Below are 142,604 nucleotides of genomic sequence, written 5' to 3'. Positions count from 1 at the left end.
TTCGTGTCAGAATTTCACCTTTGACGTAATATTTGTCTTTCCAGCAGATCTGGTATAATTGTTACACAGCTTAAAATATTAACTCATTCAAATAAGTGCGTGTTTCCCCCACTTTCTCCAACTCTCTTCTTATTTACTCTTTTCCCCCCCTCTCACATTCTTGCCCTCTCCACCCCTACACACTAAATGTAACAAATAAATAAAAAATAATAAAGTAACAAAAAGGGGTTTATACAAATTTACACTCTGGTTTTTCTAAGTTATACAACCTCTTTTTGTGATAGTAGAACCTGTCCAACACAAAAGCTCTTCAGCTCTAATCTTTTTGCTCAGTTGTTGGACAGAACGAGTTAGAAAAGAAAAAAAATAAAGAAAAAAATAAAGGAAATATAAGTATTCATTAGAAAAAAAACTTTTTCAAACTTGTGTCCAAGAAATTATGTTGACATCTCTACACTTATAAACGAAGCAACCAGCCACTGGTAACCAATTTATCTAAATGAAAAATAGTGCAGATTGTTATAAATTACTTAGATACTCAGCCTTCCTATCATTATCCCCTTAAACCCATACTTTTAAATCATACAACATAAAACCTGAAAATCAGTGCACAGATTCTTCTTAAAGTACAGCTAATGCATCGGTGCTGGAAGTTGGAAAACTGTTGGTCGAAGAAGAAGAGGAGGAAGGCGCCTTCATACACGAAGGTAGCTGGTGTTAATGGAGGGTGCAGAAGACCGGGTTAGACGGAGGAAGCGGATTCACTGTTGGAACGAAAGGAAATGAAGATGTGATTTAAAATAAAAAAATAAAGCTCTGATGAATTTACGTGATGAAGTAAATGTATCTAATTAGCCCGAGTGGACAATCTGTTTCCCAGTGGGGCCAGTGCTAATGAGCTCACACAACAATAAAGTTCATGAAATAGAGGCATAATTCAAAGCCTGACCGCATACACTATTGCCAATTTCACTTCCATTTAACCCATTAGGACCGGATGCAAACATTTGATGTTTTTCTTTCTTTCAGAGCAGAATGTGACACTGATGTGTTGTGATCGTGTTGATTGTATGCAATGGAAACAGGCGGGTGGGGCAATTGGTTGGTTTCCACTTCACGTGTTTTGTTTTTAATGCATTTTCCTGCAGCGTTACGTTGAAAAGCTTTCAGATTTGCCTAAACAAGTTTTTAGAAAGGTTTTATGTTGTAGAAAACTTTTTAGGTTTTACGATTCCTTTGTTAGTGTTTGCCCCAATCAATCATGTGGCTCTGTTTGTTTTCTTTTTGACAGGATGAAACCAGTGGATCCAAACAATTGGATTTTTTTTGTTTTTGCTATTAAAACTCTGTATTACCAGAGTGTCAGTCAAGGTTCAAGGTTTTATTGCCGTTTGCACATACAGTATATCAGAATTTCTCTTTGGCATCTTTCAGGTCAGGGTGAAAATAGAGAAAGACAAAATACGAAGTATAAAATATACATAAATATGACTATTGCAGCGTCCCAACCTTTCAGAAAAATTATTGCACTTATGTGGATTTTAATTGTTTATTGCACTTAGTGTCCCAGATGGATGGCATGTCATGTTGTATGATTCAGTCCAGTCTACCCTCTCTGAGGTCCTGTGCCAGCATTCTGATTGCTGCTGGGAAGAAGCTGTTGTGGAAGCGTGTGGTGTGGTGTGCTTTCGGGCCTGAGACGTCTGAGGTTGTGGCCTGAGTCCACACACTGGATCAATGCGTGGGCGGGGTGGTGTTCTGTCTCTGATGATCTTTGTCGCTCTCCTCCCGCTGCGTTGTTTATAGATGGTCTCGATGGATGGAAGGTTGCAACCGATGATTTTTTCCAGCTGTGTTGATGACACTTTGCAGCATCTTCTTCTCTTTTTATGGTGGTGTTTCCCAACCAGGCTGTTAGTCTGTTGGTGAGGATGCTTTCCACAAGCTCCCTGCAGGCTTGGGTGAGGGTCCGGCGCTTGAGTCCGGCCTTCTTCAGCAGCCTGATGAAGTACAGCCTCTGCTGGGCTTCCTTCACTGTGGCAACGGTGTTTCTGTCCCAGCTGAGGCTGTCGGTGATCTGCAGACCCATAACCGGTGGCAGTCGGTCCGCTCCACCACAGTCCCGTTGATGATGAGCGGCTGATGTGGCTGTGCTTTCCGTCTGTAGTCCAGGATTATTTCTTTTGTTTTCTCTACGTTGAGAACAAGGTGGTTGTCCTCGCCGTAGATGGTGATCCTGTGTGTACCAGGTCTCTGTATGCAGACTCGTCCCCTCCTCTTATGAGGCCAAGGACGGTTGTGTTGTTTGCATACTCAATGATGATGTTGTTGGAGTCGGTGAAGGTGCAGTCGTGGGTGTAGAGTGAGAAGAGCTTTGGACTGAGGCAGCGCCCCTGTGGTGTTCCGGTGCTGACTGTCAACTCAGCAGAAACCTTCTTCCCCATCCTCACCACCTGTGGTCAGTCAGTGAGAAAGACCAGAATCCAGTTTCTGTACTTGGTATTCCCAGTTCTGCGAGTTTTGCAGTCAGCTTCAGGGGCCTGATGGTGTTGAAGACAGAGCTGTAGTCCTGGAACAGTAACTGGGCGTACGTGTTCTTGGTGTCCAGATGTTGCAGGGTGGAGTGAGGTGCCAAAGCCACCGCGTCTACTGCCGATCTGTTGGGGCGGTAGGAGAACTGGTGGGGGTCTACTGATTCGTCGACCAGGGAGTTGATGTGGGACAGAACCAGCTTTTCCAAGCATTTATCTTTGCTGCAGGATTGAGAGCCACGGGTCTCGGGTCGTTCATTGTTTTGACGTGTGTTTTCTTCGGGACCGGCACCAGTCACCTAATTTATGTACAACAAAAGTGCTTCAAATAACAGTAAATCCAATTCGTCAGCATCAAAAACCACAAAGACGTCCAGGCGAGTTCTTTGCACCGAACTGCTGAGATGTTCAGTTTACAGTTAAGGTGACCTGAATAAACATCCTTGTTTGCAGGCGTTCAACCAGTTCAAACAAGAAAGCCATCTAAATGGCATGTTTCATTGCAAATCAGAAATGATCAGATATTAGAGTAAGTTAAAAAAAAATCTCACCTACAAGAGAATTTGCCTTCATTTTAGGTTTGCTTTATTTTGCCCTCGTTAAAGTGATTTTTCTTGTAATCATTATGACTTCCCAACAGTGCAAATGTTTTAAGATTGTGAAAGTCGATGGGGATCAGCTTAGAAGAAAGAAAAAAGCTGCTTGTACTTCCTTGAAAGGGCTTTTTCACAGCAGCAGAGGTACTGCTAGGCTGCATAACAACAAACAAGACCAAAGAGTGCCAGTTCTGCTGTTGAGCGGCAGCAGATGAGGCTTTTGCCTCCAAAACAAACTACACTCCTAACTCAGACAGACTCCTGAAGCCAGATTTTCTCATTGAACCTTTTAGCTTATCTTTTCAAGATGGCATCCATTTGTATTCTGCTCCATTATTTTACCAGCGGATCAAACAACTTCTGTCCTCTCATAGAACCAAGAAGCTAAAAACTTTTCACAAACTTAGGAGCCTGATAATTCTGCTGCAAATGATATATTTATGCTTCTAAAAGTCTTTATTTTTCTAACACCCAAAATGATTTTCTTCAAAGATAAACAAACCAGAGGCAATTAACAAAAAAACAAACAAATAAATAAGTAAGCAATTTTGGTTAATAACAACCTAAATCAAGGCTTCCTCTCACCAAAGCTGGTCTGTGTGAGACATGCTACACTGCAAAAACAGGCCCCCTTAAAATAAATCACAAATTCCTACAATTTGAAAGTTTCTTTAAGTAAAAGAAAATCTGCCAACTGGAAAAGAAAGATGGTCCCACCAAGAATTCCTATTTTCAGAAAAAAGGTCTAGTCACTCAAACATGTTTTTCTAAAACTAAGATTATTTTGCTGTTGAAAAACCTTTTGAGATCATTTTTAATCTTTAGAAGATTATTTCTTGCAAGAACACAAAATAAGACCCTTCTTTTTTGTTTTTTTTAAACAAGTGCCAGTTTACTTTCCAAAGATTCAGTTTTTGCAGTGTAACAGCACTCCCTTCACTCAAAAACCTCCTAAACTCCTTTAAGTTTGGGAACCGGTGCCATGACCACACCGGAGGGATCACAGCTAGCAAAAGAGGGTCTCTGGTACAGCCCAGCCAGTGCACTGCACTACACATTTTATCAATCTACCCAAGATGTTTTATTTTAACACTAGTTGTAAAATCTCATTCACGTTGATTTGAGATATTTATGTAAATAAACAATCAGATGTGTAAAATTATTGAACTTGTTGTAAAAAAATATTTAAATAAATCCAAAATCTCATCTTTTTTTGCACAAAAAAAAGAAAAGAAATTTATATTGCAGGCAAGCTATAAGGAAAAAAAGTCCAATATTTTAGCTATGGCTTGGATAGTATAGGACTAATTTTGTTACATATCCTCACACACCAAAATCTTTACTAATTGTATTATTATTTTATTGTATTTTATTGCATTTGTTTTTGTTTTTATGGACAGCACCTTGAGCTGTCTTTCTTGTCATGAAAGGTGCTATATAAATAAAATTAATTTAAATTTAAGTTTATTACTAGTAGGACCAGCTAGTCCTATTTTTTTAATAAGCTAATGTCTGTCTCTCCAATTTTTATTTACTAGGTTAAGTTATTTTAAGTAGTTTTCAATTGGCAACACTTCTTAGTGGTACTGGGGTGTTGCCTCTGAGGTGGAATATGTTAAGTGATTATTAGAGTTAAAAACAGTGAAACATCAATTTTAACAGACTGTTTTCATCCAAACGTTTAAACGAAAACGTTGTTTGCCGTTTTTCTAGTTGGCCTAAAAACCATTGTGGTTTTTTTTCCAACTGCATAAAGCATTGTAAACATGTAAAGGAAACATTAAACCTGCACCTCTTCTAGTACAGTGCCTAAGTTGTGCAACGGTGGATGTTTTTCTTCAGTTTTTTTTTCTGGTTTTAGCAATTTTAACACATTAATTGGGTATGCTGGTTTATTTTAAACAATTAATGCACTTTTATTCAGCAAAAAATAACTTGTAATTTTCTGTCTTTAGTTACTGGATAGTGAACTTTGATGTACTATTTATTATTTTTAGCTGTGAATTTTTACCGTGGGGTTGCCAGGATGCACTTTTATTTTAATGGTATCAAAATATCTACTGTCATATGTATTTCCTTCTAGTAAATTCTGAACAGAACAGAATTTACAGAACTGAACAGAAACTGCTGCAGTTTGTTTTTTTAAAAGTCTACACATCCTTTGAATGTGGATGTGGAGAAACCGCTCTTGAAGTTTCTGCAGCGTGTGACCTTGGCTTGAACCTCAAGGTGAGAAAGATCAGCGTTTTCAATGTGAATATAGCTTTGCGGTAGATTTTCTAATCCGTCCCAGATCAATCTGCCGCAACCATCACCTGCTGCACTGTCGATACCTTTTCCGCCTTTGAAGTAATGACACACTTTGCTGCTCCAAACCAGCAAACTGCCAAAGAGATTTGATCACTAACGTCTGACAGATGTTTTGATTCCATTTTCTTCTTGGATTTAGTGATCATCTCTGTAGGCCCTACTGTAGATTAAGACAAAAAAAGGACAACGAAGTTACTTTGTTTGCAGACATTTACAAAAAAAAGAAGAAGTAAAAGTCCCTTTGTTTCCGTGAATCTAGGGCAAATTAAAATATGGGGCTTTTTCATGTTTAATGCTTACTCTCAGAAAAAAAGATGCTGATGGGTAAAACTCAAAGGTCTCTTAGCAGCCTCAACTCATTTTCAAAATTGTATTAAATCAAGTTTTAAAAAAACTCGAATTGAACGAAGTTTAAAGTGAACAAGTAAGTTTGAATAGTGGGTAATTTAGGGATTTGGAGGCCCAAGGAGGAAAAACCACAGGGCCTTATTCTTTTACTGTCAAACATGCAACTTCCTCTTCAACTAATTGCTTCAGGATACTTACAAAAAGTAAAATTTTATGACTGTATCTTTTTCTTTACCTCCTTAATTATTCTGCTCTTTTATTTTCCTGATTTTTCTATCTAAATCTCACGCGTTCCTATTTGCATCCAGTTTGTCCTTTTGTCTTTTAAACATGTTCTCCTCATAATCAAGCAGCATACAACGTTTCTGACTTTTATCAGCCGTCTGCATCAACTTTTTCCATTGCTTGATCCGTGGCAGCCTTCGTGGAGCTGTCCTCTGTTTATTCTGTTTTTCTTTACCTCAGTGGAGTAAATGAAACCAATAAAACTCATCAGTTTCCATGTGTGAAAATCTCTTTGAAGGAACACCTGTGAGATCTACGATACGAACAACTTTGCAGGGGTTTTTTTTGGGGGGGGGGTGAATTTGTGGGTTTTCTTCAAGTAACAGACAGGATGCCTTGAACTCAGTGCATGTTGGTATTACCATTATGTCTTATTATATTATGTGTGAATGTAAGTCTGTGTGGATGTGTCCGTCTTTGCCTAACAGCAGCTGGCACACTGGACTGGTTTTTAACGATTTAAAGGTGTATTGTAATCTATTTGCAAGAAAGTAGTTATGGAAATTAGGTTTTAGACTAATTCTTCCTGCTTTTTTCTTCCATTCCTGATATGAATGAGTCTAATGCTTTGATTCACTTCAGAGGCGGCTGTGTGAGGATCATCGAGAAGAGATCATTTTTGATAATTTTTTGGGCAAAGTTTTCATTTTAACCACGGCTACCTTGCCCATGAGGGACAGAGGCAGGTTGTCCCAGTGGGTTAGATCATCCTGTATGCTTTTCAGTAATGGGGTGTGGTTTAGCAGCACCAGTTCTGATAATTTGGGGGAGAAATAAAGACCTAGATATTTGATATTGCCTGATTTGACTGGCATCAAGAGTCTTTGCTCTGCATTACTATTCAGTGGTGATAAAACTGATTTATTCCAATTAATTGAGTAGTCTGAGATGAAGGAGAATTCATTAATAATTGCTGCTGTTTCATTTACAGAACGTGAGTTATTTAAAAAAAAGTAATATGTCATCTGCGTAGAGACTTATTTTATGACAGCTTTATTTTATTTTAATTCCTTTAATGCTCTCATGCTGTCTTCTTGCTGCAGCTTGTGGCTCAATAAATATGGCTAAAAGAGAAGGGGGAGGTGGGCAACCCTGTTTGGTTCCTCTTCCAAGAAAAAACCTGTCAGACCTCTGTTTTTTAGTTGTAACTGATGCTTTTGGGGTTGCAATATAATATTTTAATCCAATCAATAATGGGAGGCAGTTTAGCTCAGGCAGTAGAGCAGGTCGTCTAATAACCAAAGGGTTGGAGGATCAATTTCCGCTCTCCCCAGCCAGCCGTCGCCCCCTGAGCACAGCCAACCTGGGGATGGGTTAGAGTGCAGAGAACAATTTCCCCATTGTGGGATGAAAAAAGGTACATTCAAAAAAATAAATGATTCCCAAAACTTATGGAGGGCAGCGATGAGGAACCTCCAATTTACTCTGTCAAAAGCTTTTTCAGCATCCAACAAGCGTATGGTCAATTCCTGTTTTTTAACTAGACTGCGGACATTGTCACTCAAGTGTCTGCCTTTGATGAATCCAGTTTGATCAGGGTGAATTATTTGAGGAGTGATTTTATTTTCCTATTCTCTGTGTTATTGCTTTGCAAATTATTTTTACGTCTGCATTGATCAGAGAAATGGGGGGATCGCTTGAAGGACTTGTGGGATCTTTCTCTGGTTTTAGGAGAAGGATTATGTTGGCCGAGTTCATGTTAGGTGATTGGCTTTCCTTGATGAACGTGACCATTTTGGTGCCAGCTGTTCCCAGAATTCTTCATAAAACTCAGCAAGAAAGCCATCGGAGCCTGGAGCTTTGCTGTAAGGCAGAAGCAACAGAGCTTCATGAAGTTCAGACAATCAGAGCAGCGACTCCAAGTTTGTGATTTGATCTTCATTTAACTTGGGTAGATTTACGTTGTTAAGAAATGAGTTAATGCTTTGCTCTGATGGATTGATGTGTATATGTTTTTTTTATAAAAGCCTTCAAATGTGTTATTAATATTGACCAGGTCATGAGTGACATTACCTGTCGGTACCTGAGGACAATTAATTAAATATTAATCACAGTGTCCTTAAATAGTTTGGGGACCTTTTTAAGGGAGGAAATCTTCCTCTGAATCTGATCATGGTCAATTTTTCCCAAAAAAACAAAAGAAGTTGAAGATGATTTCCATTATTACAGACTGAAAAACTGCAACATTGCATCAAAACCACAAAATTCAAACTCTGCTGTGTGCAGGAAACTTCCATTTTCCGCACTTTGACTCGACCAGAACATGTTGACCAATTACTAGATCTTTGAGAATGATTTTGTTTTTCATACATGTGAACTTTTTGGAATTGGTTTGGTTTGTAGAAGCTTCTTGTTGGTCATACTGACTTAATTGCCGAAACAATCAATAAACAGTGTAGCTGGGAAACTGCAAATGCACAGCTCTCAAAGGTCCCAGAAGGGCCAATGCACTTCGCACACGTCTAGCCGTTAATGCACAAACAAGTAAATTGTCATAACTCTGTGTGCACACAGTCATGCGTGTGAATGTTTGTCTTTCCACATGTTTGCGCAGTAAACGAGTTAGAGATGAAATGATTCTGCCCTCTCAACCACAGAGACTTTTCAGGGGTTTAAACGAGTTGGTCCATTTCCACTGCACTATCCGCACCCATTAAACGGCACTCATCCTCAGAGGAAATACTGCTGGGAGGAGGGACTCCTTCAGTACCCTTATCACTAGCACTGGAGGCACAGCTTGGCTTGTCTGTACAGGAAACCAAACTCAGCGCATGACTTTACAAGGATGTGTCACCGTTGGAGGTGTAGCAATAAAGGTGAGCTGAAATAATGAAGGAAGGGAAATTGACTGCAGGGGGGAAAAAAGAAGTAGGAAAAAGCTAACGGGCTAACTTGATAATTAAAGCGTTTAGAAGTCCATTTTCCCAAACAGAAAGCGTTTCAGAGCAGAATTAAGACGACAGATGAGTCGCGGGGGAGGACAAGACAATTCTGGGATTCTACCTGCAAGGGAAAAAAAAGAAACCGGTTTGTATGGAAACTTGGGAATGCTGTGACTAACAGAAGACAGATGCTGCAGGCAGAAATACTGTTGCTCATGGAGTTTGCCTTTAAATCCCACTTGACCAATAAAGAAATAATAATTACATCAAAGATACAGACTACCGAGGAGAAACACTTAGCTCTAAGCAAATACTTTTTTTATGTACCTAATTGAAGTTTATTTTAATTACAGTGACAACAACAAAAACTAATGCAATAAATGGAAATGAGTTATTTTAAAACAAAATGTAAAAAAAAAAATGAAAATATGATTTTAGTAAAAGTCTTAAAAAAATCCTTATAAAATCTGAAACTAGATTCATTCTTAGAACGTAAATCTAAATTTCTGTTTCCAAAATAATGCCAAACTAACATTTATTGAACCCGAAATTACAGTGAAATTAGATTTTTTTTTAGTCTTAGATCAAGTTTTTCTGTTTTCAAGAGCAAAAGGATTTTAAACTCATTTTAGTAATCATTTCTTAATTTCTGGATCCTAGATCTTAATAAGGCAAAAGAATTCTCCACTATGCTGTTTAAGCAAAAAGCTGGAGAGCAAAAAAAAATAAATATCCTGAATGTCTAAAAACGAGGTTTTAAATCTTGCAGTGGAGTCAGATTGAAACAAACAAACAAAAAAAGATGACTTTTTATGGATTCCTATTTAATTATTAGTTTATCTTCTTTTACCATATCATCAAAACTTTGACATGCTTTGACAGGAAGAGCCACCATGGAAACCACTATCAAAATAAAGCAGGAAGTGAAGCAAAATTCAAGCAAGGCATTTGGAAATCCAAACATTAAAAGTTAGCGTGACTGACTGCCTCTTGTGATAAAACAGCCAGCTCAGCTTTTTTTTTTTTTTTTTTTGGTAAAAGTGCGCAAACTCCTTAGCCTGGGTATGTACTTTACTTCTACTTGGGTAAACAAAGAGTTAAATTACAACTAGTCAGACAAGAACAAGACCAATAAAACCTTATGACTCACAGGGAAGGCAATAGACAATAGAGGAGTTTAACGTTTATTTTGCTAGAACAGCTTGACTGTGGGAGACTTGAATGCCACTAGGTGTCTAGATAGGAGAGCAACATCAAAGTTTTCTGGGCTGTGATGGCTATCAGTTCACTCAGTCTTTCACTTACAGTAACCATCTGGCTGTCAGGTTAGTGATGTCATCGAGCGCTCTTCCTCTGCAGAGGAGTCAGAGCAGCTGAGCGTCTGAGGAGGAGGTTTCATCTCTCTGCTGCTGCGACATCAAGCAGAAGCTGGAAGGACTCTGTGCAGCCGAGGAGACGGCAAGTTTAGCAGCTGCTTTGACTGAAAGGACTTTGACTGGTAAGACAAACGTCATCTTTAAGGATTGATTAGAAAACCTGCTACTCTGCAAAAGAACAGTAAACTTAAGACAATCACCAGATAGTATTTAAATGATCTGATCATGCAGCAAGACGATTTTACCTAACAATCTTATAAGGTTTCAAAAAGCACATGCAATTAAAAAAGGGAAAAGATGCTAAAAAAAAAATAAAGGCAAGTTGTTAGAACTACTCCAAGTTATACATCTCGATAAGAAGTTTTTTTTACTAGTTCTAATGCAGTGGTTTGCAGTTTTTGGAGTTTTTATTTACCTAATTGTAGTTTAGTTTTACATGACAAAAAACTAGAGTGATAAGTGGAAATGACTCACTTGACTTAGAAACTAAATCTACATTTGATATATGATATGGATTTGAGTTTTTTTGAGTCAGGTTTTTTTGTTGACAACAGTATACAGCAAAATGATAATTTACACTCTTAATCCTTTATTGTTTATGTTTTAATATTATTGCGGTTTGATGTGACGTGCACTGAAGCTGCTGCTGTGTAACATAAACATTTACATGATGCAATATTGTAAAAAGGCTAACGGATGACCTTTTATGTTCATGTAACTCGATTGGGTATGAGGAGTATGCAAAGTGCATAACTGTTTAGAAAACATACAACACATTGAAGCTTTGGCCGAACAGGAACTTTTCAGTTTAAACAGTTTTTTTCATTTGAGAGTACCAACTGCTTATCTGTGTTTCCATGAAGGGCTGCACACCAGCGGACGGCCTACTATCTCACAGGCAATCTGACTCTTAACCTCAGCCGTAGACTCTTTTTCCGACTGTGATGAGAACACTGCACCTGAGATGCATGTAAAGTAAAATCATATCGTGTCTCTCTCTTTTTGGCAGCTGCAAACCCACAAATGGAGTCACCCAACTACACCAACAGCACCAATAAGACCGACTGTCCTTCCATCGATGACTTTCGAAATATGGTTTACTCCACCTTCTACTCGGTGGTTACAGTTTTTGGCCTGGTTGGGAATGGCTTGGCCCTGCTGGTTTTGTTCAGAACGCAGCGGCAGACCACGCCGTTCCACGTGTACATGGTGAACCTGGCTCTGTCCGACCTGCTGTGCGTCATGACGCTGCCCCTGCGGGTCAGCTACTACGCCAGGAGGGGTCGATGGGAAGAGGGGGACTTCCTCTGCCGCATCAGCTCCTACTTCCTCTACGTCAACCTGTACTGCAGCATCTACTTCATGACCGCCATGTCCGTCACACGGTTCCTAGCCATCGTGTACCCAGTGCAGAACCTGCAGCTGGTGACGGTGAACAAATCCCGCATCGTATGTGTGTGCATTTGGATTTTTTGCAGCCTTTCGATGTCCTCTTTCCTGATGTCAGGTCAGCACGTTGACAACTCAACGAACATAATCAAATGCTTTGAGCCTCCAGGACAGGATAGCAAACAGTTGACGAAGCTGCTGCTGCTTAACTACATTGGCCTGGTGTTTGGGTTTCTCCTGCCCTTCTTGATCATTGGGATCTGCTACGTCGGAATAGTCCGCACGCTGCTCTCCCGCACCCAAACTGCTCGTCGGCAGCAGGCCTCGGGTGTCAGGGCCATTCGAATGATCGTCATCGTCCTGCTGACCTTCCTCTTCAGCTTCACCCCGTACCACATCCAGCGTACCGTGCACCTGCACTCCCTGTCCCGGGAAAACTCAAGCTGCTCGGAGCAAATCGCCATCCAAAAGTCCGTCGTGGTCACCCTGTGTCTGGCTGCCGCCAATTCCTGCTTCGACCCGCTGCTGTACTTCTTTTCTGGAGAAGGTTTCCGAAGCCGCCTGTCCTCTCTGCGGCAGACGACGAGGAGCAACAGCCTGCATCGTACGGCCAGACTGAGGCCCATGATCTCAGAGTCCGGGGAGGACCGCCAAGTGGATGTCAGTTAGAGCGCACGGGAAGAAACTGGATTATCAGACAAGCAGACCGGGATGCGACTGGAGGCTGCAGAAGAAGGAAGGAAGCTGTGACTGAGGGTCAGTCGAAGCAAAAAACAGGAGACAAGAAGCTATGAATGAATCAATGTTTGTTGCTGATTTACTCAGTATTCATTTTAATGAAGATATTACTTATTTACATGGATATTTATTATGAAAAAGCTGCACACTGGCTTGATGATAAACGAAGTTTGTCCTGCAATACGATAGGAAGATATGTAGAATCGTAACGTGACCCAGAATGTAACACATGTGGATTATTATTATTGATGTAGGATTGTGAAATTTCCCTTAATGCTGAAAAGACTTGTTGTGTTTCAGGTACCTAGAAATATTGTCGTACTACCTGCATAAAGACTGTTAAACTATGAACTGCTGTAAAATAAAAATGTCATGTAAATGGGCAGGTCCCTGCAAATGCAGTATGTGACCTCCACAGTCGTTTAAATGGCTCTAGCGGCAATTTGGTAGAATTTTACCCTAAAATTCTTTACAACTTATGGATAAAAAGGGAGTTAAATGTTAGCTGACCATATTCCAGCCATTCTAATTAAGTACATTTAATTCAATGGTTTTGAGTACAATTTCCTTTTACATTTTTTAAGCTATTTCCTTTTTCTAACATATAACTTATTTAAAAAAGTTTTGGTTAATCCCACCGATTGAGCTTTGTGGCTCACCTGTCGTGCTAAATACATGAAAAGAAATAGCCGTTCACTGCTCTAGATTTTTGCTGTGGTGTAGTGGTTAGCACTCCCACCTCACAGCAAGACGGCCTTGGTTCAAATCCAAGCTGGGACCTTTTCTATGTGGAGTTTGCATGCTCTGCTTGTGCATGTGTGGGTTTTCTCCGGGTGCTCTAGTTTCCTCCTCTCACGTGTCTTGGGTTACCTCAAAATTGTCCCTTAGATACAAATGAGTGTGTGTGTGTGCATGTGGCCTTGCAATGGACTGGTTAGTAACTGAGCATCTTTGTGATTTCAAAGAACTCCATTAGAGGTTTGACTTCAAACTCGTCACTTTCACCAAACACATGTGAGCGTGTGACCTCATTCATTTTATTGGTCTTTTTTGTGTTGCATTCATCCAAGTAAATCCTTCTTATTAAGATTTTAAAACATTTTGTTTTAACAGTCTTTATAACTATTAACTTTTCTGGGGTGCTAATTGTAATGTTTGATGTGTTAAGCATCACCAGCCTAGTTGAAATCATTCTGCTTCTGTTTTAGAATGAAATTGTTGACAGGTGCTGGAAAAAAACAAAACGACACATGTCCATCTGTACTTTCATATGCTTACCTTTTCATTCCCCGATATTATGATGGCTTCTCTGCAGGTTGATGTAAATTGTCAAAAGTGCAGCTTTGGAAATGACTCGACTGTTTCTGTAGATGTTCTTAAACCTGCATGCTTGTCTTGGTGTCGTTGTTTTTCATGATTAAAGAGGTGATTAAAAACCTGTTCGAAACTGCACGCTACGTTTGTGACAAAAAAGGAATGATCATAATAAACGCCGACAGACAAGCTGCTTTAAAGTTCAATTCAACTGTCAAACCGAAGGTCACACCCTCACAGCTCCCCACGAGAGCCCACGACAGGAACACGGTGACTCACATGAAGAGAATTTATTTCCCTGTAGGGATAAAAAAAAAAGGATTGAAAAGAATCAGAATGTAAGTTTGTTTAGTTATCTTATGACGATGGGTAGTTTTATAATGAGAGAAGGTATTTGCAAAACTGACGTTAACTCGGATTTTCACAATAATATGTTAATTTAATTGCAGTAAGTGGACTGAATAGACATAAGCAGTACATTTTACAGAATAGTAACTTTCTATTTAGCATGGGACCTTTTGCATTTGACCTGCATAAAAATGTAATGTAATAAAAAGCAGAAAAAAGCTGTATGCATCTTTAATTTTGCATTTTGTTCCATGTTTAGACTCTTCCGTGCCCCTTAAAGCCAATATTAGACAAATTTAATAGTGAATCATAATAGTATATTTTGTAATAAACTAAAATAAAGAAAAAAGAATGAGAAGTAGATTTATTTTTTCTCCCCTTCTTTAATGTGATGATTTTTATCCATCATTTCTGTGAAATACCAGTTAGTTTTTGAGTTTCTATAAATTATTCAGTCAGAATTAAAATCGAAATTATTAATAAATCTGATTGCTAATAAAAAATCATAATAAGCATTGATTTTTACATCTATACACTTGTGTTTACATTACAGACTGTTCGAAACCCTTCCTGTGTAAGAAAATACTCGTTTTGACCACAAGGGGGCGCACCACTACAAAAAGTGAACACGATGCTCAATTTGCTGCTTTGTTTTCGTCGCTACATGAACTCAACAACAACAATGGAATAATTTCCAACCAAACGATTCTTATGAGCTTATAAACTAATTATTTAAGCGTAAACCAAAGTCTCCAGTGTTATCTGAGGCAACAAACATCCACACATTGTGTAAAGTGTAAGTCAGGAGCAGGAGTGCACCTCTGAGGCCGGCCCTGCTGATTGAAACATAGAACGCTTCTGTATTACCCCTTCATAAACAGATAAGGACAAGCACATGATCCGCTCCTTCCTGCGTCTGCACAAACAGATTGTTGTTTCCGCCTGTAAAAGAAAAAGCATGGCGGGGATCGGACTCTCCTGGTCGCACCTCACATGGCGACCTGCCACAGCGAAAGCATGGAAAGTCCCCACTGGCCGCTCAGGATGATGGGACTCCCCATGTCAGTCAGTCAGGGAATTCTGATGTGGAGGTTTGTGACCCCCTTAAGTGTCTCAGTCTCCAGGAGCTCATTAGTTTCTGAGAAAAGGTTAAGAATAAAACTTGTTTTCTCTCAAGCACAAGGGAGTCAGTATTGCAACATGTGTTGATGCTCACCATGTGAGATCAGAAACAGAGGGGCTCCCAGAGGGTGGGCTTTTATTGCTGGCCTTAAGCCTTTTTTTCTAATATTTATATGATCAAAGACGTTTGCTTGTGTGTTTTTTTTCTGCCAAATAATTCATGATAAATGGTGTGACAGTCACAAAACCACCAGTTTTCCTCAGACGCCCTACTTAGTTGATTTATTTGTTTAGATCTGCAAACTCACAAGCTTGTTTTTTCTTTTTATACATTTCTACCTGAATAAAACCCTTTAAAAAAAGTATGTGAACTCATCTGAGAAAGATGTAGTCTGACTTTAAAAAGACAACTCAAGAAAGCTGTTGAGCAACAATTTCTACATCTTATTTTGAAGGTTCTAAATCAAAAAGTACTTTTGAAGAAAAAAAAACATTGTTAGGATCGATTCCTTGTGTTGTTTTCTTTTTTCCAGTAATGTTTCCTTGTTTTTTTTGGGACGTTCCCTGCTTCTCACCTGCGTCTTTCATTAGCTAATCGCCCACAGCTGTGGTCACTGAAGCTAATCCTCCTCAGTAATCAGTAATATAAGTGTCTGCTTTTCAGCTCTCCTGCTTTTATCAGCCCTTTTGTTTGTGTTTTTATTTCTATGTTTATTCAATTTTAAAGTGTCAGCAAAAAGTCCACACTTCTGCAGTTTTGGGTCATTTTCCAACAGTAAAAACTACAAAATGCTTTTTAAGAAAGACTCAATTGAAAGTCTTTATAGTGGCGATAAGATTAATCTGTGGGATGTATAGGAAATATAAAAATAGCTCTATATGTAATAGATTTTCATCACAACTCTACTTAAAAGTCAAATATAACCATGCAGAAAATATTTGTCTTTGATTATCATATTTTTCCTAAAACGTCTCCAAAATTATGGTCTTTTCTGGTCAAATGTTTAAAGTCTGGTTGTTAAAATGAGTTTTTCTGCTTTGCAACAACCTGGGGGGGGGGGGACACTAAAACTGAAATGTTTTGTGTCAGTACAACCACAAGTGTGACACAAGAAAAACATCAGGAGATTTGACTGTGATGACTCAAATTATTTCAATTTGAGTCCTCATTTCTAAAAAACAAGCAACAGAAATGAATGCAGCTGCAGCTTTTTACTCTGGACCACTAGATTGGTTTTGCAATTCTTCTTATTAAAAAAAGGAAAAAGAGCAGAAACCCACACCACAAGCTCAAAAGCTCGCCAAAAATTAAATGCACCTAGTACCTGGTCAAATAAAATGTAGGCGTAGAGAACAACCTCTAAAAAAGAAGGAAAGCAGGGGAAACCAACAAAAAGAATGGGACCAAAATCTGTTATGGGGCCTAAAACAAAAAAAAAATTCAAAATCTGCTAAAAAAAAAAAAAATGCATGTGTCAGGGATACCCAAAGTAAGTTTTAAAATTATTATGGGATGGCCACAGACAAATAGCTTAGTGACAAAATTTGAAATTTGTAAATTTTTACATTTTCGCACAATGTGGTACAAAAGCGATCTTCACGAAAATTCACACATTACTACCACAACCAAAGTTGCGTTGACTTTTTGACCTGGGCAAGAGGCCGCAATCTTAAATTTTCCTCCAAAAAAAAAAAAATCACATTTAGTACCGTCTACAAATATAAACTTCTCCTTGGGGTTTTTATTATCTAACTTCCTTTCTCCTCGGGCATCGTTAGGAAGCTATTTGGGGAAAATATTTGGTGTTAAAGTTTGCAGGTTTTGTACGGCATTAGCAAGGCAAGCTAGCAAAAAACGACGTCTCTTGCACATATTGTACTGGAACGTTTTGAAAATGGATTACATGAATTCTTGGCTCAAGCTGAATGAAAAGATATGACAAACAATATGAACACATAAGGTATGTGGGTGTGGTTTACAAAAGAAGGTTTACGTTTGCCTACTAAAAAGGACATCGTCATGGTCGTCACCCCATGCAACCAAAAAATTGTGTTTTTTGAATTTGTCATATGCAGGGGCAATGGGGGAGAGTGGGGGGGCATGCAGCAGCCACCAGCGACTGAGGGCGGATCAAAAGACGACAGCGAGGGCGGGCAGCACCTGCAGCACCTGCAGCCTGCACAACGCCACTGGCAACTTTAATCATTTTTTCTTGGAAAATTTCAAATCTGCATTAAAAAAAGAACAAAAAAACTTCACTTGACTTTAAGCCTGAGCCAAGTTTAGTTGATTTGAAAGCTCTTCTCAGTAGATTTTATTGAATTTATTCATATATTCAGTCTAAATTAATCAAAACGTCGTATTTATAAAAGATTCTGAAAACCAAACGCTATTTCTTCAAAGGGAAATAACCAAACCTGCATTTCCTGCTGTAAGCATCAATAATATTTGTGTAAAATTTATTTTTTGTTGTTTGTTTTTTAGCTGTTTACTTTACACAAGATACATCTTTGTCTAAAAATACATGGGCTTGCTGCTTCTTGTAATTACCTATTTAATAAGATCAGCAAGAGGAAATGGAAAATATTTGTGTCTGTAAATCCCCTGCACCGAATGCGCAGAGAGATAATGAAAAGATAATTAGCGCTGCAGGGAACCGCAGTGGGAGGGGTGGCTGAGGTTGCAGCATGAAACCGTGCGCCCACAGATTTTTGTCGAATTGTCTGTTCATCTACACCGCCAAATGTCTGACTAAATCAGCATGTCTGAGTGGAGCGTGGAGTCGTTTCTCTACATGTACACAGACAAGGTCGAGGGTTTTTCAGTAAACGGTTGTGTAACCTTTGTATCGTGGCCTTGAGTTGGCCTTTCCTTGTACACTCAATTAGAAACAAATCAAATAAAGGACAGACGCAAGGCTCTGTTCATGCTCAGTCTTGTTTTTGCAGCCTGCAGAGGTTTGACGATCACTTTCCTTTTTAGGCGACTCCAGTTTTGGGGGCAATAAAACTGCGCTATTCCAACTTGGCAGCTGAGGCAGAGGACAGAGGCTGGAATATCAGGGTGGAGGTGGGATGCAGGAAAAGACAGGCTATCAAAGAACTGACCAACATCGCTGAGAGGACACGCCATTGGCTGTGGCTGAGGAGAAGTGACATCACATGGACAAAAAGGACCAATTAACAGCGAGACACACACCCAGGCTTGATCAACCTGTGGTGGGCCTACCTCAGCGGAGGATGCATTGTAATAGATGCCCGGAACACCCTAAGAGGTTGAGGTACACAAGTGATCATGGGTGTCGCAGGTAAAACTTAATGGAAGTCCAAGATTTTCTGAAGTTCCATCCATCCATCCATCCGGTCGCTTATTTGGGACCGGGTCACGGGGGCAGCAGTCTAAGCAAAGATGCCCAGACTTCCCTCGCCCCGGTTACTTCCTCCAGCTCCTCTGGGGGATGTAGTCTCTCCAGCGTGTCCTGGGTCTTCCCCGGGGCTAGTGGGACATGCCCGGAACACCTCAGGCAGGAGTCTAGGAGACATCCGGACTAGATGCCTGAGCCACCTCAACTGGCTCCTCTAGATGCTGAGGAGTTAAAGTTAAAGTGGTAAAATGTTAAGAGATTGTGTTGTAACACGTAGTCCTTTCCACAACAATGGGGCCATTCAGTTCTTTCTGCTACCGAATTAAGGAGAGGGTTTCTGTTGAACTCGCTTTAAAAAAAAACAAAAAACACTGTAATATTCAAAGACAGAGTTCGATCCAGACAGAACCACTTTATGCAAAATTTCTGCGATTCCTTGGTTCTGATGTTGCAATTTAATGATGAAAAGTCTGAATCTTTGGTAATCATCACTCTACCTCCTCCGAGTGATGAAGCTAGATTCGCAGCAATCAAAGGTTTTCCGCATCTTACGACTCTTTGACCTCGTAAGATGCGATCTGAACCCAGATGTCCGGGTTCGGCCCTGCCTCGTCCTGCAGCATTGACGCTTTAACACCGGAGATGTAGCCGGCAACAGTTAAATAACACGCGCTATGTGGCATGCTGTAACTCATCCGCCGTGTATTGTGTAAGCACTTCGCTATGGTAAAGTGTTGCAAATCAGCACAAAGCTGCCCAAAAAGTTAGTTGGAATTATGTTTAATTGCGTAAACGGTTGAGGAGTTATGGTAGAAGGAATGTCAGCGCATGTCACCTGTGTTATTTGAGAACACCTGTGTTCCCCTCTTGTTGCCAGATAGAGGACAATTCTCCACAAATATTCAATATCCCTGATTGTTTGCCTGTTTTTTGTCTTGTCTCGACTCGACTTACGACTTCAGACCCGCCGTTTGTCCTCCGGTACCTCTGCCTTGGATCTGCCGGCCCTCTGTGGTTGTGTCCGAGTTCCGCCACTGCTTGGTGCACAATATAGGGCCTCCAACATTTTTTGGGTGTCTGAATCTACAATTCTAAAATTCAATGCCCTGGAAATTTCCCAGGAGCCTCCACAAAAAAAGTGTGGGTCAATGCCCACTAGACTGAATGCAGATCTTTTGAATGATTTTTCATTTGAAAAACTTTTGTAATTTTTTTTATTTTTTATAAATCATCCAAATTTCTATCCTCACAACACAGTGGATTCATAAATATTCTTTGCAAAGTCTTCATAGTTACGAGTTTTGCACTTCGGGAAATGGGGGACGTCGTATTTTCCATTAACAAAAAGTGTGAGCGTGTGTCCAAATTGGGTTAAAATCCTTGGCACTAGATAGTCCCGCACTATATCATCTTTTAGGAGTAGGTAGGGAGGGCATTCAGAAATAGCCCCTGTCTCTGACCAACACTTTTAACTCCTTTCTTTATTCTTCCATCTTTGTTAAATGCTCTCGGAGATCTATATGAAGGGGAAAAATCTGCTTAAGAAAGAGATACTTTTACTATGCTCTTTATTATCCTCACTAGTTTGCTCCCTTGGACAGTCTTCTTGGTCTGGTCAGGTGTGATAGCTCAACTGAGCTCTGGACAAGAAACAAGGAAGCACTTCTCTGGCTGAAAGGGAGACTCTTGTCAGCAACTCAGCCCAGAACACAGAGTTCTAGTCCAAGGTCGCCGCCAACTTCCCTATCAGCACATGATATTATTTCATCTCTGGCTTTAACTGTGTCTCTAACAGACAGATGTTCCCAGTAGCAAAAATATCAATAATAAGCCAAAGAAATCTTTTAGGAGTAGTGAAGCAGATGTGTCCCCGAGGAAATCCATTAATCAGCATAACATGGGCAAACACGATATGAACCTACTCAGTAATAGTTGTCAAGAACACAAATACACTCAGTATTAGAACCTTACTTTAATTTTAGCTTTTATTTCTCTGGTCATATTTTTCCTTTTTTGTAAATCAGACAACTTCCCTGTGACAAAATAAACCCCATTTGTCTCTGAAGAAATTGAATATTTTGACCTGCGACTTGAAGATCATAAGAAAAAAAAAATATGTTTGTTTTACTTATAACACCCAGAGTCACAGAATTCAGAAAGAAAAAAAAACATACAGATGCAATCAAAAGTCCTGTGGTGCGTTTTGATCGTCAAGCTATGTTCACACCAAACGCTTTTCACAACTGCTGTTTTTTTTTTGACGCACACAAAATACGTTGCTCAACGCTTGTCCCAATATGTATTTCGAAACTCCGGCGGCTGCATGGCAGTGTAGCGGGCATCGTGTTTCGGGCATTGCGGTGCGATGCGTCCAGAGTTCAACTATTTGCACTTTGGCAAAGATTTCATATCATGTCAACCAATCAGGAACTCAGCTTTGGCCCGTGATGACAATGTAATCAGCGGGTGGAACTCAAAACCAACATGGAAATGAATCGAATTCTTCTCTTCCCGAACTTTGATATTTTTAACATTTGTATCGCGACAATAATAAAACGGTTCTTTAATTTTATTCTTATTTTTATTTTTTCCCCTCCTTGGACTAATGCGGGCCAGCAAGTCGTCAAACCGAGTCACAGACATGCAGACAGAAAGTGTCCGTTCCAAGTACATGTACATCTTCTTTTTCCATGTCTGAGCATGGGATCTGGCTCAAAATTGTGCAGCTGAATAGCTCCAATGTTGCTCGCCATTTTTGTCTCATCAGTAAATTGGTGAGCTCTTAAGAGCAGGAAAGGGAATGGAGGCGCTAATTCGGAGGCAAATTTCTTTTAGGCAAGGCAAGGCAAGTTTATTTGTATAGCACAATTCACACACAAAGTAATTCAAGGTGCTTCACAAAACAGAAAAATGCATTAAAAACACAATACATCATAGAAATAATCAACGTAAAATTTACTTTTAAAGAAAAGAAAAATTTGAAAATTGATTTAAAAAGAAAGGAAGGAAAGAAAAGAAAAGTGCAGATAGGACCTTCCAGTCATATACACGGCTAAACAGAAATGTTTTAAGTCTAGATTTGAACATGAACACAGAATAGGCCTGTCCTACAACTTCAGGAGGGCTGTTCCTGTTTTAAACTACTGCCACTCTGCAGAAACTATGTCCTTGAAATGACGAAAGTTTTTTTTGATTTTATCTAAAAACAGAAAAATGATTATTAAAAGAGTACTGGAAACGTTTTCAAAATAGATTGAAGGCAAATTTTGCCACGATAACTTGGCTTCAGGATGGCCACTTTGGCTCTGCATCACACAGGAGTATCACAGAAATTATTTGATCCACAATAAGACGATCCGTCTGAACCCTGAAGAGCTGTAGGGTCAAACTAAATCAGACAAACAAAGGGCATCTGTCAATCTAAAACAGACAATTACTCTTCTCATGCAGCATACACAACAAGTTCCACCAAACATAACAGCCCCTCCCATTTATCCTGAACTTACTAACCCTACAGATGAGTCACCACCCCCCTGCATATAGAGCTTGTTGTGGCTCTAAGAAGAAGCTTGTGAACCTTGACAAAGTCCACGACAGCAACTGTGTTTACCGCTGAAAATATTTTTGTCCCTCCGTTTATTTCTGTCCATGCTGTGACGCAAACGGGGAGAAAGGGCCTTCAGTTTGCTAACTTTTAAAAATGTTATCGCCCCATCGCTTCCCCAAATCATATAAAAGCCTTCAGGCATTTAATGCTTATGGAACAAAGACAAAAATGGATGTTTGGTTCCAGGTGTTTTCAGAAATCATCAGGCGTTTAAGCTTTGCAATTTGTCTGTTTTTTTCCCCTCCAAAACCACAATGGTTTCAGATTTTAAAAACATGTGTTGCTGTCTGCTCTTATGTCGTTTCACTTTTAATCATTTCTTATGATAAATAGCGCCATAACTGAAAGAAAAAAAGCTGCTAATCTATTGTGTACTGTGTGTTCTGAGCAGCTGTTTGTGGCTGCAGAGTCATCCCTCGTCCTGACACTTCTGCCGAAGGCCCAGCTTATGAAACAGCATTCCTTCCTTTTAAACTATTTAATGAATAAATTACATGGAATCTAAATGTATATGGAATTAAACCCATCGTGGACTTTTTGCACACCCGAATGTCTCGATGGTGGGGAAAGCCTGTTCGGCCAGCACCGTGTTGGGCTCGTTTCCCTCAGAGCTGACAGTCCAAGTCCCAGGGTGTCAGCGGGTTTGATCTCAGCGAGAGTTCGCAGCTGTGGGGGCTCACCTCTACAAACAAGACAGTCAAGTTTTCGGTGGGAGGCAAAAAAGTCAAAGTCAGAGTCAAATCCTCACTGCAAAGCTTTCCATTTTATTAGACAGTGAGGAAGAGAACCAGCGAAAGAAGTGAGGCCAAAAACTGAGGAAGGTATGCCGTTCAAAGACCTTTGAGAAGCGTGCAGTAAAACTAGGTCATTAGGGTGATTCATGTGGACAGTGGGCTTTCGTAAAATTTCATCCAGTCTTCCTTCCCTTCAGTCAAATTTATGGTGCCGTTAAAAACCCTGGCTTTTGCCATGCTAACCTGGTCAGTACAGGTTTAAAAATGCCAAAAAGTTACTTTTTTGGGGGGGTAATTGTTGAACACATAAGTCACTTTCTTTCCCAAACACCTCCAAAAGTAAAATCCGCAATGATTTAAAATCTTGTTTTTAGACATTGAAGGTATTTTTAAAGTGATCTAAAGTCCTATTAGCAGTCAGGAACTCACGTGTGTGAAATGTGTTTTCTGCATTTGACCCATCCCCTGGTGAGCTGCAGACACAGTCGCGCTCGGAAACCATTTGAAGGTTCAAAAAAAACTAATCCAAACCCCTTAATGCTGAGTGTGAAGCAGGGAGACATTGGGTCCCATTTTTAGTCTTTGATGTGACTCGGCCTGGATTTAAACTCACGACCTTCCAGTCTCAGGGCGAACACTGCACCAAAGGGCCAGTGAGCTGTAATTTACCAGGTTTTAAGTTGTTTAAACGTGTCAGCTTTCGGAATACCCCTCCAGCAGCCGCCACAGCTTTCACTGAGTCGCACAAGTGGTTCAGCAGAGAGTTTGACACTGGAGGACAACCTTTTATTTTCTCCAGGCTGGGGACCGGCGCAGGGAGACCCAGACTTGGGCCCCCTTGTGGCCTCATAGTTAAGCAGTCGGTGACGGGTCTCGCCCAAGGACCCACACTGGATGAAACTCATTGCGCCCCCTTGGAAAGAAACCCTGGTCTCCCGTGCGCCACACACCCAACTGAGCCATCCAGGAGCCCACTCTACACCTTTATAAGATTTATTTAAAATCAGCACAGTTGAAAATTGAGCTAGGATCTAGAAATGAAGAGCTAGGATCTAGAAATAAGGAAAATAATAATTAAAATGAGTCAAAATCCTTTTGCTCCATATTCTTATAGTAAAACTAGATTTAGGACTAAAGAAAACCTCAAAATTTACTGTAATTTTTGGGTTAATTTGCAGGAGGTTATTTTAAAGTTCAATACATTTAGACTGATTTTACATATGTTAACTTCGGCAACGTTTAATATTAGATTTTCACCTATTTGTTGATTACTAAAAATCGTGTACTTTGTTTTATCCCAATTCAAAAATGACTCATTTTCATTAGCCCAGTTTTTTGCCTTTACTATTTCTGCTTTTACTGTCTCTATTAGTTCATTTAAATTTGTTCAGCAAAAAAGTAACGGCATTCCTCAAGGATTGGTCTCAGGTCCATTACATTTCACTTTGTTTATCATCGACATCTGCAAAGTTTCTAAAACAATTCATCTATTTGCAGATGACACAACTATCTACCATTGTTGTCAGTTAGTTGAATAACTTTTAGTTAACTATTAGAGAACTAAATGTTTTAAAACGGCAAGACCAAAGTCTGTGAAGCAATAACTTTGGGTTTTAGAATTGTCAGATTAGGTATAAAGTTTAATGTCCATCTCAGAGACACTGCGAAACAAACCATCCCTGAACGACGGTGCCAGAAAATGCATGTAAAAGAGCTGAACTCTGTAAGATAACAATACATTCATGGCCACTGAATGAGATTTTCATGCAGAGCTTGCAAAAAGGAAAGAAAGATGAAAGATGGAATCTGCTTTCATCCATTTCCATATTTACCGGTATGTCAGTGAAGAGGGAAAACATACATTTACCAGAGAAAAGTAACCCACTGTTTAGGAATGTTTTTAACTTGTTTGGACTGAAACAAAACGCAATTGTGACACAAAATATACACCAAATGGAGATGTGTAAAGAAAAAACAACAACCTCAGAGATGTTTTATACTTTTTCTCATCATGTAGATGTTTTGTGGTTTTCCACTCATCACATGTCAACTGATCACGGTCTGTTCATCAGGGTCATCATTGACCTTCGGCTTCACTCATCACAAAGAAGCACAAACCCACACAACCGCACATGCAGACGCAGACAAAGGGCCACTTGTCACACACACATTATGCAAAAACAAATAGAAATATTCCATCGAATCAAATAAAACACACAGAAGTGTGAAATCTACTTATTCAATTCAGTTTTAAAGCCGTTTTAAGGTGCGGTAAACGTGGCCACGCTGTGGATTTTTTTACTGACCCTGGGGACCAACAGCAGACCAGCACCTGAAGACCTGAGGACGCTGAAAGCATGGATAGGTAGAGGAAGGTCAGAAAACGTCAAATTTCAAATGTTTCAAATTTTACATGCACTTATTACTATAGTGCAATTATAACAAACCGTATTAAAGAAAAATGTGATGAATGAAGAAGTCGTTAGGGAGCCTTGGCTGAACTGAACCCGGGAAATCTGGTTTCTGTACCATGCAGCTGTTGAAACCTTTTGGCCTCGAAAAATTAACATCAATCAGGAAACTCGATGCACAACATGTTTTATTCACTGTTGTTGTTTTTTTAATAATGCCGTTGATTTCACACAATAAACAATCAATTCTATTTAAACCCCAATTGTTGACTTTTCTGAGTGTTGGTCGCGTCACAAAGCCTGAAACTTTAAAACCATCTTGCTTTTGTTTCACAAACGCTCATCCACCAGAAATATTTCTGATGTTTGTGCTGTCATATTAAAATTTATTTTCTTAATTTACTCCTTTACAACAAGAGGCTACAATTAAATTATGAAATGTAGCAAATGACACGGATTTTCCAATCATTCCTGCATGCATGTTTTCCAAAAAAACAACAGAAAAAAACGATTGTGTCATTTTCTGTCAATGAAGACAATGGTGGCGATGATTCTTGTGGTTTTCTCAGACCCTCGGCCAGAAGGGAAGAAATATGTAAAGCAGATGCACAGCTGGGTTTGTTATTACTGTCAGAATCGCAGCACAAAACACCCACGAATGGAAGTAAGAACATAAATTTTGACATGAAATTGAACAGGCAGCCAAAAACGTACCGTAATCGTAACAGGATTTCATAAGAGCAAGCAACTCCATTTTTTGGCCCTGAATTTGCACTTAATGCCAGATTACCTGTACATTTTGAAACAAAAGGAAATAGTTTTAGAGTGGGTTGATCACAGCATCAAATGTAAAAATGCAGCAAAGCAGCAGTTCTCCTATTGGATCTACTCTTTAGTGAAAAGAAGTCATCTGCTAAAATCTTGACGTATTTTTGAGGAAAAACAACAACTGGCCGCTATACGCTCCTAATTACGCTGTCTGCCAGGCAGTAATGGGGTGCATGAGAGCTTCATTAAAGACCACTAGTCCCTCTGTTGCAAAAAAAAGAAAAGGGACCCGAAGATTTACGTGCGTTTCCAATAGTGGAAGAAATAGCCGGCATTCCTCTCAAGAGGCTACACACGAGTGCATGCCCAGCCTGGCAGACACGAGGCATCATCTTCAACCAGGGTTTGAAGCATCTTTGTTCCCAAGCATCTGCAGAAAATGCCCTTGAGCAAACATGCATCTGGACAGAAGGTCCCACGCTCTCACTTCCACATAGAAGGGGTGCAAACCAGAGAGAACAAAGAGCATTTTAGATGCAGACACTCCAGCAAACGCCGTGAAAGGAAATCCTGTCCATTTTTTACTTGTGTCCTGTTTATAAACAGATTTCTTCCTGGTTAAAGTGGTTTTGATTATGACCACGGCCGTGCCGGTTCCATTTCCTGAACTGTCTCTTTAGTCACTCAAAGAATCATCAGTGGAGTCTTCACATCTTTTTTTTGTATATACTTTTTTACCTTTTTGACCAAAAAAATATGCATCATTTGTATGTTGAGTACAGCTAAAAATGCCCTGTGTGGAACCTGTGACTTGTGTATCCTGCTGTAGCTCAAAGGGAGCTCAGATGGGCTCCAACTACTCTCATGACCCCAACCAGGACAGGGCATGTCTAGATGATTAATGCACAAATGGATTAGAAGGGAAGTCTTGACTGTGGCGACTTGGTGGAGACTTGATGACGGAATGAAGAAGTTCAGGAGTGTGTTCAGAGGAAACAATGTGCCAAAAAGAGTCGGGCGCTGAGAGGACAGATGAACAGAGGGAGAAGCTGCGCAGGGTGGAGGTGGCAAAGGCCAAAGAAATGACATATGAGGACTGGTGTGACAGGTAGATCTGTAACAGTAGGCAGGACAGAGATAAAGGGATGGGAAAGATGATGTGCAGGTTAAGGTGATCAAGGACGGAGATGGAAATGTATTGACAGGTCCCAGAAGTTGATGGAAAGTTGGAAGGAGAACTTTAAAAAGCTGATTCATCCATCAGGGAAAGGGTTGGAGAGAACAAAGAAGAGATTGTTCTGGTGGACGAAGTAGCAAATATCGGGGAGGATGAAGTGGGGAAGACATTGAAGAGGGTGAAGAGCGCAGAGGCAGTTGATCCAGACAAAATGGCTCTGGAGGTATTGAGGTATAGCTTCTGACTGGACTGTTTAACAAGAGGCTGGAGAGTAGGAGGAAAAAAGGAGAGGTGTAGTGGTGTCCTTTTTTTAAAGTCCCACTCCGATCATCTTTTGATCTATTTTAAAAAGACTCCCCAGTGGTTTTTGTAATTATGACTATGCCTTTATTAGCCAAATGAAAACCAATGTTGCTTTCTAGGACATAGTTTCTGCAGAGCAGCAGTATTTTATTAGACATTCACCTCTTGAGTTGTGGGAAGGACTGCTGATGTGGAGTGGGCCTACTCCACTTTCCCATCATCCATCTCTCAACATGCTCTCCCCTTTAGCTTACAGCTCCTCACACCCCAACCTAATATTTTAGCAGTATAACAAAAGTGGGCACTGTAGCACTGTTGGAGCTATCCAGCCGTACAGTTTTGAGCCAGATGCCAGCTCGGACGAGGAAAACAAAGGCGTACATGGATCTAGTAGTTTACAGGCGGATGCATCAGAATGGAGCAGAGCAGGGAGCTTATGGCCTACCGATTGTAGCTTCTACGTCACTCCTACAAGCTTTTTACAATCCAATTGCTTGATTCACCACAATCAAACAAGAAATACCCTGGATTCTCCTTTTAATCTTAATTGTATTCATATATGTCTTCCATCATGAGAAAATGATGAAGAACATGTTAAAAACGCAATTTTCAGTGAAACGAGTCTTGAAAAACTATGGAGTCTAAAAGCTACAGAGGAATGAAGCGGAAGAGTCACACAATGAAATTATAGGGAAAGAGTGGTGGAAGCTAGGCTGAAGTCAGAAGTGAACATATGTGATCTACAGTTCGGTTGTAAATCAAGAAAGAGATGAACCGATGCATTGTTTGCTTTGAGGATTCTTCCAGCGCAGAACTGGTCGGAAGGAGCAGCACTTTGTAGATCTAGGGAACGTCTGTAACAGATAACAGAGAGAGGAGGTGGGACTCCTCCAAGGATCAGCTTCTTTGTGGTGATGGACAGACTGACAGATGAGTTTAGTCAGGAATCTCTGTCGACCAAAACGTTTGCAGAGGAATGGACGTCAGGCATGAAGATCCGCTTCAGAAAGTATCTGTGTGTAAGTGTGAGAGACTCAAGTGGAACGGTGAGGTCACGGGGAGCAGAGGTGAAGAAGGTGGAGGACTTTAAGTACTTGGGGTCAACAATCTGGAGAAAGAAGGGAAGAGGCGTGTACAAGCAGGTTGGAACAGGTGGAGGACAGGTTCAGGTGTATAGAGTGTCGGCAAGAAGGAAAGGAAAGGTGTAGAAGACTGTGTTGAGAGCCGCCATGCCATGTTGTTGGTTCAGACAGGAGGCAGAGCTGGAGGGATTCGAGATGACGGTGTTAAGGTTCTCTTTGGGAGGGATGAGAATGGATAAGATCAAGAATAGATGTTGTGGATGGAAATGCAAGGAAGCCAGACTGAGATGATTCAAACCTGCTGGAAAGAGGGACATGTTGGTAAAAGGATGCTTAGATTGGAACTACTTGGACGGAGGGTTAAAAGAAAAACCAAAGAGGAGGTTCATGGATAAGGCACAGAAAGACATGAGGGTTGTAAGGTGGTTATTTTATAATACTGTATTTATTACACAATGGGAAAGTTGTTCTCCACATTTGACCCATCCCCTGGCAGTAGTGTTAAGGGTCTTGCCCATCACTGGGTGATGTTAATTGCTCGCCATAGATATGGTAATTGCCCCATTACCATTGTTCATTCCCCTCCGGAGATCGAACCCTGGTTTCCTGCATGGCAGTCCTTCACCAACCAAGCTACCCAGCCGCTCTAAAGGTTAAAGTGAACAAGGCTACATGGAGGCAGATGATTTGATGTAAAAACCCTAAAAGGGAGCAGCCGAAAAGCAAAGGAAAGGACTTGTGCAAATATTCAGAATCCAGACAAGAAAAATAAACTTCAGCGCAGATTACACTTATTGAAGAAGACAAATGAAGCGTTGCTGCAGCCTGCAGTTGAGCCTTCCTGTGATATTTTTAAGCCCCAAGGAGCAGAAATGCAGATGTGAGAGGGAGTTATGGCATTCTTAGAAAGTAATGTCTTAATGGTTTGCAATAAGACTGAGCTGGAAGAGGAATAAACTCTTGGAACAGATGCTTTACACTTCTTTGGTGAAGATTTTGAGATTGTCACAGTGAAGGCAGCTGTGGACCAGCAAGGGATTACGGCAGACAGAAATGCTTGCATTTTCTGCAGCAGCCAAACCCAACTGGACTACAATGGTGTTTTTCTGTTCAACTGTGAAAACGTTCTTACATCGTGTCATGCCTGATGCTCCCTTGTCCTTCTTTGTCTGCAGCAATTGACCTTTGACCCTTGGGTTCAGACCAAAAAGTCACTGAGAGAGAAACGTCAGTTCAAGAATGTGTCTAGATCACACGTTGCTCAAAAATCCAATCCTATTTCTTGGAAATGGCACATTAAATGAAAGCAGACTTTAAGGTGTAAATTCATATTAAATGCACTATAGTGGCCACACACCCCTTAACTCTACCGGTCTGCCCCGCCCACCCTGGTCAGAGCTTTCTGTTGGTTTTCCTCTATAGCAACCATTTTATTTTTTGATTGCCTGGACGTGTTGATCAGGTCTATGCAATTTTTGGAAGAATCTGCAAAAGTAAACTTTTGGATTTCCTTGACAACGGTGGTTTTCTGCTAACCAAACTCACAGTCCTAATGTGTTCACGTTGTATGTTATATCTTTTCACTCAGCTTAAGCCAAGGATCCGTATATCCAATGATGCTCAAGGAGTTTTTTTTCTTTTTTTTTTTTTTACGAAGACTCAAGGGGGTGCCCCTTTTCAGAGGTCAAAGGTCAGCTAAAGTTCAGTTGTGGATCTAACTTGGCGATATGTATGTGAATTTTTCACACTCAAAATTCATTTTCACCTGGTTTTGCCTGCTGATATCATCTTTTTTTTTTTGAGCCAGGGGGATACATTTTCACCAAGTAATAAGTGCGTACAAGTTTTGGAGAGTTTTTGTGATGGTGATGAAATTTTTGCTCACAGTAAGAAAGAAGAACTGCAACAACAAAAAATACTCTGGTCCTTGCAGTCCAGCATAATAATGCTCCAGAATGTCGGTGTTCATTTTTGCTGCTTTCCTTGTAAACAGCGTTTCCTGCACAGAGCCTTCCAGGAGAGGAAGTAACCACCTATCCTGACACTGGCTGTCTTCGGCGTTTATATTGTTGCTAAGTAAGGAAACTAGACCCTTTGCCCTCGGGAGAAGAAACATCACAAACTTTGCTTGGCTGAAAATAAATCGGATATGTGCTGCAGGTTTTCTAGTTGCTGATGTTGGTGTTCCTGTTCCCGGGGTAGAATAGGTCAGGCTGGGTGTGGGGAGCATTAGTGTGCCTATTTACACTTCAGTCTGCTGTGTCACAGAGGTTATCAGTAGAAGACGCGTCAAACATCCTGACAAATGGAAAGCTCCGAACTTTTACCCTTTCACCCTCCCATCGTCTATCAGAATTTTTTTAGAAATCCCTTCAGGCAAATGTGGACAGATTAGGGGTGTTGGGCCAAAAATCCCTAAACAGATTTCTGGTACAGTTTTCAGGATTGACCTTTGTCCAGCACAGTGTTGATGGGGCACACCTATAAGCTAATGTAGTGTAAAACCAGAGGGCTGATGACTCCCACATGTGGATGTGGTTGTAATGACTGACATCCAAAATTCAACAAAAAAAAGAAATAAAATAAAAACTGTACTATATTCGGAAAGGAAAATAAACTTCAGCTTTGTTCATTTTTAAAGTTTATACATCATGGAACAATAATTAGCCACTTCAGTGTTCAGAAAATGGGTTTTAAACCCCTTAAAAATCTTCTGATATTCTAAATTCTTCACTGTTTTACCAACAAGTCTTAGTAAATATGCATTACTTTTTAATGTTTCATGGATATTTTCATTTAAATCCTCTTTCCTCTAAATTTTCTGGACCTGTAATAACCTGTGAGCTTTTGTTTTTTGTTTTTTTGCCATGCATTTGCAGACTTGCTGCTGTTCTTTTGCTCCATCAGCTATATTTTGGTCCACATTCATCAAATGGATATGGACCAAAATATGGAATTCAGAATTCCCCAGAAAATGGTCAAATCCTCACCATTTCACTAACACATTTGAGAGCTGTCATGACATTCTTGCGCTAAGATGATGAGAGATGTCTCAGCATTTTGCAGACCTAAGAAAGCAGCTTTAGACATCATTGTTGCTCTCACTCGCTTTCACCAACAAAGCACAAATCAACATTAATGATCTGTCAAACGCTTCTCTCGGCCATTCATCTACAAAACATTCAAACCCCCAAGTCTCCAAACGGGAGCGTGCAGTTATGCACCAAGAAATGGTTGCATGGTTAAACCATCAGCAGCCCTTTAGATTTCAGGCTGAAGCTCACAGGAAAACTAAAGTTAGTGGAGTAAGTATTCATTCCAAAGAGAAATGGCTCTAGTTTACGATCAGACACACGAGCTGAGAGCTAAAATCACATTTTAATATATTTCCTGTTTTCAGTTACCTTAAACTTTAGCGCAAACTCTTCCTTTTCTCATTGACTGGTTGTAAATGCCTCAGCTTCAAAACCTTTTGGAGTGTCTTAACACCAGGTTTAACAGCTGTTAGATCATTTTGCTGCTTATTTGACCACCTTTGGGAATGCCACAGTTCTGTGATGTCATATCCTGCCAAAATGGGGCTAGTCAGAGAGGTCAGACGGCTGCATCATTTTTTTTTTTCCAGTCAGTGTCAGAGATAAGGACTTGGGACTCAGACTCAAGTCACATCTAGAGACTTGACTTGAACATTGTTTATTTGTGTATTCTGTGTTTTTCCTCTGCAGGACGTTGCTGTCAGGTCTAAAACATTTTTTGTGTGTAGCTTAATTACAGTTGATGACAATAAAATAATAGTTTCAGCTAAAACTTTAAAGTCTTCAGACTCAACCTGGACTTGCAAAACAGGACTCGTGAGCATCTCTGTTTCCTCTGCAAAATTTCTTGATTATGGGGATGTTTTACTATACACACATGCTCCCATTTGGGCTCTGCACACAGTTTTTAATGGCCCATAACGAACTGCGGCTCCCAAACTCATCACTGTGAAAGTCACTAAGTTGAAAAATGCGCTATTCAGATGTCGCCAGAGACATCTCTGATGTTAAAGGGTTAACACCAAACATCAAAAAACAAGTAATGCTTTGTTTACACGACACACACCGCCATGTCTGGTTACATCATTTGTTTTGTATTTTTCTAAATTAACAAAGAATGATCTCATCAAATCAGTCATAAAATAAGTAGTAAATGCATGTAAATCTGCAATAACATCATCAAATTTCATCTGGTTGTCAGGATCTTTGAGCACGTTTTTAAAAAGTGAATCTTTACTTATGATATTCAATTCAGCATATTTTTTAGCAGTCACTCCACGGTGAAAGAATTCTTGTCAAGTTTAGGCATTTCATCAAACTGACAACACAGTCTTAGAGAAAACAGGAAGTTCTGAAACGTTAAGTGCATGAGAAGAGAAGCGAATGTTGAGCCAAAAGTCACAGAACTGAATGTTAAAAGACAAATTCTTTGCTTTTTTAAACTACGCGTGACCTCATAAAGATGTGTTTTAGTTTTAGCATGCAATCAAATAAACGTTTTTTTTTTAATTAAACGTTTCATATTTCAAAGACCATTATAAAGGTGAAAAGTATATTCACCAGTCAGGTGGTTTTCTTCTTTATGACTTGTGCATGGGGTGAGGGGTTTAAACCGTCCCTTGGTTACGCTGCTAAAGGCATGAACATTCTTGCTTTCAGATTTGGACTTTAAACTCTGAGATTCTTTAAAAAGCAGACACAGATTTACTTCATCCTCATGCTGGAAGCTCTGCCCTGCAGCTCACTCAGCTGTAATGCCAAAGCCCTTTGGAACAGTGTTTGCACATTATGCCGTCACACAAACAAGGTTCATTTCGGACGGACGCTGCAGCGGAGGAGTTGGATATTTTCCCTTTTGCAGTCACAAAAAAATACAAATCTGGAAGCTAGCCCATTTGTGCTTCCCTTATGCTGGAGTTAAAAGTCTCATTTATTTCTCTAACAGACAAGTTTGCGTGACTCACAGCTAGAGCACAGCTTGAATCAATGTAAAAAATAAAAAGGAAGAAAAAAAGCTACATAATAAAAAGAGAACATAACAGTCTGCAATAACTTTATATGAGCATGAGGGATGAAAGAAAAAAAAACCTCAATCACAGGACAGCATATAAGTCACACATGAACCACAAAGATCAACAGAGCTTAGGAACAAACCAACAGCGAGAACATTTGTCATCCCTCTGACTGGGACTCGAACGCGAATAATGACCCTAGAAGCTCATTGCTTTGTACGTAACTACCAACCACTTTAAAGGATGGTTGAATTTGTTCAGACAAATATACGCAAGAAAAGTTGGAATTGTTTTTTTAACCCGCTACTGTTTCATTACGGAAAGCACTGAAAAGCCTGACCGTTCCTAACCACATGGTTAAACAGCAACTCCCATCATCTTTTGATCTATTTCAAAAGCGTTCCTGCTAGTTCATTAATTATGATTATGCCCTTTTTAGTCAAAACAACACAAACCTGTTTCAATTTCTAGAACACAGTTTCTGCAGAGTGGCAGGAGTTTATTAGAAATTCACTTCTGAGTTGGCGTGGAGCGTCCCCGCCCCCTTCCCCCTTTCTGTTACGGAGCAGAGCCGACCCACTTGGCGCAACATCCATGTTTCCAAGTGATTTGAAGAAAGAAATACTCAGAAAAACAATTTTGAGCTTAATTTTGACCGTCATCATCACAAAAATGCCACAAGAACATGTTAAAAACCCCATTTTCATCAGAGTGGGTCTCTAAAGTTACTACCAACATGTGGTTTTAAAGCTATGTGAGTCTCTGAAACAGTTCAGGATGAATCCCATGAACGGTTACATTTCAAACCTTTTTAAACGTTTGTGTTTCATCTGACAGGATGTCTCTGGGTTCTAAGACAGACGACAAACGAAGCAGTTCCTACATTTTTAACAAGTGGAAACTATCTGTGCAGCAAAGAGAGGGTCTAGACTGCCGAGCGTCATGAAAACGCGCAGATGTGAGCCTGCAAAACTGTGAGAACCTGGCATTCAGTCAGCTGAGGGGAGACAACCCCCGACAGCCGTGGCTTAGATTGATCGCTCAGGGGCGCTTTCTGACCGGAGCGGCTGGTCCGGACTTCATTTCCTCTGATAATTTGAGTCATTTGGCAGGTGTGAAGGTTACAAACGGTTACCGATGGATCAATGAACAAAAGTAAACCACAAAATGGAGATAGGGCACTACTAGCTGACGCCCTGCAATTCCTGAGAATAGCAGAATTGTTGACCAATAACTCCCAGAAGTTGGAATGCTGTTTTTTCATTGGTCAACCATCCTCTAAAAGGACAGAGAAGGATCTGATAGTGCTTACATTTGTAATAGAAACTGAGGAGTCTGCCTATCCAGACTTTATCAGATCAAGCATAGTTTTAAAGTTTTTGCGTACTTTCTTTACTTTTTCTAATGCTGTTCTTATTGTGTGATTGTTTTTGGAAGATACTGTAAATGCATAGTACTTGAAAAGTAATCAAAATACAATGTGAGGATTACATAGTGGCACGGTGGTTCTGAGTGTTGTTTGCATGTTCTCTCTACGAATGGGTGGATTTTCTCTGGACTAAAGATTTTCATTCCACAGTCCAAAAACATGCTTCATAGGCTAACTGGCGTGTCCAAAGTCTGGCCCGTTGGCCAAGTGGAGTCAAAATTTCCACTGGGCCACAATAATCCGGAACACTGTGTCCATGATTTCTTGAATGTTATTATCTAAATTAGGTTATAAGCCATTTTTATACATGTGGCAACACTATCGTGTTACCCTTTGTGAAACTTTATCTCTTTTCCAAAAAGTCGACTTAAAAAAATAAAAAATAAAAAAATGAAATTGACAGCTTCGGCCACCGCTTTCAAAACAAATGAAAATTGGTGCATTTTTACAGTGAAGCTTAATACGCCAACGGCTGTTTTCAGGTAGATCAATTTCAAAAGATACTTTTCTGTTATACATGAAGAAATTGCCATGGCAAAAAAAATCACCATTTCAGTCAGACAACTCTTGCAGTAAGAAATATTTATTTGACATTTTTCCACATTCTTTAAGTTGGCATTCACATATTTTCGTTTGGCATAAGGCTCCGTTCAATTCCATAAAATTCCATAAAATTTCCATAAAACTTTCAGGTAACAAAACCCCCAACACTAAAATCATCCAGAAGAAGAGAAAATGTGAATGTATAATCAGTGTGTAATAAAATGGGGTGTGTTTTCGGCAGCATTCCATTTTCATTTCATTTCCCAGTATGACTGCTATGTGTGACCCGGCACCATTGACCGTTTGGGCCGCCCCCGTTCGAGTACAGCGCCACGAAGGGAACATGCTATCTAGTGGATCTGCTATGTGTGACCCGGCACCATTGACCGTTTGGGCCGCCCCCGTTCGAGTACAGCGCCACGAAGGGAACATGCTAACTAGTGGATCTACTATGTGTGACCCGGCACCATTGACCGTTGGGCCGCCCCCGTTCGAGTACAGCGCCACGAAGGGAACATGCTATCTAGTGGATTTGCTATGTGTGACCCGGCACCATTGACCGTTGGGCCGCCCCCGTTCGAGTACAGCGCCACGAAGGGGACATGCTATCTAGTGGATCTGCTATGTGTGACCCGGCACCATTGACCGTTGGGCCGCCCCGTTCGAGTACAGTGCCACGAAGGGGACATGCTATCTAGTGGATCTGCTATGTGTGACCCGGCACCATTGACCGTAGGGTCGCTCCCGTTCGTGGAAACCACTAGAGGAACATACTATCTGAAAGAGAGAGGGAAAGAAATAAAAGGGGAGCCAACATAAAATTACTTATACGTGATCTTAGAACGTAAGCTCACTTCCGCAAAACGCTGTGCAGAACTATAATTTAAACCGCCAAACAACCCGTATGATACACTAACCTAACATCCAATCCAAAGCTTCCGATGGCGTATGACATGCTTAACAGCCATTATTGGAACTTCTATTAAACCAAGAACAAGTTTGATGGCCATAAACTCTTCCATTTTGGCAACTATATATACACGCGCTTAAGTAACATCCATTATTTCGAAGCTCCCAACGACAGTACCACGAACGAGCTTAATAGCCATAATTTTCTCCATTTGGCATACCAATTATAAGCGCTCAAGGAACATCCATATAATGAGGTTCCATCCCAATATTAAGAACGAGTTCAACGCCCATAATTACTATGCTTCTTTGGCATACTACAAACAAATGAGCTTAAGAACCAGATTCGAGCTCCTCGCAGACTATGATACAACTTAGAGCAACCTAAATTTTGAGGCTTCCACCTGGCTATAATTTTCTTTTAACATCTATAATCGAAGAATTTACATTCATTCTGCGGTTGACATTGATTCATTAATTCAGTCAGAAGTGTCATTGGAATGCAGAGGAGGTCCAACGCCCCGTCACTTTCAGTGCAGCAATAGGTACGTCGAGCAGTCATCGTTGCAGCACCAGATCAAGGAATGCATGGGTGACATCATTTCCTGGAAACGGAGAAGCTGATCGGGGCGTAGGTGTTCGCAGGCTCAGGATGCGATGCATAGATAAAAACAAAGCAGTATTAGTCTTGACAAGAATATATAAATATCCCAGAAACTGATCAGTTTCAAAATGATTGAGATAAATTAAATAACAGTGCTTTTAAAAAACAAATCTGAGAAAGTGAAATTTAGTAGATAGTAAAGGTAAAGACCCATTGTGGATTTATCGCACCCTAGAAACCACCATAATTACAAATTCCAACAGTGAAATGATAGTGAAATATATGACCTGCACGAAATCTTAACCCAATTTTTTATATATTCCAATGATGAGAAAAGTAACCTTTGACAGTTTCAGAGGGACGCACCTTCAGGAGGCCATCGAGGAGTAGTAGATGGGAAGAGTAGCCAAGGAGATTTGTAGATGAGGAAGGTCAACATCCCACGTGGCAAAGGATTACAGCTCGGCTGGATTTGATGCCTTGTATTTGATATAAGTGGTTCTCAAATTTTTTAATTAGCCAAGGGCGACTGGATACTGCAAAAGAGAACTTGAGAGCCATGAGGGATCATAGGTTTTGATAGTATTTTTGCTAGACTGAACCTTAAGCATTTAGAGGCGGAGTATAACAAGCCTCTAAATGGGGATGCATCTAGCAGAGTGTCATCTGCTTAAAAAAAAGCAGATAGAAGACTGACTTGTGGACACAAGATTTAACTCTTGAACTAAGCTTGAGAGCGCAAGTGATATATATTTCCTACGGTCAGGGTAGAAGTTGCTCAAGGTGTTATTTAAACATTAACAAAGTCAACCGATGACACAATACTATCATTTAATATTGAAACAGCCTTAATATAATCTCCAAGGATGAAATAACCGGACGACCCCTTAAGAACCATCAGAGCCGTAGATTCTGGCGGCCGGACAAACAAACCACTCTTCTTAAATCCTTTTCCCCCAAACCAGAAGGCGCAGACTCAGGAGAACAAGTGGAGGGAGCCTGAAGACACAACAGGTATCACAAAACCACTCCAGGCATAGAGAGGGAAAGATCAAACAAAACACGAAAATCCAGAACAGGAACACGTGGCCCAGGATCGAACAACCCAGAACAAGAACACAAGATGAACGGATGACCATAGGACCAAAGCTACAGCAAATGTCAGGTGGCCCAATCATTGACGAATCATATCCAACCAAAATTTGAATAAACGACATGCTGCACAAAAGCTAGAGATGACATAATGGGGAGAGACAAGCATCAATGAACCACCCAAATCTATAGAAGAAAAAGAAATCCGGACGGGTGGAGGACCGTACATTATAGATAACGTGGAAACCCAATTTTGAAAATAAAGTTTTTTCACAGAGATTCAAAAGACCAGGGATACAGAGGAAAGTTGGCCACCAAGAAATCATCGATAACATGCAAAATGAAGGGCACCCATCGCCTACAAATATCCAGTACAGGGCGATAAAGTCGATTTTATGAGGACTGCCACGACAACGGAAAGGTAAACCGGCAAACACCTCGAGCGCCAACTGAAGGCCAAGAGACGCCACTGAGAGGCATAGAGGCAGAACAGTGAGACCATCAGTGACAGTCATCCTCAGCCTTATATCGCGTTCGGAGGAAAATCGTGGAGACAGCATGGGGAGCTGAAGAAAATGTATACTAATCCTGAAGGCGCATGGGGAACCAGGCCACTGATGCCCAGAAGATTAACTGCGAGGCGCTAACAGGTCCAGATCAAGTCACATCAACCTGAACACTTCCTAGGGGCCACCCTCAGTGGCGGCTTTGAAAACGATGCCCCGGAAGAATCCATCACATAGCCCCCACAAACCTCCAACCAAACTAGAGAGAGAATAACAAATTAACTGTCCGGCCGAGAAAACAAGGCCGCGACGAGACCGACACACTCACTAATGCGGCCGACGCAAGTCCCTGAGGACAGGGCAGGACCCACTGGGGTACACAGAGCGGGGAAAAACAGGCGAAGCAGAACCAGATGCAGAATGTGCGGGGGCCATGAACGAGGATCGCTGAGTGAATAAAATGAGCCATAGACGCTGCATAAGAGAGACCAATCATAGGGAAAAATGTCCACAGAGCAGAGACGGGTCCAAGAGACACTGATTCACATTCTAACTAACCAGCAGCTACAACAACGAAGAAAACAAACAGAAGAAACGCCATAATAATAAAGCCAGCATCAAATTAAAGATAAGATTTACACACAGCTCCCAAAGAACAAAACAGCAACAGAAAACAAATGCTAAAAGCCACGATAAATTCAGCCAGCATGAGAAACCTGTCCAAACGAGAACTGCCAGCCTTCACAACCACAGAAAGGACCCCACAACCCCTGAAAAAAAACAACCGGACGACACAGAACTACGCAGCAGAAAAGGAATCAGAAGCGCATCATGAAGGACCCGGAGTCAAAACCACAATTCCCAGGGTCCTTAGGGGCGTGACGTCACCGAAGTAAACAGGAAGTGAGACGCAGCCATAGAAAACTACACGGGAAAAGTACCGCATGACGCTCACCGTGGATAATTGGGGTGACCACGGCAGACGAGAAGACCCGGACTACTCCTGATCGGGGGGCACGGACATCCAGAACATCGCGGAATCGGAGAAGAAAGGAGAGCAGACGTAGCAGACGCGGCGAAACGAAAACCCCACATCAGAAAGATGGGGATCATCCATCCGAAGGACGGGGGAACACAGCAAGACGCCGAAAGAGACGGAGACCCGCGGCCTCGGAGACCGGCGAAGAATGAGCGCTGAAGGTAAGAAAGAATGAACAACTGCGCACCTGGCTTAAATAGGACGCTGAGCAGGTGAGTTAATTAACTGAACCGCCCTGGGGTATTTACCTGAAAACACTGCTTCGAGTATCTGCCCGAAATACGATAAATCGTCATTAAACAGTTCATTTGCATTTTAAGTTATAAAGGATCAATTAATGCACGCCAGATGGTTGGGCCCTCACAACCAAATCTGGCCCTCTTTGCCAAAAGTTTGAACAACGGCGGGTTAACTCTCTAAATTGCCCCTAGGTGTGAATGCAAGTTCGTGGCCCTGCAACAGACTGGAAACCCCGCCCTGGCCCAACAGTAGCTAGGTTGGCCCCAACAGCCTCGTGACCCCAAAAGGGACTCACCTGGTTAAGAAGATGACAATGTAAACATTGTTGGTATTTCCTGTCAATTCGATCCAGTTTAGCAGACTATGGAAATGTGAAATCCATAAAACCGTCCATTCAGCGTTCACTATGATCGCTTGTTTTCAGCTCACCAATGGAGAGTCAAGTCAGTAACTCCACAGCTAGCGTTGTTGGCATCTCTCTGGTCTCATGTGAAGACTTGAGTTCTGGGGTCTCATTCATCATTTCTTCTTTACCAAAAGCTGCTCCTGACAGATCTGTTAAATTAACTATGAAAATGTTATTATATATTATTGAGACCACACAGATAAAGAACCAGAGTTTCCTACATGTGGAATTCTGGGAGTCTTAAAAAAAAATGCAGGATGTCACATCCTTCATCATCCTCTGCCAATGTCATTTGGGTGTTTCTAAAGCAAAAACTGAATTTTTCTAGGAAGAAGTCCCAAAGAAGTCCCACGAGAAAAGACAGACAAAGGATTTGGACAGGTTTTCATTTCTCTTGAGCAACAATCCTTCATTGTCTTTATGATAGAGCTGTAGCTGAAAACTGAATGTTTTAGAGAATCATTCCTCTGACGCTGTCCCAGTATTACCCCCCCCCCCCCCCCCATTAACATGGTGACTGTACTATCATTCTTTATCTGCATGACCACACTGTGATCTTGGAGACAAAAAGATAACAGAAATGGAAATTCCCACTTGCGTAGGAGGTCCAGATCTTGTTCCTTGATTGTATGTTGCAGCAGAATTGATTGTTGGTGGGGTTTTTTAAATCAGTCCAGTTATAAAAAAATAAATTAAAAAAACAGACAGATCATGGAAGGGCTACGTTAAAGACCCACTCCAATGAAAAGGTTTTTTTTAGTGTTTTGAACGTGTTCTTGGAGCATTTCTATCATGATGGAGGACATAAATAAAGAAAATTAAACTTTAAACATTTCTGAGTATTTATTTTGTCAAATTGCAGATGAAAATAACGCGTTTGAAAAAGCTTGTAGTTGTTACCTACAAACTACTATCGACTCATAGACGACCAGATCCCCGTACGTCTTTATTTGGCTCAAAAGTGAACGGCTGGATAGCTCCAACATTGCTCGCCTTTATTGCACCGGCAATGTTAGGTTGGGGGTGTAAGCTGGCAGGACAGAGTGTGAACAGAAGGATGATGGGAAATGAGCCCCCCCCCCCCCCCCCAACAGTCCCGCCAACAACTCAGAGTTGTAATGAACTCCTGTAGCTCTGCAGAGACTATGTCCTCGATAACCCTCTAAAACCTCTAAAACCCATAGTCAGATGATTACATACATTTAAATTTACGTAAATAAATACATACATATTTTTAAGATAAACATTGCAACTTGGTGTCCACACGATTACAGTCTTTGTCCATGTTTTTACGGGGGGAGGGACCACTGAATGGAGTGAGACTGACAAATAAACTCACTAATCATGACACTCCCACCTTTCAGATTGCAGGTAAGCCTCTTTCTCCTTGACAAAAACGTTTGCTAACAGCAAACTGGCATCCTGCAGAGCATTACGCCTGCTAGCTGTACAGCTCTGCAATCTGTGCTTTAGACTTTACGTGCTAAATGCACGCCATCTCTGGCAGCTACTATATTTAACAGCCATCTTCCTCTGTGGTTTGAATCCCATCTGCTTTATCTGGACTGGTACATCCAATTATGTTTCTGGTTTTCCTCAATCAAACAAAAATACATTTGATTTTCTTTCAAAACCATTGAACCAGTGACTGCTTTAATGTGTGACTTTGGATCATTTTTCTGTTGAAGAACCAACACAGTTACATTCCAAACTCAAAACCCGTTTTACAAGGAGAAAATGAAGCTGTCGGTACAACATTTCACAGACTTTTGATGCTGGTTTGTTATTGCATTCAGTAAAATCCTAACTTTTGTTTTTTTTAACTTTGTTCTTTTGTTTTGAAGCTTTTGCTCTTTCTTTTTTTTTAATAAAAAGAGAGACATGGAAAAGAAAATCCTATTTTTACAGAATCTTTTACCGTGACAGCAAGCTGACACAGACTTAAACTCTTTTTGGGTGAAGCTTTTCTGTTTGGCGTTTTTGAATCCATGCAGTTTCACCGGGACAGATGTGTTTAAGTTTTTATGTCCAACTCATGTACCAGTTGTTTCATAAATACAAAACAAAGAGAATTATTGGTTAGAATTTTCTCAAGTTCTACCATTAAGTTAAGTCTTTACTCACAAAAAGCTTTTTTTAATAACTAGATATTTGAACAAAGTGCTGTTCAGATCTAGAAAAATGTAACATGAAAGAAAACCATAAGAACTTCCATCTCTTAACCTATTCAACCTTCCTGTGTGGACGCAATCAGCAAAATTATTAAAGTAAATATATAATACCAAAAAATAGAAATTATTTTATGTAGAAAAAGTAGCTGAAATTCGTTTTGATTTAAAAAAAAAGAAGTAATAATGTTGGTAAAAATGTATTAAAGATTCACTTATATCAGCTTTTGAGCAATTTAAAAGTGTTACCAAGGGTCTTTTAATTATAATTAAGGAGTTTTTAGCCCAAATCAAAAAACCTGCATTAGAAATTCACATCTGAGTCGTGGTCGGGACCATTGGCGCAGAGTAACCCCACCCCCTCTTCCCCTCCATGTTGTTGAGAGCTCAGAGCCGGGAGCTTGTGGCCCGCCCAGCGCATTTTCTACGTCCAAAATAAGCGCTTTCGCAAACAGCATTTTTTTGGTCTGCTCCAAATTCACAACAATTTGAATAAAGAAACACTCAGACATACAAGTTGAACTTAATTATCTTTACATATGTCCTCCGTCTTCAGGAAAATGCCACAAGAACACATTATAAACACCAAAAATACCATTTTCAATGGAGTGCCTCTATGGTAGGTCTTTAGAAAGTTGCAGTTCTGTTAATGAACTGCAGGCTGGTTTCACGAATCACCAAAGCAAACAGCAAACAGGTAAATTGTCAATGTTTCAGTCTTTATTTTCTATCTATAACAACCAGAGAGGAAAATTGGTTAATTTTATTTGTTTTAACATTTATGTTAAAAGAAATTAAAAATAAAAAAACATTTCAAGTTCTGTGGAGCCCCTAAAGGGACATTAAAGAAAAAATGTTATATAAACAAAAGAAAATGTTATTTGTTATTTTTTTTTTATATAACTACCTTTTTTTTTCTTCAATGTCCTCTTAGGGGCTCCATAAAGTTTTCCTGATCTTAACAATGATTTGTTTGTTTGTTTGTTTGTTCGGTCGTTTGTTTGTTCGGTCGTTTGTTTGTTTGTTTGTTTGTTTGTTTGTTCGTTTATTTGTTTGTTTGGGAAAATTGGTTCCAAAATCTGAATCTAACAGTGTCTGAAAAATAAAAATAGATAAAAAAATTATATAATCGGTTGAGTAATGGTGATAATATTTTAAAGTGTGTTTAAGTAATCTGAAGCTGAGATCATTATTTTTTAGCCTAATTGTCCAATTTAAGATGAACAAAGTCGGGTGGCGTAAGCTTCAGTCAACATGGCTTCCAATGGGTGATGCTAGAGATTAGTTTATCCCTACGGACCTGAATTTGTTTTCAAAGTGGCATCCTTTGCCGTCCGAGCTCTCCAGCAGCTGTTTTTTAAACTGGAGGCACAAAAAATGACTTATAATGAAGATAAAAGACCTTAAGAGGAGAACTGCAAGATCCAAGGGGGGTTACAAGTTGAAGCATATCGGATTGGGGGGAAAAATCCCCCAAAACCATCCACAGGGATTTACAGTCTCCTAAAATCAATAGTTTTTAACCCATTTTGTGACTCTAAAGGGCTTTTAAAGGATTCAGAGCTGCATTTAGTCCCTCCTTTACAGGCAATCAGCAAAGACAACAACCAGAACCATGTGTCCTTTATTAAAGGAGTGCAGCATTCTTCAGCCCGGCGGTGTGAGGGAATGTCCTGAGGGATGAGTTTGAGTGATGCCCCGCTTTAACCTCACTGCAGAGCTACAATTGAAGAAATCCGGTTGGGGGGGACCACTTTGGGAAGCTGGCAGCGCGTCATGTTCTTGAGTGGTTGGTGGAAGAAACCATAACAAGAGCAGAAGAGGTGAATAAGCTCCTCCCAAAAAAGGAAATGTGTAATTCCTATATATTTAAGGACAAACTGAAGTGCAGAGCTCCACCTTGCAGAACAATGCTTTGGCGCGGACGTGTGTTCCAGTACAATGGAATGCAATCAAGAGTGAACGGCAAGCTCAAAAAATACATGTGCAGATGTGTGAGTGTTTTGGACGAAAGCCTCGATGTTCTGTGAAGGTGCGATTGTCCAAACCCCTGAATAAACTGTATGTTTGCAATGCTGACATTGTGTAAGGAGTGCAGGAGCACATCCGTTTCAGATTTGCAGCCAGAAGAAACAAACATTCAACACTTGTCTCATGAGCGTGGAGGAAACTCAGCTGTCCGGCCTCAGCTGTTTTATGTTAGGGGCTAGATCAAGCGGCTATCGCAGTGTGGAGTGTTTGTCAGACCAGGATTTGTTATGGCTTTTCTCCCATAATCCTTATCATGAGCTTGACCGCTCCTTTGGAAGGACGTGAGAATTCTTAGTTGAGTTTTTTTTGTTTTTTTTTTAAAGTTTCACAAATGCAAAGAAAGGGGAAGACGTTAAATTAGGTTAGGGGGTGCAAAAGTTGACCCACTCTGATGCAAATTGTGTTTTTGGTGGTTTTAAGTAAACTCAAACTTGCATTTGTGAGTATTTTTGTTTCAATTCATGGTAAATGAGGAGCAGGCAATAAAATTGTAGTTTAAAAGAGATTGTATTTGTGGCATTAAAACCTCCCTGCTCCCATTCTGATGCATCCACTTGTAGACGACTAGATCCGTGAACGTCTTTGTCTTCCTCGTCTGAGCTGGAATCTGGATCAAAACTGTACGGCTGGATTGCTCCGATATTGCTCGCCATTTTTGTTGGGATGTAATAGGCTGTAAGTTAGTGGAAAAGGATGCAAACAGAGAGCTCTCAGCAATGGGGAGGGTAAGGGGTATGCGGCAAAAGTCCCAGCCACAGTTCAGGGGTGAATTTCTAATAAACCCCTGCTGCTCTGCAGAAACTATGTCCTAGAAAACATCACAGGCTTTTGTTATTTGGCCAAAAACTGCATAATTATAAATAAAAGAGGATGTCAACAACATGAGATCAAAAGATGATCAGAGTTAATGATGCTGCAATTGAACCGGAAAGCAAGTAAAACGTCTTTTTGTGGTTTCAAAGTTTTTTGAAACGTTTCCAAAATCTCATGAACTTCAGTTTGTAGCTCAGATGTTTGTCTCTGATGCCGCTTTATCCAGACCAGCCATGTTCCTAACCAAAAATATTTGTCATAAATCCTAAACACGAAGATGAAGTGTTCTCTCAAATCCCAAAAGAAAAATCTCTTTAAATGTTCACAGATTCTAAAATGATGTCATATTTTCAGAAAAATCTGCAGAAATCAAGTTTTTTTTTATGCTTTTCATAAAATCTTTTTTTTTAATTTACCATGGGGGGGTAGAGCATTCAGCAGTTCTGCCCGGCAACTCTGGAACTCCCTCCCCTCTGATCTACAAAATACGGACTCACTCTCTCAGTTTTCCAAACATCTCAAAACTCACCTTTTTCGTCATGAATTCAGCTCATAATATTGAAATTGCTGTTTTAACTGTTAACTTATTTTGTGTTTTGGACTTCTTTGTTGTATTTTTATGTTTTTACATACGTTTGTACTGTGAGGCGACCTTGAGTGTCCAGAAAGGCGCCATATAAATACAAATTATTATTATTATTATTATTTATAGCCAAAGCTGATGTCAACGTCACAACAGAGAAGTGTTCCTAGAGTGCTGAGACGTCAAACATTCACTACTGCCAATGGAAGGTTATTGCAAACTACCAGGAATAAAAGTTCATTAAACCTGGAGTGGAATCTGCAGAGGAGGAACAAAAACACATCCTCTTCTCTGTCCTCACACACACGCTGGCCATGCAGGTGCACAGCCGCATATAATGGTGATAATGTCTGCTAATGGCATAATATGAGACTGTGCTAATGGCAGTAATGATGCACCAGGAATAGTCACCTCTTAAAATAGAGCAGGGGATGGGTGCCATCAAATTAACTCCATGTAAAGGGTCCTTTGTTTGTGGTGTGCATGTTCGTGCCTGTGCAGATCTGTGAGCATGAGGGGCCGCAGATCCTTCAACTGGCTCACTAAGTACTCAGGAAAACAAGTTTGTGTGCAAAAAACCTGTTATAAAACTGAGAAATGTTGTTTTTTTTGTAATTTTACTTCCAGTATCTAAATGTGAAATTAAAAGTTTAGGAGAGTTTTCTTCGATTTGGTTGTAATTTTTACGCAGTTTTAAAAAAAATAAAAACAAAAGTCTGCAAGATGTGTAAGATATTTATGTAAACTTGAAATTCACAGCAAAAGCTGCATTTCATTCAAAAAAGAAACTATGAAAGTTAAATATTATGTTTATTGTTTTTTAATAATACAGTATGCAAGAATAAAAACAGAGCTGGGCTGTCTGCTGGAGCTGCAATAGGCTTTGTAAATGTGCTTCAAAAATGATATACATGCAGCGATGATGATGATGATGATGATGATGATGATGATGAAAATAATAATAATAATAATAATAATAATAATAATAATAATAATAATAATAATAATAATAATAATAAACCCAAATCTATTAATTATTCATTTTCATCATAAAATGCCAAACATGACTTCAGAGGAAGCCTTCCCTGGAATTCTCGCATCCCAACAGCGGGACACTGTTGGGAATGTCTGGGATGTGATTGGCCGCGCGTGCAGCCTCCCGAATGGCGCGTATAAAGCCCAAGTCCAGCGGAGGCTGCGGAGCTCATTCCGAGCGGAGCCGCTGCTGCGCGCACCGTCCACCTCACCTGCGGGAGCGCGCAACTGCAAAAAAAGAACAAATCTCAGTTCCAAAACACGTTGGATTTGAGGAATCTCTACTGGATTATTATTATTATAATTATTCAGAAGAATTTTTCCCGAAATTGCATTTCCACATCGCAGCGCGGTAAGTTCCATATAAAGAAGTTGAATTAAAAATGCAATTGTATTGAAAAGTTTATTATTAATTAGAAAGAGCAAAGACATTAATTCGATTTCTTTAATATTATTTCGATTTTTGATACAACAAAAATGTTTTGCAGTTTTCCTGCATGAGGTTGAGCAGCATGCTGGCCTATTGCCTCAATAGAATAGAATAGAATAGAATAGAATAGAATAGAATAGAACTTTTTTCATCTCACAGAGAAGAGATTAATACAATTTTTATTTCTAAATTGTGACTGGATTCTTCCCCTTTTTTCACTTTTTAATAACCAAATTACCACAAACTTTATTTTTTTAAATAAATAAGTAAAACCAGAAGAAGTTCAAAGAAGACCAAAGTTGCTGACATGAATGCAGCATTGTGCAAAAGTTACAAATTAAGAAAAAACATCTTATTCTTCTTTTTAAATGTAATTGAAGTAAATTGCAAAGCTGCTTTAAAAATCTAAATTTGGGAATAAAGGCTTTCATACAAATTCAATAAATGTGATTCATCTGCTGCACATGACCCCCCTCCTTCTGCTGCCTTCAGGTTGCCCTCATGACTTCTTCTCTGTCAGATGTTTCCACTGTGCATTCCTTCTATTGTTCTTCAGATCAGCTGCAGCAGGTCCCTTTTTTTCAAGCTTGTTTCTTCCTTTCCTTTCGTTTTTTTCTATTCCAAATTCATCACCTGCTGCACTTCCTGTTCCAAAAAAGCAATTGTGTGTTTGGTGCACTTTTCTTTGCTGTTGTGGAACAAGTGGAGCCATCAGAGCTACAAGGTCAGATGTGGTTTCTAAATGGAAATCTATTCGATTAAGAGGATCAGCCCATTTCAAACTGGCCTCCAATTAAATGAGACAGACCTGCTCTAACATAACGCACTGAGCTGCAGTGCATATGCAGCACAAAGGCGCCATTCACAGGACAGAGATCTATATGGATCGTGGCCAAATTCTTCAAAACTGATTTCTTGTGATAAGTGTGTGAGTTCATCCATGTGCTTTTATTTATTTTATTTTCTTTGCAAGTCTGAAGGAGGATCCTGTGATCTAAGACATGAATGGACCTTTTTATTCGTTTTTTTATTTTAGAAAGCGTATTAAGCTTTTAATTTTCAAGTTAAGACAATTTCCTGATGTCCAATAAATAAAATGTTTTGGTGAGAGGACACAGGAACCCCCCACCCCCTTCAGCTTTTGTCTGTTTTCACAGCTCTGTCAGCAGCTGCTTTTATGGTTGGAGTGAACCCATCCACTCTTCGACATGGCTCGTGTTCTTTCTCAGTAGTTTGGTGCATAAACAGGAACACTTAAGGGGGGGCCTGACGCTGCAGATGTTGAAGTGCAGCGGCCCTCGAGTGTTGAGACGGAGCTGTAAATCCAGCTTGTTGCAACTTTCCTCTGATGTCTTTTTTTATTTGTTTGCAATAAACCATTACAAGTGGAAGTATTCCACTCCGCAATGGGAAAGTCTATTTTTATTGGCTGTTTATTAAAATTCAAGCCTCTGACCTAACATTTGCATTAAGCTGCAGTTTTGGAGAGTGCTGCCTCATTTTGAATGTAAAAAGACATAACAGTCAGGGCTTTTAAGAAACTATTGGTTTGAAACATTGGTTTTCTTTTTTAAAGTTAACGCTTTTCACTGGCTAATCTCCTAAAGCCCGACTTTGATCATCTTTTGACCTATTTTCAAAGCGTTAACTAGGATTAAGCCGTTTTTACCAAAAATGTGAAAAACCTGAATTGTTTTAGGACATAGCTTCTGCAGAGCAGCAGTAGTTGCCCTTGAGATGTCGGCGGGCATAGAATGAGCGTGTCCTCACTTTCCATCATCCCTTTGTTTACACACTCTCTCCTGCTAGCTTACAGCCCCTCACACCCCCAACCTAACATTAGTGGTGCAACAATCATGGCGAGCAATAATGGCGCTCTCCAGCCGTACGGTGTAAAGCCAGATAAAAAATATTGTGTAGGTTTGCATCACGCGGTTGCATGCAACCACATTAAGTAATTGTTTTAAAGCATGCTTAATTCAATTCAATTTTATTTATATAGCCCAATATTGCAACAATATGAAATTAGTCATAAAATTCAATAGGTAATTGCTGGACTAAACTAAATGGACTTAGCTTAACTGGGAATCCCTGCCCTTAGACCCTCCTTAGAGCCTTATAGTATCAGCGACAGAATTTCACGAGGATAAATATTCTAGTATTCTACTCGAGTGTTGCGTAATCCCTTGCCTAAATCGTTGAGTAACTCAAAATACTAAATGTATTCAGTAATGTGTATGCAAGCTTTTTTTAAATATGTGAAAAATCAAGAGTTTCATAAAAATAACAAAATGCACTTTAGTAAAAGTAAAAACAGCCATAGTTCATTTGTGCAGCTCATGCGAGGAAAACAAAGACGTACGTAGATCTAGTCATCTACAAGTGGATGCATCAGAATGGAGCAGAGCAGGGAGCTCATAGCCCACCCAGTGTATTTTCTGTAAATAATCTACTTTTGTTTTTTAACAACATGTTTCATCTGCTCCTAGCTTACAAGTATTTGAATAAAAAAATAATCATAAATGCCATTTTGAGCTTAATTTTCTTGATATGTCCTCCATCATCAAAAAAAAAAGAAGAAAAAAGCCAGAAGAACATGTTAAAAACACCCAAACCAGACATTTTTATGGGAGTGCGTCTTTAAATAAATATACAAAGAAACATGTTGAAGTTGTACACAGTTTTACTGAAGTTTGAGCCCTTTCTAAACAGTTAAATGACAAGCTTGGTGCAGCCGAACACCACCTGAACCAAGCAAGCTGCACACTGAATGCTGCATGCTGTGTAGCATCGATGCCTCTCAATTTTTCCAGTCATCCTGGCACTGGAAACGACTGGTTTGGGACTAGAGTCACACATTTCCTTTCATTCCTGAATCCTCCCAGTGACCAGCTCACTGACATGGACAAAAGAAGTCTATTGAATATTGATGTTAAAAGAAACATTTAGTTACGGTACTTTATCATAAAAGTAAAAAGTGTGTACTCACTACAGAGCAGAGCAGAAACAATGTAAAAAAAAAAGGGAAAATTTAAACAAATAGCTTTTAGTTAGTCACCTCAATCATCAAGAGGCTTCCCAAACACAAAATGCTTGAGAAAAAAAATGAGAGAGAGAACAGAAATGAGAGAGAGAGAGCTTAAACATGATCTGAATATACAAATCAATACAAAAAAATAGTCTAAAGTGGGTACAAAATAACAATAACACAAATTTCAAAACCATAGATGAAGCCCCAAATAATGTTACCAATTTTATAAGTGTTGTTTTCCATAAGAACGTGATAAAAATAAAACCATTACATGAAAACAGCCATGAATAACTCCTTCACTGTAAATCAAAGAACCGGTCACATGATGAATGGTGGCCCTTTAGGCTAAGAGATGGATTGTCTTCTGATTTGTCACACATATTATTTCTTCCTTGATTTTTCTTGTAAGTTCTCATAAGTAGGTCAAGCAGAATGGGTTTTTTCCATGGAGACGTAATAGACTCGGCTGATTCATTAACACAAAGTTAGTTCAACTTCTGTATCTGCACATACAAAAGCAAAAATATATATACTACAGATTTTGTTTTATTTTTTTGATTTGTTTTGTTTTCGACTTTCCAAATTGGAGATCTGACTGAACAGGCTGTTCTGGCATACATTTTGAACTTGGAACTCTGGAAAAACAGCTTTTTAGTTGGCATAAAAGAATCAAAAATGAACTCCAACTTAGAAATGTTTTACATTTCCCTCACATGAAGTTCTGGTTGGGCACAAATGTGCTGAGGCTCAACGTCTGAAGGCACAAAACCTCAGACAGGACCACTGAAGGTGTAAACCATGGAGCCGCTCTGTAATCCATCAAGCTAGAGGGATGTTGGAATTTCTCAAGCACACATAGTCCATAAAGCTTAGAGTTCTGACTGATTGAAATTTTTATAGGAAAGGCCCTAGTCCTACATTTTTCTTTGAGGTGTTTTATCTAAAGTAAGTTAAGCAGAAAGCGCGGATGGGGAGGATGGGGAGGAAAATAAGTTCTGCTGGGACTTTGGGACTGTGATGCCTCAGTCTGCTGCCAAAAAAAACAAGCTCGGATGCAAATGCGTTCAAAAGCGCGTCCCTTTAGGGCGACAAATGCTGCATTTCTGTCTTTTCATATTTCGTCTAAAGGTTTGTATGCGTATCCAGAGTCAACATCTGTGTGGCCACATTTGAATGTTCTCCTCTCGCCATGGAAATTGCCCTCATTATCAATTGGCCCATTTATCCTAAGATGCCCTGGGCCTTTCTTTGAGATGCACGTGATACTTGAGAGGCTAAGAGCCAAGCTTTGTCTGCAAAAGAAAGATCTCTGTCATACAAACTTGAATACAGAAACGCTGTTCTTCAGCCAACCTCAGTTAACTGAGGTCTGTTTGTCCCGCTACGATATTTCTTCTTTTTTTTTTTTTTTAAGATTCCCCAACCCCCAAACTTTAATTTTGTAGAGCCACCCTCCAGTTTTTTAGCCTCTTCATCTAGTTAGGGGTCATGGGATGGAGCACAAAGAGACATTCAACAGACACATTCATCCTTCCTCCTTTGAGAATTTACAATCCTCAGTCCATGGAGCTTACATGTTACACGCATACATGGCTTTATTTATCGTAACCATAAACATAGCTGGTGTTTTTCACCCTCACCTGGTCCCATTAGGTTATTTTACAGTTGATTTATGTTTGTTGGATCCCATAAAACCCCTCAAAGGGTGAATTTTACTGGATCAGTAGGGAGTAGAAATTAAGAATAAAATTAAAAATCAAGAACAGTCTTGAAAAAAATTCAAAATCATTTATTTTAACTAAAATTTTATGGTTTAACATTTTATAGATTACAAAATAAATATAAATGAAAAGAATTTGCAGCCTCAAAACATGTTTTTGTGTTTTATTTTTGTCCACCAATAACTTCAAGAACAAAAAAACAATGTTTTTGTTTTAAATGTGTTTTTATCTTTGATTATGTTTTGGTATAGTTTGTGTGATTTTTTCCTAATATTTTTTGATCTGTGGTAAAAGTTTATGAAAGTAAATATGGGCCAGTGCTCTCTTCTGACTCAAAGCAAGGATACTGTACTTGAATAATTTGTTGGATTTTGGCACAAAATGAGCAGAGAAGGCCCTCAAATGTCACCTCTTTGAATTTGTTTACACTTTAGGGAATCAAACTGCTCCCAAAAAACCTTAAGTCTGTTATCTGGGAGGGATCAAAATGATCTGATCTGACCTTTTCCTTTTTTCGTTTACTCCATACTTTAACCAGCTGAGAGCACGAGGACCACTTTTTTATAAATAAAGTTTTATTTGATTTAGGTGTTTTCCAACCACAGTGTGTTTAGACAGTCTTGTTTGTTAGCAGCTGAACTTGTTAGTTTCATCCCTCTGCAGGATGCCGTCCGTTTGAGAAAACCAACTCCAGTGTGGACAAAACAACCCGGTGTGAATGTGCCCTGAGGTTTAAGAGGAGTCGTAAAGTCCCACTGAGTCACAGACTTTCAATGCTATTGTTCTGACATCAAACAGTTTTGGTTCAGTCCGGTGTAAACATGAAAGTACAAGAAAACATTATTGCGTATTTTCTTGACCTGAACAAGTTTCATAAAGCCCAAACCTGATCCGACTTCTAAGGCGGCCTGACCTTGATGGAAGTTGTCAGGGTTTCAGCTGAACAGAGAGCCCACCTCACAGCTGCCATGAGCACACATCATGTGAGCTTTGATTAAAGGTTGTGTGAAAACAGCCACGTGTTGTGGGATCTACTGTATTTGGAGAGTTCCTTGAAAAAACACACACACTTTGTATTTATTTCTTTTATTTTCATTTAGGTCACTATTTAGAATAACAGTATTGTAGAATTTCTATCCATTTTCATTCTGAATTCATCCTAAGAAGGGGGCCACCGGGGCTCCAGGGAGCTGGAAAGTACATCCTGGACAGATCAATGCAGGATTTGAAAAGGGAAAAAGTGAAAGTTTGTATCCAGCAGGATGGTGGCCACCACAGAAAAATATTTTTCAAATCCTTTATCTTAAAACGGCTCTTCAGTAAAAAGTAACAGCTGTTAAAAATGAGGAAATAGCTCCTATTTCCTAAAGCTTTAACCCTTGTGCTTACCTATGGGGTCCAGATGACCCGATCCTTACATTGACGTTTTCTTCCTACCAAGACAAAGGTGGAAAGATTTCATGTAATCCATGGACACCAGTGAAGATCACAAATCATTGAAGAAAAAGGTTCAGAGCACTGTCTAGTGGGTCTAGATGACCCAACTCCCAACGTTAAAGTGCCTAGGATAACACAAGGGTTAAAGACTGGTTTTTGTTGTTTTTTACACGTACTTGTCGCATTTTTCTCATGATGGAGCACATATGTAAAGAAATTAGGCTTAAAACTGCATTTCTGAGAACTTCTTTATTTAAATTGTTGTGAATTAGGAACAGACACAAAACTACAGTCTGAAAAAATGTGTATGCGTGAAGTAGATGCTACTTCGAATCAGGAGCAGACGAAAAAAATACAGTTGCAGTAATGTTGGTGATTGGCCACAAGCTCCCTGCTCTGCTCCATTCTGATGCATCCACTTGCAGACTACTAGCTGGATGTACAACTTTGTTTTCCTCGTTTGATCTGGCATCCCTCTCAGAACTGTACAGCTGAATGGCTACAATATTGCTCGCTGTTTTGTTGCCCCACTAATGTTAGGTTGGAGTTGTGTGGGGCTGTAAGCCAGGGGGGAGTGCGTGTAAACAGATGGATGATGGGAAACAGGGCGGGGTCATTCCGCATCAACTCACTCACAACTCAGAGGTGAATTTCTAATGAACCACTGCCGCTCTGCTGAAACTATGTCCAAGAAAACAACAGAGGTTTTTTGATTTTGGCTGATATTGGTGTAATCATAATTAAAAGACCATTGGGAAAGCTTTGAAAATAGATCAAAAGGTGTTTGGAGTCAGCCGGTACAAAAAGCTTTTAGTCTTTTGTTTTTTTTATTAACATTGCTGCATGTCTCCTCCTAGAGAACACAAATCTTTACTTTTCCTTCAGCACCAAACACACATTTTCTCTAAGTACCTTCTCTGCGTTATCCTTTCAAACCAAAATAAACTGCAAACTTTTTGTCATTTTATTTTACAGAAACCTGCAAAATGACACCTAAGAATTGAACAGCTGTAAATAGTTGCCGTGTGGTTAGCAGTGGGATTGCTCCCTCATGCTACGTTCACACACTCCTGGGCAACACACGTTCAAGCGGCCACCTCCAACTAAAAGTCCATTTAAACGTGTGTACGTGTGCAGTTCGGTCGTCCAAGTTCAAAACTCTTGACACAAGTTTCTACGACCATTTTTGGGCTCTACGTACAAAATGCATGTCCACTGAACATGCCTTGAAAGTTAAACCAATTGAACTTTAACCGATCAGGGACTTGGATAATGACCTATGGGTAGCGTCCTTTAATTCACAGAGACTTGAATTGTTTGAAAATTGGTCATGAAAGAGAAATTGCTCATATCAGGTTGTGAAAGTGTTTAAAAATATCGGAATAGAGCTGTAAAAAAGGGAAGCCTGGAGCAAGATTTGCAAGATTTGTACCGTGCCTCTTTCAACTGTAGGTACATAAGCTAAAATTGGATTCGGGAAAAACAAGTGTCTACACCTCATGCAAAAAGCGCGTTCAAGAACCCGTGTTCATAGCGTTCTTCAACGCGCGACACATGACCGTATAGTGAACGTAGCATTAAGTCTATATTAACAAACTTTCACTTAGCAGGTAGAAAGATTACAGTGGAGGCAAAGTGCAGAGAAAACCCTTAAGAAAATATAGGATTCAATGCTGTTTTAAAAGTTATTAAGTTGATTCTTAATTTAATTAAAAATAAATTAGGATTTCATATTGTCATCCAATCCCAGTTTTAGTTAATTGCAACAAAACAAAAAAAACTCTTATCTCATCATTGGTCTTTTTTTTAAGTAGTAACAAATAGAGTCTTTAATTTAAAAAAAAATGCAGGAAACTGCTTTAAAAGTAAATGTATCGATATATTTGAAGTATTGGCTTTTTGACTTTTAATTCTATTTTAAATCAAATCAAACTGTATTTATAAAATAGCGCTTCTCATGCATTTGGCGCAGCTCGAAGCGCTTTAACAATAAAAACAGAAAACACACAATATTATATTTCATATTTACATGTAGAAACTTTTTTTTAATTAGTCAATAAGGTTTGTACTTAGATGATAGCAACACAAAAATGTCTTCTCTCTGAAGAAAATGATTGTCTGAATCAAACTGCAGGACTGACAGACTGACCCTCCACTCCGGACCAGAAGCAACACCCGTGTGCAAACATCTAGTAACCGTGAGGATGAGGGCCAGTGTGCTGCTGCTGTGTGTCTTCATGGTCACGGAGGTCGGAGCCTCCCGGTTAGTCCGGGACTCCCAGAGTGCGCCTGAAGCTTTAGAAGTCTCCGAGACCAATTCCTCGGTCCAGCTTCCGCTGCCCCAGCCCGGTCGCCCGAGGAGCCCCCCGCCGCCCATGTGCGTAAAGCCCACGGAAATCAAGGATGCCTTCAAGTATGTGAACACCATCATCTCCTGTCTGATCTTTGTGGTGGGCATCATTGGCAACTCAACACTGCTGAGGATCATATACAGGAACAAGTGCATGAGGAATGGGCCCAATGTGTTGATTGGGAGTCTGGCTCTGGGAGATCTGCTTTATATCATCATCGCCATCCCCATAAACGTTTACAAGGTAACCATATAAATGTGTTAATTACCACCCTTTGTGTGTGTGGGGGGGGAAGAGAGGTTGATGCTACTTTTTTTTACGTATAAATACCAGTTTGCTAATATTTTTTTTTTTTTGCATGATTTGTGGCTGTTAGGTGAAAGTGCACATTGACACAAACTTGCAAGTAATCAAAAACAAATGTAAATGCAGACTGAGTAACTGGAACATCCAACACAGTCATTTCCAGAAGTGCTCTTGATTCACGAAAACATCCTTGGGCTTGGGAACATGTATAGAAAATTGGCCATAATGTAACCGCATCTTGGAACCGCTTCTATATTTAAGAGCTTTATTTTCCAAAAGTGACATGATGGTCTTTGATGTGATACAGTCAAGCTCGTGAAGGAATGTTGTGAAGCTGTTTTCAGGCAATTCCAAAGAACAGTCAAGCTGAATTTAGTTTTTTTCTGGTATGTTAGATACCCTGAATGGGATCTTTTTGCTGTTTCTTTACATGAATAGACTTGAAATGTGTTTTAATTTAGTGTAAAGAACTATGGGCTAAATGGGATCCCCTGTCCTCACTCCAAAATAATAGAATTTAAAGTTTTACATTCCCATTTTTTAACTTATTCCCCTTGAGAAAAAGATATTATCAGTGAGGAGAATTGCTCTGTTGTGTTGCTATGTTGATTTTGGCAACTGCAACATTGATTTTGATTAACACAAGATAGAAAGACCTTTAAATGAACCTTATTGAGGTCTGTCTGCATGACTGATACTTACTGTCTATTATTTCAACAATATCTTTTTTTTCATAACTTGTAGTTAATAGCTGAAGACTGGCCGTTCGGTGTGTATATTTGTAAGCTGATGCCGTTCATCCAGAAAGCCTCAGTGGGAATCACTGTCCTCAGCCTCTGTGCGCTCAGCATTGACCGGTGAGGTCACACGCACACTCATACCGCTGACATGTGGGCTCCAAAAACAGCAGTTCATACGTGTTTTGTGTTTGCATCCTGATTCTGTAGCTACCACGCAGTGACATCATGGAGCCGGGTGAAGGGGATGGGGATCCCTCTGTGGAAAGCGGTGGAAGTTACACTGATTTGGCTGGTCGCCGTTGTGCTGGCCGTCCCAGAGGCGCTGGCGTTTGACATGTTGGAGATGCCCTATAGAGGCAACAAACTGCGCATCTGCCTATTGCACCCGGAGCAGCCAACCGTCTACATGAAGGTAAGGGTGACCCACAAACAGGAGCAATGGCACCATGTTGTCTCTGTTTTTTGATACCAGTTGACTAATTTTCTCATTAAAGTAAACACTTTCACACAACTTTATCCAAAAACTGTTGTTTTGTGTTTACTAGGGTCAGAGTATGTCCCTTCCGCAGTACTGTCTATTGAGGAAGGGTTCTGTCGTAGTTCTTAGACAGTTTTGCACACAGGATGAGCCCCAACATAGGATTTCTCTTATCAAGCCAACCAATGTGAAGATTATGCTTGCAGTGTCATGGTAACTGGATGGTGAGATGTTTCAATGATGAAGAATTTCACTGTCTATCTGAAGCTGAAGTGGTTCAGTGATGTCGTACTCAACGAAGTGGTGTGATTCTTCATGGCTTGGACTCATAGTGGAGATGACAGAGGATTTCTTTGAAGACTGAGTTTCCTGACTTGTATCTTTCGTCCAGTAACCCTTGTGCTATCCTAGGCACTTCAACATTGGGAGTGGGGTCATCTAGACCCTACAAGACAGTTTGCTGAACATTTTTTCTTCAATAATTTGTGATTTTCAATGGTGTCCATGGCTTATATGAAATCTTCTTCACCTTTATCCACCTGTGTCATGCTAGGTGATAACACGTCAATGTAAGGATTGGGTCATCTGGAACCCATAGGATAGCACAAGGGATCAATTGCAGTCATGGCTAGAGTCAGTGAATGTTCCCTATCACACACAGGATGCTGTTTTTTTTACTCTGGAAAGGAAGAAAAACAATTCACCCCCCCCCCCCCCCCCACACACACACACACACACACCCCTACCTCTCATGGGTTGACCCAAATCTTGAGGAGCTTTAGTCCAGAAAAGATAGTGGAGAAAACATAAAACATGGATTTCTCTTACATAGTGTGGGTGTAGTGATTATTCAGGTAGTGAGAGAGAGAGAGAGAGAGAGACATCCAAAAGCAACCGAACCACAGGGAGGTGGATCTGCTAGAAGATCTAAGTCGGACAACATAATCCGACAAAAAAAAACAATCCACTGAAAAATCCAAAAGCAAGGCAAAGGGGGCAGAGGCAGAGACCAGGTCAGAGGGTAGAAACATGGTTGAAAAAGTGCTGAAAATGTGGTGTAGTCCAACAGAACCTTGGATGAACGTAGACAAAAGCGAATGACATGAGCGTAATTCATGTCACATTTTTAGCAAAATGCAAATGTTCGTATCTAAAACTTTTCTTTGTCGGTCTCAGTTATTTTAACAGTGACTGAAGCCGACGTACTTCCACCAAAGCATTAAGGCCCGTACACACCGGGACGAATTTCGCGCGTGATTTTCGCCGACGTTTAACGCCTCGTGACTAAACAAAGGGCACCAATTAGAGTGTGCACACCGACGCGAAAAAACGCCACGCGTCAAAGCATCAAAAAAATCAGCCTCGGGTTCGTTTTTTTTTTTTTTTGACGCGTCGCGTCGAAATCTATTGGACCAATGAGAATGGCGCTTTTGCACACGTGTCTGGAGCCTCTGAAGTTACAGTAAAACACAACTTGGGGGCGCTCAAACACAAAACTGCCTTGCTGAGCTCACATACCAGCGAAGAAGATAGACGCCGAGTTGCATCTACACAGCCACGAAGAAATAATGACGGACATTCTAAAATATCCCCGAACCAAGCACCAGTTGGAGCAACTGGTGCTTGAAATATTCAGGTTTTCTTTGTATGATTCTGACAAGCGCGTAAATACTTAATATCTTCTTCTGAGTGAAAAGCGAGTTTAAGAAGCGTAAAGTTGCGCAGCGCCACCTTGTGTACAGGAGTATTTCTGTTTTACATTAAGCGCTATCTAATGTCAGGGAATGAAATTGCATGTTCGCTCGGCTCATCGTCAGCGAAAATTGCCTGGGTGTGATCACAAAAAACGTGGCGAAAAACGCTGGCGAATAACGCCTGGCGAATATTCGTCCCGGTGTGTACGGGCCTTTAGTCACAACTACCCTTATAGGCGAACACAGGCTGTCTGCGGGTGAAAAGTAGGCAAACCTGTTCAGGACACACAAGTGGCCTGCATGAAATAGCAAGGTCAGATCCCGTTCAGGAAGCCCGTAGAACAGTACACTACGACCATTTATTTTACAGGCGTGCTGCGAGCAACAGGTCATAGGAAACACATAAAAGTGAGGTGAGACGCAAGCGTGTCATACAGATTTTTTGGGGTTTTTTTCGGCATGTGCAAGGGACCCATAAGTTCTGTTCATGTTGTTTGGGTCAATGACAGTCTGCAAATGGCACCGTATGATGGTACATTCCACTTTCCACACTTGCACTCTGCTTAATTTTCACTTTCTTCATAAATGTTCACAGAGATTCCTCTTATTTCATATATTACAAAAGTGCTGCAATTCACGCATAACAAACTAATAAACTTTAAAGACAGATTACTGCAGACTTCAGGCTCTGTGAAAAGGGGAGTTGTTAAACAAAACATGCGATAAGGATGAAAAAAATGCAGAAGGGCATTTGTGCTAAGATAACAGTGAAATTAATGGTCTCAAGAGCCTGATGTTCCAAGAGGAGCTGGACTTCTTAGAATAAGGATCCGAGCAGCTGTTGCTTGGCAGATTGTAGTTAGCATGTATCGATTTCCTAAACACACGTGTTAAAAATTATCTGACATGTTCACTTAGATCAAACTGTTTGGACTAAGTCAGGAAGGAAGAGGCTTTGGACAGTTTTCAGCGCGCACCTGGTGCAACTTTCAAGCACAGAAGACAACCGAGTGGTTCACATCAAAGCAAAGAGCCTGGAGAACGTTAATGTGATGAATATTTGTTTAATCAAGGTCTCTTTTTGTCTGTGCCAATGTGTAATTATTAGACTCAAAGAGATATTTTGGAACGGAGAGCTGCATGCAAATCATCCTAATGTGACATTCTCTCATGATATTCATGGAGCGTTCCTGCATCTGCACAAGAAAAGACATTTGAAACATGTGACCTTTCCAAGACAGGAGATATCAGGTTAAACCAGGGGTGGGCAATTCCAGGCCTCGAGGGCCGGTGTGTCTGCATGATTTCCAGATAGTCTTGCCCTACTCATGATTGATTACCTGGTTCAGGTGTGTCCAGCCAATAATCTTGCCCTACTCATGGCTGATTACCTGGTTCAGGTGTGTCCAGCCAATTAGAACAGGCCAGAGCAGGGTATGCTGGAAAATATGCAGGAATGCGGCCCTCAGTGCCCACCTCTGGGTTAAACGCTAAACATAACACTCCACTGAAATTTTAGTATAATGTCATCCCAAAAGAAAAATAATTCACTCTGAGGCAGTGAGGATTAGATTAAGGAAAATGTCTTCCAAATTCCTGCCACATTTTTGCTTTTCCATTTGGAAAAATACCAAAAAAAAATGCAAGAAAAACCTTTTAAGAAACTTTTTAATAGAAATTTCAACAAACTGTACTCTTTTTTTTTTTTTTTTTGACAGAAAGGACCAACAATCCATGTTGGATGTGATATTTCATTGAGGATTTTTCCAAAAAGCTTCTGAAGCGTTGAAATAATTGACGTTTTTCATTTGCCATCCAGCACAAAGTCTTTCAGTGTAACAAATGCAATTCAATATCCTGTTGAAGGCACATTTACTTCAGGGCTGTTTGGACTGGATCAGAATTTGCTTCCTCTGATAGTCTGCTTCGTTTGGCAGGTTGAAAAGCTCATCTGATGTGATAAAAGATGGACAAAGTCTTGGTGTGCCTGAATTCCCCCAAAAATGCCTAATATCTCTTTTTTTCATATTCTTTCTTTCTTTTCCTTGGCAAAAGTTGTGTGGAAAAGAATAGGAGATTGTAGACATTGAAGAGTAAATGGAGAAGGGAATCATGGCGCATTAGCGGAATTCCTATGGCTGCACAAAGGGGCATGACATCCCTTTATAGTGCAACTTATGAAAAATGGTCTGCAGAAAGTGCCATTGCAGCTGTGTCAACACATTTGCATGCCATCCACCCAAAAATGGTAAAATAAACAAAGTAGGGGTTGCATGATGGTGTAGAGGTCAGCACTCTCGACCTCACAGTGAGAAGGCCCTGGTTCAACTCCTGGCTGGGTCATTTCATGTTCTCGTCATGCAAGCGAGGATTTTCTCCTCCCACTGTCCAAAAGCATACTTCATAGGTTAACCGATGAGTCTAAATTGTCCCCCCTGGTGTGAATGTGAGTATGTGTGTAGTTGTGTGACTCTCCGATGCACTGGTAATCTACCTAGGCTGGGACAGGCTCCAACAACCCTGTGACACCAAAATGAGGTTTGATAGATGGATAAAAAAGTAGCTCTGACTTAGCTTAGTGAACTGTTTTGCTGTAAACTTACTTTCAATAGCTGTCAAGTTCACTCAGAGCGCTGAGGCCTCACGAAAAAGAGTTAAAGCAATTTACAGTTTGTCTTTGATGCGTTTTGGTTTTGACTTAATGTATCAATTTGGCGGCTGGACGGTGGTGAAGTGGTTAGCGCCCTTGCCTAACAGCAAGAAAATCCCTGGTTCAAGTCGCGGCTAGGGGGGACCTGAAACAGAACACCAATGGAAGGACCTGTAGCCTTTGTATCACAACCGGTGACCCCGACTTCCTCCCACCATCCAAAAGCATGCTTCATAGGTTAACTGGTTACTCTAAAATGTCCCTAGATGTGAGAGTGCATAGGTCTGTGATTTGTCAAACTGCGACAGACCGGTGACATGTCCAGGATGTCCCCTGCCCTTGCCCAATGAGCGACCGGCATAGGCTCCAGCAGCCCTGTGACCCTGAAAAGGCCAAAACAGGTTTAGAGGATGAATGAGATAGCAAGATGCTATCCAGGCAGTTTGGTCCACTCTCAAAAGTGCAATGTGAAAACAAAGCAAGGGGGGACATGTTTTAGCATTTTCCTCTCGGTCATATCCCATATGCAGAATTTTCCCTGTCTGAACTCAAGACGTTCGTTTTGACTCTTTACCTGTTCTATTTTTACAGTTTTACCAGGAAGCCAAAGATTGGTGGCTGTTTGGCTTCTATTTCTGCCTCCCCCTGGCCTGTACGGGAATCTTCTACACACTCATGACCTGTGAGATGCTCAGTCGTAAAAAGGGCATGCGAATTGCACTCAACGATCACATGAAGCAGGTATGTAAATCATAGGCCCGCTCGTCTCACCGTCTGACAGAAACGCTGAAGAAAGTCTATCATTTCTGGTTTAGAGGAGAGAAGTGGCAAAGACAGTCTTCTGCCTGGTGCTGATTTTTGCATTCTGCTGGCTGCCCCTTCATCTCAGTCGTATCCTGAAGAAAACAGTCTACAATGAGAACGACCCCAACCGCTGTGAGCTGCTCAGGTAGACATTTGCAGCGGCAACCTAATGAGATCCCATTGTTCTCGATAATTAGACTTCCTGTAGTCTTTACGGTAAACTCTGCTCCTTTCCTGCCAGCTTCCTGCTAGTGATGGATTACATTGGCATCAACATGGCCTCTCTAAACTCCTGCATTAACCCAATTGCCCTCTACTTTGTCAGCCAGAAGTTTAAAAACTGTTTCCAGGTAAGAAATACCGGTTTGATATTAAAGAAAACCCCATTTTTCATGAAGCGGTTGGTTTTAAGAAAACGTGTGTTGCTGTGTTGTAGTCCTGCCTGTGCTGCTGGTGCTACAGAACCTCCCCCCTGGATGAACGGGGCTCAGGAGGACGCTGGAAGGGCTCCTGCCAAGTGAACGGCCTGGACCGCACCAGCTCGCGCTCTAGTCAGAAATACACCAGCTCCTCCTAAGCCTTTTTGGACAATCTATCATCAAAGCAACTTTCCCATCAGCTCCAGATATGGCGAAGAAGCAGCGACAATCAGGGTCCGCAGGGGGTAAACAGAATCCTATCTGCAGGATTCTCCTGAGAAGAACAGACTCTGAGATCAGCCCAGCATGTAAAAAGTAACAGGAATGTACCTGTTCAGGCTGTAATACAAAAGCTACATAAAACCGACACTGCATAATTGTGTGTTAATACTCTTATACAGAGGTCTGTGTAGACCTAACAGCCCTGAGTTGACCAGGAAAGTCCATCATTGTAAATAATCTTAAGCCACTTGTAAATTTCGTGTATAGTATGATGTAGACTGCAAACCTTTACTCTAACAAGCACCAATCAGTAGCCACTACCTGCTGAAACTTTACCTCACAATGGAGATGGTCTTTTAACCGGAACATTCAAAATCGGTTCCTGAGCTTTTGACAGTGAGCTGCATCTTTCCTCACCGCTAACATACGCTCTATCCATCCATCCATCCATCTTCCTCCGCTTATCCGGGACCGGGTCGCGGGGCAGCAGACTGAGCAGAGATGCCCAGACTTCCCTCACCCCAGCCACTTCCTCCAGCTCCTCTGGGGGGACCCCGAGGCGTTCCCAGGCCAGCCGAGAGACGTAGTCTCTCCAGCGTGTCCTGGGTCTTCCCCGGGGCCTCATACGCTCTACTACTTTGTTAATGCACACCTATCCTACTGCTCGTCAACGCACATTTCTAATCAGTTAATCACATGGCAGCAACTCGATGCATTTGGGCGTCTAGACACGGTCAAGACGATCCACTGCAGGTCAAACCGCGCATCAGAAGGGGGAAGAAAGGGGATTGAAGTGACTTTGAGCATGGCATGGTTGTTGGTGCCAGACGGGCTGGTTGGTCTCAGTATTTCAGAAACTGCTGATCCACTGGGATTTTCACCCACCACCATCTCTAGGGTTTACAGAGATTAGTCTGAAAAAGAGAAAATATTCAGTGAGCGGCAGTTCTGTGGGCAGAAATGCCTTGTTGATGCCAGAGGTCAGAGGAGAATGACCAGACTGGTTCCAGCTGATAGAAAGGCAAAAGTAACTCAAAGAACCACTGGTTCCAACAGAGGTCTACAGAAGAGCATCTCTTAACACACAACATGTCCAACCATGGTGCAGATAGGCAACAGCAGCAGGAGACCACACCGGCTCTCTGCTCAGAACAGAAAACTGGGGCTACGGTTCAAACAGACTCACCAAAACTAAACAATACAAGGTTAGAAAAACGTTGTCAGGTCTGATAAGTCTCCATTTCTGCTGCCACATTCAGATGGTAGGGGCAGAATTTGGTGTCAGCAACATGAAAGCATTTGTTTATCCCACCTTGTATCACTGGAATCCTCTCAGACTGGTTTCTTGAACATGACAGGGAGAGGTCACTGGACTCAAACGGCCTCCACTGTTACCAGATCTCAACCTAATAGATCACCTATGGGATGTGGTGGAACTGGAGATCGGCATCATAGATGTGCAGCCAACAAATCTGCAGCAACTGTGTGTTGCTGTCGTGTGAATATGGACCAAACTTTCTGAGGAATGTTTCAAGTACCTCATTTAATCTCTGCCACCAAGGATTAACCCTTGTGCTATCCTAGGCACTTTAACAATGGGAGTAGGGTCATCTAGACCCACTAGACAGTGCTCTGAACCTTTTTTCTTCAATGATTTGTGATCTTCACCGGTGTCCATGGATTACATGAAATCTTTCCACCTTTATCCACCTTTGTCATGGTAGGGAGAACACGTCAAAGTGAGGGTGGGGTCATCTAAGATAGCACAAGGGTTAAGGGAGTTCTGAAGGCAAAAGGGGTCCAACCCAGTACTAGGGAGGTGGATCTGATGAAGTGGCCGGTGAGTGTACATTGGTGGCTTCAGTCATGTGGACGGCTGCATGCTGGAGTCTTTTTTTAAATCTTTATATATAAATCATTGCTTCAGGAAATGCAGGGGCAGCTTGTTTCCAGGATCACGTATGAAGTCTTTACTCACAAAGTAGCATCTCGTATAGTCCAGAGATCATCTGTCCACGTGATTTTTTATTGTTGTAACTCCGTCAGACAGAGGTCATACGACAACATGTTTCTTTTTTTAGTTGTTGCTGGAAACATCTTTGAAAATTGCCTCTAATTGCTGCTTGAGTCCGAATTTTACCAAATGAGCCTTTTGAAAAGCTTGTGAACAGAAACTGTGTAGATGCATGAAATATATTTATATATTTTTTTGTATTTTGTAAGATTACAATTCTGGAGCATCATCAAAGTCATGGGGGAGCAGAGTTTGGCATCCTCTTTAAGGATACAGATATCAGGTTAACTGGAGCGTGAAAATCCATCTGGGGTGAAGCTCCAGTCACGGCTGACGTCAGCGAAGAAACTTATCAGTCCCTGCATTACTCTACTGGATAAGGAACCCACTTAGATGAAGGGATATCTATGAATTACAGAGAAGAAGTATTTGTTTTCAACAGATCAAAGTGAGGCTGACACTGCAGGCAGATATCCTACGTGAAGACGTGTGTCCAAATGAGACAGAAAAAGAGTACAAGTGGTAACAATTTCCAAAGGGTTTTGGGGTTGGAGAACAGGTTAGAACATCAGAGACTCCGAAAAAGTCTGACTTTTTTTTCTCCCTGTGAGGCCACAGCTCCCACATTTCACAAAACCTATTCAAAAACATCTGAAAATATTACTCAGATAAGCTAATAATGATGTGACCCGGTAAATATTTGTGACTATATTCTTTATTTCTGATGCTTTTGTTGACTGAAATGCATTTATACAGTAGTTATTTGTTCAGGTTAAACCACAATAAAGACTATTTTATAGCAATTCTCTTTTGAATTTTTTGTTTACCACTAAAGTCTTATTTTCTATCATGGAGTATTGGGCCACCATGAAATAAGTTAATACAAGAATAAAGTTGTTAAAGTATGAGAAAAAAAATCCAAAATGGATGAGGAAAAAGTTGTACGGTAGTTTGTCAAATTCTTTTCAATGTCCCTATACTTGTCAATAACACAATGTTGATTCAGTATTTCCCTATTTGTGTTATATAAACGCTTCCAATACGCTCTACATCTCATTCTAAGACACAATATTGGTTATTTTTCTTAATGAACAGCCTTTTGTCTAATTAATGATTTTAATCTTTTAAATTTTCAAGTAGTAACTTATAAAATTATGTTTTATTCATGTAACTAATTGACTTTTTTCTCATAATTCTGGGTTTGACTTGTTTCTCTCATAATTTTGTGACTTTATTCTCGTAAATATATTACTTTGTTCTCATCCATATTCTATTTTTCATTTTTATGCTGACCGTAAAACATTATCGTAATTTAATCTCATGCTAAATTCTTACTTTTTGCTTGCAGTTACAGCAAAATCTTTTTAATTTGCAAAACCTTTAGATCAAAATCAGCTTTTTTGGCCAAGTATGAGAGCACAAACAAGGACTTTGGTAATTTATGCTCTCATGTATGAGGACAAGGCATAAATAGGTGTTAGAAATCAAAAATAGGCAAAACATAAACACTGTCACAGAACAGGCAGACAGCTGGCTCTAATTGCAGCAGGTTTTATTAGCACAGCTAAAAGTCCACAAAGCTAAATCAGGGTCAGGGGTCGGAGGTTGATAACGGGCATGGGGAGGAGAATGAGGAGTAGTCAGGATCCTGAGGAGATTCGGCGCAGGCGGCAGGCAAATGGAGTCAGAGACAAAACAGGGTCTGGCTCTGTAATGCTTGGTAATGCAGGCAGAGTGGCACAGACAATTCTTCGCACTGAGTGAGGCTCAGTACAGTGCTGAAGTGTGCTGTGATTGATTTGGCCAATGAGAGTCAGGTATGCAGCACTGGGTTGCTGGGAGATGCAGTGCATCTGGAACTCTGGAGATGGTTACCGCCGATGACCTGAGAGGAAGACAGAGTTCTGACTTCTGACAACAAACATTCAAACCAGTTTAAATATCCACGTGTGTGTCAGAGCAACAGCTCTCTGAAACGCCAGCTCGAGGGGAGGAGTCTAAACAGACTGTGTCTGCGATGTGAAGGGCCTGTGGAGATTATACCAGCTCGCTCCCTGACCCTGGACCGGTACAGGTCCTGTTTGGAGGGAATTTTGGAACCAACTCTTCCAACCGTATGGTTTTCTGCAGTCCGTCCCTGCTGTGTCTGGTTGCAGATCCAAACCAGACCGTGATGGTCATGACAGACTGGATTATTGCACAATAGAAGAACATCAGAAGCTCTTGAGGCAGGTTAACCCCTTTAGTTGACACAAGGATGCAAACTATTTGAGTCTTGTAAAGATTCAAAACCTTGTTTTTAGACGTTCAAGATATTTGACCAGGTTTTGTATAGTTTAAACGTCTCTCTGCACCAAAATCAGTTGTAATATTTATGTCTTCTTAGGAGCCAGGATCTAGAAATCAGGAAATTATGATTAAAATGAGTCAAAATCCTTTTGATCCATACTTTTGGCAATGGAAAAACTTTATGTAAGACCCCAAAAAAGTCAAATTTCAGTAACTTTTGGTTCAATTTTAAGGATGTTGCTTTCAAGTTCAGTAAAGTTAGACTGACATTTATTTCAGTCATAGTTTTACATTTTATGAGGATTTATTGAGATGGGCCAACTTGTGATGAAATTCTCATTTTATTCACATTTTGTTCTAAATTGAGTCTTTTCCACTTTTTACTACTTTTTTGTCACTATAATCAAAATTAACCATACAATTAAATTCATGAACAGTCAAAAAATACAAATCATTTGCTTAGAACTAGCAAAAATTATGTATTTTTAGGCTGTCTAACATTCAATTTAAGGTAATTCTATCTAACAATTTTTTTTGCTTTTTAATGCTTGTATGGACCTCATTGTTTCTAGATATTTATATCTTATTATGACTTGCTGCATGGACAGATAATTTAATTACTTTCTGGTGATTTTTGCCTTAAGATTAGGGTTCTTTTCCTATTCTAAGGCTTCCTATTTTACCTCTAACTGCTGTTTGACCTTCCATTGGATAGAGGGGTCCACTTCTCTTAAAGGGGCTCTCTTGTTGAGGATTGTCCCCTCAATAGACTTTTGTTTTAAAAGTGGTTCAAAATTCCTCTCTGGTGGTGTGAACTTTAGTTTAAAGTGAACAAAAGTTCACTGATTTACTATCAGCCGGCTAAATTTTAAACACAATTGACTCCATGTCTTTTTGTTGTTTTTTTTGTTTCACATTTGGTTCAGATCTAAATGTAGCGGTCATCAAAAGAAAATGTCAAATATCTTGCTTTGTCCGCTTCAAGCACATTGTGTTGGACATGTGGCCGTTATCAGCACAGGCGTCATATCCAGGAGGGAGCGTTTCAGTCAATTTCCTGCCGATTAAATCTCCGGGAAAATCGTTCACACCGCCAAATGTTAGAAGTTTCCTGTATCCTCCGTCTCTGCTCAGCTGTTTCTCAAAAAACAAGCATGGACAGAAGGAAGGTTTCTCCTGCAGGCGAACCTTTCTGAAATCCATCGCCTGTGTTGCTGTTGAAGATTATTTTGCAGCCAAGATTTAAAAAATAAATAAATAAAGGTTTTGATGTGAATTTCCACAAGGCTGAGGTCAGAGCCTTACAATTTTGGATTGATAACTTATAATCTAGGCAAAAAAGTTAAACAAAATGAAATAAAGTAAAAAGCAGCAAATCTATAGCTTTAAATCACGTTGAAAGATTCCTCGCAGTGAAGCAGGGACCACCGTGTGGTGTCATCAACTATAAAACTTGTAAGCTCAGACTTCAACACACAGCTTTTCAGTGTCCAACATCTGCTGCAAATGAACAGTCTCAAAAGCAACAATGCTGTTTTCCCTCCAGCTGGATGTGGTTTTGAGCTCTGAGTTGGATTTCTGAGTTTCTGTCACTCTTCTAAGCACATCTACTATCTTCAAATTGTTGCTCCAGTTGAATGGAAATGCAGGAGTGACGACCGTCAGCCGAGGTTGAGAACCCACAGAGTCAAATTATCCCAATGTTTTATTTTTTGTTTTAGAATATTTTATTTTATTTTTTCAATTATTAATAAATTAATTTTGGGGCACTGTTAGTTAAACTAACAAAACAAATAAATATCTTTTTAAAAGTCCAGAAGACTATTTTCCTTGGGTTTTCGAGGATTAAGCGTGGAAAACAAATGCAATATCCTTCCATATTAAAAAAAAGTGAAATAAATCACCAAACATTCTTGATCAATGTTAAAATTGCTAAATAGAATTTTTACCGGTATTTCTTCTTTACCTAATAATGATAATACAAAAATCCCAAGTAGCAGCATTTGTGGAAAAAAAGACTATGAAAAAGATTTATGATGCCCAAAAGGGTACAAGAAAATAGTTTTTATTAGAGAAGGTTACAAATGTAATAATAAAATTTCCTACATTGAAGATTTATGACCAATGTGGGTGTTTTTTGTTTTTTTTTAAGCGATTACATGGAAAAGACCCACATGTCTGAGTTTTTAAAGGTTTGAATGGCCTTTTTAGGTTAAAAACATTTAGAAATTATTATTTTTTCAAAGAAAACAATGTTTTTTTTAAGGATTTTAAAAATCCTGGAAAACCCAAGAACAATTTTCTTCTGGGCTTTTAAAGTTACTTTGAAAATTTGTTTATGTATTTCTTCATTTTGGGTAACAGGGGGTAGCTAAAAGGAAAATAAATATTAAAAAAAATGTAAAACTTAATATGAATATAAAATATTAACTTAACTATAAAAACAGGGGGGAAAAATTAAAACTTTAAAAAAGGGGGAGAGGAAAAAATAGCAGCCAGATTGGACCCGTTGGTTCTCTAGGGTCAAGCTTTTTCCACTCTTTTTCGGTGTGTGAGACCAAATATCATCCAGTGAAAGATGCAGGAAAGATTCAGATACACAAGGGGATCCAAATGCACCGACTACAACATAAAGAAAATGTTAAAGCAATCCTCTATCTTAGGGAATCAACAGTTAATTCTTCCTTCATTTCCTCTGCCTGTGTTGCAGCAATCATTAGCTGTGTGTAGTTTGTGCTCAGCTCGTGCCAGAAACTTGAATATTTTTTCTAATTCTAACGTTTTCTGGGGATTTATTTACATCACAGCCCACATCCCATTCTAATTTGGTCTTCAGCAATCATTTCGTTTAATGAGCCGACTGTTAGGAAAACCATGTAACCTTTTTTTTATTTTACGGTAATTGGAATGAGTTCCAGGCGCTGCCATGTCAACTTCTTTAGCCTACGAAAAGAGCGAGTTGCAATACTTCCCTCTTCTTATTCTCTCCCCAGAAACCCTTTGAATGCTCTTGCAAAATGTTTACCTGCAGGGGAGAGACTTGGGCATCTGTGTGCACCGAAATATTCTGCATGTGTGAGACAGCAGGTTTTAATGCACACCTTCACAGTCCCACTCCATCATCTTCTGATCTATTGCAAAAGCCATTATGCTGATCGGAATGGAGCGCAGCAGGGAGCTCGTGCCCCGTCCAGCGTATTATCTACGTCACAAATACAATCTTTGTCAAACTATGTTTTTTTCGTCTGCTCCTTACTCACTATTTGCACAAAGAAACACTCAAAAAATGCAATTTTAGGGTTAATTTCCTTTACCTAAGTCCCCCATCATCAAAAAATGCCACAAAAACGTGATATTTGCCCTTAAGCACCTGTATGTGACAACAGAGATGTGACAGTAAGAAGGGAACAACTTGAACTTTGTGGTGTTTGAACCTCAAACCACATACATAAAAATATTTTATTACATAAAAATAAACGAACAGCGGTTGCACACATTTGGTTAATTTGTCTTTAGTGGAAAAAATCGTTTATCCACCTTATTCATTTGTTTGTTTCTAAGTTTCCATCCCAGGTGAGCCCTCCATAGAAATCAGCAGAAGACATTGGGACATTCCACTAGGAAACTGGAGGGGTTGCCAACTCTCCTCACAGTCTTAATTTTTGCTTCTTGAAAGGAAATTATTTAGTTCACTTCTTTTTTTGAAGACTACTTTTATATTATATACATTTGTTTGTTTTCTGCTTTGCAATCATTGATTAACTAGTTGAAATGTTTGATTAGTTTGTTTTGCCAACCCTCATGTGTCCAGTATGGTTTGTCCCTGCCTATAAAGCTTCCCCAGTGTGTCAGGAGTCCGGTCAGGCCTGCTCAGTTTAGTCCCACTTCTTTGGTTCTTTTAGTTATTTTTTTTCTCTTGGGACCAAATTACTTTTTTTTTTTTTTTTTAAATATTCAGTTTATTGAAATGTAATCATTACAAAACTCTCGCAGACACAACCACACAATGCTGCAAGGCACAGCTCTTCACAAAAAACAAAACGTATACATATATAAAAATATAGAAATCTTTCAGCATTAATTAAATATCAAGGCAATCAACAATCTGGACCCTAGATCAGTAGCCATTCTGTAGCAGATTTACAAATGTCATCAATAAAAAGACGTCTGAATACATTTCAATGAGGATAAATCCAGTCTGACTTCGTTTTTAGAACACAGGAAATTCGGACGTTCTTTTTTCACATTTTTTGATGAATATATTTTCCCAAAATCAGTTAATAATTTTGTTGTCTCCCCCTTCTGTCCACTGACTAATTGTGAACCTTCACAGACCTCCTTCCTGGACGCCTCTCAGCCCCCAGACTTCACACCACATTCCTCGGATAACGAGGACGTTCCGTCTTCCAGTTTTCCTCCCTCGTCGGGTCCAGCCTCAAAAGACTGATGAGAGCATTGAACCACCTGACAGACGGACGGACGGACGATTTCGGGTTTTTGAGAGTCTTCAGAACGCTGTAACATTAGTGGATGAGAAAATAAAATCATCCGAACTGAGTCCAGCCGCTGAGTGAAGGCTGTTACATAATAACCTTATTGAACTAATCAATCAAGCAGCACAGGAGTTTCACACAATATACCTTTATTATACGTTATAGTTCAACTAAAACATAAACACAAATGATGGAAAAAGCTTTTTTTTCCTTCAACAAAATACTTATAATAAAAAAAACAAAATTAATCAATGTTTACAGTCTTTAGCTCCTCAGTCCTGATGGCGATGAAGGTCATTCCATCGGCTTCTCTTCTCTTTCTTTGTACTCATTAACTTTTGCCTACAACAAAAAAAAAAAAAGAATAGAAAGAAATGAAGCTCCAGACCAAAACTGTGACGTCACACCATGCAGGTTTTTTTTAAACATACCTAAATCTATTTAATCTATTTATCTTGTTTTGATTGTTTAAAATAAGCCAATTCCAATGTCTTTTTTTCTTTTTTTAAAGGATTAATATACTAATCCGAGTGGAAAATCCAGGACAAAAACAGTTCAGGCTTCCTCTGTTCCTGCAGTGACCAAAGGCGGCTGCTGCTGACAGCTGACACTGGAGGATGATTGATGACTTCTCCGGTACCAACCCGGTTCGCCAAACCTCAGAGCGGCTTTCCCATACAGGAATGAGCGTCCGAATGACTAAATCTGACAGCTGGACTGAGTGACATCTTCCTAGAGCCGAAAACGATGGAACTTAATGGTCTTGACGACATGAGGACGAAAATAAATCGAAATAAAGTCAAATCGGCAATTTTTTCTTCTTTTAATGCCGCCATGTTGGAGCCAGACGACGTCGGTAAGGAGCGACTGGACCGAGTCAGTCCAAATCAATGTTTCTATGGCAACCACTGCCACCAATCAGGGGTAGGTTTGGTGGAAGGCCACACCCCTGCCACTTGGTGGTTATTAAGTTTGATTATTAATTAATAACTTTATTAACAAATATTGCACATGCAAAATACCAAACACAAAACTCCTCATTGTGCAAAAGACAATTTTCACCTTCGCCAGGAAAATGAACAAAAATTAAAAATAAACCATAATAATAACAATGTAAAACAGCTTAAGCAAAAATAAAACAAAAATAATAAAGGCAAACATACAGAACCATTTCTTTCTGGAAAACATTAAATATTGTTTTTTTGTTAGCATGTTTACACTTGTGTATAAAGTATTTAGACATAATTAGAAGTAAACTAACTACATATATTTTCTCCGCATTGAGTCTCCCTTGTTTAAAATATCAAAAGATAAAATGAATTCTGTAGAACGTGAGGGGCCAGCAGGCTCCGCCTACTTTTGTTTGAAGCATGTGGTTGGCCAGTTAACTACAGAAAAAGATTATCAGGAAAATATTAGACGATTATGAAGAACATGTCAAAAGTGGAATGACTGAGTAACGGCTGTTTATTTCTTCACAGAACTCTATGGGCGGGTACTTCCTGTTTGGAACGCCAGGGGTGGGAGAGGTCACTCAGTCCAGCGCTCGTATGCAGTCAATGGTCCTGCTGCTCCTAAGGAGGTCGCGGTGTACGCCGGCACTCAAGTGGGCGCGTGTGGGGGAGGGAGCACGAGTGATGCTGCACGTGCGCGTGGCGGATCACGCTCTGTGGCCTCACTGAAGTTTGACCTACTTATATGCAGGTCTGGAGGGAGCCAACAAGCTCGCGGGACGGCGTGTGTGCGCGTCAGAAACTCCCTTACAGTCACATCTTTGTCACGTCTTTAGACAGTCTGTACATAAACGTTTACGTTTTTTTTTTTTTTACTGTGAAAGCTGAAATGTTTTAGCTTTGTCAAAACACAGGGTTGCTGGAGCCTATCCCCAGCTACTGTTGGTGCATGGTGTGGAAGACTTCTCGGCCAGTTCACAGCTCAACCTTCACTGCAGATGGGGGGGGGTGTAAAATCGCACCCGATCTGCAAAATGGAGCCCAACTCAAGCACTGTGTTTCTGAAGTCCAGTCACCCATCTAGTCCAGCAAAACAAAAGCGTGTGGATAAATATGAAACAACGAGCACAACAAGAATAGAGAAATGTCAGCAGGTTAGTGTGTGCATGAAGCAACAACTTGTTTATGCACCAGATGGACTAGATAAAAGTGTGCGTGCAGTCTAAAAAAACAAAAGAATGTGGTTATTTGTCACGCACGCGTCTGCAAACTCGAGGCAAGAATGCTCACATGACCGAGACAGGAAATGATCGTCCAACCTTTTAAGAGATATGCGTCAATATGAACAACACGGTTCATCGATACGTAGAGAAATCCTCTTGGAGTCACACAGACCTGACACTTCCTCCTCCAATAGTTTCACTTTACTCATTTCATTAGTTCTTCTTTTTTTCTAGCAAAGCTACTTTTATTTTGTCAACAAATATCGATCCCCCGAGTGATTTGGACTCAATACTACACTAAAAACTATCCAAAAAAATAAATGACTACATCTCCTGAAAGAGATTTTATTTACTTGAAAGCAAACTTTAAATCAAGTTTGCTTTCAAGCAAACTTGATTTAAGGATTTCTTGATTCTATTTCCAAACTACAGCTTAATTCTACAAAAAACTCATTTTTTTTCTGTTTTATGTATAATCATCCGTCTTCTACTTTCTAAGTTGAAACCGCCAAGCGAGCAGAGTTAAGAAAAAATGAAAAGTTTCTCTCCCCGGGAAAGATTAAACAGAAGAAGAGCCTCTCTCCCACTTCAAAATAAAAGAAATCTGCATTTAACAGACAGACAACTGGGGGTTTTTACTTCAAACATGGATAGATTGCGACGCACCAGCGACATGATTATCATCACCATACAGTTAGCAGTTTTAGTCACCCTTTTTTCTGTATTTATCCGTCACACGAGGCTGAAGTTGGCGTCTGATTTGCTTCCATTTGGACATTTGTGGGTGAAGGGAAAATCTAGATCACATTTGACTGATTCCAACATAAAATCTAAAGAACCAATGAAGCTGAAATCAGCTGCAGAGAAACCGGACTTCAGTCACCGATAATAAATCAGCAGTGTGGGAAACACGGTAAAGATGGTCTTCATCACAGAGGAGTGAAGATCACTGGTTATTCTTATTATTAAGGGTATAAATGAAAAACCCTGGCAGGTCTGCAGCATCATCATCCCTCAGCTTCAGCGGCCCGTGGGGACGGACTGCATTTTCCACGGCCTCTAATCATCACTTTAAATCCAACTTCAGACGAAGGGAAGAAAACGAATGTCTGGACTAGTTCCGGCTTTGACCCTTTCCAGGTTCATCCATTTCCAACCCCCCCTTCATTATTCTGGTCAGGCTTGTGCGGAGGCGGACCCGAAGCCCCAGGAACGGAGCCGCCGGCCTTCAAATTCCTCTTTTTTCCTTTCTTCTGCTTTAACTGAAGGGGGCAGACGGACACGAGGAAATGGCGGCGTGGCGGTACCTGGAAGGTGTTGAGGACGTGCTGACAGACTTGGTGAAGATCGCTCAGACCCTTCTGCAGCGGCTCCACGGCCGGAACTCCCCCTGACGGACAGCAGAGCACCGATTCAACAACAGAAGCAAAGCAGCACTCACATTTGAGCAGTCTGTTTGTTTGTTTTTGGATTCCTCCAGAGAGACTCAGGTTGATGAGCAAAAGGAGAGCAGAGAGTCGTCTGACCTTTAACCCCACAGACGACACGAGGAGGGCCGATAAACGCAGACAAGTCCGGCGTTCCAATAAGCTGCTCGGAGAACAAAAGCTGCGGTTTTGGGGTTGTTTTTTTTTGCACAGATGCTGTCATCATCCACCCATTAGGGGGTAAACCCACCGATGGCCTTCTTTAAGCGCAGACACTCAAACTGTCAGGAGGTCAACGTGACCCCAGAGGAAAACCTGCCATGTGCGGCACTAGTCAACGATTGGAGAGGAGGGACGAAGAGCAAAACAACTCATAAAAGTCAGAACTAGAAGTCTATTTGGAAGCCACGCATCTTTTGATATCGTTAAATATTCATTCAAGTTGTCATGAGATTGCTTTAGCGTGTGTGTAAACGGTAGCTTTTTACTGCGCAGCAGAACACATTATTACGTATTTATCTCTGATTTAGCTATTATTTTTTTTGCTTTGTTTCTTTTTTATCCAAATTTCTCTTTCATGCACCTGTAATAAAAGCCTTCCCAGCCGTCTTGTAACTACTCAAAAATTCGGTGTCGTTTTATAGACGTAAATTCTTAGAAATTCACGTCTGAGTCGTGGAAGTAACTGAGAGCTCTCTGTTTGCTCTCCCCCACTAGCTTACAGCCCCAGCAGTTCAGAGCCGGATGTCGGCTCAGACGAGGAAAACAAAGACGGACGTGGATCTAGTCGTCTATCAGTGGATTCTACGGAGCCCTGCAGGTGCCACTGGGTAGAAAGAAATCCGATTTATCCGATTTTTTTAAACCACTGGCACCAGAAGGGCTCCGTAGCAACAGGGAGCAGATTTTGTGCATCACAAATAAGCTCTTTTTCATTTTTTCATCTGCTCCTGATTCACGATTTAAATGAAGAAATACTCAGAAATGCAATTTTAGGCTTAATTGTCCTTATAAATGTCAGAGAAACGCCACAAGAACATGTTCTAAACCCCCAAAACAATATTTTTTTTTATTTAAGAGATAATTTTCCGAAAAGCCCAGACAGCTTAACTATCAGGGGCTTAAAGGGATCCATTGTTGTTTATTTAACTCTAATCACTTTAAAGCAGATATTTACATTTTTGTTTAAGTTTAATCAAAGTTACTCCGCCTTTTCTTACAGCAGTTTTTGTTTTTTTGCATTTTTGCACCTGATCCCGTCAGTTAAAGTCTTTTCTTTTCTTTTTTCTAGCTCATCCTCAACCCAGCCGTGAAGAAAAGGTCATCACCTCTGTGGTAGAAATCTCCCGGTGACGACACCCAAAAGTGCAGAAAGCTTCCAAACAACTCCTAAAATTAGCAGATGGACCCACAGTTGTTTGGTTTTTGTTGTTGTTGTTTTTTGATCTGCAACATTCTTAGGCTTCCCTGATCTGAACGTATTGCGCCAAACCAATAGCCGCTGGCTCTCCTCTATTGACTGACACGGGGATGACTTTCACGCAGCCTTTCCACGCCGTGGAGCCGTTAAAATAGAAGTGCGGTCTTGTGTCTGCAGCCGAGGGGGGAAGCCGGGTTTTTTTCCCCTGATGCCTGAGAGGTAAAATCGTGTTTTTGGCTGTGATGAGGCCGTGAGGAAGGGGCCTTGGCGCAGTCAAAAAACGCGGTTCAACAGCAGCCTCCCTCCTTTCATGTGACCGACCTGGCAAACGGCCACACAGATGGTGGGTTTTTTTTTTCCTTTGTGAACACGTGTGGCCAAAAATGCCGTTTACTAGAAGGGCTTTGCAATGCCGTCTTCCGGTCATGCTACACACATGTGCAGGTTAAAAAAAACAAATAAAAAAAAAAAACACACAGTTGACGAACGGAGACATAAATAAATCCGGATCACCTCTCGTCTGAATGCGAAAGTTGATCTTGCTCTCGGATGGATGGGTGATGGTGTAACCGCAGAAATCCACGTCGGGGCTGAGAAAAAGAGAAAAAAACAAGAACCTTTCTATGGAAGCCCTTCTGTAGCATAATTAACAATAATTATTACACTAAAAAGCTGCATTTGTTGACTCAAAATTAAGACACCGCTCGCTCTGTCACTTAATTAAAATGATAGAGAAAATAGTATTTGACATTTCATTTTCAAAAAGTTCTTTAGTAAATGTGTAGCAAAACTAAATAAAAAAATCTTGTTTGATTATTAAAAAATTAACAGAAATGCTTTTCATTTTTCTGCATCAAATGACTCAAAGATAAAACTAAAAATCATCCTCCATTATGCATTTTTCATTCTCCTCTCAAGTGACAGAATCCACTAAAAGATAGAAAATGCAACAATAAATTAGATACTCTAACATTTAAACAAAAAAACTTACTGCAACTTTTGTGTAAACAATCGAAGCGACCTAGAAACCTAGAAACCCTAATGGACAAATCTTTTTTTTTTTATACACAAAAATACCCACTTCCAATGAAAGAAACACATTTAAAAATAATATCTCAAATTTAACCTGTTGGAGATTTTTTACATCAAAGATTCACATTTTAATCGGAACCATGAATATTCTGTTCATCTGAAACAGAAACGTCAGAGCATCTCTTTATAGTTGCAACCAGATAAAAATATTTTAGACTCATATTCACAATTGGCTGTCACTCAAAGTTTTAAATATTCCCTTTTTTTCTTTACTTGATGTTCTTTTCTGTATGGAAAACCTGAACCCGGGAATTTCTGATGTCATCAATGTTGTTATTATTTTCATTCATTTATGTAAATGGAAAAAAACATGCCCTTTGTTTATTATTATTTTAAATATTTTTCTAAGTAAATGCATTCCAAACAAAATCAAAAAAACTACAGTAATTCATCAAAATGTATCAAAAATACTGTTATTTTAATTGTTTTTTTCTTGCCTTTGCCTAGTTGCTAAATCTTGTTTCTTTATAATGTTTGTTCACTCTAACTTAGTTTGTATATGAGCATTAAAAAATAAATAAATAAACAAAGACACACGAAGGGCTTATTACTATTATTGTTTGTTTTGTTTGAACAATTGTTTCTTTATTGTGCAACTGAATGTGAATTTCTGTAAATTGAAAAATGTGCAATAAAGTTTATTGAAAAAAAAGATTCTTAAGTGACAAAAGGCGGTTTGGCGGATACTTTTTCTTTTTAAATTTGAGTCAACAAATGCAGCCTTATTTTGAAAATGTCAAAGCATTTCTGGTTTTGACTTTTATTTTTAATTATGCTACAGAAATGCTTCCATACTTTCTTGCCTTACAGGGCTAAAAAATGAACTAAACGGAAACACGCGAGTGTTGTTGTTGTTTTGTGCGTTTGAAAGGATAGCAAAAAGCCCTCACTTCTTCATGATCATGTATCTGAGGGAATTGCCCAGCGTGTGATCCTCATCGTGCATCACAAACGTCACACAGTCCTCCTGGGCTCCATCAGCCTGGACCTTAAAGCCAAACAGACATTCAGTGCTTCCCAAACATGTGTCAAGGAAAAAGACAGGAATTTGTTGTTGTTTTTTATAGATTAACTAAGTAAATTTGTTTTCTCATCTTTAATTTTGACTCTTGAATCACCAGAAAAACAACAATAAAGTCACACATTGATTTTCTTTTTTAAGTTACTACTTTAATTTTAGACTTTCTTTTTTAGCAGATCAAATCAAACTTTACTTTAAAAAAAGTCTTCTTCTTCCACTTTCGGCTTCTCCCATCAGGGGTCGCCACAGCGAACTAGTCGCATGGTAAATTTGGCAATGTTTTACGCCGGATGCCCTTCCTGACGCAACCTTCTCTGACCGGGCTTGGAACCGGCAGAGGTAGAGAAGGGAACAGGGAGCAGCCTGGAGTCGAACCCGGGTTTCACGGACGGAAGGCGCCGCAAACCAGCACGAGCTAAACTGGCTCCCTTTACTTTAGAAAAAAAAAAAAGTATATATTTATATTAGAGGTCTGCACTGCAAACTATTTGATACTTGATGTAAAACCTTAGTTTTAATGTTTTTTCAAAGCTTTTCTCTCTTTCAGATTCAGCAAAGTCAAGAAGTTTTTTTGTTTCATTAAGAACTAGGATCAAGAAATAAAAATAATAATCATTAGAATGAGTCAAAATAATTTTGCTCCATACTTTTGACAACATAAAATCTTGATTTAAAACTAAAAAAAAAAACTTAAAATGCTTGATTTAAGAAAACTATGATGACATTTTATTTACCTTTTGCAATTGCTAATATTTGATTCAAGCACTGTCATGTTTGGTTCCACTTTAAGGATGTTATTTTAACGATCAATAAATGTTGAACTTATTTTCAAAGAACAAGTGCTAGTTTTAGATTTTAAGAGAATTTATTAAGAACTTCTGCTAAGATCGTATTTTTGTTCACATTCTCAAATGAGTTATTTCTCCTTTTTACACTCATCTTTTGACACTGTAATCAAAATGAACTATAATTTGGTTTGAACGACATTTAAATTTAAGTCATTTTATCTTTCCAGATTAAACAGCAGATTTTCTATTGTTTACATTTTCGGGGACTTCAGTGCCTCAAATATGGAAAGGGTCACTTAATTAGTTCTTTTGTTTTTTGTTCACTACTACTACCTTTTCTGCATTGAGAGGATCCATTGTGCTACAGGATGTCTTTTATTTTGAAAGGACGTCATGTGAACCTCTGTCAAAGGGTGTAAAATATTTTGTATTTAGAAAAAGAGGCTCATTTGTCCTTATGTTTTTTATTCATGCCCCGAAAAAATTCATTAGGGTTTAACACAACAGTAGAAATACCACAAATACACAAATCTGAGTCCTATTTTACTAAAAGGTGGAGTAGGACTTTGTGGCTCCTGTTGGGTTGTAGTCGGGATTTGTGGCTTTATTTTTGCTGGTGCTGTTCTTTTAGAGGTTTTTACCCTTGTTTTTGAGCTGTCGCTTATTATTATCATCCTTCTGTAGACCACTATAAGTGAATCTTGAAACATTTTAGTGGGTTTGTTGCTGAAAAAAATACAATTGAGAGCCATATTCCTCCTACAACAGTGTTTACATACATTAATTTGTACTCCATGAATATTGTTTCTCTGTTTTAGTGATCTTTGAGACTATGGACGTTTAACTTTTTTATTTTAATATAAATTACAAAAAACAAAAATCAGTTGTTTAGTAGGGACTTGTGGGACTATAATATATATATTTTTAACGTTTAAGTACATTTTAGTTCACAAATCTTAAGTAAACACTGCTTGTTTTAAAATACTGCCCCCTAGTGGGGATAAAAGACATCGCAGGATTTTGACCAAGTAAACAATGACATGTAGTAACACACTAAAATATAAGCTCAGTTTTATCAAATAAAACATGATTTTGGTTTCTTTTTAAGTAATATAAATTAACAAAAAATGTTTATATACGAGTAAAAGGGATTTTCTTATGAACAGACACTTCATCTTCCACGTGAAGTCTGCAGCCGGGCGGTGGAGAAAGCTAGCATTAGCTTCTTCGATGTGTTATTATATATTTCACCTACACAAACTTTAACCAATATACAGTTAAGTATCTAAATAACTGATCAAACAAAACGACATTTTCTTATTTTACCATTTCCAGTTTGGGTTTCTTCTCGCCATCCCCGGCCATGCTTTTCACGTCGCTCGCACTGCAAAGTATGAGCTTTGTGTTTCTTCCCCTTTATTTTTGACTTACAGGCTGAAAATGAAAGTGTCGCCATGCTGTTATTATTCATTAATAACTGAACCCGCTTGGTTGGACATTTATTCCGACTACAACCCTAAGAATAAATGTTTTATTTAGTCTGCCATAAAGAGATATGTCGATTTGAAGTGATGACACAAATAAATTTTGTTAAACATAGACATACAAAACATGCAATTAAGAAAAGATAAACGGATCGAACTTAAATTAGGTTGGTGATGAAGTACTACCTTTCACTGCGCTAAAAAGTAACATTCCTTAACATTTAATTTGCAAATGCATTCAATTTAGCGTGTAATCGTAGCCTTTAAGGCTAAACTGAGGGGAATTCCTAAACAGTTGCTCTTACGCATGAAAACATATGACGAAGACACATCGTCATTTGTAGTTTAGGGAAGTGTAGTTCAGAATGGTAGAAGAGCAGCATTCACTGTGAAAGAAATTGCAAAAAAGAACTACATTACCCAGCGTTGGTCAGTGTGTGCTTCCGGTCCAAAGGATCCGCAAAGCAGAAGTCACTCGAAAGGGATTAGCTAGCTTGCTAGCAGCTGACACATTATAAATGTGGGAAAATAATTAGCTCGTTTGAGTGGCGCTGACACGTTAAGGTATCGTTTTGTTTTGTTTTTTTGCAACAACGTTTAACTTACAAACAAAAACTTGAACTGACACTTTGATTAACATTTTGGTCTTTTCGTTGACGCCACCACTGTTCCGTGTTTATTTCAACATTACTTACTACGCTAGCTTGCTGCCGAATCAGTCTTTGTTTTTCCCAATGATTTATACCACAATAACACGCATAGGGATGTTGGGTGTAATCGTTTTTAGTATTTTTTTGTCTACAATACACAATTTTTTTCCTTTTCTTTCTAACTCATCTTAACGGAATTCCGGTGGGAGGGAGGGAAGGCGGGTGGGGGCATTTTTGTTTTACCTGAGCTCCACCTACCAAAAAACAACAACAACAAAAAGCTTATTCCTTTCCTTGTTTATTTGACAGAAAACTAACGTAGCGGAGAACCCAGCTGTGTTACCATGGCAATCCTGTTTGCTGTGGTGGCTCGTGGAACCACGATTTTGGCCAAACATGCTTGGTGCGGGGGCAACTTCCTGGAAGTCACAGAACAAATTTTAGCCAAAATCCCCTCAGAGAATAACAAACTGACCTACAGCCACGGCAGGTACGGTCCAGTTTGCTCCTTCATCTCAATAATTGTCATTATTTTGCCCACAATCAGGGCTAGTTTCTGGGAACGTGTAACTGATGGTGTTTCTATTTTGTTTTCAGTTACCTCTTTCATTACATCTGCCATGACAGAATCATATACTTGTGCATCACTGATGATGTGAGTATCTTTGGACTTTTTATTTTGTTTTGATGTTCAGCAATAGTTGGGAAGGATGTGACACTGGCACAAAGCTTTAAATACGTGTAGTTGCATTTATCGTGATTGAATGTTTTCTGTTAAAGGACTTTGAAAGATCTCGTGCATTTACCTTTCTTGGCGAAGTCAAGAAGCGCTTCCAGACGACGTATGGCTCCAGAGCTCAAACCGCCCTTCCCTACGCCATGAACAGTGAATTCTCCTCAACGCTGGCGGCTCAGATGGTGGGTTGAGCGTGACAGATTTCCTTAGAATGCCATATGACTTTTTTTAGAAGAAGAAAAAGACTTTTGCTTTAGTCATAACCAGAAAAGCAAACTTCTTCTATTTTTTTTCCTATTTCTTTTGGTTTTAGTTTCGTTTTTCCCCCAGAGTAGTTAAAAACGTCCTTTTTCTTTAAAAAAAACCCTTTTCATGTCAATTTCAGCTTTGTATAGTCAACATATTGACAAATGGGTTTCAACTTCCTTCTCTACAATCGTGGCATGTACAAAAAGATCAGCAGATGGTCACATGACCACTCTGGCATTTTAAGTACGTTTTAAAGTCAACCTTTGTCTGCTGCATTTGAATCTGTATCATTTGAATTATATCTGAACATTTTCCTGACCTGTGCAGCATAGAGATACAATTATCTGTCTTTATTAAGAATTTTCATGGAAGTGCTGTTTTAGGGATGTTTGGTATTTGAGGACAGACAAATATCTGAACCTCTAATGTATTATTAGCAAGGGTTTTCCAGTGTTAGTGTTAAAAAAAACATTGTCCTTTATTTTCCACCAAATATCGAAGTGATATGGTCGAAGGAGTAAAAAGTTTTTTTTTGTTTTTAAAGGAAAAATGAGTGCAGATTTTCAGTGTTCCTGTGGGGTGTAGGTACCATAACCATTCGGCCTGCAATAACCGTTCGGGGTCCTTCGAAGAGTGCTGACGTCACATTATGTGATTGGATGTCTGTTGGTCCGATCACGTGCAGTTTTTAAACTGTTGCAGTGAAATAGAAATGATGTTTTAGGTTGTTTTGCTCTTTGTTCATACACCACAAGTTATATCGTCATCGCAATATCAGATAGTGATTGGTCTGGATAAATTACGATACTAACATAGAAGAAGATATTATGCGGTCCGTTGTAAACATACAGAGCTCCGACACAGAGAAAGATTATCTTCTAAACGTGCTTTTGGTAATATTATGATTAGGCCTGCACAATATATCGCAAATTTATCGTTATCGCAATATCAAGCTGTGCAATATGCATATTGCAAAAGACGGCGAAGATCGCAATAAATGGTTACCTTAAGTATGCTAAAACAATCTGATGGCAGTATTTAACGAAGCAAAAATAATCCCTTTTATGTTTTTGACCAATCGGATGGAGCCCTTTTGTGTTAGATGTTCGTCTCCTATGTAGATGTTGGTCATTTGCAATGCAGTTTTTAAACTGTTGCAGTGAAATAGAAATGATGTTTTTGGTTGTTTTCCTACACCCCAAGTTACATCGTCACCGCAATATTAAGTTTTCCTCATGACATGTAGCCCTAAATATTATTATTATTAACTGCATTGCAGCTGAACAGACTGCGTTCTGAACTCTTCTCCGGACCGCACACTATAACAAAGCAGCTTCCCAGCCTGCGAACACGAAGCTACGAGACTCCAGCTGCTCTGCTCAGAGACACGGTTCACTCGTGTGGAGCAGCAGGTTCATTCTAACAGCCACAGATCTTTTTACAAAGTGGCTTGTGGCAAAATATCTCTGTAAATATTACAGAGAATAATCTCAGACACATCTTATGAGGGAAAAGAACATTAGGTTACAAAAGGAAACATGAAATGACAATATGTAGAGCCCGAGCAGATCTCAACGCTACGTAGTTTGTCCAAGTGGGGCTTCCGTAGTGTGACGTCATCCTCAGTCGAAAGGACCCCGAGCGGTTATTGCAGGCCGAATGGTTACGGTACCTACACGGGGTTATAAGAAGTCTTAAAAGCGTTTAATTTATGAATTTAGAAATAATATCTACATAAAATAAAAAAGTCTTAAAGTCTCACATCTGAGCCTTAAAATTGTGCTGTTTGAAACTTCTCCACATCATTAAAAATGGAACCAAGATTTGATCAAATAATGTAAATAAAGAGCGAAACTGTAGGTTCAAAAAAAGAAAGAGAAGCAGACTACAGCAGCACAGATGACAGGGAAAAAAGGCGACAGTTTTAATCATGGGGAAATGTAAATTTAACGTGGCATTGATGGAAAAAGGGCCTTATCGGTTCAAACTAAAGCCGCACAAATATGCAAAAGAAAAGAGGCAGGACTGCCATGCCAAAACTACAGAGCACTGCGTGTGTGTCAGAAAAAACGCCTGCAACGAAGAAATGCTTGGTTTTTCATTTTTAAGAATTTCAAACAGAGATATGAGTCACTTATGGGATCAAAAATGTTCAATTGGTTTTAAGAGACTGAAGCAACAGTCATGACTAAACATCACCAAACTGTCCTAATTCGACTATTTTGGGGGAAAAATCTATAAACAAAATATCAAATATGGTCATATTTACATTCATAAACTTCCTACAGATTTTACAAAGGGATTTTCTCCCAGAATCCTTGTTGTAGTTGGAGAGTAGGAGATGATTAATTATGACTGACCTCTCCTTAATCATAGGATATGGGGATTTTAAAAAGACGTCTCTGCATCTTACCTACTTCACTCTTATTACCCTAAAATGTTGAACTGAAAGGGTAATTGGGTTAGGGTTAGGGTAATTGTTTGGCTATTGACCTGCAGCTCACAGATTGCTTGTAGAAAAAAAAATGTGCATGAGCATTTCATTTCATCCGCAGACAGACCGTATCCACCTGTAATGGCAGTTGTAACCAAGGCTTCGGGCAACAGTTCTGTCAATTTTGAAGATTAAGGATCCCAGAAAATGTTTATCCTGCAGACGATTGGTTGTTTTGATCAGTAAAGCTCCCTGCCATCATGTCTAAATGTTATTCTATTTTTGTTGGTTTTTCTCTTTGCAGAAACACCAATCAGATCCTCGGGGGTCAGATCGTGTAACTGAGACTCAGATGCAAGTCGATGACCTGAAGGGCATTATGGTCCGCAACATCGGTAAACTGAACTTTTAAAATGAGACCTGGCCAACACAGAACTTTGACGTTAGTCACTCGTAGGGCTGCATGATATGAGGGAAAATTTGCGATTTTAGTCATCAGTACGACGATGACAAAATAACTTGTGAAATATGAACAACTAGCAAAACAACTAAATACATAATTTCCATTTCAACATAAATTAAACTACACTCCAAATGACCCCCGTCTACATAAGAGAGCTCCATCAGATTGGTCCAGTGCATAAAGGGATTGATTTGATTCGAAGGCCCAAAGTGCTTTACAGCAGTGTTTTTCAACCTTTTTTGAGCCACTGCACACTTTAACCTTGACAAAATTCCCGCAGCACACCAGCATCCAAAAATTAAAAAGAAAAAGCAGAAAATCATAGTCTGTATTGATGTACAGGCCCTCCACAATCTCACATGCATTTTTGATAATTGTGGCTGAAAAAGCTGGAAACTGCAGCTGTTTTTTCTAAAAGATGCAATAAAAGTTAAGTTGGAAGATTTAAAAACTGTTTGATTTGTGTTCGTTGTGGTTTCAAGACGTTTCACAACATTGTGCGCCGGCACTTTAACCCAATGCATCATGGGAGATGTAGTGCAAAAATCCGCCGAACGCAGAAAGACTCGCGTCTCCGAGCTTCATTGTTTTGTTCACTTGTTCCACGGTCTGATACCGGATTCTGTGGAAAGCTACACCGCTAAAGACGAGCTTTAGATGTTATTTTTGTTAGAACTGAGAGACTTTATGAGCAGAATTAGAACAAGGAAGTGAAGACTTTAACCACTTCTGATTGGTCAGACTGATGATGTATGATTAAGCCTCCAAGAATGATTGGTGGAGACAGTTAAAGGGGCGGGACTTTTGCTAATACAACTGTAGCTGCAGCTAAATCGCGATACCGTCATTCTTAACAAAATGTCTTTAATGGAATCAAATAAACACAAAGAAAAAAGTATTTTATGATCTTTCATATTCCTAACTACTCAGTGTTTTATCAGGGCCTGTTTGGATGAACAAAGAGCTGATATCCTGGAGATGGGAAATGTTTTTAGATCAGTGAATGAGGGCAATTTCCCACGGCACACCTGACCATCTCCCACCGCACAATAGTGTGCCGCGGCACACTGGTTGAAAAACACTGCTTTACACTCACAGTTCAGTTCACCCTTTCTCTGGCTTCACCAGAGGTTAGGTAAGGTTCAGGACACTTTAAGGCAGGAATCAAACCCAGCAATATTCCAATTAGAAGTCGACCGCCCTACTGCTGCACCAAGGCAGCCTAAATAAGATTGTTTTAGCACATTTAAGGTAACCATTTATATCCATTTTTGCAGACTTCTGCGAAAATGGATAACGCAAATGTATCGTTATCGCGATACATTTGCGTTTTGTTGTGCAGGCCTAATTACTCATTTAAAAAAGCAAAAACAGTTGCATCAATGTGTATTGTAAACAAAAGGCTCCAAGTTACAAATAAGCATTTTTGGCATCTCAACAGCTATGTCTTCCAATAAACCATGACTCGTTTACACAAGAAAATCTATAAACCCCTCTGTGAACTTGTTGGGATTTCATGTAAGAGCCTGTTTCTTTTTTTTTCTCACTAAATCCGTGGGACATGTGACTGAGCAGAAGGAATGCATATGAAATTCATGTGCATGATCCTGAGACCACGACTTCTTTATTCGAACCAGTTGTCTTTGTGATTCTCTTTCTCATTTTCAAACTTAAGGGGATGTTCTCTAAATCTGGGTCATGCATCCGCATACGATGCTGCATGAAACCAGCAAACCTGAATGTTTTTTTACAGACTGTTGACTGACGAACTATTGAGAGTTCTCAGGCTGTGCTGAAAAGGACATTTCCCCTTGAGGGATTAAGATGGTTAAAACAAAAAACAAGCATTTTCACAAACGGGACTTCTATCCGTGTCTTTGTCTGCTCCATAGTGTCTGGATCAGGTGAGTTTGGTTAAAACGAACACTGAACACTTGCATCTCATGATTCGGCTCATCAGCAGTGAGCAGTGGGGCAGATTTAGCTGTGTGACTCTACTGCCCCCCTGTGGTTTAGGTTGGCCTTAAAGTTCAAGAATCCCTGACATCAAGAAAAAGGGTTAATGAGAACAAAGTCACCACATGGAGACAGAAAAACTGGCTGTGAAAAAGGCGTACTTTTGAAAAATAACTACTGCGTGATTCCTAACTCTATAAAGCACACAGAAAAGTTCAACAGCGACCCCTTGTTTAAGTTACATTCCCGCCATGAGGGAAATCTGCTTTCTCAAAGCTGTTTAAAGGTTGTAAAACACCTTTAAACTTTTCTCAGACAGACATTAACATTTCTGTCTTGACTAAACTCTCACAGTTCAAACATTCCCAGAAAAATAAGTCCAGTTCTATGGAACGAAAACAAAGACGATTGAAGATCTATGTAGATTTGACTAACTGAACAGGAGACATGGCGCTGATTGATTGATTGATTGACAATGTCAAAAGCCAATCAGGAGGCAGAATACTAAAAAAAAAAAAAAAAAAATCATGCAAACTGCACTGATAAAAATCTGCTAGACGGTGAAAGATTAATAACTTGGGAGCACAGTACATCATGACCTCCACCTTATTGTTGTGCTCGGACAACACTTTCAAAATTGACCTCGAAATCTAATCTTCTGGTAGTTTCAGTTTGCAGATGAGGAACAATAAGCCTCAAATATGTTAAATCTGGTTACAATATGTCTAGGGTTAACAAAATGAGAAGTTCATACGTTTTACTATGTTCTTTTTTTTTTGACAGATTTGGTTGCGCAAAGAGGAGAAAAACTAGAGCTGCTGATTGACAAGACGGAAAATCTGGTGGATTCAGTAAGTTTGAATATTGTCAGTCATGCAACATTCAGCCCACTGGTTGTCTAATGTGCCGCAGCTCTCAGTTCAGACGGTAACGAGCTGAACTTGTCGAAGCACCGGCTAACGTTTAGTTTTGCTCCGCCAGTCCGTCACATTCAAGACCACGAGTCGAAACCTCACCAGGGCCATGTGTATGAAGAACCTCAAGCTGACGCTCCTCGTCGTGCTGGTGTGTTTTGTAAGTATGGAAACCTTCCTCTTGTTGTCTGACTGAAAACGTCTTCCTGCTTGGAGACCTGAACTCAGGTGGTGCGCTCTTTCCAGGTGATCCTTTACATCATCGTCTCTGCGGCTTGTGGAGGCCTCAACTGGCCCTCTTGTGTCAAGAAATGAGGACGAGAACATGTGGGCTCGGGGAGATAAAGGACGAGGGAGAGGTGCTTGATTTTGCCCCCGCTTGTAAATGGACAGCAGAAAAAGACCCCTGGCCTTCTACCACGGCTGGAAGACGTGATTCCTCGTGTCAAGATTCTGCACGTCTTTGCCTTCAGGACCAGAGTCCGTCTCGCCTCATTCACACTAAAGGACAGCAGCCATATGGCCTGAAATCTGTGGAAAATGGTCGTCTGATTGACTCATCCCTGCACTTGATTTTTGTTTTTTTGTTTTTTTCTTCAGATTGTGGTACCGTCCTGCACACGTCCAAGTAAAACTGCATCACTGGTTCTTGTCTATTGCTCTATTTTTTGAGGTCAGCATCCGCCTACAGCCCTTACAGTTGGTAGCATCACTTTTTGTCCTGCAGGAGGTGGACAGAACTCCTAATATAGTTGTGTGATTATTTTGATAAAACTATAGAGAGCACTGTAGTGTCCTCTATAATGGATGGTCTTGTAAAATATCCCAAAATGATCATACAAATAAATACTGTACATTGATTTATTTTACTCTGTTTCTTTTACTCTGATTTGTGCAAAAATGCAACCTCCTCTTTGCCTGTAGACTTTACAGAAAGCTTCCTTTTTTTTACCATTGGCTTCAGATGTTCAGTGTGCCGTTTTTTCTGTTAACACTATGCACTTTTTCAAAAACAACTGTACATAAAAACACTTCATGGCATCGTACCGCTAATGATCTTGTAATATTTAACTGTACATCGAGATTTACACAAATAAAATCGGAGAGTTTGGGATCTCGTCACAAAAGACTCAATGTTTTAAAAAAACTGTATAGTGCAGTCAAACAGAAAATAATATACTGAAAAAAATAACACGTTCCTCATTTCATTATTAGAAATTACAACAGAAATGTTTTGTTTAAATGTGGTTTACAATTAATAACCGGTAACCTAAAACTTAGTGTAATAAATAAAACATTTGTGTGTAGATGTTAAAGACCTTCAAATAAAACGCATTATTTATACAATTAGCTTTTTTAATAATAAGCACTTTTTTATAAACAGAGATTCAATTCTACCTAAAACAAATAATTAGAACAAATTAGTAGTTATTTTGGAAGAAAAAAACTTTATTTTAAACACATCTTTGAGATTCTATCTAAAACGTAAAATGAAAACAAATGTGTTGTTTTTATCATAAACTTTACAAAGTAAAAATTCAATTCTACTTAAAAAACATAATTAGGACTAATAACTGGTAGTAGTTTATAAAAATAAACTCAATTATACTCATAGATTCCATTCAACTAAAATGCATAATTAAAACAAAGAAGTTGGATTTTAAATAAACTTTATAAACATAATTTTATTCTATTTCAATCCTATTATTAAAACAGAAGTTATTTTAAACAAATTTTATTTTTTTTTTACAGAGATTTAACGCTCTTTAGAACAATTAGAACAAATTAGTAGTTTTAAAAAAATAAACTATTTTTAAACCTATTAGAGTTTCAGTTCTACTTAAAAATTGTTATTAAAACAAAGAAGTCATTAATTACAAATATACGTCAATTTTAAACATACTGGAGATTCAATTCTATTTGTAGAGGTTTTTTAAAAAGGTTGTTTATAAATGAAAACATTTTAGGTATTCAATTCTACTAAAAACGCATAGTTAAACAATTGATTTATCTTCAATTAACTATTTAAAAAACAAAATTGTAAATGCTAAAAATTGGACAAATCCAAATGTATTCAGAACCTATTTAGACTATTAAGTCAATGCAGAGCTATTACAAAAAGAACATTAATAACAATAAGCTACCAGCATTTATTTATTTATCTACTTTCAAAGTGTATTTTGTAATAAATAAATAAATAGATAAATAAATAAAACGTTTTAATTTCTTTTTTTTTTTGTTTGAAGTTATTTAATGATTTTAATATTTATGCAAAAAAAAAAGAGTAAAATTTTAGGCCGGGACTTTGACCGATTCTTTGAAGTTTAGTTCCGGTGAAGTTAAAGCACGTTAACGTTTAATTAATCCCATCTACGTTCCACCGGTTTTCGTTATCTCTGTCGGCTGAACATGGACTTCAAACCCCGCCGTCGCCTGCTCCACCAGGGGTCAAAGTTCACAGAAACAACCTTCTGTTTTTTTTCTTTTTTCTTTCTTCTGCTTGAATTCATCGTTTACTACGAAAAGGATAATTGACCAGGTGGGACTTGATTGTTCGCCGAACCGTCGTCGAGGTTGCTAGCTCAAAACCCACTTTGTGCTTATGGACTCCCAGTAAAATACCAGATAAGACAGTGGTAAGTCAGTAAGCAGGTGATTTTTTTAAACCCCCCCTTTAAATTCCAATTTCCCAGTTTCTCTCCTAAACTTCCAATTTTAGCCTGATAAATAAAACATTCTACTGTTGTTTACGTGTTAGCGACCAACAATTTAGCATGTTTTTGTTAGTTTTTTTACGATTTCTTTTCTTTCTAACCGTTAGACCCTCAGACAGCTTCAGGTATTTGTAAACTAATAATGAGTAGTAAAGATTTTTTGTCTAATATTTTTCAAAGAAAACATGTAAAAACCGTGAACTGTATTTAACTTCCTAATTTTAAAGCAAACATCTTTTTTTTTTTTTTTTTACTGTTGTGTTAAATTAGGAGGCCCCACATGCAGGAGCCTCGTGTCACCTGCAGGGGTCGCTGTTGTATTCAGCCCAAACAGTAGGAATTTCGACGTTCACGTTTAAGTTAAGGATGTTTTTAAAAGTATTATATAGAGAGAAATATATCACTTTATCACTGTTATTATTCAGCACTATCATTCAAATGCTGTAAATATTTTAAAGCTAAATTTATAAAAGAATATCTTACTAGTAAAAAAACAAAAACACCTTATTTTTCTGAATAGTGAGGTGGTATTTTGTGGCTTTTGCTGGGTTTCGGTCAATAAGAAACTGGACCAAATGTCTTTTTTTTTCAGTATTAAAGGTTCAGATGCCTAGATTATACTATCTGAAAGAATGTAATCCACCCCCAAAATTGTCTTTAAAACAATTTTTGATGTAGGACTAGTGTATTTTTTTTCTTCGTTCTTTCTCATAATTGAAAGTAATCAGGATTGGTATAATTGGTATCGGATTTTGGCACTCTCATTATAGCCTGAACAGTTGACTTTCATCTTTTTTTATTTTAGACCTCCATTGGTTGCTTTTAAAAATGGTCAGGTGTTAACCACTTCAACACTTCACGCTTGCTTGGCTGTTCTAGTCCTACAAATCTCTTTTTGTGTACTTGTTATTGTTTGTTCGTTCAGTTTGTAGAGCGCTCAGACATGCTGGTGTTTTTCCAAAAGCTTATCTTTTTGGATTAACATAGATTTTGGTCCCTTCTTGACCGGCTCTTTTGCTTTTAGCTGGTACATTTCTTCTATGTACCAAGACCTCAATGAGCTCGTGTAACACTAATAGTGTGACACTGATACGTCCAGACATCCATGCAGAGCTATGAGATGCCTTCTGGGTCTTTCCCAAAGGCTGTGTAGAAAATGTCTGGCTCTAGTGTTCCCATTTGTTAGATCTATTACTATTAAACACCATATGAGCTTTAGCAAAATTAGGTTTAATTATCTGTTTCTTGATTATTATTTTTTTAAGTTTCTTTAACATTATTTATTTGGCAATCACTTCTTTGGCTTTGTAAGAAAATTGTTCGCCAAGCATTGTTGAGTTATTTCCTAATTTGTTGAAACATTTTTCAAGAATTAAGAAGCACTCTCCAGGGGATTAATTGTTGAAATGCTTTAATTACATAACAAAACCCCATTTAATACCATTTTACAGGTGACTGACACGGCTCTGTGGAGATCTTTCTTTTTGTCTTTTGTGACTGGTATCTTATTTCTAGTCCAGATTAACTTGTCGTTCCCAGGTCACTGGCCTTCCTCCGATCAAACTCGTGTGTTCAGATCTGACGGCACTGTCTGAGCAGATAAGATGTTGAATACAGTTTGTCACGGGAAAGAGATTTTCAAAGAAGAGTTTTTAATGTTTTATTTGGCCTCAGAAATAGTACATTTTAGCTAAATTATCTTCAGAATGCATAATTTAAAGAGGTCAGATCAGATCTTTCTTTTGTACCCACACTATCGTCATTCCACTCCACTTTCAGGCTGTCCCATTCTTAAAAGCTGCCTGATCCTTTCTCTCATAACAGAGGGACTTTGGCTGCTTAGCAACAGCGAATGCCAACTCAGTCTTGCTCTCAATGCTCACTTGCCTTTCACTGTGCTTGGATAAGGTAACAATGCTTTCCTTTTGGGTGTTTTTTTGTTTGTTTGTTTCTCTAATCTTGGAATAGGAACTTCCATTTGCTGGTGTTCTGTTGTGCGTCGTCAGACTTTGCCACAAAGTTGACTGAAAGCCGAGACGGCGGGAGAGGCCGATCCTCTGCAGCAGCAGGCCAGTAAGAAAGAAGTCGCGTTACTCCGTGAAGGGGAGGGCAACCCTGGTCTATGAACGCGGGGGGGGGCATGCTCATTCAGGCTTTGTTACGGATGCATGGATGGTTGTGAGATGGCAGCAGATATGCAGCCCTGTCCAACAGTTGGCTGGATTTAGGGCTTTGGATTTAAAGTAGAAATGGGATCGAATCCCAAAAGCTGAAATGAAATGAAACCCATCTGGCTGCTGTTTTTATATATATATATACACATATTTCTCAATGGTTATCCAAGGATTGAGAAAAGATTGAGAATAATGAAGGTCAGTGTACCAAATTATTTATTTTTCTGTGAAATTAGGTTTCCCCGAATCTTTTGTCTTTCTGCATCATTTTGCATGCTGTTGACTTTGACACGAGGAGAATTACTGATAAGTTGGACTTAAAATGCAGCTCATTTGAATGAACACAGTGATGATTATGTAAAGCATTATTGAAGTCACGCGTCCCAAATGATCGTAATTAAAACCTGTTCCCTACATTTATTAGCAATCATGTTGCAAATGAAGGATTTTAAACGGTAAAATTAGCCTAGAACCAGATCGGTGCCTTTTTTTTAAAAATCCATCAGTATTTTAAAGTTTCACTGACTTGTGAATTTTCATGATTAAAAAGAATAAGTGTAATTAAAGGCCTTTTTTTTGTTAATTAATAAAAAAAACAATGGCAGAAATGCTTTTGTGCAATATTGGAATAAATGAAAAGACTTTTTTTTCATAATAAAAGACTGTAAAAGGTTTATTGTTCATTGTCATCAAGCAAATGCATCAATTTAGAAAAACGTTTGACAGTAATGGCCTTTTTTAATTTGATTTAAATGTAACATATGTAAAATGTAGTATTTTTAAGCTAGTTCTTCTTAATTGGTTTGGTAACTAGCATTACATAAACACAGTACAGATTTTTAAAATTATTATTCTTAGTGTAACAGAAGCCCCACGTTTGTTTACTAAAACATTTTAAAGCTTTTAATAATTTGATAACCTTAAAAGCTAAAATGGTTATCTCAGGTTTTGATGGCTAAGCTGCTTTCCAGATACAAAGAAACAAAAATGATGCCACTGGTTCAGTGTGTGGAAGATCATGCTTGGCCTTTTAATTATTTGCTGAGTCACGGTTTTAGAAAGGGTAGAAAGCAACCATCTTTATATTGTTTTTGTTCACTCCTGGAGAATCTCGCATTGATTTGTGGTTCTTCACATCAGTGGCCCCAAAAGCCGCCCTGCAGAACTGGGTCAGGGTCAGTTCACCACTTAAACAAGTCCAAGCTAAATGATCGCTCTAAGGCTCTCAGTGAGAGAACGGTTTATGGTGGGCGTCTGCGACCTTAACCAGGAAAAAAGCCATTTGGGCTTGTTTTCTACAATTACTAGTTTGCACTTATGTTGTTGTTGTTGTTTTATTTTAAATATAAATCTTCTTTTTTGTATGAATTAAAAACAGAAATAGAAAGAGAAACTAGCATTTTCTTAAAATATGAAATTGTTTGTTTTTTTTACCTCTGACAGAAGCTTTAATGACTTTCTTTCAAAATAAGAGCCCTGTGCCAAACAGGATCATCACATTGCAGCTAATGTACTACAGCAAAAAGTTAACAACGCAAGGCAAAAATACTCTAGGTCGACTCCTCTCTAGACAACCACCAACCAGATGTGCTTTAAACTCGTACACAAACTGAACAACTAAAAGAAATTACACTTTTTGAAATCGTTGCATTTTGAAGGAAGCGTATAGTGAACATGGCCTCTTGAGGTCAGCAGGGGTGTAAAACCTTTACTTTGTCTATCTGCTAGGTGCACTAAAGCCAAAAGTTTATAAACTTAACTACTCTAAATTAAATAAATGCTAATTAAGTGACCCTTACTTTTAAGACAAATACTATTATTTGGATTCGTATTCAGCCAAGAGGAGGTGTTGTTGCTCCTGAGCAGCAGGTTGCAGACTCCTGGTTTGTCAGGTGTGGATTTTTCCTCTTAATGTGAAAAACATTTATTATGCAGCACTAACAGTTCAAGGCAGATGAGTTCAAAGGTCACAGTTCTGAATTAAACAAACAATGGCCTCTGTTTTTAATCTAAGCATCATGTCAAAGTTGGTGTTTTGTGGAGATCTTAACCGTCTTTTGCAACAAAATTCAGTGATGTTACAGAAGTGTGAATTGATCTGCTGCATGTTTAGAATAAAATGAGCTTTCTTCCCTTTCACAGATGCTCTTGGATGGCTTACCGACAAATTTGATGGATTAACGTTTTGAGCAAGAGCTTTCAAAACTTTTTTTTTTCCCCCCACGTTGACAGAATCCCATCGACTCTCAGAAATGTCCAAGACATTTAGCGTGTCAGCCGACGAGCTTGAGAGCACCATCTCCCCGCAGCCGGGAGGCAGACGGTGTAGTCTTTCCCCCGATGGTCCCTGCGGGTGCCTGTCAGCCGATTCCAAGAGTATTAATCCCGTGAATGAGGGAGGAGCCAGCAGATCACCTGACACCACCGAGGACTGCTGCTTCTTCGGAGGTTCCTCTGAGGTTAACAGTCACAGTGATGCCGGTAATCACCTTCATGTTGCGTCTAGCATGAACCAGGCCTTTGTTTTCACACCTGTAAATGAAAGCCAAGTCAAACCAGGCAGGACCCTCTGCAGAGGACCCGATGAGATGGACAACTGCTCTCTGAGCTCTGGGGAAATGGTCATGAGAAGCAAAAGTTTCTGCCTGCAGGACCAGTCGCTCATTGTTTTCTCTTCGTTGGATGGCTCGTCTCTCTCTCCAGCTCAAAGTGGCGCATCATTTCCCGCTGTTTCCCCCCTGCAGTCCACAAGTCTGCCAAAAGTCTACGCAGACTCCCAGGCAGGAGTGTCTGAGGAGAGTTCCGGTTATCCGTGTCTCGGTGTCACCTTCATACAAGGAGATGACACGGTTCCTCAAACTTCAGAAAACATCGGAAGCTTTCTTCTTACTCTTCCAAGTGAGGAAGCAGGAGATCTTTTCACGACTTTTATCTGTGAAACACCGACAGATGTCCTGAGAGACGGCAATTCGTCTTGTGCGGAAGGAGAACCGCTGCCTAACGTTTCCCTAGGAACGACACCAGAACTGTGCAAGACCTTTGTGTCGTCTGCATCCGTTTCACAAGGCCGTGGCGGCATTTATACATCCACTCCAAATCAAAACATCGGAAACAAGATCTTTAGCCACCCTTCTCTGTCTCCCTGCACGGAAAAAACGAGCAGCCCAGAAATTCCACCTGTAAAACGGCCTCAAGTCTCCGTCACTCCTCGCCAGCGGCCGGCCACGGGAGTGACGCCGTCCCTCATTAGGGTCAAGACGATGGAAGTAAAAGCCAAAGCCCTGAAAAAACAACAGAACATCCAACAGAAGCAGCTCCCACACAGTTTTCTGAGTGAAGTAAACGGGAGAGCAGCGGCTGGACTTAACCGCACTAAAGTGAAGAATACGGGGAGAGTCATGTCTGCCACCTCTAAAACCCAGAATGAGGCTCCCAGTCAAGTCAACCCAGGATTTGGACATTCTGGAGCAGCTGTTAGACAATCCTGTAAGCGGAAAGCTGTGGATGTACAGAACAAAAACAGACCAGGTGGGCCCAACCCGACATCAAGTGACAGCGCCTCAGCAGTCCAGGGCAGTGATGGATCAACTCAGTCTGCCTCAGCACCCGGTCCTCCAGCCCTCCCTGGCAGTCCAACCGCTGTCGCATCGTCCAAAAAAACCCCATCAAGCCCCCATACGGCTGCTAGAACCCCCCCACTGAGGGATGTGCCCAACAAGTCTCCGGTCAGGTCCGGTTCAACTGAAGGTCGGGACAAAGCCCCGGGCAAAAACACCTGGCCTCGCTCTTTGTCTGAGAGTTCCCCCTGGAGGCCACAGCGCAATACGGTCGCCACTCTGAGGGTCACGACAAGCGTTGCTCTCCCAGACAGTGAGGTGTCGCAACTCCTCCTCAATGACCCCAACTCCCCCCAACATAAAGAGACGGAGGACAAGAGCTTCTCAAGAGAAGTGAAGAGGATCAGCTTGGTGGTGAGTGCATGAGAGAAACACTGAATGTTGGTCTAAAATCTGTGACGCAGCAGTTACAAATGATAACTTTAATTCATTTCACACTTTACCACTAAATGGCCACCAAGCCTTAGGACTTGTGGCCATCCCATAATGATTTTAAAGCTTTCTTTGAAAATTTCTGACACATGGGTTTTGGTTTTGTTAGTGAATTTGGATTTTTATTTTTTTGTTCATTTCTTTTTTTAGCCCTATAAGAGATGTTGACCCCATTCCCTTCATTTATTTATTTATTTACTTTTGACTGCTTCTCCTGCTATGCTATGGTGACATTATTTTCTGGGGGGTCATTATGAGGTTCAAAATTCATTTTCACCGGATTCTAGATGCGTTTAAACTTTGGGGAGTTTTTGAGTGTGTGAAAGAAAGAAGAATTGCCAAAACACTTTAGTGCTTGCAGTCCAGGTCATAATAAACAGCTACCAGCTCTGTTTGTTTATTAGTAATAATCAGTCCTGTTTTTAGAAAGGACAAAGCAAATCGACACCTGCTGGAGCCCCGCTGGATCCAAAAAAAGCTTCATCTCACTCTGCACCTTCTTCTGGTCGAGGAAGAGGAGCATCTTTTTCCCAACCTACCCCTCCCAGTCCAAGTCAAAGACAGAATCCTCTATCAGTCAGGCTGAAAGCAGTCATACAGGGGAGGACGGAGGGTAAAACCTCCAGAAGTTCACCACTAATCCAACTAAAGGACAACTCTGGTAAGGCGCTTGATGGTTATAGATTGTAGTAACCAAGTTTCACCAGCAGATGTCGTTGTTGAGCCAAACTTGTTTTAATGAAACGCTGCTGGACACAAATTCTTTCTGGTCTCGTGTCCACCCCTCTTTTTCATAATCAGACATTTTTATTTGTTGAACAAATCTTGGTGTACCGTTCATTACATCTGTTTTAGGGAAGCCATCTGTGCAAAAATGGAGAGAAAAAAGAGCAGAAACCTCCAGTTATGACAAGAACCATGACTGTCTGTGTGATTCTAGTAACTTGAAAATATTACTTGGTTAATAAATGTATAAGTTACCATAACTTTAATGTTTTTCAGTACTAATTGAAAACTTTTGTCGTTATCATAAAAACGTATAAAACTGATATTTTTCTCCTAAATATCAAAAGATAAAAATCGTGCATTGAATTGATGTTCATTAGAAGTTTTTTTTTTTTTTTTTCTGTGCCGTATTTAATTTAACTTATTAATTTATTTTTGTCATTTAGGCAGTCAGAAAGCTCAGGCAGCAGAAGGGTCACTTCCTGGCTTGAAGGCAAAGCTGAACGGGTCCCTGACTCCTCAGACCCCAAACAGCCCCTCTGTTATGGGCCCCCCATCCATTCCCATCTACCGACCCACACGCAGAACCCCGGGATCATTGAAGGGCTGCGCTGAGCTGGGGCAGCGAGCCCGGAGCACACCAGGTCAGTCTCACAACAGCGACATATGTCATGACTTTGGCGTGAAGAGGAAAAAAAGCTGCGTGTGGCGCCGTTTTTCCTGGTCAAAACACAGTAGATATGGATTTCGCTGCACGTTGGGGGAATGTGAGGAGGATCTGCTGCTCACATATTGACCCATTTCAGGTCAGAGCTTGATTTGCCTCTGGCTCTTCTCTCTATGAATGTGACATTTTCCCCTCAGAAAGGCACAGACTGAGCGGAATACCAGATAGGTGTTTTGAATAAATGAGCAGTTCACCTCACCGGGTTCGATGTTTCCTGAGAAGGTGGGATACTCTGTCACCTGGACTGAGAAGGCCTGTTTTCCAAACTGCGGGGGGCTTTCTCCTTTTGTTGTCATGGCAACAGTTTCCCTTCCACTCTACTTAACACATAACGTTGCCTGGAGGAGTAACAACAGTTGCACTGCAGCTGATGTCCTGCAAGGTGGTCAGAGAGAGCGGTCATAGTTGGAAGGCCGATGGCTGAACACAGCGGACCTCGAAGCTGCACTTGGACCGAGTTCCCGGCTCGGACTCTCAACGGCTCCTCTTTTGCGGCACAAAGCCTCCTCGCAGAGTCTGAGTGCGACCTCACTCTGTTGACATGCCTGCTTGTTGGGTCCTTTCGCTTTTGCATCGTCCCTTTGTTAGCTGCCTTTAACGGAACAGGAGGAAAGCTGCATAGCAGTAAGTGCTGATGGCAAATGATGTTGACCTAAACCTTTATTCCTCGACGTGTTTGAAGGATTTTATGTTTTATTTTCCCTGCATGTTTCATTTTTAGGTTTTAACATAGTTGTAGGGTTAATATTAGTTTTTGGTTTGAAAAAAAGTATTTATTTGTTGTTTTTTTTTACTTCTATACACACAATGTATTCTTAATTGTACTTTTTCTCATTCAACAGTTGGAAGAGCCGTTTCTGAACCATCTCCATTTAAATCTAGTGTGGTAAAAGACCGACTCCTCTCAGCGCATGGAGAAAGCAGCGGACTAAGTAAGGAGCACGACTTCACAATCCTCATGCATTCGTAGTTTTTCAACTGTGTGTTTCTGTAATCTGGTTTAAATCCAGTGGAAATGCAATGGATTTACTCGTTGCTCTTTATTAAATCCGTGTTTACATCTCAAAGCTCAAAGATCCACTTCAATCACCTTTTGATCTGTTGTCAAAGCGTTTCCAGTGGTCTTTTAGTTATGATTATGATCTTTTTAGCCAAAATCAACAAATCTGTGTGGTTTCCTAGGACATAGTTTCTGCAGGGCGGCAGAAGTGCATTGCTCCGGAGGGTCCAGTGTATTTCACAAATGAGCTGTTTTCGTTTGCTCCTGATTCACAACAATTTGAATGAACAAACACTCAGAAATGCAATTTTAAGCTAAATTTTGTATTATGTCTTTAATTAATATAATTAATTAATATATCATTGGAAAAATGCCAAAAGCGTGTTTAAAAACCCCCAATAGAGTGGCTCTTTAAAGTAGGGTAACTTCCTGATTCATGTTTTTTGGGGGATTATTTTTAACTGGATTACTTTTATCCGTTCACTTTACCAAACTCATGACTCTCCTTTTCTGCTTCTCCCAGTTCCAACAGGAGTTTTGAAGTCTCCTGCTTCCACCAACAAAACCTCCGATTCTGGAATCAGTCCTTTGAAAAGGAACAATGTGTCTCGGTTCGTTCGACCAGCTCCAAGTGAATGTGGTAAGAATTGTTCTTTATTTAGTGTCTTTCTGTGTTGGAACGTAATATTACCGGTGTAATAATGAATCCATTTATTATGTATTCCCACAGTTATACAAAAGTCTATCTTTGGCATTTGTTGGACTTTTCTTTCCCTGCAGGATCGCGTTAATATTCGGTGTAAAAAGGTCTCTCCTCTTTGTGTTCTTTTGCATCAGGCCTTTAAACACAGCCTCTGTGTTGATACTGTAGGAAGATGCTTTGAACTGGAAGAATCAAGAGACACGGTTGAGTTCCTATTGGCTGAAATGAGCCGTTTACTCCTCCCCCCTCCCTCCCCCCTCTTGCATCCCAGCCCTGCGAAAGCGATGCCATCGTGAGGCTCACAGATGCCTCTTTGGTGCGCTCTGAGAGAAAATCACTGAAGGGTGGATTTATAGGGGGGGATTAAGGATTTACATTTTTTTTCCCTCTATTTTTCTATCTGCCCCCCCCCACTAGCATCTATCTGACTTTGACCTTCTGTGTGTTTTGTAATGCTTACAGCTGGGGACTAGATTATCATCTGGGAGACCTGCCATCTTGAACTTGGCATCTAATGTTTAAGGGGTGGGGGGGTCTCATTGGACTTTTTACCAGTTTGACTTTGTTTAGTCAATCCTTATTGGAGCTGTAGAGTGCGGGGAAACGGGTGCGCTGCCTCCTTCATAGCCACCATGAAGCATCTGCTGTAGTTCACTGGTTTTCCGTCTTTTATTCTTTTTTTGAACACCGGCTTTTTTTGAAGCATTTCTGAGATGTTATGGTCGCCGAAGCTCTCGCCGTCAAACATCCACGTTCGCCTGACGGCCAAAGGTTTGCTCCGAAACATTCAGCGCTTTTCAGGATGCTGGAAGAACACCGTGGTTTTCCAAGCAGGTTTGTGAGTCCAGTCAGGATCTTGCCGACTTTAGTCACGCAGCTCTGCTGAATTTGTGGGTCGCTGTGCTTCAATAATTAAGTGAAGGGCATCGCTGCTTTTTTCGTTTTGGAAGCAGAGACCTTCTGCCCGTGGCTTCTGGAGCTATTTTTAGAACGAGTTGTTTACAGATTGCAAAGCAGTCAGTTCAGCTTTCATTCATCCACCTTGCTGACCTAAACCTCCATCTTTGAGTTAAAGGAAAACATATATAAAAACAATTAACAATTTGGGAGTTTGACTCTTACCTATAATGCTCCTGTTTGCAGAAAAGCATTCCCATTTAAATCACAGTAACTTTCCGCGGTTCTAACCTTGATTATTTGATGTGAAGTGAGATCATTAATTATTTTTACTTAAGAATTCACAGAAAGCTGCTTTTTCTTTTTTTGCAGATAACAGCACATCTTCTGTGCTGCTTTCCGTCAGTCACATGCTCTGTAATGCTGATCAGACTGACCAGAATTGGTTCCCACTGACATTTGTGGCAACAAAGCCCAACAAGTGTTTGATTGTAGCCAGCACCCTTACCCATCATGCTTTGTGCTGTGTTGTGATATCTCCAAGGAGTCTATGCTTTTGAGAGCCTGAATCACTCTGTGTTTCATGCTGCCCAGAAGAGTAAAAGATGAAGCGTGGGTGGAAGAATGAAACGGAGAGTAACATGTTTTTCCACTCGCAATCTGAGCGTTTGGGGAAAAAGCTGTTGGTCTTCTGTTGCCATGGAGCTGTGGCTGAAGGAGGTGAGACTGTGTGAAGTTACTGCAAAGACGAGGACAGACTTGATGTTCATATGTTCGCAAATGTGCAAATGTCATAGTTTTTTTTTTTTAGCATTATTGTACTTTAGCGCTAAATGTCCAGCATGAACCTTTAAAATTTTATATAAAATCATTATTTTATTATTTTCTTTTACAAATTTAACACACTTTTAAAGGTTTCATTGAATACATACAACACAAATGTATTTTATTTAAATGTTTTCCAAACATTTAATTGAACTTGCGTGCATTCTTTGGTTCATGCCGGTGATGGCCAGCAGAGGGCAGTGTCGGGTAAATGTACTCCTTTCAGATGGAGGCAGCCTGGTTTAGTGTTTCCTGAGGCCCTTTAGTTGGTATTAAATATCAACAACTCTGAATAAGTAGAGACTTTTGAGTCGATGCTTTTTAGAAAAGATGTAAATGTGTAAAAAGTGTAAATTAGGTTGGTAACCATGACATCATGGGCAAATCCTTTACTTTATACCTCATTTTGACAGCTTTACTTCATGCTTCGCATGTATTAGTAAGACTGGGTCCCATTGTTGAAATGAAAGCATCAGTTGTTGGTTTTTTTCCTTGGTCAGTTTGTTGATTTGTTGAGGCTGTTGCAACGTTTCATTGGAGAATCTCGTGAAGTTTCGTCTGTTTGAATTTGGTTGAATATTTTATCCAGAATTCTGGTTTAAACCTTCTTATTTTCTTTTAGTGTCAGAGGGAAAGTGAAGGACTTCTGTTCCAAATACGTACATGGATCTAGTCGTCTACAAGCCAATGCATCAGAATGGAGGAGCAGGGAGTTTGTGGCCCGCACAGCATACTTTCTATGTAACAAATAATCTCTTTTTCCAACAGCATCTTTTCAGCTGCTCCTGATTCACAACAATTTGTGCAAGTTTAAGTTAAATTTTCGGAATAAATGTCTGCCATCATGAGAAAAATGCCACAAAAACAGGATTTTCATGCGAAATGGTCTTTAGATATTCTTAAAATTCTTTTCTTTTTGCTCATTAAGCCTCACTTCTTCTTTGTGTTTATGCTGCTCAGATTTCACTTTCTGACATGAAATGATTTCCAGTCAAAGTTGTGATGAATAGTAAAGTCTTGTATTTTTCTGTGTTACGTTTCACCCTTGAGACAATGTTCTTTGCGCTGGCAGACTCGATGGTCCCTATCATATCACAGATCTATTTATAAAGCTGATGTAAATCAAAACGACAGCAGTAACGAGCTGCCTGTGCTTTTCCAGCACAAGACGAAATGAAGAAATGGAGGGATCGTTGTATTGCAGGAGCAGCTGGAAGGTCTCATCCTGTCTAATTAAGAAGAGAGCAAAACAATCCAGAAGTTTCTGTGTTTTGTGGTTTTTTTTCTACCTGTTAACCTGACAGAAGCAGCTTGGGCGAAATCCTTGTCTGCAGTGGTTATGGATGGAAGTTTGCTGATGATCAGTGTTGTCACAACATTTAACTCGTGTCCTCTTGCAGTGGACAAGAACAAAACCAAGGTCGGCTCCCGCCGCCCTCAGCTGCAGCCATCGCCACCAAACGCGAGGACCGGACCTCAGAGCGTCCCGCAAGCCGGCGTCCGCCAGAGCAAACAGAACAACGAGAGCATCCGTCCTCCTAAACAACTCCTCACAGCCAGTAACCAAAGGTTCCAAGCACTGGTCGTCGTCCTACAGAAAACCTTAGCTGAGGTAAGAAAAGTCTCATTTCTGGAAATCCCATAAAGCTGTGCTGCTCTTTAGGACAGACGGCGTCAAACTCTGTTTGCACTTGTTGCTTTGGATATTTGTTTTGAATCATCGGACCATAAAAAGCCTTTTTTTTTCTGTTAATAAAAAAAATTAAGCTTCCTGTAAAATGTAATCCTTTTGATTTACAAACATTTTTCATGAATTTATACAGATGCAATCAACACTCGGTCATAACATGACAATCAAGACAGAAACAAAGGAAACTCTAAGGAACTAGTTGTGAAAATGAACGCCTTTTATCTGGTTTCTGTTTGTTCTGCTAACAGATTTTACAGAACAGAAACATGCGACCTGTGACTTTTCTAAATGTTCATGTACTTTTCCACTAAAGACTTGTCCATCTCTGTCTCAGTCGTTCTCTTTGAACTTTTGGCTGATCTCCTTTGACTTCTAACTTTCCATGAAACCAGGATCAGACCAGGCTTTAGGCTGCAGGGACCTGCACTGGGGTAAAGTCCCATCAGGTTCCAGGTTTTGTTTCAGCTCCAAGTTGGAGTGAAGGCGAATGTGTTTGCATGAGCTCCCGTTTCTTCATTTAACATCCCTGTGCTGCAACTCTATTAAACTGAGGCCACAGGCTTCTGCAGGGGAAAAAACTCAGAATGAAGCTGCTTTGTGCCCCGGACTGTGACGGGGAAGGGCAGTTCAGGACTTTCTGTTTTAATCAAATCTTTTGTTTATGAAAGACGCAGATGTGCTGCTGCTTGAATGTGGTTCTACGATTGACGTTCTACGTCACTTCTTCATAAACTACTAAATATTGTTTTGGTTTTTTTAGCTCTGCAAAAACAAAACAAACTAGAAGGAGCTGCATCTCCAGAAGAAAATGCAGGCCTGAATGCTATAAGGCTGGATGAAAATGAAACTTAAAGTGTAAATAAAGAAATGATCCAAATTGACCATAAATAAATTGAAAACAGCACGATAACAAAAAATATATTTGTTGCGAAAAATGCCAGTGTCGGGTATCGAACCAGCGAGCTTCTGCACCAAGGCTTCCCCATGGATTTCAATAGAGGCAAAATTCCTAGAACATCTTGAAAAGTTCAAGGATTTGAAGGACCAAAAGTATTAGCTGGAAAAATCTGAAACATTTGAATAGTTGAATAATTGATAAGCAACAAAAAATGGAGGAAGATACTAGAATAAAGAAAGAGAAACAGAAAAACAATGGGTTGAAGGCTTTATAGCATTTAACCAGTTGTGTACTAGAAGCGCCGCTGCTTCATCTAGAGGAGTGTGACCTTTGTGTTTGTTTGCTGTGACCCGATCAACACGGACTCTTCGCTCGCTGAGTGACATCAGAAATCCGCTCATTCCAGTGAGACTCTCTTCCACCGAGGCCACACTTCACCGCAGGCTGTGAACGAGCAGATCAAATCCACCTGACTGTCATCTAAAACATGTGACCCCCCCCCCCCCCCCCCTCCTGGTTGATTATCTCCAGCTCATTCCTGCACAACACATTTGGAACAGAATCTGTGGCAATGCTTTATTTTAAGAGCGATTGCTTCGGCTGTGAGAGGCCCAGGTTTGAGTCACTGACGTTTGACTCATATTCTTCTGCTTGAGCAGCTGGGTTGTGAAACCAAACGCATTACCAAATATTAAAAACACGCTTGTTCCACTGGCAGAAAAGCAGCTGCCGCCGCCGCCACCTCCTCCTCCTCCTCCCACTGAGTGGGCTTTAACTATTTCATGCCCGCTATTATTTTTAACAGCTGTCAGTCGATACGGCGACACTCGGTTGCATTACCTGCGTTTTGGCCTCTGTGGGGTTGGATGCACAGAGCTGCCGGTGTTAATGCGCATGCCTGCCATCATGAGAGGCAGCCGGGAATCAGTTGGCCACTCATGGAGGGGAGATAAGAAAGCTGAGGCTTGTCCTGGTGGTGTGAGAATGTGCCAGCTGGCGGCCCGACATGGTTGAGAACAGCAGTCAAACGGTCTGGATGGACGGAGCGTCTTTATCTGTAAACCAAAAACCGTTTGGAGTCCAGGAAGGCGGCATTTTTTAAACCAACTTCTGTCGTTCTTAGCTGAGCGTTTTATTTTCAGTAAACTAGAATGTGATCAGTAGAAAATAGCGTTTTGACGTCACTCTTCTATCATGTGTTGTTCTATATTTAGAGGATCATTTTTTTTACAACCCCTGAGGGCTTCATATATAGATATATTTATGTATATGTCTCTTGTTCAACTCAGTTTAAAGGACACAAACTTTAAACTCACATCTGAAAATGAACATTGTTAAAGCGAGTCGATCCTTTCTTTGTCATTGTCGCATCTGCAACAACATTTAAAAAGTCAGTGCATCATTAATTCAGTCATTAAAAAACAGAAAATGTACCACTTTTTTATTTAAAAATAATGAATAGTTCACTATTTCTGTCATGGGAAAAAAACAATAATTTTCAACTAATAAAAGCTGCATCAGTCTATAAAAACAGGAATTTACCTTGAATAAAGTATCTTAAAGTGTCTGATTAATTTTGGTTGTATTTTAAAAGCGTTCCCAGTGGTCTTTTAATTATAATTTTAGACAAAATGTAAAAACCTGTCGTTTTCTAGGACATAGTTTCTGCAGAGCGGCAGCAGTTCATCAGAAATTAACGTCCTTTAATATCTCCTCCATTTATCGGGAAAATGCCACAAGAACAAGTTAAAAACAACAAAAGCACCATTTGAATTGGAGTGGATCTTTAAAACAAGACTAATAATAAAACATATCCGTCAAGTTTATACATTTATTATTACTTTAGCTGCTTAAGACCCAATCTCTCTGTCTTTTTAGATTTTTAGTCATACATGTTGGGGCAGCCTGAGGGCTGTTTTTGGGATCCTGTGCTGCTCTTGTGTAACTGGGGGGGTAAAAGGTTAACTATAAATATTTAGATATCCTAAAGCAGTACTTGACCTTAAATCCTCCATCTGTGTCTGGTGTGCAGATAAGATAGATGTGTGTGTGTGTTTCCATTTTACAAACGTGTGTCTTCTGAAAGTGTGAAGCAGAAATGGAGTCATGTGATGGGTTTAAAAATGCACAGTCAACACGTCTTCCGCATGTGGACACTGTGACTGAGCTCTGTGTTTTTGGAAGGACCTCAGAAGGTGGAGATGAAGTGTGGGGGTTTGTAATCCTGGAACTCCTCTGGGTGGGTCAGTGAGCAGTCCTGCATCAGGCTGATGTCACTCCGCTGCGCCCACACTTCCCTCTTAAAGTGGCCGCTCCTCTGCGGCGGGGAGGCTGCGCTCAAACCCTCCTCCTTAGCCTCTTTTTTTTAGAAGCAGTACGGTAAAGCGCCCTGCAGCCGCTCAGTCCTGCCTGAGAAGCGGCTTTTTCAGTCCTGCCTCAGACATAATCGCAGCAGGAAGCGCCTCTCCATGTGGACCACTGTTTCGTTCTGGATGACTGGGTCTCCATAGCTACTACTGGGGGGGGGGGGGCTCCAGCACCCGGAGCTCACACTGATGCTGGACCATGGGCTGCTCTGGCAGCAGACTGTGCCTTAATGCTCCTCACGCTGCACAACGGGTAACGGTCGTCTGTCTTGACTCAATTCCAGCAGATCGGGAGGATGGAGGACGTAAACTTGATGGCTCTGCTGTCGTTGGCCTGCTCTGTCATGTCATTCTGTCTGTCTGTCTGTCTGTCTGCTTGGAGTGTGGATTTGAACCAGCACGCTCACAGAAGTCGTCATTTGTAGTGAAGCGGGAGCTCTTGACATCCAAACTTAACTGTGAGGCTGAGCTGAGAGAAGCTGGAAACACTAAGAACTTATCATCTCTCGTCATCTCCTTAAAATGCTCTTTTTATAACAATGAATGACTTATTTAGACTTGTTAGTGTGATGCTACTGGGACTGTGAGGAGCTTGTTTGTCTCTGCAGCGAGATGAAGCGAGCCGGCAGTGCAGGGAGCTCCTCCAGGAGCAGCTCCACCTTCGACAGGAGCTGGGTGAGTCCTGCACCTCCACAGAACATGCTCATCCCCTCTGAGTTCAATTTAAAGCTTATATCATTTACCCAAAATGCTCTTTAGAAGAGTATAGCCAGTCTATCTGAACTGGCCTGTAACTCAAATAAGCCTCGTGTTCATACAGCCGTTTCTGGGCGGCTCCTCCCTCTGTCACATCCTCCAGATTCCCACATGACTGCTCTTATAGGGCGAGCGCTCCGGCGCCGTCAGCGACCTCAAATAAACCTTATGTCGGGCAGTGGAGCCTGTCTGAACCCACAGAGGCGTCGGTGTTATGTCTGTCCTCATGCGTTTGCTTTCTTAGTGTTTTTACAGAGAAGTGATTTACTTTGTTCCTGTTAAAGGGTTAAACAACCACCTGACTGTAAAAGCCAAATGTTTTGTTTGCTGTGACGTAAACTTCTCCCTGTTAACTTTAGAACCAAATACTTTAGATCCCATTTCTTTTGCTGAACTTTTTAAACCCGTTTTCTTTGTTAAAATCACTTAAACTTAACGTTTGAGTCTGTATTTTTTGCGGTTCAAGCCACATTTTTTTAAGTCCCACCATTGTCATCAGAGTGGGTCTTTTAATAGATGTTCCTGATGTTACCATGGCAACCGTTGTCAGATTGTGGATTGTTGAACTCTTATTTTGAAATATTTTGCTTCCCTGGTTCTTACTCATTTATACAGTTTAAAGGAAAAACCCGAAAGCCCTTAAAACATCTGAACTGATTCCCTTTAACATTCACGTTTCAATGCTCTAAACTTCAGTTTCTCAGACAAAGTCTTGACCTTTTTCTTCCTGAATTATGAAGCTTCTTTTGTACAGAATTGGAGTCAAATGATTGGAGATAATTTATTTTCATTCATGACTCTCTCTGCAGGGCAGAAAATAACCTTTGAGTCGTAGAAAACAAACCACAAAAAAAGATTTCCAATTTGAAACCTCGTTATGGTTTAGTCTTATTGTGACTGTTTTTCCATAAGTGCTTCTCCAGTTTCCATCTTTTTCTAGAGACTTTTATCAGAACGACTGGATTTCCCAAACCAAAGTTCCCGTTTCTTCTTTGTCTGTTTTCAGCGTTTGTTTTGTGTTTTTTGCACAGTCGGTTCTGTGGCCTCATGTGACCGCCTGGAGAAGGAGAAGGAGGAGCTGCGTGCCGGCCTGGAGGACGCCCTGCACAAACTGCAGAACCAGCACCAGAAGGAGCTGCTGGAGCTGGAGCAGAAGCTGCAGGCCTTTTACCAGGCAGAGCGGGACGACGTCCACCTCCGCCACCAGGAGGAGGCCGCCAAGCATCGGACGCTCGCGCAGCAGCAGGTGTAGCTTCGTTAGGCTCCTCAGTCTGTCTGCTTTCCTCGACGATGCTGTGAAATGGACACAAACATACATGTAGAAAACTCACATTTGTGTGATTATAAAGTGGTCCCACAACGGGTGAACTGTTATATGTCAAGAGACGACTATAGATAGTGTTTCTCTGAACTAAATATATTTTTATCACATTTATGCGTTATTTATATTATGTAAAATGGCACTAAATAAAAACCGAAAACAGGAGTGTTTCTGTCAAACGCTCACACGCTTCTCCTACTGATAGTAACAAACAAAAAGACATTATTGCTTTTGTTATTTACAGATTGACGAGCTGAGAGCCCATCATGAAGCTGTGAAGCTGGAGCTGGAGAGCGCGCACGTGCAGCAGCTGCAGGCCGTTCGACAGCAGCAGGAGAAGACGCTAGAAGGTGAGATCGGTCACACGTGTAGCCCCGCCCCCTCGTGACTCTTGACGCCTTACGGAAACGTCAATGTTTCAGAGCTCAGGAAGACACACAGCCAGGAGCTGCAGACTCTGGACAAGTCCTTCAAAGATGCTGAAGTTGCTCTGTTTGTGAGTAAGCTGTGTTTTATTCAATGTTTTTTTGTTTATTTTCTCAAAGAGAAGAAAACATTTCTGTTTCTGTGTTTGTATGAACAGAAACAGGTTCAGGAGCTGACGGAGGAGAAAGCTCTGCTCACCAAGAAGCTGGAGGTGGAGCAGCAGAGGAGGAGAGAGCTGGCTGAAACCAGTCAGGTACCAAAGCGTGCCCCCCCCCCCCCCCCCCCCCCCCTGGATTCTGGTGCCGTTTGTGTGGCAACTCACTTTATTAAAGCACTTTTTATGCAGTTTTTTATTTTTCAATACAACTTTAATGATTCTTGTTGCTTTTTAGTTTCATTTTTGTGCTTTTTATTAAGTGGGACTAATGGACAGCAATGCAATTTCCCCTCAGGATCAATAAAGTCTTAAATCAATAAAGTTTTAATCTAAGCCACAGAGGGAGGGGTCAGTGGGAACGCTGCCCCCCCTACGTGGAGTTGAATTCGGCTGAAGTGCCGCTTTAAGACGAAGCAGTCCCTCCTCTTCATCTTTTGGTCTCTGCACAGCGGGGCACTACAGGTAACGCAATTGTGTTGACTGAGTGTTGTGTTGTGCAGAAGGACTCGCACATCCTGTATCTGGAGCAGGAGCTGGAGAGCCTCAAAGTTGTCCTGGATATGAAAACCGAGCAGCTCCACCAGCAGGAGAAAAAACTGGTGGACTTTGAAAAGCTGGTCAGAATGTGGTCCCAAAGAAATCTGGAGTTTGAATGTGGGTTTGTTTGTTGCTGCTTCACTGCTTGATGGTTTCTCTGCGACAGACGGAGAGAAACGTCAAGCTGGACGAGAGCCTAAAGAAGGCCCAGCAGGAGAACGAAGACCTGAAGGCTCGAATGGAAAGACATGCTGCTCTGTCTCGGTATGAACCCTCCAGAATCATGGAGGATGATCATTCATCTGCGCTATTTTAGTAGAGAGGTTAAAATAAAAAGCGTTTTTGTTTTAACAGTTGGAGAAGGTTTTTTTAATCACAGGGGAAAAAAAAGAATAAAACAAAAGTAAGAACAAAGCAGCCTGAGATTGACACGTATCCAAGGAATAGAGATTTTTGTTAAATGTATGGTTTAAATCCCCACTCTCAACATCTTTTTCACTTTTGTAAAAGTGTTTCCAGTGGTCTTTTATATTATAATAGTGTTATTTTCTAGTCAACCTAACATATTATAGTTTCTGCAGAGCAGCAAGAGGTCATAGAAATTCACCTCTGAATTGTTGAGGTGGAGCAACCCCTCCCCTCTTCCCTTCCCTTTATTTTCGGCGTATAAGTTGCAGGTTTTTTTTTTCCTCATGGTTTGTCCGGGGTGCGACTTGTACTCGGATAAGACTTTCTGCATGTGTGTGTCAGTTTTTGCTACTGACAGGAAGGCAGAGGAAGCGCCGCTCACATGCGACGCACGTTCAAGAACGCGCTAAATGCTTTTAGCCTACGGCGTTCACTCTGGACTGTCACTACTGATACTAGCACAGGTACTCGCAGCTGGGGGTGAAAAATGTGGAAGCATTGAAAATCTGACTCCAATGTCTTTCTCTCACAGCTCTATTCTGATTTATGAAAGATTTGGAGTCATAGGCTGTGTCCGAATTCCCGCCCTAACCCCTAACTACTACAAAACTATCTAGTGCCCTTGGTTTTAAAGAATTCGGACACCATGCTTTTTGGCAAAAAATGGTCTGACGCAATGCATTGTGGTCTATATTCACGATCTAGTGAGCATCGATGCACACTTGTTTTTCGCAGAGACTTCTGGGAAATTTCCAGGACACTCAATTTTGGAAATGTAGATTCAGACAGCACTAGAAAATGGCGAACTCACTTTATATTGCACTAGATGGTGAGTAGTGAGGGAATTCGGACACAACCATTGATTTCCAGCCGGGCACAAACCACATTGATTCATTTTTCCTCTATGATCAATTTTCAAAAGCTTGGAACTTCTGTGATTTAAAACAAAAAACAAGAAAAAGCTACCAGGACATCAGGACCAAGACTCCCTGATTGGTCAACTCGTTTAACTTTCAACGCGTGTTTGATGGCCGTGCGCTTTGAACATACGGTGGGCTTAAAAACGTCTATAGCAGCAAACACAAAAGTTAAGAACAGCTTTTCATTGTAGTGGCTTTTTTTAAAAAGGTTTTAACCATAACATTTTTTTTATAAACGCCTGAATGAGATTTCAGAAACATTTGAAAAGTGCTTTCCAGAAATGCTATTCTTAGACGTTTGTTTCCTAAAGAAAATTACCCATAATCCATCCTGGAAACGCCGTAACGGGCCTGCTGTGCTGCCGCTCCACAGGCAGCTGTCCACGGAGCAGGCCGTCCTGCAGGAGTCGCTGTCCAAGGAGTCCAAGGTGAACAAGCGCCTGTCCATGGAGAAGGAGGAGCTGCTCTGGAAGCTGCACAACGGGGACCCCAGCAGCCCCCGCAGGACGTCCCCCTCCTCGCCGCCCGGCTCCTTCTGCCTTCAGTCGCCTCGCAACTCGGGCCTCTTCTCCAGCCCCCCCCTCTCCCCCAGATAGCGGGCGGCGGTCCACGGAGCCTTAAAGGTCAAATAAACTGACACCTTTGTCCACTGTGGAAAAATGTTGCACAGAAGCACTTGATTTTTGCCTTTGAGGTATTGTTCAGCGATTTTTCTACGAAACTCTATTTTGTTATGTAGATGTGTTCAGAGGTTTGCGTGTCCCGATGCTCGGAACACGTGCACACGCACGCACATGCATGTGTTCTGGTGGGTTCCCCTGCGTCCTGCAGACGTCGGCGCGGTTCAGGCTGTTTTTTTTTCATTCTAAAAACCTGAAGAATGTTTGGATTTCAGGAACATTTGTCACAGGAATAACAGACATTTTTATCACCACGCTCATCCACACGTTCAGAATTTCTTTGTTTTTTTCTTTTAAAGGTTGGGCCTCAAACATTTCACTTCCCTATTTATTCCTCTGACAAAGGGACCAGTTTGCTCTGTGCTCGTGTCTCACCTGTGACTTTCAGCTCCACGACTTTAGGCTCAGGAACCAGGTTTGTGTACGTCAGGGGCGTCACCTGAGAGAACCTCGTTTTGATGTACCAACCCTGTTTGAAATATGCAATCAATAAAGTCTTGTATAAAATCTGCTGTTTAGTTGGTGTAATAAATAAAAAAATCAAAACCGGTGATGTGCAGACTTGGATATTGAATCAGAAGCATCTTGCACAGAGCTGCTCTTCTTTCTTTTTTTTCCTAAATGACTCTTGCAGCCCAGCTGGGAATCGACCTCGACCAACCGTTCAGAAAATCTGGAACCGGAGCAAAGAATGTTCTGAGCCTGCAGGTCGCATTCCACATGTGGAGCGCGTTAGCACGCCGGCCTGGCACGCGGCGCGTCGTCAAACCAGACTCAGATGGACAAAGACGGAACAGACCTGATGCTTTAAAAAAATGTATTTAAAACTGACCACTCTGTCTCCTTTGTGCTTAAACTGTAATTTGGAGAGAGGAATATATTTTCACTGTTTTTGGGAATATAGGAAAATTTCTAGATTCTGGATGCATATTTCATCTGTGATCAGTGAGATCTTCAAATTAAAAATCAAGAAGGATCCAGGTGTCCTCCTGCTGGGCCTCCCCTCGAGGAAATGACAGATTCCCACTGCACATTATAAGCTTCTGGAGAAACTCCATGTTAACCCTTGTGCTATCCTAGGCACTTTACCATTGGGAGTGGGGTCATCTAGACCCACTAGACAGTGCTCTGAACCTTTTTTCTTCAATGATTTGTGATATTCACTGGTGTCCATGGATTACATGAAATCTTTCCACCTTTTTCCAGCTTTGTCATGGTAGGGAGAACACGTCAATGTAAGGGGGGGGGGGGGGGGGTCATTTAAGATAGCACAAGGGTTATTCGCTCGGAAATGTATCTTGATACATTGGATAAAGGAGTCCCCCCTCCCACTGTCACTCTTTGGTACAGAGAGGTGTTCAGGACACTTCCTCATGAGAGGTTACATGCAGTTATGGAAGGAAGGGAGGAGATATTTTTCACAACATGGTCTCCATTTTTAAACCATCTGCCTGCTGACTTAACCCTTCTGCTATCCTGTGGGGTCAAGATGATCATTGACGTGTTCTTCCTACCATGACAAAGGTGGATAAAGGTGGAAGGATTTCATGTAATCCATGGACACCAGTGAAGATCACAAATCATTTAAGAAAAAAGGTTCAGAGCACTGTCTAGTGGGTCTAGATGACCCCACTCCCAATGTTAACGTGCCTAGGATAGCACAAGGGTTAAAGGGTCTACTTTTACAGGGACAAAACATTAATTGAAAGCAATCTTCTTTAATGCCTTGTTCATAAACAAACTTGTCAGTGGACTGAAACACCTGAGGAATTATTTTATTTTATCCCAGAAGTTCACATTCTTGTGTTGATTGCCTGTATAACCTTTTATTTATTTTTTGTTTATTTTTTATATATTTTTTAAAATAATTTTACTTGGATGGCTGTCTGAAGTTGAAGGGGGGGGGTTGACATATTTTTGCTACTTGATGCTTAAATTGTTCAAATCTTTTTCTGTTCGAATTGTTCAAATTTTGAAAACAGTAAAAAAAACTGGTGAAGCAGTAGCTCCAGATTCCCATGATCTAACATCTCATCTCAGTCTTGGAGGGAACACCTAACCCTGGATAATCACTGATATCCTATTTGATTCACATTTTTGAGTCCTCAATCTCATTAACGCAGTCAAGCAGAAAGATGTCCAGACCCCCCCCCCCCCCCCCCCCCCCCCCCCCCCCGCCACTTCCTTCAGCTCATCTGGGGCCAGCCGAGAGACATAGTCTCTCTAGCATTTCCTGGGTCTTCCCCGTGGCCTCCGCCCAGTGGGACATGCCCGGAACACCTCCCCAGGGAGGCGTCCAGACCAGACCACAGAGGAAGCTCATTTCAGCCGCTTGTATCCGGGACCTCGTTCTTTCGGTCATGACCCAGACCTCATGACCATAGGTGAGCATTGGAACGAAGATCGACCAGTAAATTGAGAGCTTTGCTTTGTGGCTCAGCTCTTTCTTCACCACAATGGACCGGTACAGTGACCGCATAACAGTGGGGGGTTTTCCCTCACTCATAAACAAGACCCCAAGATATTTAAACACCTCCACATGGGGCAGTCAAGAACCATGGCCTCAGATTTAGCGGGGCTAACCCTCATCCCAGCCGCTTCACACTCAGCCACCAACCACCCCAATGAAGCCAACAGGACAACATCATCTGCAAAGAGCAGAGGATATCCTGTGGTCCCCAAACCAGACCCCCTCTGGCCCCTGGCTGCGCCTAGAAATTCTGTCCATAAAGACTCTGAACAGAACCGGTGATAAAGGGCAGCCCTGTCGGAGTCCAATATGCCGCGGTAAACAGGTCTGACTTACTGCCGGCTTTGCGAACCAAGCTCTTGCTCCAGTCACACATAGACCAGACAGCCCTCAGTAAGGCTCCTCGGACCCCATACTCCCAGAACACCCCCCCACAGGAAACCACGGGCGACGCGGTCAAACGCCTTCTCATAATTAGTCACTATTAAACAGTAAAACCTGTAAATATTTTTATTGTATTTATACACTAATTTCGGCTGCACATGCACGAAGGTTTTTATCTGGTAGTTTGTTATTGAAGCTCAACACGACGACAGCAGGTGGATGATCGACTGTCTGAGCTGCTGGTTGGAACACTGACTGTAAAGGAGAACTGGACTGAGTGAGAGTGGCGTCACCCATACAAAATGGTTTACTTCCACGTCCAACGGAAGGATGTCGCCATATAGATGTCACCATGTTGGAGCCAACAAGCAGTGATTGGTCCGAGTTGATCTGAGCCAGCATTTCTATGGCAACCACTCTAGCCAATCAGGAGTGAGCTTGTTGGAATCAAGTCTACTTGAAAGCAGGAGATCAAACATTTTAAATGTTGGACGTGATGACCAGCACTCACCGCCTACTTTTATTGAGGTGTCTCATTGGCCAGTTTATAACTTGAATAACTTGCAATAAGGAAGAAATCCATTAGCATTAGCAAGAAAATGTTTAAAAAAATATAAAGCAGAGCAAGAATGGTTATTCTGACAAATAGAAGGACTGAGTAACAACTGTTTGTTTCTTTATAGAATTCTATGGGATTTTGGCTTTTGGAGCCAGCGGGTACTTCCTGTTTGGAACGTCGGGGGGGAGGAGTCACTCAGTCCAGTTCTCATATACAGTTTTGGAGCTATGTGGGCTTGATGCTGGTTGAAACAGTCGTCTCGCCGAGCTTGTTCTTGGCTTTACAGACATAGTTCCCAAAGTCGACAGTGTCAACGTCCTCCACTGTCAAGGTGCTCTTCGAGGCCCGTGTGGTGTAGCCCACGCCTCTGTTGACCAACCTCCAGGACGTTTGGATGTGAGCGGGCCGGACACCCTGTGATTTAAACGTCGAATCGGTGAGGGGAGGAGCCTTCGCCTCGAAAAAGAGATGTTCGTCCTCGCCCTCTTACCTGACCAGGGTGCGACCAGGTGAAGCTCACGTCCGCCTCGGGGTCTCCCAGCACAGTGCAGGTGACGTTGATGCTCTCACCTCCTCTCACAAACTCCGGAGAGACTTCGAGGCTCACAAATGGAGGCCCGCTGGGAACTGCCAACACAAACATTCTCAACCAGCATTCACTTTTGTAGCAACACGTCCCTGAAGCTGCACCTCAACTTTCCATAATCTCATACTCCCTCCATCTCCAGAATCCAAGATGTGTCCATCTCACCGGGCAGACATGCACACACTGGAAAACCTTTCATCTTCTGAAGTGCTCAAAAACCAAAGTTTACCTCAGAAATATTACCCCTCCCTGCACTGAAATGGCCGCTTCGTCCTCACCTTCCACATACAGCAGCTGGTACTTGGTGGAGACTTGAGGGGTTCCGCTCAAAGCAGCCTTGCAGTAGAAGACTCCCTGATGTTCCGGGCTGGGTCGCTGCAGCACAAATCCCAGGGTGGGGTCGTAGGTCACCAGAGTCCCGTTGGCGGGAATCTCCTCCGGGGGGACCTCCCGGTGCAGAGACGCCGTTGCTTTTGGTTCTGTCACTCGACAGGGAACGACGGCGGGCCGGTCGGGGCGCAGGTACACGATCTCAAAATGGATGGCTGACGGCACGAAGATGTTGTCCTTGTCTGGTCAACGTGTGAGATGAAGAACATTACAGAAGTTTAAAAGACCCAAGCCCATAAAAATGTTGTTTCCAACATGCTCTTGTGTTATTTTTTTTATAATGGAGGACATATCCTAATAAAAAAAAATGAAGCTTAAGAATGCATTTCTGACCATGTCTTTATTCAAAGTGTTGTGAATCAGGAGCAGATGAAAAAAATGCGTCTGGAAAGAGGTTGTAGTTGTTGGAGCTACAACGGCTCTGCTCCATTCCGATGCATCCACTTGTAGACGACTAGATCCATGTGCGTCTTCATTTTCCTCGTCTGAGCTGGAATCTTGATCAAAGCTGCACGGCTGGATAGCTCCGATATTGCTCGCCATTTTTGTTGTGAGGAGTTGTGAGGGGCCGTAAGCTAGTGGGAGAGCGTGTAAACAGCTGGATGATGGGAAGTGGAGTGGGCTTATTCCACACCAACAGTCCTGACCACAGCTCAGAGGTGAAGTTCTAATGAACTACGCCGCTCTGCAGGAACTATGTCCTAGAAAATGACACAGTGGTTGACCCACAATACTGTGACATTTTACCTTGAATTAGTGAATGAAACCAACAGATTTTCTCTTAGTAAGATTTATTTAAAAAAATTGTGATGTGATGCCGTTTTAAAACATTTTAAATAGGGTATAAAGACTTATATTTAGGTATATTGCTCTGGTAATTGGAAAATATTACCTATTTTAAGCACAACAGTCCGACTATCCTTTTTTCTATGTAGACCATAACCTTAAAGACGGACATCAAAACTAAATGTATGTGTTTGTTTTCTGTTTCACTTTTGTCCTGTGTTGTTAAAGCTGTGTGTATTGAGTTAAAAGTCAAAAAATTATTTAAAAAAACACACACTTTTAACAAAATTAACTACTGCTTAAAACTGTAAGGTTTCATCAGAGATTTTAGTTTTAATAAGACGTTTTCAGGATGAAATACCTCAAGGTATCTAAGATTTCTTGTCTTGACATAAAAACTAAAAAGTTACTAGTAAGTACGGTTAGTTACCGTTAGTTTTGTCTTAATAAGATATTTAAACTAGACAAAAATACTTGGTTAGATTTAGAAATTTTTACCTGCAATAAATCAAAATGAGCCAATTTTTTCATTTAAAGACTTTAAAACGCTTTTATGTTGTATTTTAATTCCACCCATCAATAAAACTGACGACCATCATGAGACTGAGCGCGTTCTGGTGACTAAAACTCCCCAAAAATAACCTGTCACGTCCTCATTTCAGAGCCGGCAGTTCTTTTAAGCCTTGTGCTATCTTAGATGACAACCCCCCCCCCCCTCCCCTTACATTGACGTGTTCTCCCTACCATGACAAAGGTGGATAGGTGGAAAGATTTCATGTAATCCATGGACACCAGCGAAGATCACAAATCATTGAAGAAAAAAGGTTCAGAGCACTGTCTAGTGGGTCTAGATGACCCAACTCCCAATGGTAAAGACCCTAGGATAGCACAAGGGTTACAGGGAATCACCTGTGAAGTAGATGTATGAGGCGTAGGTGCGGTCCTGGTCCTTGTGGCACTCTGCTCCGTCGCACACGATCACCCAGCAGCTGTAGGAGCCGGTGTCCGCCGCAGAGGTGGATGTCAGAGTCAGCTGGCTGTATTTGTCACTCTGCTTGATGCTGCAGGTAAAAAACAAAAACGGTGAGACTCTCGCATCCACTCTCTTGATCCCCCTCCTCTTCCTCGCAGCACCTGAGGCGAGAGTCGTTGAAGGTGTCCAGGTAGGTCGGGTAGGACCATCCCATGTTGGTCCCTTTGCAGCGCAGCTCCAGGTTTCTTGCAGGGGTCAGGGTCGTGCTTTGACCCAGCCGAAGGAAGCGGCCTTTGTCCAAAACCTGGGTCAGCAGAGACTGGCTTTTGCCTTTCCTGTCGCTCAGGTTGGGGTGACGAGTCCTCTCTCTTCTCCCGCCTGAGCGTTTTGGGTTCTCCCCCACATCTTTTCTGCGCTTGACGGCTTGGCAGGCACCTGTATGCACAGAGGCACAGAGGAGGGAGGCGAGCGGGTCGCCCAGCTGTCACAACACTCCAACAGGAAGGAAGTCGGAAAATCCAGCCTCTGTGTCTGCTCTGGTTTCATCGGCGGGTTCAGAATCTGAAGTTTTGGCTTCTGCCGTTTGTCCTTTTGCTCCAAATGTCAGCACAGATTAAGACATGAAGGAAAGGTCAGCATAATTACAAACATGTGTTGCATTCCTTCATATCTGACTGGTTCAAGTCGTTTTGCAGGAACACTGTGCCAACAACTTTGACACGTCAAAAGCATCAGATCACTTCCTGAGGATCCCCAGATCAAGATGAATAAAGATCTAATAAAGCAGGAAAACTTGAGCTTTCACCGAGTGATCTAATCCAGCTCCTGATTGGTCAAATAGATATTTGTTCCACATCTACTCACAGTTCTGGAGCTCAACGCAGAGCAGTGCCAGGCAAAGCACCAGCCAGGGCTTCATGGTCAGACGTCGCCTGCAGAGATGGAGCAGGTCTGGTGAGGGGGGGGGGATCAGAAGACGAACAGATCCGGGCTGAGGCTTCGCTGGACCCGTGCAGCCTCCAGCTGCCCTGCTTAGATTACCAGCTCCATCCTACTGACTCAAAAACTGGAACTCATAGGCAAAAAAAAAAAATCATTTTCCAAGATCTTGTGTTTCCTCCCTCCTCTGAGGGTTGAAAAGAAGAAATGTGGGCTTCTTGCGCCCTCTGCTGGACCACAAGGTGAATGACCCCCTCTTCTGTTCTTGTCTAGAACCTTTTAGTGGGGATGTAAAGGATAACAAATGTCCCGAAAAATCGATCTAGTACTGAAAGTTATAGCTGTGTTGGTTGAAAACTACAACTACAAACAAACTTTGTTGGCAAAAAGTCTTTCAAATGGATCATTTTTGGCTTTTACGTACATGTGATGCAAACAAAAAGACGTCCAATCACAAGCGGCTTTGCGTCCACCAGGTTGGGTCAGTTACAGTTGGCTGAAGGTGGAGCACAGCGAGGGACGTGTGTTCACTAAACCCCTGGAAAAAATGCCAGAATAAATTGAGACGATAACCTTTATTTAAGCACTTGGAACCAAACAGTCTCAAAGACCCCAAATATGTCAGGTTTTTATGTTTAAAGCTGTAATGTCAAAAACATTTAGATGTTGTTACTTGAAATAAAAAGTGCATTTTCATTCATAATTTCAAACGTCATTTAGTTGTATTTTTTATGTATCGATTCCATTTCTCAAGATGTTATTGAATCATGTGAAAATGAAAGATACACGACCAGACTTTTTAGATATATTCTTTAAGTAATTTGATTTGATAAATTACATATCAACAAATGAACCACAAATTGTTTGTTTGGACTTCCAGGCTGATCCCAAATACTTTTTTACAGTTAAAAAAGTATTGTGGGACTATGCATTCCGGTTTGGTGTTTTTAGGGATGTTTTTGGTCTTTTTTCCGTGTTTTTTTTTTTGGGTTATCCTTCTGTCAGTCACGCCAGGTTCATGTTTATGATCATTCACAGCTGTCTTCACTTCTGTTAAATGTATTCAGCCTTTTAACCCTTGTGCTATCTTAGATGACCCCACCCTTACATTGAGGTGTTCTCCCTACCATGACAAAGGTGGATAAAGGTGGAAAGATTTCATGTAATCCATGGACACCAGTGAAGATCACAAATCATTGAAGAAAAAAGGTTCAGAACACTGTCTAGTGGGTCTAAATGACCCAACTCCTAATGTTAAAGTGCCTAGGATAGCACAAGGGTTAAGCTACGTTCATGCCGGCCTTGGCGACGCATGTTCAAGAGGCCGCCTCCAAGGAAAAGCCTATGGCACGGTGCGTTTAGGGCACATCCAAAAGTGTAGTTACAGTGTTTTTGTGCTCTACGTACAAAAAACAAAACCATTGAACACACGTTGAAATTTAAACCAGGTTGAACTTTGAACCAATCAGGGAATCAGATTTTAAATATAAAAAAGAAAATCATAAAAAAAAAATCATAAATCTCTAATTATGAACTTCTTTCAAAACATCCTCACTTCACAATTCAAAGCTCAATTGTAGAAGTGTAGGAAGTCTTCAAAAGCACCCAAAAGAAAAAAAAAGAACTATAAGGAGCTTGTTTCTAGTAAAAAAAAAAAACTGTTTATAGCTTTTGTTAAAGGTCTACGGAAATTAAGGATGCATCAAATTCTGGAAAATACAGTTTTATTTCATTGTCTTTTGTGCAGTTGGAAAAAATGTGACATCACAGCGGTCCAACGTGAATATAGGTATTTTCCATGTAACCCTTCTGGAAGACTCCATCCACACAGTCGGTGCAGACGTCCCGGTTGGTGGCTGAACATCGCAGGTTGACGGACATTAGGCGGGTTTTTAAATGACTGTGGATGGATGGAGCCTGCCTCAAAGCAAGCCTCAACCTCCAAATGCGGGAGAGTCAAGGCTATCAGTAACCGACGTGCCTCTTGCGTTTCTGAAAGCGTATCAAAACAGCCAGAAACATCACGCGAGGAAGGAAATAAAGTCAAAGAAAAAGGCAAAGGACAGCTTTCTGAGAAATATCAAACGTCCACCTTCCTCTCCATGGAGAGAGACCCTAGAGACCCTGGACTTCATGGCCCCTCAGAACCTTGAGGAATCTCTGTCACAGCTTGGCTTTGGCGTTAATGGAAAAGTCTTTGTGTCGTGTTGCTCCATAGAGGAGACCAACAGGTTGAGATCCTGCTGCAGTGTTAGTGTGATGGAGACGCCGCTGCAGGGGCGAGGCACAGGAAGCTGCGGGTTCACGCAGGCGGAGCTGCTGGATGCTTAAGGGCAGCAGTAGCAGATGCGCACCCCCCCCCCTCCTGGTCTGAAGCTGAGATGGGAAAACTTTTTCAACACTGGCTGGTCTTCTCTGGGCAGATGAAGTGCTCCTGCTCCTTGTCTGCTGCGCCGATGCCGGGCGTCTTCATGTTTTCATGCGTCCCTTCGGTTCGGTGCTGTCGCTCTTCGCTGTGCCACATGCCGTAACCAAAGTAGATGAGGAATCCTAAAAAGAAAAATGTACTTTTATTTGAAAACAGAAAAAAAAAATAAACCTGATGAGTCTGACTGGTTCAGAGCACTGTCTAGTGGGTCTAGATGACCCAACTCCCCACGTTAAAGTGCCTAGGATAGCACAAGGGTTACGGTTGTAAAACTCCTACTACTACACACTTTCTGCGCTTTTCACAGACAAACATAAACGCTTGAACACTTTATTCTCTTTAACTCTCAAAGTTCATATAAAAATAAGATTGATGTAAATGCATTCTGGAGAGATGGTATTAAGGTGATTGATTGACAAAGTCAAAAAAAGAAGAAAAAAACATAAAAAGATTCAGCTGAAAAGATTCGCAAAACAGCAAAAGATTAACATGGGACCAGTAGACTGTAACAGACATGAAATTATCCCAATTTCTAAGATTATGACTTTGAAAATAACTTTTTCTGAAAACTAATACACCTTTCAAATGAGTAAATTTTATAAAATACATTCTATTTAATAAACAGAACATCAGACCTCTGCAACTACAACTCACATGTACTTTAAACAATAAATGAATCTAAGTATGACCAAGAAAATAAAGTGCCCCTTTATTTCAAAAGACTTCTTGAAAACCCACTCCGATGAACATGTTTTTGTGGTGTTTTTTTCTGATGGAGGAGGATATATCTAAAGAAAATTATGCTAAAATACGCTGGGCGGGACACAAGCTCCCTGTTCTGCCATAGGGCGGTGAAGAGGAGGGCGATGAAGAGGAGGTTCACTCAACACCAACGATCATACAACTCAGAGGCAAATTTCTAAAGAGCTACAGCTGCTCTGCTGAAAATACATCTTTGAAAACAACACTGGTGATTTTTTTTTCCATTTTGGCAAAAAACAGCACAGCCTTAATTGAAAGGGGAACGCTTTTAAAATAGATTTAAAATAAATACTCAGAGTCTTTAAGAAGAATAGGTTTATTATTACAGAAATTAATCTGACTTTTAACAAAGCTGTGATGTCATAACTGTGCTTGCACTTTATGCTGTTTTTTTAAAATCTATACTAGCCTAGCATAGACAGGTTTACTGAGCTGAGGTGGAAATCTTAGTTATCTGCCTTTGTCGGAAATATTTTCCTTTAAATCTTTCTACAGTAGTCGGCTTTACCAAGTATTGTGGGAACCACATGTAGAGAAACAGGTATCTGAGCATGTTTGGATGATTATTTATGGAGTAAATGAAGGTTTGGCAACATTTGGTCCCAAAACTCAAAGGAAAATTGAGATTTCGGCCATGTCTGGTGGACACGTGGCTGAGTTTAGGCGGTCACACCCGTCCTGACTCCCAAAGGTGAGTCAAGGAAAACTGTTAGACATCGTTTGTTTTGGCTCTCTCACCTATAGCCATCCACACCGAGAATCGTATCCAAGTGTCTCCGCTCAGCTGGACCATGAGGTAAATGTTGACGAATACGCTCAGGATGGGGAGAAAAGGCAGGAGAGGCACCTGCGGGGAGACAGAAACACAAAAAGCTGTCAGTTCAGAGGGTTATTAGCACTGGATTCTGCGTAGCAGCAACCCACCATGAAGGAGACCTTCTTGGAGGTCTGCGGCTGCCTGCAGACCATCAGGACGCAGCCGCTGAAAACAAGGAGACACGTGGACAGCAGCGCCAGGATCCAGGCCTCCGCAGAACAAAGCGCCTCAAAGTGATAGGTGGTGAGATAGCTGACGATGCACACGACCACCACTGAGAGAGAGAGAAAAGAAAATCACGTCACAAAAGCACGGAGGTCACTGAGGAGACGCCGGACTGAGACCCACCGAGGACGCTGATGGACGTGTTCACCACGCCAGATGAACGCACGGAGGGCGCAGCAGGAGGGTGGAGGACGGTCTGCAGGGTGGAGCTGCCCCCGTTCAGCATGTTGAGGTGGGATTCGGATTCTGTCAGGTCGGACTCACGGCCTTCAGAGGAAAGATAATCCCTTTCTCCTTTTACCTCCGAGCGCTCCAGCGCTCCACTCGGCTGGTACCTGGAGGACACATCAAATTCTGCATGACCATCTATACTTTAGAAATAAAGACAGCATTACATTAATATAGTATAGATTTGGGGCAAAAGTGTACAAATATACCCACTTTAAAGATGTAAAACTATTTCTAATACAAAATATTCTCAATAACAGAGCTTAAATATGAGCATTTGTGGCTAATAATAAGATTTAATGTTGTCCCGAAAGAGCAAGACATCGCTATGCGTTTAGACATCCCACTTTTCTAATCATAACAAGAAAAAAACATCTTTTTTTGAGAAGGATTTTGATTTTTCCCTGTACTAAAAGTGAAGGAGCTGCTGTCCCCAGCTTCATTTACTCAAGCAGCCACTGAACGTCTGTACAATGGGGGCATTCACAGCTCTTACATCACCAGCAACAAACTATGTAATCATGCCTGTGGCCGTTGGAGAAACCTGCTCGAAAAGCTATTTCGCAATGTTGCTAAAAAAAAAAAAAAAAAGTCTTCTAAAGGTCAGTTTGTGGGAGATTTGAAGGAAACGCACCAACCTGAGAATCAGCACACAGACAGCAACCAGCGAGTAAGCCAGCAGTGTTCCGATGGACATCATGTCCACCAGAGCTTTCAGGTCAAACAGGAAGGCCATGATGGCTGTGGAATAACATAAATACACTTAAACACGCATTTAAATGGGATTCCCGACAAGGAATGTTTGGAGAAATGAACACATTTAAAGTAGAGTTGATGCAATCAGGAAAAGAATGATCTTGTTCTTCAGAGGATCAAACAAACACAAAATTGCACAGGTGTGAGGGGGAATCTCATGCAGCCGTGTTTCCTGATCAGAATTGTTTCAACGATGGCAGCTGCGATCGCCGCCCACGCCAGGCGTGGTTGGATGTGAGATACGGTGCAGCGTTTGACCTGCATCGCAGCACCAGCCTGTGATGTGCAGCTGATCTCAGCAGCAGCGGCGTTCAAACACAGAGCGGCAGACGCACCGCCACAGGGGTTTAAAAACAAACAGGACATTAAAGAAAGAAAGAAAAAATCAAAACTCTCCCACTCTGTGCTGTCACGTGCTCACATCTGCGTTTAGGAGTCGCTGTGCCTCCTCACTGTTCAATCAGTCCAGATCGCGCTCTCTGCAGGGCTGATGGCCTCAATCTGAGCACATGGAGCAACTGTGCAAACACTTGATCACACCGAGCAGGAAAGCTTTGGAAGGAGAAACGCAGGGAGAGCTGAACATTCAACCACAAAAGCCAGACTGTTTATGGAATTACATAAGCTGCTAAAAATGTGTTTCCTTCATAGGAATTTTGAAATCACCTCGTTTTTTTTCTGCTCTGCAGTTCTTAAATAAAGTCAGTTTCAAAGCTGTACTGTGACTTTCTATGCAAGCGATTTAGACAGACGTAAACGGGTTTTTTGTACAGTTAAAATACCAATAAAGTCTATTATTTGGTGCCCTAATATCCTCGGAAAGGAGTCAAACTGGATTTGTGTCTTTTTGCTTTCCCCCTCCTGTATATTTATTTTACATACAGGAATAGAAATTAGCCTCCGCCGTATAACCTGAGGGCGAGTCTGACAGGTTAATGAATAGGTGTCATCCCTAAATAAAACAATTAACCTCATAGGAGGTCATAGTGACACGACAGAAAACCATCAAAAATGTGTTCTGTGGTCCACTTGGTCTCCCGCATATTTTTATTTTCAGGAAAAATAGATCTGGGTTCTTATGGATTAAAACTAACACTGCAATAACCAGAACCAGAGGAAAAGTTAAGCATGGATAAAGCTGCAAAAGATGTGTTTTGATCCAGTAAACAAACGCGGTGCTCAATGTAACGAAGTGAAAGTATATTAACTTTATGATTCATGACAGATGAAGCTTTAGTGTTTTAACAACATTCAAATCAAATCCAATTTTATTTATAGGGTTTTTATTCCAAATTAGGGAGCCTAACCTCCAATAAACATGTTACGATTCATAATATTTGTGGTCAAATAAATAAGAAGTTTTGTAGAAACAGTAGGGTGTTATCTCAGGTAACGGAGTTTTGCAAAATATTTAACAACTATTTCAGTAGTTTTTAATTTCCTCACATATGTCACAGCAACTTAAATATGTTTAAAACGTTTAAAAAAAATTTGAATCATTCTTTATCTGTAAGAATGTCACATCTGAATAATCTATCTAGTATCTGTGAGGGAATGACAATGTTTCATGTTATTCTAATATTAAGTAATCTGTGTCATAATCTAGCATAGTTTTATGACAATTGAATTTAGCTGCAACTGTTCTGCTCGAAAGAATCAAATCCCTGCCCTGCTGTGGGTGTGTGCCCACTGCACCACTGCCCAGAGATCTTATTGGGGATGAAAAAGAAATAATAAAACTTCAAGTGTAATTTATGTTCCAAAAAAATGCCGATATCCAGGTGAGATATAAGCAAATCACACCAATCCTTAACTATCTGCAGTTTCTCCTGGGTTTTTTCTTACTTGACAGCCGTGCTTTAAACTATAGTAAAATGCTCATGCGTTTTTTTTATCATCTCATTAATAATTCTGCGTGGAACACAAACGATGAAATGTTTTAACTCTGAAAACTTGAAAAAAGATGTAGATGAAAGGTCAAACTTGAGATTTTTCTGTAGAGTTTCTTGTTATAAACACACTTAGGTGGCAAAGCCATTCGATGTCTGTTCTCAACGATGAAAATCATGGCTGGGACTCGTCAAATGTTCTCTGTGGATCTCATACTGTTACACACTGAACATGTCGTCTTGGCATCAACTTTCCTCACTAACATTTTTCACGCATGCATTTTCCCAGAAACACAATGTAAACTACAAAGGTGCAGCTACTTTGGCAGATTTTTTATGGAGCCTTATAATTTTCAACGTTGACCTTGGGAAAAACCAAAAAGTGCATCATCTAGTATAGTGTTTTTTAACCTTTTTTAAGCCCCGGCACACTTTAACCTTGACAAACAGCACACCAGCATCCAAAAATTAAAAAAAGGAGAAACTCATAGTCTGTATTGATCTACAGTCCCTCCACAATCTCACATGCATTTTTGTGATAATTGTGGCAGAAAAAGCTGGAAGCTGCAGCTGTTTTTTCTAAAAGATGTAATAGAAGTTAAGTTAAAAGATTTAAAAACTGTTTGATGTGTCTTCGTTGTGTTTCAAGACGTTAAACAAAGACGACTCATTGTGCGCCGAGACGCTGTCACTTTAACCCAATGCATCATGGGAGATGTAGTGCAAACAGCCGCCGCACGCAGATAGACTCGCGTCTCTGAGCTTCATGGTTTTGTTCACTTGTTCCACGGTCTGACACCGAATTCTGTGGAAAGCTACCTGCTAAAGACGAGCTTTAGCTGGTATTTTTGTTGGAACTGAGAGACTTTATGAGCAGAATCAGAACATGAAAGTGAAGACTTTAAGCACTTCTGATTGGTCAGACTGATGATGTATGATTAAGCCTCCAAGAATGATTGGTGGAGACAGTTAAAGGGGCGGGACTTTTCCTAATACAGCTGTAGCTACAGCTAAATCGCGGTACCGTCATTCTTAACAAAATGTCTTTAATTTAATCAAATAAACACAAAGAAAAAAGTATTTTATGATGTTTCATATTCCTAACTACTTAGTGTTTTATCAGGGCCTGTTTGGATGAACACAGAGCTGGTATCCTGGAGAAGGTAAATGTTTTTAGATCAGTTAATGAGGGCAATTTCCCACGGCACACCTGACTATCCCCCACGGCACGCTAGTGTGCCGAGGCACACTGGTTGAAAAACACTGATCTAGTATACGGGTGTCAAACTGTATCCTCCTGGTTTTCCAGAGACAAAGCCCAATCTGCTGCTAATAACCTGGTTCAGGTGTGGTTTGCCTCTGAAGCCTTCGTCACGTTGAGCCGTACAGCTGCTGCGGGTTTTTGGGTTGTCTGAGCGCCTGGAGGGTTCTAGAGAGGAGCAGCCGCATCTTTGTCATTTTCATGACGTCACCTTGAGAGACATCATGTATCGTGAAGTATTTGTATTTCTAAGTATAATGTAGGTCGTACACACTTGTGACGTACGGGTGACGCTGTGGTAAGGTGGGCCCCTTACTGATCCCGCGCAAATGCCGCAACCCCAGGGTGTACAGGTGATACGTCTTTGCAATTGCGAGGTTGTCCACACAAACTACCCCTCGTACTGTCTAATTTCCTCTTTTCCAACAGTCAGGCTGCTCACAAAGAGCGCACACTAATCTCTTGACCAGCGGTTATGGTAATCCCTGCATAGTGCTCAGAATTTGGGGGGATTGACAAAAGGAAAAATCTGTATGACACCCCTGAGTCTCACCTACTTCCCCCCTATGTTTTGTTTACATGTTTGCTACGACCTCTCACTTGCAGTGCACCAGTAGAAAAACATGTGCATGAACATTTTCGCTCCACCCGACGGTCCACGACCTTGGGGCGGGTCATCTGCCCAGTACAGGTTTGCCAATTCTTTTTGACCACAGACAGCCCGTCTCCACCCGTGAGGGCAGGTGTGACTGACGCAAGCTAGCTGAAAAACATGTAGGACACTGGCCCCATTGGAGGCCTGGAGTTTGACACCTGTGATGTAGAACTTTTCCAAGAAAACACATTTGGAGGAAATGTCCTCATCCTGCAAAATCTGCACAGTTGCAGCCTCATGTCGGAGGTGTATCGAGTGTTCGACGACTACAGTGTTTGGCTTTGCAGTTGCACTTATTACAAGCATCAATGAAACCGTTTACATTTCCACCTCAGAAGCAAAAACCAAACTTCTGACGTCCTGCGCTCTCCTTTTGTGAAGTGTTTAGAGTCAATCAAATGCGTCCATTGTTACTGACATCCTCAGACATTCCTTGCACTGATTGTTTTAGAGAGGGTTTTTTTTTCCCCCCCGCATGCTTTCGGAAACGCCACCACCACGTTCATGCAGCAACCACCACAAGTTAATGACATGACAGTGAAATACAAAATAGCCCCAACAAAACCACAAAGCAACCCAACGAGGCGAGTCCTTGTCTGGAGCTTACCCGCAGTGGTACCTGCTGCCATGGTGGCAGCCACAGGCGACTGACGCTTACTCACTTTGGACATAAATTTGAACAGAATACCATCTCGTGCCATGGCAAAGAGAATGCGTGGCAGAGGGAACATGGAGCCCAACAGGCTAGGGAGAAGAGGGTTCATTGTTAAGTTGATGGCATTCTGGGAGAGAAAAACATGACACCGGCACAACTGTGAAAGAACAACATGGTGACTGAAGGCTGAGAGTGCAGCGAGCCAAATTCAGTCGCCGCCAACCCCCCAATTCACCCCCATGCACTGGATTGTCTCTTTCACAATTGATTGGTGGAGAAACATCAGCTAAGATCTACCTTGGATGCTCCCTGGCTCTCACCTGCAACTACACCGGAGCTCATTGTGGCAATAACTGGGGTCTTCGTCTTAGGATTGATTCGGGCTAAGGCTTTGAAAACCACCCCATCCTCTGCCATAGCATAGATTACACGAGGCATGGGGAAAATGGAGCCCAGCAGACTGCATGAGACAGCAGAGACATGCAAGACCAACACGTTAGTCCAGAGCCCCCAACCCACAACCACACAGAGACAGCAACATTTTCAAAGCTTCAGAGCAGGATTAGAGTCAAGAAGTGTCTTTCGTTCCTGTCATTCACATCCTCTGTGAAGTTCCAATTATGGGGCTTTTATTTAGCTAATCTACAAATTGTTTTAGGCTTTCTTCCTCAAACATGGTTCTTATTTTTTAGCGACCAACTTCATTTTGTCCAAAGCACGTAAACACACAAGAAAATTTTTTACAGTGTGTTTAGCTCTGCAAGAGTGGTGTACCCCACCCTTCCCCAACAGTAACTGGGATAGGCTCCAGCAACCTTGTGAGCTCAACAGGGATTCAGTGCATTTAGACGATGGAAGGATACATGGAAGTTTGCTTAACACTGACGCATGCTCAAATTTACATTTATGCTAATTACAGTTTCGTAGAAATGTTATTTTTATTTTGGGTGAAACGTAAACTTACCTGAAGTTTATTTTATTATGTGTACTTATAGGTATAGCAAGTATGGACCATTTAGTGTAGGACGTATAATAACTGAATACTTCTTCAGACCAAATTGGAACTTTTTAGGTTTAAAAATAAATAGAGTATAGAAAACTTTAAGTATACTGCCTCACTTCATGGAATAAATACATTGCATGTGTGGTACACCTGAATAGACTAAGGATATGGTCCACTGGAAATTTAACAATTAATGATACAAATGAATTGTGTGTGGGATTATTTTTATTTGCTTCCCTACTAATTAAAGCAACTAATCAAAAGCAAAAACATAATAGGGGGTTGGGTTAACAAAGTCTATGTATAAATATTTTTTTTCTTTGTCTTCTTGTGTCTTTTTTTGTTTTGTTTTAATTAAATGAAATGTACAAGTTCCAATCCAAAATTCCAATAATGTCTGATAGGTTTTTTCCAATATAAAAATTTTGTTCTATGCATTTTAAGTCTTATAATACCATTAATCTGATCATTGTTATACAGAATATTAATAAAAAATAAGATCTTTAATGACATCAAATATGAAATAAAAATGTATTTTTATTAAGCTAGCATCTTTTTTGGATGTGACTATTCAATCAAAACTGCATAAAGTTGCTAATTTATCAAAGGTTTCAATCAGGATTGCACTTAGTTGCTGCCTCATCAAATATTGACCTTTTTCTGGTGTTTTCCTCTAGAAAAGTCCTGTGCAAACTTTGCACAACAGTTGTACTTCCAAAATGTGAGCTGTTTGTTTGTTATCTGAAGAAATCACAAGGTAGTTGTTGTGAGGTTGCAAACTCGTCACTTCTTGAGGTGTCAGAGAAACTAAATCGGGATCAATTTAGGAAAAAAACAACTATGTTGCAATTCAGAGATACGATTTATTCTGATATTAATTTGTAATTTAAAAAGGAAACCTACAAAAGGCTTCTTTAACCCTTTTTTTGTTAATTTCTCACAAACTGCGTCAGATATTCTTTGTAGATGACATCCTACTGTACCATTTTAACCGCGTCAAAGTTTAATGAATAATGTTGCAGGCATCTAGCTTGACTGAACGAAGTTGGTCACTAAAATAATAATAAAAAATAGTTCCATTTCATATATTAGTAACCTGAAAACTTCAGAAAAATCCTAAGAAATTTTCTAAATAAATATTCTGTCAGTCAAACATGTGTCCAAGCTCTCAGCTGGTACATCCCAGCTGTTTGGGAACGTCACGAGGCCCTTTCCGTGTGCAAACACACACGCCAAGCAAGAAAATTTGCAGCACAGCAGTTCAACAAGCAGCTGCTTTGCCTGCTCAGAGATAAGCCAAAGATGTGCATCATGACCGCCCAACAGTAAGCACAGACTTGTCCCAAATTTGATTGATTTGTCTGCGTGGACACTATCTAGTCAATACAGATCATGAAGGGAAGTCAATGAGTGACATCCACACCGCTCTGTTGACAGGACGCTGAGGTTTAGCTGACAGGAAAGAAAGACAAAATTAAGTCACACGATAAGTTGTTTTGAGATGCACCCAAACTTGTTGAATTGACAAAAGTTACAGCACAGACACATGCTGGTGCCTGAAACCAGATAGGGAATTAAGCTTTGCACCCACCGCATGCTGTTAAGCAACAGGAATCAATCCAATTACAAGACACGGGCTGAGATTTATGGTCAGAATTATCGATTGTATTTCATGAACTAACAGTTTCTTAGAAATTCAAATGTCCTTCCTTGTTGCTTTTATTTTCCAAAATCCTTACAGATCTTTTTTTTTTTTTAACGTCCTTAGCTTATCCAGTCAAGACAAATTACTCGAGGGTTACCTGGTCGACAGGGCACACAGTGAACCCACAGCCACCACGTATTTGGCAGGACCCCAGCCCACATATTCAAAGGCCATGGGCAGGGGGCTCTTCTCGTCCAGCAGGTAGTAAGGCATCATCAGGGTGAGGGCAGCCGACACACCAAAGTACGCCAGGAAGCACACGGTGAGCGACACCACAATGCCGATGGGGATGGCCCTCTGAGGGTTTCTCACCTCCTCCCCTGTTGAGAGACAAATGCGTTTCAGGATTGACGAAAGCCGGTCACGGTCCGTCAGAACCCGCAGGACCAGAGCCTCACCAGTTGTCGCAATGCAGTCGAATCCAACAAAAGCGTAGAAGCAGGTGGCAGCTCCAGCCAACGTGCCACTAAACCCATATGGCAAAAATCCTCCAACGCCATAGTCACTGCTGACGTTGGCCGCCACTGACAAGTTTCTGGAATGAAGAAGTGGTTGTTTCATCCCAGTTTTGGATAGCGTTGATTTGCAGTGATGAACTAACGGTTGGACTGACGGTTACGGAGCCGGAACCGTACCGTGTGACCACAGTGAAGTTTATGAGGGATTCCTCAGAGATCTTCCAGTTGACTGCGTCTCCTTTGACAAAGCCGGAGATGATGACAAACAGGAGCACCAGCACATTTACGGAGGTGAAGACTTTGTTGACCCAGGCTGACTCCTTCACTCCGAATGACAAAAGTCCTGCGAACACAAAAACAAAACACAACTTAAAACTGAGCAATACTCTGCTTCAGTTTGGTAGTTTAGAATCATCCATCTTCAGAATCCCTTTCAGGGTCACAGGGCTGTTGGAGCCAGACATGGCAACTGTCGGGCAAAGGCCGGATACACCTTGAACGGGCTGCCAGTCTGCTGTAGGGCCACACACTCACATGCACACGGGGGCAATTTAAAGATGCCAATTAACCTAAAAAACATGTTTTTCGACTGTGGGAGGGAAGCCTGAGTGTCCAGAGAAAACCCATGCACGCACAAGGGGAACATGGGAACTCCACTCAGAAAGGATCCAGTCGGGTTTTGAACCACTACGTCAACCTGTGGACCAAGTTTGGGACATAAAAACTAATGAGTATTTTTACTAGCAAAGAGAAAACCAAAGCTCAATATTTTATGAATCTATTTGACCCAAGTTGCCAAATGTGATTTGAGGTTGTGCAGACCGAGTCCAACAGACCAGTGGAGTACAAAGTAGGCTAATTGAGTCTAAATGTGCAATTTCTCCATCTGAACAAGGCAAGTCTTCGAATCCAAACCACTGATGTAAGTGCTGGCTTCCGTCCACGCACATTTTCAAGGAAACTGCAAGATACACCTGTACTCCATGTTAGATGCAGCCACTCCTCTCCACGACCCTCCACAGGTCCAGACAACCCAAAAGCCTGCAGCACCCGTCCAGGTCAACCCCTGTATAGGTGCATGTGACTACGGCTATTTTGAGGGGAAAAATTGTCTAAACCTACCACGACCAACATCAAGAACTAAATCTCGAATGGAAGCTGAGTTCAATTTTTCTCGCCGCAGCCAAACCTGATGCCAGTCGTGTTGGCTTAGGATTTGCTCAGAAAAGTTATCTTATAAACACGTCACACTTCAAGCAGGAAAGAAACGCCGTAGTAGAAACATCTGAGTCTGTAGAGAGCATCATGAAGTTAATTCTCCAGTAGTCCCTCATGGAAAAGTTGTCTGCCTTTTGGACCAAAATCCAAAAGAGACATCATCCAGGAGGTCAATAAAAACAAGCCCGAACAGCGTGTGAAAAAACTTATCTGACTCAGCTGATGAGAGATGGTCAGGACTCAATAGCAATAGAGAAACTGAAAAACCCCAGGAAAGAAGATTCTTCACAGAAAAACAGCTTTTCTTCTAAACTATTTCAAACTGCACTCAAAAAAACAACAACACCACCACCGGACTAGTTTCCTCTGCCCCTTCTCACGTAATTAAATAACTTTGTTGGCAGATCAGCTTAAACACCTCATCATGTGATTTTTAATTTCAGTCTGAGCTCGAAAGATGAATGTTTTGACTCTGAATTAAAGTACCAGACAGGAATGACTTGTTTCTCTGAGTGGGAGAAGATCTGAGGGATGCGGATCAAGAAAATCCAAAAAGGTTAAATTGATATTAAGTTTTTCCTTACTGATGGATTAAAAGAAGCCCAAAACAAGAGCCAATTGAACAAAAAATATCCTTTTAGCATCTCTGTGGCTTGTCCTCTAACCATCCAACTCACAATCACTGGATAAAATCAGCTACTTAATTTGACATGTTCTTTAATATTGCTGCATTAACTGCAATTTTTTGGAAAGATAGATTTATTCGGTCGCCTTACCAGAGAGCAATAGAATCAGGCACACAGCAAAGAAATCGGGATAAGGAGCCAACCCCGGAGAGTTCATGCTGAAGTAGGTTTTGCAGAATTTCTCTATATGTCCTCCAATCATTTCATCAAACGTGCCGCTCCATGCTCTGGCAACGGATGATGTGCCTGTTAGAAAACAAAGAGCGCACTCTGTAGTAAAACCAACTTCTACAAATGGATCTGAGTTTGGTTGATTGACTCACCAATCACATAAGATAGGATGAGGTTCCAGCCAGTGATGAAGGCCCAGATCTCCCCCACGGTCACATAACTGTACAGGTATGCAGAACCGGTCTTTGGTACTCGGGCTCCGAACTCGGCGTAACAGAGGCCGGCCATGACTGAGGCCAGGGCGGCGATGAGGAAGGAGATGACAATGCTGGGGCCGGAGTTTCCTTTGGCCACCTCTCCCGCCAAGACGTAGACCCCAGCACCCAGTGTGCTTCCGACTCCCAGGGCAATGAGGTCCACGGTTCCCAGGCATCGGCACAGCTTGGAGTCCTCCAAGTTGTTCATGTCGACCACTTTCCTGCGCACCAGGGAGCGGCTGAACGACAGGACCTGCTCCAGCATGTTGTCACCTGTAGACGCTGGGAAGGAGAGAAGAGGGAAAACGCTGGATGTCAATGTGTTACAAGATACAACTATCTGGAGCATAAAGTGCACGCAATTATGAAACAGTCACACATTTTTGTCCAAGTGACGGCAGAAATGCAGATCAATATGTGCCCCTTTTTAACACTCAGCGGAAGGTTCTTGAACTGGCAAAGGCAAAGGTTGAATCGTGCAGGAGTCTGGTGCAGTTCAACTCGTTTGGCATTGGGAGCTGCTGCAGCTTCAGAGAAAACCCAGTTATGCAACATGTAAGCAGAAGGGGATGTTAACCCGTCAAACTGAGCCTCGCGGTTTTTTTGGAGGGCTGCCAAGCCCTGCAAGCATGGTGAAAGCATTAGAAACTATTGTTGTGGGGGCTCTTCTGAACGCTCAAAGAGCTGCATTCATCAGGAGAGCGTGGCCTGGATGAAAGGAGGCAATCACTTGCAAAAATGATTTTTCATTAGTAACATTTGCATTGACAAAACATGTTCTGCATTTGTGCAAAAGTGAGAAATGTGGATAAAACATGCGTTTGCACCATCTTAACCATAAATTAATACAAATTGAAATGTGATCGTTTATGATCCTGAGCATGCAAACTCTATTACAGTACGAATGCACTGAAGTTGAAGAGAAAGCAGGTTAAAATAAAGGTTAAAAACACATTTTTTTATATATCTGAATGCATGCACAACTTATTTAGAATTAATATTTAAATTTTCTGAGAGACGTACCTCACAGCTGCTGTGTATAGAAATAAAAGATCCAAGTTGAGACCAAAGAAAAAAGGAAAAGCAGCCAGAAGTTTGGACAGCGCTCTGTCTTGGCCAGATCAGCTGCACAGAAGAAGAAATCAGGCGAGAAGTTCTGATCTCATGAACATCCGACTCTTACAGGAACGCAGAGAGCTAAATGACTATTGAATCAAGCTCCTCCCCTCCGCCCATGGTGCTTCTCATAGGAGCTGCAGTTGCCTTGCCCCTTACAGTGGCTGCAGCTGAAAAGGGGGCATGGATGCAGGCGGAGACTGGGGGGGTAAATCAGGGGGCATTTTTGAAAGGATTGAAACTCTGAGGAGGCAAATTCTGCTTTCCTTCTGGAATGACACACACAGTTATTTTTTTTTAAAGTATTTGTGAATATTTAAAGTATTTTCCACATACCTGTCATCTGTCTTGACGCTTAGCGTCAGCTGATAAATTGTTAGGCAACATTCGCTGACAAACTGTGGGACTGTTTACCCAGTTCAGTCCACATGAGTGCTGCTAAAAGCATGGATGCTGATTGGTCAATGAAGGGTGGATAGTGCCTGGTTGGGGAGGGGGTTAAAGGGAAGAAGTCCTCCTAATGGAAAACAGGTATTGCTCAATGTACCATGAGCTATTGGACTCGTGAGCATAATAAAATCAATAGCAGCTTTTTTGGTGCTCCTTTGCCAAAAACAAAAACCAAACGCCCCCTTGGAAGGGAAAATGCCAACATTTCTATCAGACTAACAATAAGAAATAGGACTGAGTTCAGAGAAGTGAAGGTTTCTGCTGAGACCAGCTCAAACTAGCTCAGGACCTCAGTGGGAAGGTGGCAGCTGCCTTCAAGAACTGTTGTGTTGTGTGTGTCTTAAAGGCATCACAACAAGCCTTTCCTGAGTTTGGCTGTCCACCCAAGCAGCTGAAGATCATGGACAGCAGTCCGGAAGACCTGAACTGCAGCCGGCTGATGGGGAGGGGAGGCCCTTCTTTTGTGAACAGCTGAACAATCATCCAACTCAGGTAACCTTTTGTGTTTTAAGCTGAGTCACCTGTAAAGAAAACGATCATCATTGATTGTTTGGATCTTTTTTTTTTTGCTTTCAGGACAGAAAACTGCTTTTTTTTCTTCTTCTTCTTCTTCTAACTGGGCATTCTTGCCCCTCAAGCAGCCTGAACTGTCTCCATGGAAAGGATGGACAGCCAACTGGCTCGCCGTATTTCGTTATTGACATGCACTAATAGTGTGCAGCCAATTGAATGCATTTGGCCGACGTTGGTTAAGTGACCTGGCTTCAAAAATGTGGACACGGTCAACAGATTGAGTGATGTTTGCCTTGCAGACGGTGGGACTGCTCGCTCCAGTTAACGTCACTGTAACCAGGAAGTGCTGGAGAGAACAATTACTGATGAGGCAGACAACAGCAAGATTTAGAAGATGAGGAAGGTCTTTGGTTAAAAAAATACAAATAAAAAGATGCTGACATCTCAATTGGGAAAATTACAACAGGACGATGGGCTAAATTTAACCGGTGATGACGCATCAGGCAGTAAATAAAATGATCTCCGTGGAGAACCTCAGGTTTATGTCGGATTTAATCTCTAAATGTAACGCAAAAGAGACATTTTTTGGCACATAAAACTTCCTTTTATCAAATAAACATGACCTTTATAGACCTTGCTGGACAAAATAAATATATATTTTTACAGTAAAACATTTGATTTCAAAGTTCCACTTTCAATAATAGATGAGGACTAAACTGGCAAAATATTTGAAAATAGATTTACAAAATCAGTGTTTAAAAGACAAATGGCTTTCCAATGAAAAGGGTTTGTTGCATTTGAATCTGCACCTTTATGGAATTGTATTAATTCAGTTACCCGGTCTGTTTCGTTAGCACGATAAAACACATCAGCATCCTGTTTGGAAAATCTAAAAGAGGCGTTTTTTAAACGAATAATAGTTCTTCACTCTAAAGGTGCTTTTTAAACAATAAAAACAGATTTTTTTTTCTGGGAAACAAAATCAAGTCAACACGCTAAATGCTTGGAAGAAATGTTTCTACTGTACAACGTGAAACAGACAAAACAAGTTCAGCATGTTTGAACAAACTGTCAAGAGAACACTGATTCTCTTCAAGAGACTACAGAAAGCAGGTAGCAACGATGGATAGCCGTGAAAAATAAATCTAATACCTCCAGCTGTGAAGCATGGTGGCGGAGGATTAGTAATTTGAAATCTTGACGTTTTTGACGTTATGAAGGGATTTAAAGTACAACACAGTGGCTCTCTGAAATACTTTATCCTGACACTGTTACTAAAGTCATAGAATGGCAATAAAAAATGTTTTTGATTCTCTTTTTTTAATCTCATCTCCATTCTGTGTGTCATATTTCATACATGTTCTCTACAATGTCGTTGTCTCCTGTTGCCTGGTGTTCAAGTTTCTGCCAAATTGATCAAATTTGACCCAACAAACAAAACTGTATCAGTGATATTTGCTGTAGGAATGTTTTTGCTTGTTTTATGTTGTTTCTAAGCAAATGCACTTTTTTTCAATTTCTAAATTGCCGCTGCCGTGGAAATCTAGGCATTTAACAAGCCAAAAGGGATCACCAAGCGGACGGTAAATACACAAGTGTGTCTTCTGAAAATCATTTATGCCTAATTATATTCATGACTGTTCGAATGAATCTGCACATATTTTAAGATACTTGATCTGCATAAGTGATGAAGATTTCTGAAACGGTGCCATGTCTATTTTTTCTAAAATAGTGTTCGCTAAAATAATCTGCACTTATTTTAGTTGTGCTCTGTTGATTTCTAAAATAGAGTTATGTCTATTTTTTACATAATTATTAAGAAATTTATCTTTGTCTTGTGATTTATTGATACTAAAGGATTCTTAATTCTGTCTGATAAAAAGTTAGGAACCGGATGATGAGACTCAAAACCAAATTATTGTCAGCGTAGCTGGCTTTACGTCCCCTCCTCTAAAGGAAACACCTGGTTTCAACACAAAACAACGGAGGAGCAATGAAAATAGTCTGGTTTGTTAGCATCAGAACGTTGAAAACTGGGCTCCTGCAGGCGGAAGCGTCACAGACATGGAGATCTGGTCTTTGGTTGAGGAAGAAAGGATGGAAGTAAACAGCTGCAGGGATGCCGATGTCTTCATCAACGAGCTGCAGAGATCCTGCAAACAGTCCATCAATAAACAAAACATTCATAAATCGTAAATCAAACAAATGAGCTTCCAAACTTTTATATCGTTAGCAATAAACATTCAGCTCACCTGTTCAACTGAGTTTAGTTGCTCTGCTCTGCTGCGCGGCGTTCACCTGCTGCACTTTGTGCTCACTTCCACTACAATCTCGTAAATTTGCGAGAAAAAAGTTGTAAATTTACAATTGAAAATCTCATTACATTACTTTTTTTCCCTCCATGGTAGAAAGAGGCTTGGTACGAAAGGTCATAGCATTGCAAATCTCACTCCAGGCCTTTTCTCTCACAGCTCTATTCCGATACACGCAAGACATGGTGTCCAATAATTCCACAGTTATTCATTTCTCCTCTAAGATCGATTTTTAAGAGGTCGGCACTTCTGTGAATTAAAAGAGACACAATCCGTACATCACTGCCAAGTCCAAGTGCGTCTACATAGACTTTTCATTGGAAGTGGTCGCTTGTATGCGTGTTGCCGAGGGAATTGTAAACAAATCTTCAGAAAAGCAAAAGTGTACACAGTAGTTTAATTCACATTATATAGAAATCAATGCAAAATCTACTGTTTTGTGTTAAAGTATGTGTGATTCAAAGTAAATTAAAATCGCCTTAATTGGCTTCTTAAAACGTTCCCTGTGTGACGATGGTCATTATAATTCACATGCGCACAAAAAAACAATGATTTGATGTATTCTTAAGAGGTTAACAGAAGCTTTACATCAAGCTGTAAAGTTATAAAGAGATGTTTTTCTGTTGTCCTCTTAGCCTTATTATCTGGGTGGGTTGTTTTTTTTTCTTTTCTTTCCCACACGACTGCTTTTACTCAGGAGTCCTGGTGTAGAAACATAATTGAGTTTATTTTGTTCAACAAAAAGCCTTCATATTGCATTTTGGAACTGTCTGGACTCTGAAGCTTTGACTTAATGCTCTTTTTATTGAACATGAGGTTTTGGTGTTATTGATGCAGACGGAGGATAAATCACTCCAGGCTCCAACACAAGTCATTTCCTGACTGAATCTGGGTCAGTGTACTGTTTAGTGTAGTGGATTATGCTCTAAATTAAAAAAAAAAAATAATAGATAAATAGAGGTTGCATGTAAAGAACAAATACTTTCATGCTTTAAATTATTAGAAACACATTTTGGATCAAGGATGTGCAGCTGAGTGGGGATGAATTAGATGTTTAGCTCATTTGACAGCAGCAATCAAATTTTCCAATGTAATTTGGGATTTTTCTGCTTCTTATGTCCGCAAATTAACTCCAGTCCAACTCCTCATAGATGCCTCTTAAAAAACTAAGAAAGGACTAAACAAAACTAGTATTATTTATATGTATTTTGAAGGTATGCATTAATTGAAAAGGGTTTCCTTTTAATCGTCTTCATGATTTTTGCAAATTCCCCCCCCCAAAAGCAGCTATTACATCATAAATGTGCAAAGAAAGGCTCCATGGTTTTTTCTGCAGCACTAATTGAGGCATAAAAAAAGCTTATTTTTTGTCAAACAGCTCCAACAGTTCAATATAGTTTGCGGTCTGAGTTTTAAAGCATGTTTAGGAAAAGCTTTCTCTGCACGCTGCAGCATCTTCCTGTCTTCAAAACTGATATTAAGCGGGGTGCATAAATCCCAAAGATTACTGATCTGAATGGACAAAAAAAAATCTTTGTCAGACTTTTTTTCCCAGTCGGATAACTCCCAAATGTGTTGGGGTGGATCTGTCAAAAGGAGCTAAATGTGCACGGGATTGGGCAATAAGTGAAATCTTCTCGCGGGGAATCTCAGCAAAAATTGAGATGAGAAGCTGTTTTGTTTTTTTATTTTTCAGATTATGACCTAAAATACTCTGCTGAGTGGAACATTTTGACATGTTTTGACAAGAAGTGCTTTCGGGTGAACCACTTGTGAAATCCAGAATCAACAGGCGTGGCCCTGGAATGTATTGGATTTTCAAACTTCATTATAACTTGTGCTTTTTGCTGCCGTTACATAACGTTGCAGTGCTGCAAATTAGGTTTGCCAAGCAGAAATGTTGATAGAACGTACACCCAGAGCACATTGAAACAACACTAGAAACAAAATGTGAGCATTTACGAAGTAAAAGGTGACAGAACAGATGCACAAAGATGAGGAATATTTGACTTTTTAGTGCCAAACCCCTCAATGCATTCGAGAAATCAACTTTAATCTTTACATTGAATTGGAGGACAGAAAGAGAAGGCCTTGGTTCAAATCTTAATTGGATTATTTCTGTTTGGAGTTTGCATGTTCTCTTGTGCATGCATGGCACTCCACCCCACAAAACATGCTTGGTGATTCCTATTGGCAGAGAATAATCTAAGAAGAAAACTGATTCTGGTTAACTTAGTCAGGACAAACGAACCAGGTTGGAGCCCTAAGATCTAGCCCTAAGATTTGTTTTGTCTTTACTGAAATGTTTTATAGTTTTGTCCTACATGGAAGATAAGAATGGTCATGTCTGCTAATATTTTTTTCTGCTTGTTTTCTAAAAGAACCTCATTATCTGCTCATTAACCATTGCCTCTAAAGCTACAGTGTGAAGGATGACTCACCACAGCCCACCCAAAAAAATAAGGAGGTGCAAAACATGCATCTGCAGAAAACAATGGAAGTTCCAGCTGTGTCTAAAAGTCAAATCTTTTTTGCACTTCATGCCACATTTAAGCACACATCTGTATTTTTGTGCAATCTTTAGTAATTTTGGTATATCCAAAAAGAAAAACTGTTCCAGCCTCCAAAATAAATGTTTTTCTTTCTCTACACATAAAAGTGATGATGCCTTATTATTATTTTTATAGGAATGCAGCGACTCACTTTTTTCGTTTCAGTTCAACATATGATTTCTATTTTACTAAACAACAACAAAAAACTGCAGTTTGGAAAACCCTTTTTCTTTGATTGATTTTATTTATTCTTTTATGAGCAAGTAATAAAGAAAAGGCTTCCTGTTGGCTCCAATGAGTTATGTCGCTAGAGGAGACACGCCCGCTTGAGAAGCCTGGCCACCGGTGGCGGAGCGCAACGCCATCTTGGTGAGGTCGTCGGCGCCCACATGACAATGATTTCTAT

At 40.6% G+C, this 142,604-nt stretch overlaps 7 protein-coding genes and 1 long non-coding RNA gene across 37 annotated transcripts; 5 read left to right on the top strand and 3 right to left on the bottom strand.

Moving 5' to 3' along the window:
* Positions 1-8,672: 8,672 nt before the first annotated feature.
* cysltr1 (cysteinyl leukotriene receptor 1) lies at positions 8,673-13,902 on the top strand. 3 transcript variants are annotated; one of them, XM_011480530.4, is made up of 3 exons: positions 8,673-8,886; positions 10,260-10,450; positions 11,338-13,902. In XM_011480530.4, the coding sequence occupies exon 3, from the start codon at positions 11,352-11,354 to the stop codon at positions 12,384-12,386; it is 1,035 nt and encodes a 344-aa protein (XP_011478832.1). In that variant the 5' UTR covers positions 8,673-8,886; positions 10,260-10,450; positions 11,338-11,351; the 3' UTR covers positions 12,387-13,902. The 3 variants fall into 3 exon arrangements, with proteins under 3 accessions (XP_011478832.1, XP_078810523.1, XP_078810522.1); XM_078954397.1 differs by having other exon boundaries at positions 8,709-8,886; positions 10,312-10,450; XM_078954396.1 differs by having other exon boundaries at positions 8,709-10,450.
* Positions 13,903-47,298: 33,396 nt separating this feature from the next.
* ednr (endothelin receptor) lies at positions 47,299-63,566 on the top strand. Its single transcript, NM_001104844.1, is given in 8 exon segments — positions 47,299-47,483; positions 55,885-56,344; positions 57,152-57,264; positions 57,355-57,559; positions 62,561-62,710; positions 62,785-62,918; positions 63,015-63,123; positions 63,210-63,566. Coding segments are annotated over 7 exon segments (1,242 nt in total). The 5' UTR covers positions 47,299-47,483; positions 55,885-55,954; the 3' UTR covers positions 63,351-63,566.
* An 8,776-nt stretch (positions 63,567-72,342) lies between these two features.
* Positions 72,343-82,032, bottom strand: polr1d (RNA polymerase I and III subunit D). The gene is made up of 5 exons (XM_023959374.2): positions 81,461-82,032; positions 79,216-79,313; positions 77,747-77,823; positions 75,694-75,776; positions 72,343-72,552 (listed from the first exon to the last, which is right to left on the bottom strand). Exons 1-5 carry the CDS (start codon positions 81,497-81,499, stop codon positions 72,505-72,507), a joined length of 345 nt encoding a protein of 114 aa, XP_023815142.1. The 5' UTR covers positions 81,500-82,032; the 3' UTR covers positions 72,343-72,504.
* On the top strand, positions 77,553-90,147 carry sybl1 (synaptobrevin-like 1). Of its 2 annotated transcripts, none has more exons than XM_078954394.1 (8): positions 77,553-77,576; positions 82,578-82,758; positions 82,866-82,923; positions 83,049-83,186; positions 85,992-86,082; positions 88,890-88,957; positions 89,088-89,180; positions 89,267-90,147. In XM_078954394.1, the coding sequence occupies exons 2-8, from the start codon at positions 82,613-82,615 to the stop codon at positions 89,333-89,335; spliced, it is 663 nt and encodes a 220-aa protein (XP_078810520.1). In that variant the 5' UTR covers positions 77,553-77,576; positions 82,578-82,612; the 3' UTR covers positions 89,336-90,147. The 2 variants fall into 2 exon arrangements, with proteins under 2 accessions (XP_078810520.1, XP_004073632.1); XM_004073584.5 differs by lacking the exon at positions 77,553-77,576 and adding an exon at positions 81,981-82,182.
* Positions 90,148-91,346: 1,199 nt separating this feature from the next.
* mtus1a (microtubule associated tumor suppressor 1a) lies at positions 91,347-113,545 on the top strand. Of its 26 annotated transcripts, none has more exons than XR_013658667.1 (16): positions 91,351-91,656; positions 96,051-97,879; positions 98,384-98,618; positions 99,130-99,327; positions 100,253-100,342; positions 100,934-101,050; positions 104,236-104,447; positions 108,398-108,464; positions 109,577-109,791; positions 110,111-110,216; positions 110,289-110,366; positions 110,450-110,545; positions 110,953-111,066; positions 111,153-111,250; positions 112,688-112,937; positions 113,294-113,545. XR_013658667.1 is itself a non-coding variant. In XM_078954389.1 (16 exons), the coding sequence occupies exons 2-15, from the start codon at positions 96,161-96,163 to the stop codon at positions 112,908-112,910; spliced, it is 3,564 nt and encodes a 1,187-aa protein (XP_078810515.1). In that variant the 5' UTR covers positions 91,351-91,656; positions 96,051-96,160; the 3' UTR covers positions 112,911-112,937; positions 113,294-113,545. The 26 variants fall into 26 exon arrangements, 18 of the variants coding, with proteins under 18 accessions (XP_078810511.1, XP_078810515.1, XP_078810514.1 ...); XR_013658665.1 differs by having other exon boundaries at positions 110,950-111,066; XM_078954389.1 differs by having other exon boundaries at positions 110,289-110,362.
* A 2,414-nt stretch (positions 113,546-115,959) lies between these two features.
* pdgfrl (platelet-derived growth factor receptor-like) lies at positions 115,960-120,235 on the bottom strand. The gene is made up of 6 exons (XM_004073583.5): positions 120,007-120,235; positions 119,304-119,577; positions 119,079-119,230; positions 117,272-117,565; positions 116,898-117,034; positions 115,960-116,821 (listed from the first exon to the last, which is right to left on the bottom strand). Exons 1-6 carry the CDS (start codon positions 120,059-120,061, stop codon positions 116,633-116,635), a joined length of 1,101 nt encoding a protein of 366 aa, XP_004073631.1. The 5' UTR covers positions 120,062-120,235; the 3' UTR covers positions 115,960-116,632.
* A 1,553-nt stretch (positions 120,236-121,788) lies between these two features.
* Positions 121,789-136,631, bottom strand: slc7a2 (solute carrier family 7 member 2). 2 transcript variants are annotated; one of them, XM_020706789.2, is made up of 12 exons: positions 136,279-136,631; positions 135,151-135,537; positions 134,918-135,073; positions 133,101-133,266; positions 132,864-133,000; positions 132,563-132,785; positions 129,710-129,846; positions 125,180-125,282; positions 124,437-124,648; positions 124,196-124,362; positions 124,010-124,118; positions 121,789-122,631 (listed from the first exon to the last, which is right to left on the bottom strand). In XM_020706789.2, the coding sequence occupies exons 2-12, from the start codon at positions 135,518-135,520 to the stop codon at positions 122,477-122,479; spliced, it is 1,935 nt and encodes a 644-aa protein (XP_020562448.1). In that variant the 5' UTR covers positions 135,521-135,537; positions 136,279-136,631; the 3' UTR covers positions 121,789-122,476. The 2 variants fall into 2 exon arrangements, with proteins under 2 accessions (XP_020562448.1, XP_011478824.1); XM_011480522.4 differs by lacking the exon at positions 129,710-129,846 and adding an exon at positions 130,078-130,217 and having other exon boundaries at positions 136,279-136,474.
* A 482-nt stretch (positions 136,632-137,113) lies between these two features.
* On the top strand, positions 137,114-139,235 carry LOC105354974 (uncharacterized). Its single transcript, XR_909483.4, has 2 exons — positions 137,114-137,313; positions 137,398-139,235. It is a non-coding gene; the product is annotated as an uncharacterized LOC105354974 (long non-coding RNA).
* Positions 139,236-142,604: the final 3,369 nt, after the last annotated feature.

Source organism: Oryzias latipes, chromosome 10, assembly GCF_053564925.1.
Source record: "Oryzias latipes strain Hd-rR chromosome 10, Olatipes_Hd-rR_3.1".
NCBI lineage: Eukaryota > Metazoa > Chordata > Actinopteri > Beloniformes > Adrianichthyidae > Oryzias > Oryzias latipes.
The sequence above is the reverse complement of the archived record's forward strand: the minus strand, read 5'-3'. Positions and strand labels throughout refer to the sequence as shown.

Coding starts and splice junctions, on each gene's coding strand:
- cysltr1 (XM_011480530.4), top strand. CDS start 11,352: ATGGAGTCACCCAACTACACCAACAGCACCAATAAGACCGACTGTCCT.
- pdgfrl (XM_004073583.5), bottom strand. CDS start 120,061: ATGAAGCCCTGGCTGGTGCTTTGCCTGGCACTGCTCTGCGTTGAGCTC. Junction 117,035..117,271: donor CCAGCTGCTGTATGTGGAAG/GTGAGGACGAAG, acceptor TTGTGTTGGCAG/TTCCCAGCGGGCCTCCATTT. Junction 116,822..116,897: donor CCTGGTCGCACCCTGGTCAG/GTAAGAGGGCGA, acceptor TTTAAATCACAG/GGTGTCCGGCCCGCTCACAT.
- mtus1a (XM_078954385.1), top strand. CDS start 96,161: ATGTCCAAGACATTTAGCGTGTCAGCCGACGAGCTTGAGAGCACCATC. Junction 110,546..110,949: donor AGCTGGCTGAAACCAGTCAG/GTACCAAAGCGT, acceptor TGTGTTGTGCAG/AAGGACTCGCACATCCTGTA. Junction 111,067..111,152: donor TGGTGGACTTTGAAAAGCTG/GTCAGAATGTGG, acceptor TCTCTGCGACAG/ACGGAGAGAAACGTCAAGCT.
- polr1d (XM_023959374.2), bottom strand. CDS start 81,499: ATGGCCGGGGATGGCGAGAAGAAACCCAAACTGGAAATG. Junction 77,824..79,215: donor AGATACATGATCATGAAGAA/GTGAGGGCTTTT, acceptor TCTTTTTCTCAG/CCCCGACGTGGATTTCTGCG. Junction 72,553..75,693: donor ACGTCCTCAACACCTTCCAG/GTACCGCCACGC, acceptor TTTTTGTTGTAG/GCAAAAGTTAATGAGTACAA.
- sybl1 (XM_078954394.1), top strand. CDS start 82,613: ATGGCAATCCTGTTTGCTGTGGTGGCTCGTGGAACCACGATTTTGGCC. Junction 86,083..88,889: donor CATTATGGTCCGCAACATCG/GTAAACTGAACT, acceptor TTTTTTTGACAG/ATTTGGTTGCGCAAAGAGGA. Junction 88,958..89,087: donor CGGAAAATCTGGTGGATTCA/GTAAGTTTGAAT, acceptor TTGCTCCGCCAG/TCCGTCACATTCAAGACCAC.
- slc7a2 (XM_011480522.4), bottom strand. CDS start 135,520: ATGCTGGAGCAGGTCCTGTCGTTCAGCCGCTCCCTGGTGCGCAGGAAA. Junction 130,218..132,562: donor CTGTGTGCCCTGTCGACCAG/GTAACCCTCGAG, acceptor TGTCTCATGCAG/TCTGCTGGGCTCCATTTTCC. Junction 125,283..130,077: donor GAGCTCCGGTGTAGTTGCAG/GTGAGAGCCAGG, acceptor GTTATTCCACAG/CCATCATGGCCTTCCTGTTT.